Source organism: Sceloporus occidentalis, unplaced genomic scaffold (genome assembly GCF_023333645.1).
Source record: "Sceloporus occidentalis isolate IW3139 unplaced genomic scaffold, rSceOcc1.0.p SCAF_120, whole genome shotgun sequence".
Classification (NCBI taxonomy): Eukaryota; Metazoa; Chordata; class Lepidosauria; order Squamata; family Phrynosomatidae; genus Sceloporus; species Sceloporus occidentalis.
The window spans coordinates 2553650-2690480 of record NW_028317100.1 but is presented as its reverse complement, the minus strand read 5'-3'; the positions used below and the strand labels follow the sequence as shown (position 1 = coordinate 2690480).

The following is a 136831-nucleotide window of genomic DNA, read 5'->3' as shown; positions in this document are numbered from 1 at the left end:
CTCCTTTTTACTGTTATAAATATAATACTAACTTCACATAATGACTATGAGAAAAGATCACATTTCCAGTATGTGCTCATTTCGAACAGCAGTAACGCAGAGCTCTTGATCCTTGGAAGGGAGTTAAGGTGAAATTCATAATATTTATTAGACTTGGGCACCAGGGGGCTCTTCGTGTTCGTCTTCGTGCTCGTCTTCTCTTCGGGCGAATATTCGCGGACATTCTTCGTGCTCGTTTGATCTTCGTTTCCTTCCCGGTTGCCTAGCAGGGGTTAATACGGGGTTAACAACACATCGGAGCAGCAGCAGCTGCCGTGAAGGAACGTGTGTGCAACTCTATTGGTCGTTTCGGCAGGGGGCTGGTCTGGCATCAACTAGTGAATTGCAGAACGCACTTCATTCGTTGATGGCAGGCCAGCCCCCTGCCGAAACGACCAATAGAGTTGCACACACGTACTGAGGTGTACTGTACACAAAATGACCTAGAGACAAATGCTCCAAGGAACTTGGCCTCCGTTTATCATACACAGTCACACATCCATAGATGTTTAATAAAAGAATAGGGATTATTTTACATTTTTAAATTGATTTTGGACCACTTGTAATACATGCCTAACATTTGCTACCTATTCACAATGGCATACTTTGCAACAACCCAACTTTTACTGGACAGGACTGGAAAAAAGCAGGACTGTCCACCAAAATCTTGGGTGTGTTGGCAGGTATGCGGATGGAAAAATGTTGGACAAGAACTAAAAAATAGCTTAGGGTTAATGTACGGTTATGTTTAAGATTAGTAGCAGTGCACTGGTTTGGTTAAAGATGTATTATGTCTAAATAATTTAATTTTAATGAGTTTTAAAAAATTAAGGGGTTTATTTAAATGTATTTTAAAGTTAGATTTATTATTTAGTACTTTATTATATTTATTTAATGTTTATACTAGTGCTACCTACCGAGCTATAACTACCAACGTGTATTTGCATACCTAGATAGCTAAATTAGATGGGACAGGACTGGAAAAAAGCAGGACTGTCCCTGAAAAAGTTGGGTCTGTTGGCAGGTATGTGGATGGAAAAATGTTATAGTATGAAGTGTGAGTTATAGCGTTAATGCTAGTGAGTGTAGAAGTGAAGGCCAGGACAAATAACAAGAGGAAAGGTCCTTGTGATTTGTGCATTGTACGTGTATGTGTTATGTGTGTTGTCACTGTGTGTTATATGTGTTATGTATTATGTCACTGTGTTATTTGTGTTATTGTGTGTGTTATGTTTGGTTGGTTGGTTGGTTGTGTATCAGAAGGAAAATAATGAAATGGAAATGGAAAAGGAAATGGAAAAGGCGAATGAGTGGGCAATTGGCGACCCACTCACCTGTTTCACCCCAGGGCAAAGCACCCAAACACTGTCAGTCTTAGACGTTTGGCAGCAGACTTCCAGAGCTCAGACACTAGGCCCTAGCGTAAGCTGGCCACTCCGGCGGAGGTAGCAGGCGTTGCCACACCGCAAACAGACGCAGCCAGGGGGGAGAAACTGCCCTTACCATTAGGGACATTTTGGGCATGACTCTAGCCAGGAAGCGAACTGGCACAGAAGAGATGCTGGCACCACCACAACCACCACCAGCAGCAGCAGCATTGAAAAATGGGAAAGGCGAATGAGTGGGCAATTGGCGACCCACTCACCTGTTTCACCCCAGGGCAAAGCACCCAAACACTGTCAGTCTTAGACGTTTGGCAGCAGACTTCCAGAGCTCAGACGCTAGGCCCTAGCGTAAGCTGGCCACTCCGGCGGAGGTAGCAGGCGTTGCCACACCGCAGACAGAGGCAGCCAGGGGGGAGAAACTGCCCTTACCGTTAGGGACATTTTGGGCATGACACTAGCCAGGAAGCAAACTGGCACAGAAGAGATGCTGGCACCACCACCACCAGCAGCAGCATTGAAAAATGGGAAAGGCGAATGAGTGGGCAATTGGCGACCCACTCACCTGTTTCACCCCAGAGCAAAGCATCCAAACACTGTCAGTCCTAGACGTTTGGCAGCGGACTTCCAGAGCTCAGACACAAGGCCCTAGCGTAAGCTGGCCACTCCGGCGGAGGTAGCAGGCGTTGCCACACCGCAGACAGAGGCAGCCAGGGGGGAGAAACTGCCCTTACCGTTAGGGACATTTTGGGCATGACTCTAGCCAGGAAGCAAACTGGCACGGAAGAGATGCTGGCACCACCACCACCAGCAGCAGCAGTGAAAAATGGGAAAGGCGAATGAGTGGGCAATTGGCGACCCACTCACCTGTTTCACCCCAGGGCAAAGCACCCAAACACTGTCAGTCTTAGACGTTTGGCAGCAGACTTCCAGAGCTCAGACACTAGGCCCTAGCGTAAGCTGGCCACTCCGGCGGAGGTAGCAGGCGTTGCCACACCGCAAACAGACGCAGCCAGGGGGGAGAAACTGCCCTTACCATTAGGGACATTTTATGCATTACTCTAGCCAGGAAGCGAACTGGCATTGAAGAGACGCTGGCACCACCAGCAGCAGCAGCAGAATTGGGAAAGGCGAATGAGTGGGCAATTGGCGACCCACTCACCTGTTTCACCCCAGGGCAAAGCATCCAAACACTGTCAGTCCTTGGCGTTTGGGAGCGGACTTCCAGAACTCAGACACAAGGCCCTAGCGTAAGCTGGCTACACCGGCGGAGGTAGCAGGCGTTGCCACACTGCAAATAGACGCAGCCAGGGGGGAGAAACTACCCTCTCCATTAGGGACATTTAAGGCATGACACTAGCCAGGAAGCGAACTGGCAGAGAAGAGACGCTGGCACCACCACCACCACCACCAGCAGCAGCAGCAGCATTGGAAAAGGCGAATGAGTGGGCAATTGACGACCCGCTCACCTGTTTCACCCCAGGGCAAAGCATCCAAACACTGTCAGTCCTTGGCGTTTGGGAGCGGACTTCCAGAACTCAGACACAAGGCCCTAGCGTAAGCTGGCTACACCGGCGGAGGTAGCAGGCGTTGCCACACCGCAAACAGACGCAGCCAGGGGGGAGAAACTACCCTCTCCATTAGGGACATTTAAGGCATGACACTAGCCAGGAAGCGAACTGGCAGAGAAGAGACGCTGGCACCACCACCACCAGCAGCAGTAGCAGCATTAGAAAAGGTGAATGAGTGGGCAATTGACGACCCGCTCACCTGTTTCACCCCAGGGCAAAGCATCCAAACACTGTCAGTCCTTGGCGTTTGGGAGCGGACTTCCAGAACTCAGACACAAGGCCCTAGCGTAAGCTGGCTACACCGGCGGAGGTAGCAGGCGTTGCCACACCGCAAACAGACGCAGCCAGGGGGGAGAAACTGCCCTTACCATTAGGGACATTTTGGGCATGACACTAGCCAGGAAGCAAACTGGCAGATAAGAGACGCTGGCACCACCACCACCAGCAGCAGTAGCAGCATTAGAAAAGGTGAATGAGTGGGCAATTGACGACCCGCTCACCTGTTTCACCCCAGGGCAAAGCATCCAAAGACTGTCAGTCCTTGGCGTTTGGGAGCAGACTTCCAGAACTCAGACACTAGGCCCTAGCGTAAATTGGCTACACCGGCGGAGGTAGCAGGCATTGCCACACCGCAGCAAGTGCAACCAGGGGGAGAAACTACCCTCTCCATTAGGGACATTTGAGGCATGATTTCAGCCAGGAAGCGAACTGGCAAAAAGATACTGGCACCACCACCAGCAGCAGCGTTGGAAACGGAAAAAGGTGAATGAGTGGGCAATTGACGACCCGCTCACCTGTTTCACCCCAGGGCAAAGCATCCGAAGACTGTCAGTCCTTGGCGTTTGGGAGCGGACTTCCAGAACTCAGACACTAGGCCCTAGCGTAAATTGGCTACACCGGCGGAGGTAGCAGACGTTGCCACACCACAAACACGTGCAACCAGGGGGAGAAACTACCTTAAACATTACAGAGAAAAAAAATTAACTTTCCAAGCTAAGAGCTGGGTAACCCAACTTGGGCAGATTGAATTTAAGAAAGGCAATCTGCTCCATCAGATGAGGTGCCATGCGTGAGCGCTGTGGACTCAGTATGTTTCCAGTCATAGAAAACACGCGCTCACTTTGAACAGTGGTTGGCGGACATGATAGTAGCTGCTGCGCAACCCATGAGAGTGCAGGCCACACACTCTTCTTTTCATCCCAGTAGCTAAGAGGATCAACATTAGGCGCAGAAGGAACTTCACAGAGGTAAAGTTTGACCATTTCAGCAGCACTACTCTCCTTTCTGCTGCTAGCTCTGTCAGATGGTCCAACTATACTCCCAAGTGCCTCTTCCCAAAACGCAGCTGCTCCACTCAGCTGTGTTGTGCTGCTTGTGGCACTGCTGCTGATGCTGCTGCTAGGAATAGCAGACCACATCATCTCTTCCTCCTCCTGCACCTCTCCCTCCTCGGACAGCATTCCCATTTTACGCTGCCAGTCACGCACCTTGTTGACCAATTGCTCCCGGTAGCTACTGAGAACATTAAATTTCAAAGCTAGCTTTCCCTTAATTCTTGGATCGCAAAGGCACGCTAGCATCATTTCGGGACTCTCTTCCATTCGTTTGCGAAGGTGTACTTTTAGCAGATCCTTCAGCTTCCTGGCTATGGCTGCTATGTCAGGATGTAGAGTGCCACCTTGAACAGCCTCACGGTTTCCAAGGAACACATCCATCTTGCTGCCTAGATGGGAGAACACTGGGATTACCTGGGCCAGACTGGCAGTGTTTGAGCTTAAATTTTCTGTGGCATCCCTGAATGGTTTAAGGACTGCCACTAGCTGGGCGATCACTGTCCAATCCTCCCTATTCAATGGAGAGGTAATCCCAATATTGTGCTCTGAGGCAAGATTATGGATTGCCCTCTGCTGCTCCAAAATCCTCTCCAGCATGTCTAACGTGGAGTTCCACCGTGTACTGACATCCTGGCGTAGGCAGTGTACGGGAAGACCTGACCTCTCTTGCTCTTCCCTCAAAAGTTGGCTAGCCTTAACACTATGGTGAAAGTGCCCAGCGATCTTTCTGCAGCGGGACAGAACTACTGCTGCCACATTAGTTCCTTCTGACATTGCTGCCTTCACTACAAGATGGATGATGTGGGCTGCACAGCGCACACCAACAATATGACCATCTCGCAGCGCTTTCACCATATTGGCACCTCCGTCAGTTACCACAAAACCAACTTCAACATTGGTGCCCGCCTCTGCTCCCACCCAAAGGCTAAACATTTTCCTCATTGCATGCAGAATATTTTTAGAAGTGTGCTTTTCATCCATCACTTCTGCATGGAGAAGGAATGATCGGTAGCCTGCTGCAGCAGCTTCCTTAGACACACCGGGCTGCCACCAGTGTGCTGTCAAAGAAAGAAAGGCATACCGGCCGCTAGGTGCACTCCACAAATCTGTAGTGAAATGAACACACTGACCAGCAGCCTTGGAAAGCTCCTCTTTCACTGCTGCAACACAGGACCGATACAATGAGGGGACAATGTTCCTGCTGAAAGTGGAACGTGACGGAACTGTTTATTGTGGAGCCACAGCCGCCATCAATTGTTTGAAAGGCTCCCCTTCGATCATAGAGAAGGATGCCCCTCCAACAGCAATGAACTGACCAATCAGTCGCGTTACTTTATTGGCCTGCTGTTTGGGCATTGACCTTTTGGATTGGAATGCCACAAATTGTTCCAGGGTGGGCTGGACATGCAGTGCTCCAACCTGCCTTGGTCTCTGGCTGCCAGCACTAGCTGCTGCTGCTGCTGCTGCTGCTGCTGCTGCTGCTGCTATTGGCTCAGAAGAAGAAGCTGTTGGGGTTTTTCCACGGCCACCAGCTATGCTGCCTGCACTAAGTTTTACTTCTGCATCTTTCCCCAATAGCACAGCGTTGTGTTGAGTGCTGAGGTGATGCTTCATGCTAGCACTGGTAAAATGGCCAGACACTTTCCCTCTGCTTATTAGCTTTCCACAATGTTTGCACTTTCCATAGCGCCCTTCTTCAACATTTTCAAAGTGCTCCCAAATTGGGGCGCGCATAGCCTTGGAGTGTGCCTTGGGTGCTGCTCCTACTGCTCGGGGTGGATGAACAGAGGCAGAACTAGTGGTGGTGGGACTGGTGGTAACAGTACTGGCCATAGTGGGACTGCTAAATGCTTTAGATTTGCTAGGTTTTGCTGCTGCTGCTGCTGCTGGTGGTGGTGGTGATGGTGATGATCGTAGCGGAGAAGGTGGAGGCTCAGGGGAAAATTGTGCACTAGTCATTTGGACACTGCTCCCTGAGGAATCTGATTCCTGACCACTCATCTTCTCTACTTCCTCTGGCTCATAGTCTAGCTCTTCATTAGCCAGATCGAATGGAATTCCTGCTAGGCTGGAGCTAAGACTGATATCGTCGTGAGACTCGTGACTAGTAGTAGTGCGAGCAGGAAGAATATACTCTGCACTTGGCCTCTCAGTCTCAGGCTCCTCTGCTACCTCGCTAGGTGGAGTCCCACTATGTGTAGCCCTCTCTCTAACTGTCTTTACAAAAATTTTGTAAGGACTTGGTGGCTTGCTAGAGGTACTAGGAGGACATGGCGTGGCGGTACCAGTGGGAACAGTAGGCGCAGCACTAGTGGTGGTAGAGGCGGTGGGGGTGGTGGTGGTGGTGGTTTTCCCGACAAAGGAATGAGATCGCTTTTGTTTGGGACCCCTCTGAGTCTTGCTGCTAATTTGGCTCTGCTTGCTACCTTGCATGCTGCTTGTGGATGGGGAAGATGCTGCTTGGGGCAAAAGGCACTTCTTGTTAGTCACTGGGCTGGTACTACTTGTGCTACCCTTTAACTTTGAACGTGCTTCTGGTGCTTTAGGCTTTCCGTAAAAAAACATAGAGCTTGTGGGCCTAGCCGCACTACTACTGCCTGCTTTTGGTGCCTTTCCTTTACTTGATGATCCTTCAAGCAATGCTTCCCCAAATGATAAGCGAGAGCTTGGCCTACTTGGCCGACTAGACTGACGCAAAGGCTGCATCTTAGAACTGGTGGTGGTGGTGGTGGTGGTGGTGGTGGTGGTGGTAGATGGAGCTTGTCCCTCCTTAGTCCCAAAAGGAGGATCCATTTCAAATTTTGTGTTGTGTGTGTAGTGTAGTGTTTAAAAAAACTATAAAAAAAATAAAAAATAAAAAAAAAGGAAAAATGAATTAAAGACAAAAAAATTAGAGGAAGTTCTCTTCAGTGCTACTGCTTAAAAAGTAAAACTATGCACTACTGCACTGTGCTGTTGTGTGCAATCTGGCAAAGTGCTAAAGTTATTTAAATTATTAACTATTTAATAACTAGCAGTATTTTATTTTTAATTTGAATTTACACGGGCCTAAGAGCTTAGCCTACTACTATGCTAGCCTAAAGCTATATTTCCTTACTATAAGTCTACCTCTAGGCAGACGCTCTCAAACCCACTAAACTAAAGTGAGGTTAAATCAGATTCAGTATGATTTATTAATTAATATTAAGTTATATAATATTAATAGATTAGAAATAATTTACTTATATATTATGTATTATAGATAGAAGAATATAGATTATGAATTAGAATTTAGAATTAGAATTATTTATATTATAGATTATGTAGAATTTATATTGTTATATATTATTTATAATATATTATAGATTAAGATTAAAGAAGATTAGAATTATTTTAGTACTACAGCTAGTAGCTTGAAGCTTTGCTTAGTACAGCTCGTCACAGTCAATTTTTCTTGAAAAGAATTAGAAATAAAATAAAATGTCACAGCAAAACAGTTAGCTTCACTGCTTGCTGAACAAAAACACACAGCACTTATGCGGCTGCACTCACTAGCCCAACAAGTTCACTTCACTGATGGACTGAGGTGAGCAAAACAAATGAAATAAAATGAAAGATTATTAAGAAAAATTGACTTGGTCTCTTGCTGTTGCTAAAACAAAGCACAAACTATAGAGCTGCAGCACCAGTACTAATAAGATTAGCTGAACTATACGCTAGTAGTAATTAATTAATATTATTACTTTTATTTATAGCTAATTTAATTAACTATTAAGATAAGAAAGAATTATAGAATTATTGATATTACTGATTTTAGATTAGACACTAGTAGATGTCTTGAATGTCTACAGTACACTCTACACTAGTATACTATTACTAACTATAACTGACAAATATATATATAATTTTATAATGAATTCAATTATTTATATTAATTAATATTACTGATTTTAAATTAGACACTAGTAGATGAATGTCTACAGTACACTCTACACTAGTATACTATAGTATATATATATATATATATATGACTGACTATATATATATATATATATATATATATATATATATATATAATATTATAATGAACTATTAAATTATAGACTCTATTAAATTATTATTTATAAATTCTATTTAATTTATTTAAGCAGGACAGGCAGTAGGCACTAGTGCCAGCCCAGGGCAAGGGCACCCCAGTGCCACTGAGACACTGGGTGCACTGTCAACTCAACAGCACTTACACTACAGTTGATGACAAATTAAATAAAAAAAAAAAAAAAATTAATCAAATTATTATTATTAATTATATTAAGTAGCACTGAAGTGAGGATGAAGTACACTGTGAGAAATGGCAGGCTAAGGCTTACCAGTCTCACACAGAACAGAACAATCTCTCTGTAACGCTCGGATGCAGCACAGCAGTGTTGCCAAAGCAGTCACAGCGAAAAATGAATGGATCTCTCAGGCAAGCTCTGGTCTTATAAAGGCGCCTTCAGAATTCAAAAAACAGCAGCACAGGCATTGGACGAGACCCTTAGCGTGACGTCACAAGAGTGAGCTGATTGGACAGACGAGATCAGCTCACTCCTGTTTGAAATTTTGGCGGCTGTGCGGCAAAAACGAAGATTCTTCGCTGGAATTCTTCGATTCTTCGTGGTTGTGAGTCTTCGTCTTCTCCTACGTTTTGCCGGCACTGTGTTCTCTTCAGCGTGTCTTCGGAACGAACAAAAAAACGGCCTCTTCGTGCTCGTTTTCATGTTCGCCTGAAGACGAATGCGCAAGTCTAATATTTATTACCTGGAAATAATAAAATGCCATGATAGCCCCTTTACCTGCACACCTGATTCTATTTATTGTAATGTGTAACTGCTCAAAATTAAAGTATTACAAAATTTCCATGCATTATTTTTACCTTTTTGTTTATTTCCTAGAAGGTGGCTTATTTAATCGTATATATCACATTATATATTTTCTGACTGGCAGGTGGGAAGGTGACCGTATGGACTTTAATGAAGACCCCAGGTTTTGGAGCAGAATTGTAGGACGGACGATAAAACTTACCACATCCGATGGCGCGTTTAAGGGGCTCGTAATAAATGTTGACGGTGATCACACTGTTCTGTTAAGCAGAGGTAATTCTAAGTAATGAACCGTGATAATCCAGAGAACAGGCAATCGAGCACAAAGCCAATTCATTATCCATTTAAGTTAGAAGTGAAGGGACATTATGCATGAATATAACCTTGCAAAATGGCCCTTCATTTCTATCTAATATTAAGTGGATGTTCCACCCATCATATGCACTTTAATGCATGTTACAGCTGCACAGTGCCTTTAAATGTTTATGTTCGCCTAAACACATCTCCCTGATATACTTGCCTCCTGTCCTGCGCTGGCTTGTTGAATGCTGCGGTGGGGAACTGTTCAGACCACCTTGTGCATGTGTGGAAAAAAAATAGATCTCATCTAATGGTGTTGCTTTTGTAAAGCTTGAAGACCACTGATGAACACCGTAGTCCAACATACAACAACTCCGGGATATTGTTGCTTAGATCAAGGCTTCTGTAGTTTACTGCAATCTAGTAAACAGCATTTTGATTCAAAAGGTCATTTTAAACACAAGCAATTTGTACAGACAAGAATGGTTGTTTATTTAATATATATTTCTAAAATGTGTGTGTGTGTGTGTATATATGTATATATATATATATATCTATCTATCAACTATACTAGGTGGCTGTTCTCAATAGATCAAGTAAAAATAATAGTGTTTTATGTTCTTATGAACTATTTCTATTAAGTAAGATTCTCCTTTGATTTTGTAGTTAAGGATTTATCAGCTAACCTGGATGTACCTGGAATCCAGTTCTTCTCAACGTCGGATATTACACATGGTAATGATATTAACAATTCTCCAAATACAATATGTAGGACTTCCTGATGATTCGCAAATAAATGGGTAGTCATCCCTGTATATATCCTGTAAAGCTGTAAAGCACACATGCTTCATCTAGAACAATATTCCCTGGAATGGTATACATAAAATATCACTTTTTGCCTTTGTAGTATATACACGCACTCTGGAGATGCCATGAAAGGGGGCAATGCATTCAGGGGTAGGCAGCAACATTTCTCATGGTGTACATTTACTGGGGTCTGTAGTGGTGGTTCTATGGACGGTCACAAACCTTGCCATAGACACTTGAGTCCTTGTTTGGATACTTTGCCTATCCTTGAGCTGCTTTATGCCATTCTGTCCATCAGACACCCGCAAGAACTACCAGGAAAGCAAGTCATTGTATAAATAGCAATGTCGCGTGTTTAAGGAAATTGCCCCTAACTTATGCACTGTGTGTATTTAAATTTTTTTTTTATTATTTTTTGACAGTGGAAATACAGCCAGAGAGGCGAGGAGTGAGAAGGTAGGCAGGCAGTGCATGTGGCGTTTTGTAGGGGGAGTACGGTAACATATATAATGTCCTGGAAAAGTACATTGTTTAACCCCTTCGTGACAATGGCTGTTTTAACATTTCTGCAGTGTTTGTGTTTAGCTGTAATTGTCTTGTTTAGATTGTATCATAATTAACTATAAAAAAAAAGTATAATATATGGTGAAAAGTTGAGAAAAAAGGCTTTTAATGAAGTTAATGAAAAAACCTGCTAAATAGATTATACTATTCGTCCCGAGTTTAGAAATACCATTTTTTTAAAAAAAAATAGACACTCCAGGGTATTTGAAATGCTAGTATTTTAACTCTTTCCATGCACTTGTTCTATTACTAGTCTTTGTAATAGTAATTTTTTAGCATTTTTTTTCCACACACACACACTTTTACTTCAGGTATGAATTTACTGGTATATGTCATACAACAGCCCAATATGTGTTCAGCAACATCTCCTGGGTACAGTGATACCCACATACATAGGTTTGCCAGGTTGTTTGGGGGTAATAGGCCACATTTGGGGCATGTCTAACTCAGTTTTTCAACATAAAATTTTGACATGTTGAAAATTCTGCCCCGTGTCCTATTATACAACTTACTCTATCGAACCATATATGTTTGAAAACTAGACATCCCAGAGTATTTCAAGTGCCGGTATTTTAACCCTTTCCATTAACTAATTTTGCCACCAGCCTTTGTCAAAATTTGTGGCTGTATTTTTTTTATAGATCATTGATCACCTCCTAAGCTGTTTTAAATCAGGCGTCCGCCGCAATACAATATGTCAGATGTTGATTCCAGGGGGAGGGGCCACATGAGGCCCCTGCTGCCACCGCCGATCTTGGTGTTGCCGAATGCCTTAACATCGAGGCATTACAGCAACACCATTTGGGTGAAGAAAGCGATCATAGATCACATTTTACACCCGTATGTCCATTGTCGCCAACAGGATGTTTTTCCGTGATGTGCCTGGCATGTCAGTTGTTGTGAAGGGGTTAAAAAAATCAATGTGGTTTTGCTGATTTTTGATTAAGTATTAGATCAAATTAAAAATTTTGATTAAGTATTTCAGGTTTAATCCGTTATTTGTTAAGCACTTCTTTCGTTGAGCTAATAATGTCCTTTTTTCAAAATGATAAATATTCAAAACTAATACATGGAAACGTTGCTGTGTCAACATTGAGTCGTGCCAAGGACGTCGCAAGGTCATTTGATATTTTGGCATGTGCGCGGTTCTATGTAATGAGGAGAGATTGTATTTTGCAGGGTAATTATTCCTGAAGAGGAACCTTTAACAGACACAAAAGAACGCAATGTGAAAAAAGATGTGCTTCTAGACCGCGGTCAACAGGAGACTACAGCAGCGGTAGAGAACGTCATTAGTGCCAGTAATGAGAAGTGTTTCTTAAATAATAATGATTTTAATAGTGCCGACATTGAGTGAATTGAATGATTTAAGATTTATTATATTTTTTTGCTAAAGGTGTTTCTTTTTCCGTAGTTGAGAAGGAGGACGTGCAATACACCGTAATTGACAAGTTTAAGCCCTTGTTTTTCCCTGCTGTAAGTAAGCTACAGATCAGTGCATCTCATGTTGGTTTTGGGGGGTCACAAAAACTATGGCAACATAAAAGCAGTCTCTCGTTTTGGACCTTAGAGTGGCTTTATGTTGCCAAAGTTTTTGTGACTGTCTATTTTTAATTTGTGATTTTTGAATGTGTATCACGCTTGTAATACTATTCTTAGTTTACATAAGATTGATCTTCTTTATCTAAATCCATGTTGATTCTAAAATTGGCCAGTTGTTGGGTATTTCTCCTGCTTTAAGAAAATAAGCCACCGTTTATGTACTCATAGTTGCTATAAAGTTCCCATAAAATGCAAATTTCATATAGTCCAAATCTAATTTTGTTTATTAGATCCAAGACCTACAGAGGCAGAAGGTTCTTGGCGTGGCTGCTGCAGGGTTTAACATGTGTCGGAATGGGAAACTTTGCTGGCTTCAGGTAAGGCTACGCAGCTGGTTCTTGTTTTGGGGGACATCATTTACCACTGTTAACTTTATCTACCCCCAGTCATGTCTTATACCGTAATCTAAAAATTGCTGTGTGGACTTGAATTATTAAACCAAGATTGTGTGTTAAAGGGACAGTATAGTGTTCATTACAGCCCCGCTAACAAAAAATTACAACATATTAATAATGCCTGAGATTCCCCAATCTACTTGTGGTGGCGCGTTGTATCAAGTTAGTCATTATAGAACCATTATGTTCTTGGACTGTTGGTATATCTTTGTACGGGGCTGAAATTCTATACGTCAGGTGCAGACATTTGGATATGTAGATTTTGGAGGTAAACCGAAAAAGCCCAAACTTTCATAAATTCTTTTCATCACATTTTGTTCTCATTCTCCCTTTGTAGGTGGCGAGTAAGAGTAAAGTCTACCTGTTTGATATTGTCGTCATGGGACCGGCAGTCTTTAAAAATGGATTAAAGTCAGTGCTGGAGGACAAAAGCATTTTAAAGGTTGGTCTCAAAGGCCAAATGTCAGTGTTCTTATACTATGTGTATAGTGTTGAGGTCAAGAGGAATGCCCTTGAATTTGTATGAATTCCCTTGTCAATTTTAATGCTTAATTTCGACTTTTGCCCATTATAAAAGTGCTACAGAATCTGCTGTCCCTTTTGTGGATGAAATGCGATGTGATTATGGTAATAGCAGTTTTAGTCCTTTAGCTGTTTTGGCTGGAAAATGTTGAAAACGGCATGGAAATACTGTAAACGTCTTAGAAGAACCTGCGATATCTTTACAAAAATGATTCAGCGTTTGTTCCAGTTTTGTAAAATGTGGAGCGTTCTGTATCGTTATTCTGTGAGAGTGTTGACTTTTCGTGGTTTTCTTATTGCGTGACTTTGACAGGTGATCCATGACTGCCGGAGCCTTTCAGACTGCCTTTCACACCAGTACGGAGTGATTCTTTCCAATGTCTTTGACACGCAGGTAGTGTTAGTCCAAATATTTGTGTATTTTGGTGAATTACTGGCTTTGTATGTTTGTTACTAACTGTTTTATGCATCCCACTGATAGGTGGCGGATGTGTGTCTGTTTTACAGGGACACGGGTGGCTTTCTGCCACATTGTACGTGTACTGTGGACAGGTGCTTGGTCAGATATATGGACATGCTACCCTTACAAGTCTCCTTCTTGGCGAGCAAGGATCAACTTGTTAAGGTGGAAATTGGAATATTTTGTTATTTTAAACTTTATGACTAGTACAAGAATGAACAGATCCACAAAAAAGTAAATTTACACTCAATGATAAACTAATCAAAAATGTATGAAAGAGGGAGTGAAAATGTGGGAGAAAGGGATGTTAACAGGAAGGAGGTAGGTTAATGTGGAGGTGGGGCAAAAGTACCGTTAGGATGAGGCTAGATGTTTGGCAGGGGATGAATGGTGGTCAAGAAGTTGGAGGGCCGTAGTGGGGCCAAACCATTAAAAAAAAACAAAAAACAAGATTTATTTACATTCCAAATTGTAATTGGTATCCTAGCATCTCTCGGTGTACCTGCTGCCCAGAGCGGCTTTTGATAAGACACCAGGTATTGACAGTTCACCACCTTTTAGATGCATAATTAAGCAGTTTTCTTTTGCTGGAATTAATAATGTGCCCTGTAACAATGAAACTTGTTCCTCTGATGTATAGGATGTTCCGAACATTTGGTTTACGCGCCCCATGCCTGTGCCTTTCCTAAAGCTACTATCCCTGGAAGTGATCCATCTTTTGCCACTTCAGTTAGCCATGGTGGATGCCATGATGTCAGACTTTACCTCCTTGGTCAGCCGGTATCTCGGTGTGTACAAACTAAGAACTTTGGATGGACTGGGCCCAACTCCGGTATGGTGCTTGCTGATTATATTTATATTTCCATTTTCTGATTACTGATTACACAGTTTCACTGCCCTTTCTATAGACAGTATAAGATGTTTGACGCAGTAATATAGTAAAGTATGTTTACACTGATCTGACATATACCTTCTGTTTTTATTTATTCTGAGGGATAAACAGTTTCTGCCTCTGACAGTATAGCACAGTTACACCGGATCTGTTGTTGGGAAGCTTCTGCTGACACGGGAAAGTCCTAATCTCCTGTGTGGTGGCCGGGAGATGTCCCTGTTGCAAAAAAAAAGAGGGTGTAAAAAAAAAAAAAAGCTTGATGTACCCGTAGACCTTAATGGTGGTCATGGTACTGTTTGAGTACGTACGTGATGTCTATTGGGGGGTAAATGTAAATGATTAAAGGAATTTTATGCATGCTTTTTTTCATGTCTGCTCAATCTCCATGATGATATTGTGTTAATTTCTATAGTTCTCCAGTTACGATCTGCCGGAAGAGTTGAGACAACTAAAGATCTGTCAGGAACTGAGAAGAAATAGGGCATTAAAGGAATTCAGACTTACTGAGAGTGGTTTCCTTGTACGATCTGGAGTTCAGCTAGTCAAAAATGAAGAAATCCGCAAAAACGTACAGGGCGAGAAAAAAGGGCGATCTCAACCGGCAGCTTTGCGCGGTCTATCTGAAGAAGCAAACAGAGCCCCCCAATTACGGAAGATTCAACCTAAAACCGCAACCCTTGGAGTAAAAGGACGTGAGATTATGCCTCTGAATTCCGTACCAGACAACGATGCTGCCAAGTATGCCCAAGTTTTTCAGAGTTTGCAGAAAAGCCCGTCCACCCTGGGTTTGCGAAATCTCAACTTAAGTGTTCATCAAAGACCAGCAAGCAATCCGCTGCCGGTTATTCCTCTTTCTTGCCCGTGGAGAACACAAATTCGGATGTCTGCTCCCCAGCTTTTGGCCAAAACTTTACATAAATAGTTCTGCGGAATTATTAGAAACACATAATGTTCTGTATATAATTGTATGTCTGGGCATTCCCAAGGAAGTAGAACTCAACATAGCACTAGAACCACTTGTTAGTATTAATGTATTTAATGTTTGTGCCTTTGGACCCAGAAGTCTCTCTTTTATAGCGCATACATTAGAGGTTTTCACATTTTCATTATCGTGGTGATCATTTTGGTAATTTTAAGTGGGTACACAGAATACCCAGTTCTGATGTTAATAGTTGTTCTTGTCAGCTGACCAGCACATGGAGTGCGTGTGATGTATAATTCTGTGATAAGTCGCCCTACTTCTGAGTTGAGTTGGTGGCCCCAGCTCCCTGGATAAAAGTATTGCGACTGAATGTGAATGAACACAAGTGCTTTTTTCACACTCCCTGGGATCATTTGGTGAACCTAGGGCAGCAATGGTGAATGTTTTGGGCCCGAGTTGCGGTTTTCTGCACACTCGCACATACATACTCACACAGGCACGCAGATACTTGTTTGTCACACAGCTTGGCAGAAAGAGTTTGTTTTGGCAAGATACGTAAACTGTTTCTGCCAAGCCTTGTGATGTATGTATCTCTGATTTCTTGTTTGGTTTAATTATATTGTATAAGGTTTACCCCCTACTTTTGTTTTTAATGGGTATTTTTGATAAACAATTGTGATTCGACTCTGGGCTTTTCTCTCTTAAACAGGATGGGTGCAAGGTGTTTGGCTTCTCGGATGGAACCCATGAGCTGCTGCCATTCTTTCCATATCTTACCTTTCTTAATTCTAGTGGTGAGAGTGCCAGGTCTTTTCCTATAGGCCTTTCAATACCCAGCATGCTTCCCGAGGGAGCTGTGAACCAGGTCTGTATGGCTGCACGCTGCCAACTTAAAATATTAACTGATCGGCAACCTGGCCTTGGCGTGACATAGCTTCACCATCGCTGACCTGGGACGTAATTCATAAAAAGACTGAAATCCAATCAGTAAAAGATGAGAAGAGAATTGTGGTTTTTTTAACTCCTTAACTACACATTGGGAAGGTCCAGCCCCAGTGAGCTTCTGCCCGGGATGACCTTGGCTGTCCATGTATAATGTATAGTTAAAGGGACAGTCCAGCCATCATATGCACTTATATAGTCCCTTTTAACCCCTTAAGGACAATGGGCGGTCCCTAAACCCATTGAAAACAATGTCAAAGCCCGTACATGTACGGGCTCAAAATGCATTAAGGGGTTAAATGTTAAGTGTTCTCCTGGCAAAGATTTTGCAGATTCCCAGAATTCCCCAATTGTATTGAGGGGCCCCAGATGTGTTCAGACCCATCAAGCAGCCAGTAAGTAGCAAGAATTGTTAGACCAAATGGCAGGAGTGAAGGACTTGAAACCAAAGCGCGCCTGATATCTCTTCCTTTGGTGAATAACACCCATGTCTGTTACAAATAGGGATGCACCGATGTATCGGTGGCCAAAGTATATCGTCCGAAAAGGGCATTATCAGCAAAATGCCGGGGGGAAAAAAAGGCCGAAAATAATCGTCTGCAGGGGCCGGGTTGCTTACCTATGGCTTCCAGCCACGAGAAGCAGAACCCAGCAGAGTCACATCATGACTGCTCCGTTCCTTCTTCCTCTGGTGGTGTGGCCAGAGAAGTTGTTCGAGAGGAAGCAGCAGGGCTCCTGCAGTAGTCTGTGAGTGAGAGATCTGCAGTTCAGGTAAGGGGGAGTGGGAGGTCGTATGAGCAAGTATGCGTGATTAAGGGTAAAGTGTGAGGGGTGGATAGCATGGCATAGGGACGCTGTAATCACAGTCCTATCATGCCCAGGTTGTAGCGTGTATTGGTTGCCTGGGCATGATAGGAGTGTGATTGCTGGTAGCAATTTTATATACATGTATGTATGTATGTTTGGGGTTTTTTAGTCCCATTTTGGAGTGTTACTTTTAATAAAAGTGTGGTTAACACACCAACATTGGACAGAAAAATTCAATAACTATATATAGATATATATATATAGATATATATAAACCGCAATCACACTCCTATCATGCCCAGGTTGTAGCATGTACTGGTTGCCTGGGCATGATAGGAGTGTGATTGCTGTTTATATATATATATATATATATATATATATATATATATATATATATATATATATATATATATATATATATATATATATATATTGTTAAAAGGTTTTTTTTTTTCTTTGTTTAAAGGTGAGGGGGTCATTTTCGGCCAAGTGAATCCTGAATTTTTGGTTTAGGTCCAGAATTTTGGTGCATCCCTAGTTACAAACCATGTAATAGCGTTATTTTAACGCATCATGACTGTTACAATTTAACTTCCAATTCTTTGTTCGCTACATTCTATTGGACGTGGCTGTGTTTCTTTCCACAGTGGCGACTACCATATACTGGTTTTTGTTGTTCAAATATCTGTCAGTATGAATGAATTGCTAATTCAACGTGTGTATAACAGGGGAGCAGCCATCTTAACTTTCTGTTCTCAGGACCTTCATGGTTATTCCTTCCCATTGTGGCTGTTTAACAGTTGTTTCAGGGTAGTCTTTGTGAGGATGGGTTGAGAAGGGAGAGAACTTCAGAACAGCAAATGGATAAGATTATTCTAATTTTGCCTCTGTATGCCTCGCGTGTCACATTCCCTGAAGTAAAGGTTTAAAATAAACTAACAAGCAGAAGATATAGGTGGGTTTGATTGATCAATTAAGTTAAAAGCCACAAGTTCCCTTTAAGAGAGCGTTACTATGAAATCATGAGTACAGCACGTGTGGGAAAAAAAGCCGTCTCCTGTGCCAACGTTCCACGTTTTCACCAAAACAGTGATCAGTAACCGGAAAGTGCAACTATATGGGGATAGCAAAGCTTCTGTAACTCTTGTAGGAATCACCTTTTTTGGCCTTTTCTGGTTTAATTGAAAGTAGTAGTAGAGAAGCGGATCTGGTGCCTTTCTAGATCTTCAGCTCCTTCAATATACCGTATTGGCCCGAATATAGGCCGAACTATAAAGACTTAAAAAGGGGGTGCGGCCTATATTCGGGGTCTAGCGCCCAACGCCCGGGACATGCAGTTCCGGGCACCAGGCAGGCAGCAGGGTTAGGATACAGATCCCCCGCAGCGGTGCAGGGGACCTGCATCCTACTCTCTGATACGCTCAGAAAGACACCCACGAGGGGAGAGCCGGCACGGGAGGTTGTCTAAGCGCATCGCGCAGATGTTCACCGGCAGCGGCGATGCGAGCATAAAGAACCTCCGCTGCCGGCAGCGTGTCCATCTCATACGTCGCAAACACCTCCCTCAGTGCACGGCCCTCATTCCCCCAACGGAACTTGGACCCGGATCGTGATTCATTTTGTCTTTTCTCTTAATGTAGGGTTGTTACGGAAGAAACAACAAGCTGTATGTTTTACTTCCGAGTGACCTTGAAGCATGCCCGCATCCAGGGTTTTGTTTTATTTGTTTTTTTTGTTCATAGGTTGTGTGATTTGAAGCAGGTAGTAGACGTCAACCTGAACCCTTCGTAAAGGCACAGTATTTTCTGTTCTAAATTACGTGTGAGACGCAATCTGTGGGCACTATTATTATTTTTTTATTTATGAAACTGTTACACGTGTGCCTTAGTGTAATCTTGATTGATACAATATGCTGATTTATCTGTTTCTTCTTACAATGTGCGTGTTCCTTTGAGGAGGGGGCCTCCAACAGTTGTATTTTTGGTTCTAAATTGCTATACTTGCTGTTCCCTGTTTACCCGTTGTACAGTGTTGTGGAATATGATGGTGCTATATAAATCAATAAATACACTGGAATAAAGTTTTACTTGCAATCACCCCCTGGCTATTTATTATATCCACAAGCTTATTACACTGCACAGGGACACAAAGTTCTTAGAACAAATACTGTGTGAACCCTTCGGATAGCTGAGGTGTATGGATGCATTTACTAAAGTTGGAAATTCTTTTTTTTTTCCCTGATATGGGAAATATTTAGGGCAAATATTAAAAGGTTCGCTAATTTTTTCCCCCCAAAACTAATATTTTCAGATTTGGTATTCTGAGCCCGTAACTCGGCGCTCACAGATCTCATAAAAGGTTACTTTGTGAAAAACAAACAGCCCGGGGTCTTGCACTTTGGTCATTTTTACATACTGTATTTGCTTGATTATAAGACGAGGTTTTATTTCAGAGCAAATGCTCTGGAAAATAACCATCCTCTTATATTCAAGGTCGTCTTCTAATCGGACCTCAAATAGAGGTCTGACTACAAAACTAGGATCCAGACCCCCCGCAGCGCTGCAGGGGACCTGGATCCTGCTCTCTGGCAGCCTCTGCTGCTGGCACTTCCTCTGGGGGCTTCTATGATGGAGCGCCGGCATCACATGACCTTCCAGTGCTCCACCAAAGAAGCCCCGGCGGAAGTGCCAGCAGCAGCGGAGGTTATCTGTGCGCATCCCGCAGCCGGTGAATGTTTGTTGGGTGCGCACAGACAACCTCCGCTGCTGTCTGCACTTCCACCGGGGCTTCTATAGTGGAGCACCGGAAGATCATGTGATGCTCAGTCATAGAAGCCCCGGCGGTTGTATTGGCCAGCAGCGGAGGACTGCATTGCACAGACTTCCACCGGCTGCCCCACTAGACACCAGGGAAGCACGGGTCACAAGTAAAGGGATGCATTGGTAAGTCGGGGGGTTTCAATGGTTTTCTGGAGGCATTTAGGGGTTAAAAGGCATATCAGCAAGGCAAAGTGGAATATATGGGGGTTAAAAAGCATATCAAGGAGGTGGTGTGAAATATAGGGGGTTAAAAGGCATATCTGGGGGAGAGTGGCAAATAGGAGGTTAAAATGCATGTCAGGGAGGCAGAGTGGCATAAATGGGTGTATAAGGCATATCTGGGGGCAGAGTGGCAAATAATAGGAAATAAAAAGTCATAGTTTTTATCAAATATGAAAAAATAGTTTAAATGTGAATATGGTATATTTAGTGCATTTATTTTCAAACCAGCGTCATCCAAAGTTAGTGGTAAAAAAACCTCTACTTTTCAAACTGAGTAATGCTGCTTTGGATTCCCTGGCCAGGGTATGTCCACCTATAGAAAAAACAATGTGCAACACAGTAGAGCGATGCCTCACGTGCATGGGTGTTTACCATGCTTTGGTCAATTTTAGAAAATATTAATTTTTTTAATTTAAATTGTTGTGGAAGTATATTTCTTTTACTTTTTTTGGGGGGTGGGGTTATGGGGTGGTACGGGTGATTATTTGTTTGCTTTTTTATTTTCAGTTACATTTTTTTTTTTACTTATTTTAATTTTTGTATTTTTCTTAAACTATTCTCTAAAAGAAGCTAGAGATCCTGAATGGGGACCCCTCAGATTTCTTGAAATGCGGAGTGTCTTGACGATGTGAATAGATGAGCTTGGGGCCGTACGTTTTGGTCCGAACTAAAAGAGGGGAGACCAGGCTGGCAATTGACAGTCCAATCTCCCACGCATCGGTGGAGATTAAGCCCTGCCGATGCTTAAAGCGACAGGATGTAATAGTACGTCCTATGGGGCCAACTGTACTATGATGTCCTTTGTCGCAAAGGGGTGAATAATGTTGTATGGGTTCATTAAGTAAGTGGCTTTGGAGAGAAGATATGACCTCTCTGCAGCTTTCCTGTTACGCAAACCTCAAACGCACTTATACATTGTGATGGCCTCGCCCCACACGCTTCTCATTTCTACAATTAAATCCAGTTTCGTTAAATGCTCATTGCGCACGCGCACACACACACTCTATCACACACACACACTCTCTCTCTATCACACACACTCTCACATTCTCTCTCACACTATCTCTCTCTTACTTCAACAGTGTTATTTCCGGCCAAAAGTTGCTTTGACATGGCTGGCTGTAAAATGGCAGGAAGGCATGGGTGTACCTGGGGGCTTTCGCGGTTTGCGCCATGAGTTTTGGAACAGCCTCAGGAAGAAAGGGCAGATTCTCTATCGTTCCATCGCAGATGCCTTCATATTCTTCTCTAATCGAATGACATTGGAGCAGCAAAGCTTGTCACCTTAACCTCTTAACGACCTTTGCCGGTTCAGGACCGTCATAGAAAAACGGTCGCTTAACGACCTTTGACGGTTAAACGGCGATGTCGAGGCATTCAGCAAGGCCGAGATCGGCATCTGGCCCTTCCCCGGGGCGTCAACAGCCGCCAAACATTGTATGGAGGCGGACGCCCGTTTTAAAAGCGTTTAGGAGGCGATCAACGATCGCCTCCTAAACTTAAATGGTGTCGCTGGAATGCCTCGATCAGGAGGCATCCAGCGACACCAAACACTTACCTCTGGATGGACTGTGACCGCTCCGGAGAGCGGTCACAGCCGCAGCTGCCGGTGATCTTCGCCATCAGCAAGATGGCGGCGGCCCGGGAAAAAAAACAAAGATGAAAGAGTTCGCTAGACGGTCTCCAGACCCTCTAGTGAACTCTGGCTCCACTTGCAGGTTGAATACAGGTACTGCACTCAACCATGCAAGTCAATGGAGCCCAGCTTTCTAATCACAATGTGATTAGTAAAATATTCAAAAAATAATAAAAAATAAAAAAAAAATGGGAAAAAAAATTAAAAATGTGCTAACATTTAAAAATAATTATGCAGTGATGTCACTAGATGAACCATCCAGTACCAGCAAAATGTGTAAAAAAAATTTAAAAAAAAGTATTAAATATTAAAAAAATAAAAAAAAGTTTATTATTTTGAGCAAGTGCTAAAATTTCTCAAAAATCTCAACAAAGAGTTAAAATAAAAGCACTTCAAATACCCAAGGGGTGTCTAATATTAAAAAAAATGGCTGATGGGGTAAATTGGAGTGGCAGAGCTCAAAGATAGGGCATAGGTACAGACTGACCAAAATGGAGAAAAAAAGCGCACTTCTCAAATGTGGCATTTTAAATCTCAAACAACACGACGAACCCATGCATGTCGGGTATCACTGCACTCAGGAGATGTTCCTGAACACACATTGGCGTGTTGTTTGACAGTGACATATACCAGAACCTGTATATCTATAACTTAAGTACAATTTGTGTGGAAAAAAAAAAAAAAAAATTACTATTACAAAGTTTGACAAAGTATAGTTGTATAACTGTTGCATGGAAATGGTTAAAATAACAGCATTTAAAATACCCTGGGGTGTCTAGTTTTTAAAAATGTATGGTTTGAATTGGTTAAATTGAGTTAACCGGCTTCAAAGATGTTCCAAAGAGGAGATGGAGGCAGACTGACCAGATTTGTTAAAAAAGGTTTGGAAATCATAAAACGCTGCTTGTACTTATTGCCCTATAACTTACAAAAAACAGCAAAAAAACATAAAAACATTGGGTATTTCTAAACTCAGGACAAGTAGTAGAATCTATTTAGCTAGTTTTTTTACTTGCTTTTTTAGGTGAGTAAAAGATTTTTCAAATAAAAGTCATAAAATGTGTTTTGTTTTTTCACCATGTTTTTTTTATTTTTTTTATAGTAAATAAGATGATACAATTAAAATAATGGTATCTGAAGAAAGCCCATCTTGTCCTGAAAAAACCCAATATATAACTTATGTGGGTACACTAAATGGGTAAGGAGAAAATTACAGCTGAACACAAGCACCACAAAAGTATTAAAACAGCCTCGGTCCCACAGGGTACAAAAAGAAAAAACGAGCCCGGTCCTTAAGGGGTTGATATGCATTACCTGTATGCATTACCTGTAAATCCCCATTTTCCTTCTCTACAGTCAGTGGCAGGAAAGTGGTGCCTGTTAAATCAGAGGGAGTACTTTCTGCGCATGCGCGGTATGGGGTCCCTCTTGGCCTTTCATTGACGCTTTCGCCAAGCTGTACCTGGCGATGTCTGGAGGGGAGTGTATCGCATGCCAGGAGAGAGAGAAAGATATAGATAGGTTTGAGTGAAAACGTAGTTGCTCTTAATGCAAACACTAGCCGTGTAACCGATCTGCGTCACGACATAACTCATCAACAGCAATAATTATAATTATTTTGCTGCAGACAATCGCGCTGCTGATGATGAATTTTGGTCTCCGAAAAAATGGCGGATGTTAAACTCTAGTTATTCTTCCGAAAGGCGTCATCCGGCCGCGCGGGGTCGGAGTTTACTTCCGGTTCTCTGCTCACACGTGTGTTCTGCTCCGCTGGTGCTGGTACCGGCGCTGCCGTCACATTAAGGATGGGGAAAGCTGCTCAAAAGAAAAAGGGGACGCCGGCAGCGGGTCGCGGTGCTCCAGCCAAGGCCAAGGTTCGCAGCGAGCTCCGGGACAATCCGTTCGAGGTGAAGATCAACAGGCAAAAGTTCAATGTTCTGGGGAAGAAAAGCAAGCATGATGTCGGGCTTCCCGGAGTGTCCAAATCCAAAGCTCTCAATAAGGTGAGAATGCGTTTCCTAAGCAACCCGGTGAAAGTGCTCTGACCGGGGGTACCTGCAGCGGTTGGCATGCAGGGCTTGCGGAGGCACTGGCGGTAAGCGGGTAACTGGTAGTTACTGGGCGAGATTTTACTGGGTTCCCATCACTCAGTATCATTTAAATGGTATGAAGTACCCATTAAGGTGATCAGCCAACACCCCCCCACCCCCCCCCCGGAAGATGACAGACTAAGCTAGTTGCTCGTTGTAAGTGAAATAAATTTGTTACTAAAAATATTTAACGTGCTGAATAAATACTGGGCATCGCCCGCCGCACATGTAGCATCCTGCGTCACATCATCTCTTTAATATATTAATACATCAATGTTATTTTACTGCAGGTGCTATTCCTACCCTATATATATATATATATATATATATATATAATTTTGTTTTCTTTCATTAGCGCAAAGAAACACTTCTTAAAGAATATCAACGCAGAGGAAAGTCCAGTATGTTTTCCGATAAGCGTTTTGGAGAATATGACTCTAAGCTAACTCCGGAGGAGAAGATGATGAGGAGATTCGCATTGGAAAGACAGGTAGTGATTTTGTTTGCCGCCCTGGAAATATACAGACGCTCGGCGCTCCCGTTGGGAATACCGCGTTAGCTGCCGTCTGCACAGAAAGGAAAAAAACATCACGTTCTGTGAAACCCGCGTTAACAGGTCGGCTTACGGTATTCTCAGCGCCTCGTATGGATTCACCTACTGCCATAACGATCAGCACAGGATCACAATAAGCACAGAATTGTATGTTTGGCCTGACACACATATACATCTGGGAGTTATTACCCCATGTTTTTGTGAAAGATCTAGGATGTCACCTTAGTCTCTTCTCTGAAATTAACAAAGATATGCTGTCCGGGCCCTCGGATGGCAGAGAATCGCGTTGGGGGTTCCTGTGTCGTGTTGATTTTTAAAACCAATAATGACCCGCTGTGTTGTTTTGGACACTTAAATGCCCCCGACCGGTGACCAAAGAGCCCGCCCGGACACCGAAGTTAAGCGTTAAAGACCTTTTACAACAACTAAGGAAAGCCGTCACAGGTCCTGATTCCTCGCACATCCCCGCTGGTACGGGGTTACATCATTTCCTACCCCTTTATAGATTGTCTGGAATTATCTTTCTTTATATGACCTTTTATTATTTTCATATCACAAGCTCCCCTTGAAATTATTTTCTTAACCTTGTATGGATTTATTATATTTGTAATTCCTCCCCACTTTTTAGCGAAATGCTGAGAAGAAAACCTTGTATAATCTAAATGAAGAAGAGGAGCTGACCCATTACGGGCAGTCGCTGGCTGCCATGGAGAAAATGAATGACGTTGTGGACAGTGACAGCGACACAGAGGAACGCGGTGCTCTGTCAGGTGAGTGGGCGCCGTTATCGAGTGTAGTAGGGAGGGCTTTATCAGGTTAGTGAATGTCACTGCGATGGGTGGCTGCTACAGGTCAGTGATGCCACCAGACATTGGGTGCGGAGCTTTGTGGGGTCACGGAGAGTTCGTCTTCGTGATGAACGCGGTTGATGGAGGGGAGATTGATCAGGGCGGTTAATGTCCCTGCTGGGGCTGTAGCAGATCAGTGACGTTGGAAACGGGAGGTTTTACCAGTTAATGCAAAAGGGGGCTTAGCGTAATTTTGGGAGCGCCGCTGGGATCCCAAGCTTGAACTGCCGTAAATAACGCTCTTTCTGATCTCCTACAGCTGAGTTGACAGCGGCTCACTTTGGCGGCGGCGGTGGGCTGCTCCGAAAGAAAGACCCCTCCGAGCACAAAGATGAGGAGCCAGAGAAGCCGAAAACCCGCAGAGAGCTCATAGAAGAGCTGATCGCCAAGTCTAAGCTAGAAAAGGTTTGCTCGCTTTCTTTGTCGGCCGGTTATATGTCTGGTTTCACAGGCGGTCTTCGGTGTAGAAATAACATGAGGATTTTGCAGCGCTGCGGAATACAATTACATTGTTTCCTATTTTAAGATCTCTGCTAGGTGTTTACGTGTGTTAAGAGTGTAATGGCTGGTGGTTCCCTACGCTCCAGAGCTGCACATACTATTCCTTTGTCCCTTTACGAGTAACGTGATGTGTTTCTGCAATAGAGAGAAAGGCAGAGTCAAAAGGAGAAGGCTTTGGAGCTGACCGAGAAGCTGGATAATGAATGGAAGGCAATTCATGGACTCCTGTCCCACAAGACTCCCAAATCCGAGAGGAAGGTTGAAGTGGAGAAGCCGAAGGTAAGGATCGGATACAGAGCGGATTGTGTTGGGCCGTTTGCTGGTCCTCTGTGAAGTGCTGGTATAGGGACTTGGGTACTAAGTGGTAGTTCGTGATGGGACGGCGGATGTTTAAAATAGAGATCTTTTCCTCCAGGGTGAGGACAAACCCCTAATGTTACTCCACAGACGGCGTCACTGAAATGAAGTGTCTGGCGCTTTCCACCGCTTATTAAATCAAACCAGTGCCCAGAGTGCCTGTTTCGCCCGTGTCTGTGTGACGGAGGGTTTGTTAACGTATACTCTATGGATGCATATAACTCCTATTCCTACGCTTAATGACATCGATGAGCTGCGACACCAAGGATTCGTATCCCTCTAACGTACGCCATCTCTTTGCTTTCCCCACCAGCCGGACGAGTACGATAAGATTGTGCGAGAGCTGGGCTTTGAGATGAAGGCTCAGCCTACTGAGAGACTGAAGTCTGAAGAAGAGCTCGCTAAAGAGGAGCAGGAACGTCTCCAGAAACTAGAGGTCAGATTTCGGTTAATTTCCAAGCCTGTAAGCCGCACTGAACTGACTCTAACGGGGCTGGTAAAGTCCTTCCCTTCAAAGACTTTTATGAGTCAGAGGTTTCCGCTGGGTGATTAAGACTGAGACATCCTTTGTTTACCACAAAGCATTGGCCTCCTAGATTTTACCTAAACACATTAAACATTGAACATGTATTTAACTGACAATATGAACAAAAATGAAATGTAGCAACAAAGAAAACGTGGAAGCTGCTATTGTCGTCGGACGTGATATTTGAGGGATCTAACAAACCCCAACACCAGACCAAGCGAAGCCCTTTCTCCCCGTAGTCATTCCCTTTCATGTTGCGATAGTTCTAGATCACCGATGTGTCCTCTTGCTTTGCGTATTTATTTTACTGAAACTGTTCCTTTTAAATCCTTCTTAACCGGTGTACGCTTTAAATTCTAGGCTGAGAGGCTCCGGAGGATGCGCGGGGACGTCGATGATAAGCATCTGAAAAAACCAAAGCACGTTTCTGCGGACGATTTAATGGATGGCTTCGTCCTGGATAAAGATGATCGTCTGATGCTTTCCTATAAGGTACGAGGAGCACGCATTCAGAGCGCAGTACAAAGAAAGTAGCTTTGGGATCCAGTACGATGGACCAACGACATCTTCCCAGCGTGTTTCCTCATTCTGTCTTCTTCTCCCGTCTCCTGCATTCCTGTTCTTTCCAACATTTATGATCCTCTGTTATTTCTCCTTATCACTGTCAGTCTAGAGCAGGGGTGGGCAATTAATTTTCCCATGGGGCCACATGAGAAATTGGAATGGTTTTAGAGGGCCAGACCTCTACAAACTACAAACTCCGAAGCCTTGTCCATTTTGTTAACTTATGTGCTGTTTAATAAAGTTATTCAAGCCTACGTCATTGGTAGAGGTGCTTGAATAAGTAAGGCCTGAATAACTATTAGCACAGCACAGAAGTGAACAAAATGAACAAGGCTTCGGAGTGCATACCGTATTTTTCGCTCTATAAGACGCACCTGCTGATAAGACGCACCTAGATTTTAGAGGAGAAAAAAAAGGAAAAAATATTTTGAGCTAAAAAATGGGCTAAAATATTTATTACAATAACTGAATAAGCTATGAACACAGTAAGACACACGCAGTAAGACACACACAGACACAGTAAGACACACACAGACACAGTGAGACACACACAGACACAGTGAGACACACACAGACACAGTGAGACACACACAGACACAGTGAGACACACAGACACAGTGAGACACACACAGACACAGTGAGACACACACAGACACAGTGAGACACACACAGACACAGTGAGACACACACAGACACAGTGAGACACACACAGACACAGTGAGACACACACAGACACAGTGAGACACACACAGACACAGTGAGACACACACAGACACAGTGAGACACACACAGACACAGTGAGACACACACAGACACAGTGAGACACACACAGACACAGTGAGACACACACAGACACAGTGAGACACACACAGACACAGTGAGACACACACACACAGTAAGACCTCCCTCCCTAACCCCCCTTCTCAGTATCTCCCCTCTAACTCCCTAACCCCCCCTTCTCAGGATCTCCCCCCCCGCCCCGGTCACTTACCTTAAACTCCTGTGTTGGAAGCGTGAGGCGTTTGTCTCGGGTGCCGGCGCTTCACTGCTGATCGCCGGCGTCTGACGTCATATGCCGGCGCCCAGCGTAAAGCGCCGGCACCCGAGACAAACGCTTCCAACACAGGAGTTTAAGGTAAGTGACCGGGGCGGGGGGGGACACCGGACTCATTGGTGAGTCACCAGGACACTCTTTGCGGGCCGGTCCGAGCTATTCAGCGGGCCGGATGTGGCCCGCGGGCCGTGCTTTGCCCAGGTCTGGTCTAGAGCCTTATTCATAAAGCATTGGTTTGGCATCGCCTATGGATATGAGCGCCACATGAACTCTGCGAAATGGATTTTGTTTCCAACGTTATAGACGTGTCGGGGTCATGAAGTAAATGCGTTTGTTGTCGCCTCTTCTCGGTAATGTGAGACAATGTTTCCAGTAAATTTCCTTTTGGTTTTCCCTTCACTAGGATGGTGCCATAAATCTTCCAGAGTCAGAAGACAAAGATGAACCCGAAGAGGATGCGGCCAGCGATGGAGAGGAGGGAGAAGAGGACGCAGCGGAGGATAGTGATTGTGAGGATGAGGAGGGAGAGGCGGAAGGCGATGAAGAATCTGGAGAAAGTGATGCCTCTGACAATTACTCAGACCTGGAATCCGACGCAGCAAGTAATGAGGAGGAGGAGGATGAAGAGAAAACAAAGGAGGTCAAAACCAAGAGCAAGGAAGAGATGAGAGCGGATGCAGAGGCTGCCAAATCCGAGCTCCCCTTCACGTTTTCTGGTAAGGAATGATAGTGAATACGCTCCTTCCGTTGTCCAAACCCAGCTGTTTTGCAAGTACGATGTAACGCATGATTTTAAGTGTCCTGTAGAGAATTCTAGAGCGATGGGATGAGGATTCTGAGTCCACTTCCAAATGGGACAGGAGCCTTGTGCCTGAGCTCATTAAATAAGCTATGTGCGATCCCTACGTACAGCGTCTCTGTATGGTTCGCGGGATTATTAGAGGATGCGCGTGATATTTTGGGTGACTTTCCTGCTCAACCACCACACTGAGATGATGCTTTATGGCAATGCTAATGAAGTCCGTTCCTCCATAGCCTTTCATTAGTCAGCGTGTCCATCAGGGATGGAATAAGGAGCCAGGTTGTTAGATTGAGCTAAAATAACATTTAGGACACACATATAAATGGCTCATATGCAGCTGCCCGAAAACATATTATACAAAACTAGAAATGCTTAACAGAAAACCGCACATTTTTTTGAAAACTTGCGTTAACTGATAATAGAATAAACTATAATATAATAAAATAAACGATATACCTCCAATCTGTCTCTTCTTGTTGTAAAATAACAGTCAGCCTGACCCGTCTCTCTTTAATTTCCAGTTCCAGAGTCGTATCAGGGCTTCTTGTCTCTCCTGAGTGGGAAGCCGGTGGAGCAGCAGCTGGTGATCCTGGAGCGGGTCCAGAAGTGCAATCACCCCAGCCTAGCCGAAGGGAACAAGGCCAAGCTAGAAGTGAGTTCGTTCTACTAATGGGGCTGTCTGTGTACAGGCAACATATCCGGTGTTGGTCTTTGCTTAGGTGCTGCATAGTTTGTCGTATTGTGTTGTCTGCGACTCTACACAAAGGCAGCTCCGCGCCTCGTCCCGCTCCTCAAGTTGGGAAGGGAGGCAGCACCCAAAAAAATCCAACAAACTATGCGCATTCTAAGCAAAGACTTCTGTAAATGGGACGTTACAAGAAATACCTCTGAATCCCATTCAGCTACAATTCACTAGAGAATCCAATCGCTTAATAGAGCGAACAACCCCGCAGGCTTCCATCTGTAGAGAGCGGCCGCTTGATCTTGGATGATGGCTTCCACTCATTGTCTGACGTCCTTCCCACTCGTTCCACTCCTGTCACTCTTTAGCTGTTCCTGATAGCAAAGCCAGTTTTTATTTTGTGTTTGTTGTGTCCTGCGATGTCAGAGTTGTCTGTATTTGATCTTGCAGAAGCTGTTTGGTTTCCTTTTGGATTATATCACAGACTTGGCCAGAAAGGACACCCCGGATCTGCACGCGATTGACAAGCTGGTCCTGTAAGTAGGTTGATGGGTAGCTCAGGAAACCTAGCCGTGTCCGGAATGAATGTTCTGTGTTGGAAATTCCATTTGTGGCGTTCCTCGCTCCTGATGGACTCATTAAAATACCCCAAATATATTTCTGGATCAGTTACCATTCAGCTGGGAACGCTGACCGCGAGACTCTTTATTTACAAGATGTCTTATAATGTTTGCTGGGAATGGATAGTTAAGGCTATTCCCTGGTTTCGAAACATAAATCTCCCTGTTTAGCACTTTAAAGCATCTGTTTCTCCCGCCGATGCTATATCGACCCGCCCGTCCTCAAAAGTCACTTGGTGGAAAACAATTGCCCCTGCTGGGTGTTTGTTGTGAGAATGAATGTCATGACGCTAACATACAGATTGAGAAGCGTGTTCGATCTCCAGGTAGGATGTGTTAATCTAGCTAAGAAATGTTATAAACACATAATGGTATTGAATGATAAAAAGGCATTGGTCTCGTGAGTTTACACTCTATTAGGTTGATGCCTGCTCATGGCTATTGGCCCACCAGTACGAATGGGTATATTTCTGGACATTCCAAAGATCTATAGTCACCGAGGTGTTGTGTTAAGAGGCCGTACTGTTATTTAGCGAGCATGCGCTTTTTTCTCTCCGCCTAGCCCTCTGTACGACTTGTGTCAGATGTTTCCGGAGACGGCCGCTGCTTGCGTCAGGGACGCCCTGGAAGAAGACGCTCGCTCCGCGGACGAGGGGACAGAAAGGAAGCACAGAGCTGGGTGTGCAGAGTTACATGTGGTACGTTTCTTCTGCCGGTGACTGTTTATAGCGTGTGTCATTTACTAAGATATCATATAAGAGTTTATACTCATCCGTGAATTTTACTTTTCAGTTGCTGCACCTAAAAATGACAGCTCTGTTATTCCCCACGTCAGACTTCTGGCACCCCGTGGTTACCCCGGCCGTGGTCGTGATGAGCCAGATACTAGCCCGGGTGAGTGAGCGTGGCCGTCGGTTCGATGATCACGCTGCCTGACGGCGCCCGCGTTATTTTAGGCTGACGTTCTTGTGCTTTGTGTCGCAGGGCCCTTTCTCCACGTTGCCGCAGGTGGCTGCCGGGCTCTTCGTCTCCTGCATGTTCATGGAGTACGTGTCCCTGTCGCAGAGGTTCGTACCCGAGCTCATTAACTTCCTCCTGGGAACTCTTCACCTGGCGACTCCACGCAAGGAGGTAACGGGTACGTGTCCTCGCATCATTCGGTGCCGTATCTACATACTATAAGGCTCCGGGTCTGCAATACTCGGCCTTTGAATCTATTAACCTAGGTTGATTTAGTGATTTTTGGGTTTTAATGGCAGGCTATGTACTCGTTCCGCCATTCAGACCCCACGGGAAGAGCGCCGGGCTGCTTCTGGTTGGGAGTAAGGCGGATGCGGACACCTGGGTGAAGCAGAAGCTGCCTCTCGGAGAACTCGGCGTCTTGGAGAGCAGAAGTGGAACCGAAGTCAATCATTTCAAGTAAGTACCGAGGGCTCTCCAAACGTTAGAAGAATAAATACAGCCGCTTGGGTCTTCCAGTAAGCCTGTGTCAGATGTAAACGCTGGCGGAGATTTATGGGAGTTATAGCTCTTTACGGACGCTGCTCCGTGCGTGAGCTTTATTCTCAGTAAGCGTTTGTCTTTGTGTGTATGTGTGCGTATACGTGTATAATATATATATATATATAGTTGCTTTCTACTAGTTAATGAAATGCTGCTAATGCTACAGAGGTCGTTTTTGCGAGCCGGCTGTGAAGCCGTTTTCTTTGGCGTTGTTGCTCATCGGATGGTGGCCTTGTTTCTCCCGCAGGTTCACTTGCATATCTGTGTGTCTGGATCTGGTTCTAAGGTGTGTGAAGATGTACGGCCCTCTGCCTTCCTTCAGAGAGATAATACAGCCTGTGGCAGAGCTGCTCAGGGAACACCTGCCAGCTCGGGACTATCCGCAGCAGCTCCGGGTGAGTACGCGGCTATAGTTATGATAGAGTGTACCTAGGGGGTGCGTTACAACAGCGTGCGTGGTATAAAAGAGGCATTGTAATCGTCTATCTGTTAGTTTGGCTTTTGGTTTAAAGCGTTTACCCCTCTTTTAATGACTTTCACTCTGCGTGACAAGACGTTTTATTCTCCTTTATTGGGTAAGCAGTAAGCGCAATTTAATTAAATTGTTTGGTTTTTTTTGCTTTTTCTTTTTGCAACCAAAGCAAATGTTCTCTAATGTTATTGCTTTTATTCTTTTGGGGTTTTTTTGCTCTAGGATTTGCGGGAAGACATTTTGAAAGAGATTGACATCCATGTAGTGAAAAAGTACACGCCGTTGGTTTTTGAGAAACAGATGCTGGTTCCCATGAAGATGTTTACCCCGAAAGTCACGCCTGTGTGAGTATCTCTGCCTGAGGAGTCGCGTTTATTATATAGCTTGGAATTATATAGCACCCCCGTATTCTGCAGCAACGTACAATCGGCGAGCGGAACAAGTACTGCGACATATACGCAACTTGCTTGTTTCAGCTGGGCCCTCCTCGCTTCATGTAGCCATGTCCAGACAATGTATAAATAATATGGAGTATATACCGGTGATAGTGTATACTGTAGCATACAGACTCGGGTGTTTGGTGGCCAGCCCTGTTTGCCGTTGCCGTCGTCTTGATGCCCGTTACCGGTGTGATTTCATTGCAGGCTTGAATTTGGGAAGAAACAAGGGTGCAATCGAGAGGAACGCGAACGCAAGAAGTTGATTCACAAACACAAGAAGGAATTTAAGGGAGCCGTTCGAGAAATTCGTAGAGACAACCAGTTCCTGGCCAGAGTCCGGCTGTCGGAGACCATGGAAAGGTGAGCCTTCGCTCGCGTGTTTAAACGATCGTTTAGGTCGGTGGGGTCTGTTCACTCCAGCCCAACGGGACTGCGTTAGAAGGGGGTCGCTTGCCCCACCTGTTTCATTAAACGCTTGTGCCCCGTGTAGAGAGCTCCTAGATGGAGATCTGAATCGGAAGTCGGACTGATGTCTTCCCCTCTCTGCATCTCCGAGTCCGGTAGATGCAGTCATTATGTCATTTAATCACTATGCATAAAAAAGCATTTGCTATTCGGCTTTTCTTGTCAAATGCAGTGTTGGTCTCTATAAACAGCATTTTTATTTTGTTTTGTTAATCAACATTTAAAAAAAAAAACAACCTTTTAAATGATCAAATATCTACAAAGACTAATAATGGTGAAACTTCGAGGACGGTCATGTAATGTCGCCTAAAAACCCACTTGGTTCCCTCTGCCTATTTGTATAAAGTACAGTAGTAGTTTGTTGTAAAGTAGCGTTCCCACCATTTCTTTTAATAGTATCGCATCTAAGAAATAATTTTCTTTTTTTTTTCTTTTTTTTTTTTACATATACACATCCATTCAGCCATCTCATTAGCCATTTATATAAATGTTCCACTAGAACCCACGTACTGACTCATCATACTGCCTGTGTTGAACAATACAGTGTGCTCGGTCTAAATGACCCAGCCTGACACTGAGTAGAGAAAGTATATGGAGGAAAGCATTGAATTTGCATTGTCGTGGACCGTCTGTGTGTTTTTTAGTCGCTGATAAGGGATTTGGCGTGACGTTTGCCAGTGACTTCGCTTTACGTGATAAAGTGCTGGTTCTGGTAATCTTCAGCTCCGGGAATATCTTGGACGGCGTTGTATAAAACGTGTTTAAATCTGTTATTCTTCTCAAGTCAGCTGGTTGAACGATGCGTTACTTGGGGCAGCTCAGCCATTCTTACAAAGGGCTTAGCCGGGTTTCCCTGTAACGTGTAGAGTAATAACCATAAGTCTCCTGCTTCACCCGACAAATCTCCATGATCGCGTACGACGCAGATAAACGTTTATTGGGACAAAAAAATGAGATTTCTCCAGTGCCAAAGCGTATTACTGTGTTTAAAGAATCAAAATTAACTCTTCGCTCCCTTACCCCGCAGGGACGCTGAGAGAAAGAGGAAAGTGAAAGAGCTTTTCAATAGCCTGTCGGCGCAGGAGGGCGAGTGGAAAGCACTGAAGAAGAGAAAGAACAAGGGGAAATAATGGCGGCTCTCACAATGTCAGAGCTCCGATACGATTCATGTGATGTCCGACAAGAACCGGAGACGTCTGTTTCCAGCCGTTGTAGAGAGCCGAGACTGTTAGAACGTGAAGAGACGCGGACTCGTCGTGTTAGAAGAATTCTCTTTATCCGAATCGCTGGAAGCGTTAACGTCTTACGTTGCGGTGTACAGAACGATGGTTTTACTTCGTGTAAATATACGAGCGCTTTTAGCAGGTTGGGCCGTACGGTTCTTACGGAGAAAAGTTTTACAAAAAAACTTACGGCCGTTATTGCTTCCGCTTTACTCGTGGAATATATTGCATTCATCCTTCAAATATCCTTTATCACAAATAGTTTGCAGAGCGAGTATTCGTATGAAATGTTACGTGGTGCGTTGTATCATAAGATATACTTTGTGAAAATACAATTTGTTTTCCAATTCCGTTGCATTCTGATATTGTCCTGTATCATTTCAGCTGCGTTTGGGCCTGTTGGTTCAGTTACTGATTAATTAGCATATAGGGCGATCATAATGACTTTTAAATAACAACGCCGTTGTCTTTGTAGGTGCCGGGGCTGCCGGCCTGCTTTCATGAGTTCTGCCTGCTCTCACTTTATGGCAGTCGTATATTTCACTTTATTATGTGTTTTTAAGGCGATACGGACTAGACAATTACATGATACTGCGGCTTCTAAGACTAGAACTCTAATAAAAAATATGCGTGTTTAACCCCTTGTTTGCCAGCTTTCGCCGAGAGATCACGCCGTGCCTGTTGTATTTTCAGGCCTTCCTAAAGCAGCCCTAATCAGCTAAAGTTTAAAGGAGATTGTAAGCTGGGACTTTCATTAGGAAAGGCTGGTCCCACCGAGAAGGGGATTAAACGCGGGGTTAATGGGCGAGCTGTCCTTCCGTCACATTCCAGCAAATCTACTATTATGGTGAAATCATTGTTTATCATGCATAGATATAACCTTTATTTTTGGGTGTACAGGCTCTCACAATCAATGGAAAGAGGAAACCAAATGTTTTTTTGGGTGAGAAACCACCACAATCCAACATAACACCGCAAAGAGAACACGTTGCTGTTTGACCACAGAAGCCTATATAATGTTCAAGGAACGAGGAAGCCGGCTATAGGGATCGGATGTGATGGAGAGGAGGCCGATGGCTTCCTAAATGGTCACGTGTGTGCGTGACGATGTGCGTGTCTCCACCTTCTGGGTCACGGAGCTTGTTTGGGTGTCAGGGCTATCACCGCGAGCTAAAAGAAAGAAAAACAAAATACGTTGGTGCCTTGTGTTGTTGAACGGCAAGTTCTGTTGGCTCTCATGATGTGGAGTTTGTATAAAGAATTATGGGAGTCAACAGATGTCTTCGCAATTTACAATAATCAATAAATACTGCTTTCCGGGATACATACTAACAGTGCATGTTTTATGGATCTTCTCACTTAGACACAGGAGGCCCCTGTTCTGTCACCAGAGACCTATGTTCCATCGAGGGGTTCCCGAGCACCTGCGTACCCCAATCTATCTAAAATCGTAAGTCTCTGAGAGCTGCTGACTTTATCAGGACTCCAAGCAGGATAATTAGGAAGCCTGTTATCCAGGCTCTCCTCGTCTGCTGTGGTCCTACAACGCCAAGGGGTTTGTGTGACTAAACTAGACTATTATCTACAGGGCTTCCAAAAGAAACGTTATTTTACATACAAGTGTCGCGTGTTTAATTTAAACCTAGGTTGTGGTTCAAGTCAGGGCAATTGAATTGGTTGCGTGGTGATAAAACCACGTTCCAATCTTGACACCGAGAGACTTAAACCCCCGGTTTTAGGAAGGGTTCCAGTAAAATGGCGTGTAGAGTGTTGGCCATCATCTTCCTCTTACCCTCGCTTTCTGAATTGATCCCGAGCCTCTGCTCCTCCGCTTCCAGCAGTTTCCGGTACATGGCAATCTCGGCGTCCAGCTTGAGTTTGATGTTGAGCAGATCTTGATAATCTTGTAAATATCTGGCCAGGTCTGCCTTTGTCTCCAAGAGTCGGCATTCTAACTGAGTGATGACCTCCTGAAGCATGGCTGCTTCTTCTAGATGTTTGGCTTCCATGTCCTCCAGCTGCTTCTCCAGGGCTTCATTGCGGGCCCTCAATAAATCGATCTGACTCTGCAGGTCAGACACCTGAGAAGAATATCTGCTGATGTCTTCTTTGATGGTCTGGATCTTCACTTCATTCTTGCTCACTTGCCCCTTCAGGGAACTCAGCTTGGTCTTGTACCACTTCTCCGCATCTTGGATGTTTTTGGCGGCCGCCTGTTCGATCTGAACGCGCAAGGCCCGTAGTGCTGCCGCCAGGTCAGGACGGCTGCTTTCGAGCTCCACGTTAACTTTGGATTCCTCGATCTGCTTCAGTAAGTCGGCGACCTCTTCGTCGTGGAGTTTTTTGAGGAACTCTATTTCATCGACAAGCTGTTCAACCCTCTTCTCCAGGTCCAGCTTCTGCAAGGTGGCGTTATCCACATCCTGACGGAATTCCCTCAACGTCTTCTCTGCCTCTCCTGCCAAAAAGAACAAAACACTTCAGTCATGTGGTTGATTCTTTGGGTTTCTGTGTCCTTCTCTCTCCTCGGCTAATGCAAGCGACTAAAATGACAATGCAATAAAGCGTTGGGGAAAGCGAGCAGGGTGCTGGGCTGTATAGCGAGAGGCGTTAGTAGCAGGAAGGCGCTGGATCTATCACTGTACAGATCTCTGGTCAGACCTCATCTATAGGATTATGTACAGTACTGGAGACCCCATCTACAGAAGGATGGGGGCTCCAAGAATAGCAAATGGTTTACAGGATAAAATCAGGAAATACTTGAGATCTTAATATGTACAACTTGGGAGGAAAGAAGAGAGAGGGGAGATGTGATAGAAACATTCAAATACTTAAAGGGATTTAAGGAGAAGAATTGTTAAAACAAGAGGTCATAATCTAAAACTAGAGGGTCAGACTCTTTAGAGGTGATGTAAGGAAGTTCTACTTTACTAAGAGAGTAGTAGATAAATGGAACAGTCTCCCAGCAGTCTCTCTTACATCAGGAAAAATGGGCAGACTATCCGGGACGAATGGTTCTCATCTGCGGTCAAATTCTTTGTTTCTATGTTAATTATAAGCCGGTATAAATCTTTCTATTTCACTGTCTTTGATGTGAGTCCAATGCATTACCTGGATACTTCTTACATGGTTCCAACGTGTTCTCCTAAAGTGAACGATTTATGAAGTTTTGGGGATTTTTTTTATACATTCTCTGTGTTATTTGGCTTTTTATTGTAACAAACGCACAATAAATCACTAATCTGTAGTTCTGCTCATGACTTTAATGATACCGACTGGATTAAGCGCTAGTCGCTAAATTTATAGTATTTCAGTATTTTCATATTTACTTTATAGCTTTAATATTTATTATTTTAATTGTGTATTAAAAAAAGCTTTCACAAAAAAAACATTTAAAGGGATTATGAACAAATCCAACATGAATCAGAGCTTTTAACCGGATTCCTCGTAGGTTGCCTGGCATGGTGGGTGGGGGGGGGAAATATGATACAATAGGTGTGAGCGCCAAAAATATAGGCCGTGAGATAATACGATAAATATAATAAACACAATAAAATTCCGTTTTATTATTATCCACAGAATTTGTTTCGAGCAGTTGCTCTAACGCGTTTCGCCTTTATCAGAGCGGTGGGTCATGCGCACGTGGCAGGGATATGTGAGACAGTCCCGGTTATGTTATAATCACTGACCCCAAATAACGCCGTCCTATTTGGAATATAATTACAGCAACAAGAAGGAAACAAAGCCTCGGAGCCCGAAAGTGGAGATCCAATGCGTGTCAGCATTTAATTCCCATCCGCATGGAGCGAAACGCACTCCAGCAAAACAAGAACAATTGACGCGTTTCGCACTTGACTACGGCTGAGCGATTGTTCTTGTGTTGCTGTCGTGCGTTTCCCTCCATTGGATGGGAATTAAAGTGCGAGGCGGCCGATGGAGGAAGAGAGTCAGCGACCGGTATCGCTGTATCCGAAACAAAATCAGTGCTTGGTGCCAGTTACTATGGTAACCTTATATATACCGTTATATATCCCAAAGATCCCTCCACAGGTACCCCCCACCTGCCAAAATCACCCCATTATTAAACCCATTTATTAAAAAAAATAGCACCAGAGCCATTGAGGACTACAACTCCCAGGACCCACAGCCTGAATGAACATAAACTACGGCTGAGAAGGTGGGAGTTCTATTTATCTGTAGATAATGAGTGCCTACTCTGTGATGTATACTGTCGGCTGCTCGCGTATGCGTTTGAATCGATGTTAAACGGAGTGAATGTAAAGGACGCGCTGCCTCCCTTTTGTGACGCGATAAAACTCGCTGTCTGCCGTCTCCGGCTCTCCTTACCTCTCACGGTGAGTTCTTCGTCACACTTGACGCTCCAGATCTCGCTCTCCTCCTCGAGGTTCCCTCTCTCGATGTCAGCCGCGCTTTTCTCTTTGTTTAAACTCTCAATCAGACGCTTGAGCTCCTGGAACTGCTTCTCGTACTCCTCAGAGATGCCCGGCCCCTGCTTCTTCAGGAGGTCGCTCAGCTCGTCCACCTCGGCGCGCAGGGCCCGGTTCTGCTCCTCCAGCGAGCGGACCTTGTCGATGTAGCCCGCAAAGCGGGAGTTCAGCTGCTGCAGCTCTTCCTTCTCATTGGGACGATGAACGTAGGCTTTGGCGACGGACTCTCCCTCCTGGAACCCTTCCCGGCCCTGAACTTGCACCCTGCTGGATTCATTCACCTTCAGTGTTCTCTGGCTGTACGCAGAGGTCTTCATTTTATCTCAGGGGGTTCTTGTCCTGCGAGCGTTGCCTGGTTTTCTGCGAGTGGGACTGCAGCAGCGGCGTCCTCGGTTTTATACAAGACAAAGGAATGTGACAGATACCCGTGGCCGTACACGCCGTCACGTATGTTCTCCTATTGTATGGAAAGGCGTGATGGTGGCAGCACCCCGCGCATTCTGACACCTCAGCGTGACTTCATTTCAGAGATCTGTCCGGAGGTGAAACGTTCCACGGAAGAAACCCTCAATCGCGTTTACTGCGTTTCACCCCGAGAAAAGACGGACATTTCCCCCGACCATGGGTAATGAACGGGTTAATGATATAAAAAAAAACTATTTTACATTTGCCAAAAACCTCTAATGGCCGTAATTACTGGAGAACACGGCTCATTCATTAACCGGCTTGCATTCCAGGCGTACTGGGGCGGAAGGACTAGTGGTGCGTGAGGCCCCGAGCCGAGAGGCCGTGATGGACAGGGGAGGGCTGGCAGCCTACTGCCTGGGGGGGCAAGTCTAGTCAAGTGGCCCGTTGCCCACCAACTCAGCCCACCATCCATGCCCATCTTCTCCTGATTTTCTAACTCATATTGATGTGATGGGAGTGGGAGTAATCAGTACACAAAAAAAAAAAAATCACATCATACACGGGACGCCTGAAGTCACAATTTACTGCCGCTAATCCTTTTTAATAAAACATATGGATTGAAATAAGAGTAAATAACACAAAACCTTTACTTTTCCTCTCACTGATTTCTAGGCCAAGAAACCCCACCAGGACAGGCTCTGCCACACCGACACCCAAACACACACACACCGGGAGAGGCTCTGCCACACAGACACACACCAGGACAGGCTCTGCCACACCGACACCCAAACACACACCGGGACAGGCTCTGCCACACAGACACCCAGACACACCAGGACAGGCTCTGCCACACCGACACCCAAACACACACACACCGGGAGAGGCTCTGCCACACAGACACACACCAGGACAGGCTCTGCCACACCGACACCCAAACACACACCGGGACAGGCTCTGCCACACAGACACCCAGACACACCAGGACAGGCTCTGCCACACCGACACCCAAACACACACACCGGGACAGGCTCTGCCACACAGACACCCAAACACACCAGGACAGGCTCTGCCACACAAACACCCACCAGGGCAGGCTGTGCCACACCGACACCCAAACACACACACACTGCTTGCCCTGGGCAGAACAAGAGGTGCTCGCACAGCAGTGGTAAGTAGCAGGCCTTCTGTGGAAATGATCGCGGAAGCTGCGACCCCTGGGACCAGGGTTGCTGCGGGCTTTTGTCCCACATTAAAGATGGCCATGGCAGTCGTGCCAATCAACAGCCATCAGCAACCTCACAGAGAGATACGTTGCCGAGGAGGAATAATAAGGGGTATCACGACAGCAGCAGATTACGTATCTGCCCCCCACGGTATACAAATTGTCCCGAGACAGCACACAGCGTATGGAACCAGGGCCGGACTGGACTGGGTTGACTATGTGACTCTGGCGCTTTAAGGCTGACGTCCGCGGATGACGTTCGTGCAGCCGGTGATCACACGCTCCGGCACCCGGTCTGCCGCTGGACCCGCATGACGTGTGTCCGGTGTGCCAGGCGGCCCGTATGGCGTGTGCACAGTGTGGCAGACCGCCCGTGAGGCGTGTGCACGGTGTGGCAGGCGGCCCGTGAGGCGTGTGCGCGGTGTGCCCGCTGTGCCAGGCAGCTCGTGAGGCGTGTGCCCTGTGTGCCAGGGGGCCCTTGAGGTGTGTGCCCGGTGTGCCAGGCGGCCAGTCCCGGCCTGTGTGGAACTGGAAGAGGTAAAAGGGGACCGACAAAGTCCCCCCCCCCCACGAGTCTCTCTGCGGAACATGACGTCCGCCCTTATAACCAAACAGAGGCTAATGGCTATGCTTTGTGGGAGTTGTAGTGTAAACAGAGCTACAGAAATATATCCTGTCCCGTGACTTTCCAGAGATACATCCTGTTCGTATCACCGTTTAGCAGGCGGCTCCCGGACCCCGGGTTATTCCGCTATTAATTCCCCTTTTTAGTAATATTTTTCTCGCTGTGACGAGGGTTTTTTGGAAGCGACCGGATTACGCAGTTTTAGCCAATTTGGCTTTGAGGTTGTCGTGGATCGTCTGGAGGGCAGAGCATCTTTTGTACTGCGCTACAGAACCCGTGCCATTATATAATTATCAGGATACCAGGAGACACTGCTTCTATGGGAGTGGCGGTAGTGGGGATGTCAGGATGGCGGCTGAGCCTGATGGGAGTGGCGGTAGTGGGGATGTCAGGAAGCAAGCTGAGCCTGATAGGAGTGGCGGTAGTGGGGGTGTCAGGACTGCTTCTGAGCCTGATGGGAGTGGCGGTAGTGGGGATGTCAGGACGGCGACTGAGCCTGATGGGAGTGGCGGTAGTGGGGATGTCATGGCGGTCGCTGAGCCTGATGGGAGTGGCGGTAGTGGGGATGTCATGGCGGTCGCTGAGCCTGATGGGAGTGGCGGTAGTGAGGATGTTCGCGTTCGCTCTCCCCCCTGAAAGCCCCGCACGGAGGAAAAACAAGCGGGACCCTCGAGAGTCCGTGACGCGGGAGGCGGGGCTTCGGAAGGATGAGCCCCGCCCACAGTGGTGAGACGCTCTGCAGGAAGAGAAGCTGGGTAAGGGGAAGCGCAGAGACCCCAACAGTGTGGGGGGACAGAAATACACAAGCTGGCAGACGGCGGTATCTGTGCGGGAAGAGGCCGGGTGCTGGATGCACCACAAAGGAGGATGGGGGGCGGGTAAGAGAGAGGAAGAGGAGGAGGAGGAGGAGGGCTGGGAGAGGAGAGGAGGGGGCAGGTAAAGGTAATAGGGAGGCATGGAGAGCTCTGAAACATTCTAGGTGTGAAGAGAGCAGACATTGGGAGTCCATGTGCTCAGCTGATGGAGCTGCAGTGCATTCTGGGAGTGTGCCAGGGGTTAACCACTGGTAGAGTGTAAGCTCTTCTGATCAGGGTCTGGAGGTTGTTGTCGTGTCTGTACGTCATGCCGTATATTCTATGTAATAATGTATGGAGCAGGGCTGACGCGCTCATCGCTCCGGCGCTCCTAATATAGAGAGAGGAGGCTCTCGCACCACATAGAGTGACAGCCACTGCTGTATTTACGCTTTGCTGTCACTGTTGTCATTATTCTTAAAATTGGTTCACAGAATAATAAAGACCTTGTCGAGGGAGCTTACAATCTATAGGGCTGAGTATTATTGAGATTCGTTCTTTTAGGAAGCAGGAATAGCGGCACCCCCAGAAAGTTAGTAGTCGGCAGTCACGTTCCGGTGGCCGCTTGGCTCCTGGTTTCACTAGCCGCGTCTCCTCCATAGTGAGTGCTGCGTGTCTTGATCCGTCTCCCTGCTGGAGCCGTTACATCGCTTCCACGTTCGCTTAACTCACCGCCGTTTGCTGAAAGTTGTCGTGAATGCGCGGGGGGGGTGATGAGCGATATACTCGGTATAACGGAGGAGATGTAAGTGCAGCCGTACGAACAGAATGTCGCAGTCTAACACTATAGAGTGTCAGAGTCTTAGACGTAATGTAGGAGTAGTAGATAAACGGAACTTCCTCCCAGTAGAAGTGGTGGAGGGAAGTTAAACACGCAGGGAATGATGTCTCTGGCTGCGGACGGGTTCAGTAACAGGGTTTGCACGGGGTGGATGTGACACGGCCGAGCGCTTCGTGTTGCTTAATGTCTGTGAGTCAGCACTGGTTTTATTGTGTTTGGAGGAACGAGGAAGCTCGGCAGTCGGCTGTCGGCTCTTCTGTGAACGGAGGGAAGGATGATGGAGTCCAGAGCCGTGAAGACCCAGGAGCCCCGGGGCCCGTCGTCCGGCAGAGTCATCACTGTGGTGTTCCTCGCTCTCCTCATCGACCTCCTAGGATTCACGCTGATCCTGCCGCTCTTCCCCTCCATACTGGATCATTACAGCACGTCTGGGGTGAGTGCGCCTCAAAGAAACGTCCCCAGCCTCTGGGCACCCGGCATGCAGGGGGTTAAATTATAAACTCCCTCTCCCATCATGATCAGCCGTCCTGTGACTGAGCGCGATGGCCGTGGCTGCCGGTTGCGGGGCTGACTGGTGACGGCAGGAAATTGTGAGCCAATGGCCTTATTAACGAGTCACAGGGAACGCTTTCCCCTCATCAATAATAATCACAAGAATAAATTCTGCCAAAAATTTAGCCGCCCCCCGCTGTTTAGCCGCCCCCGCTGTTTAGCCGCCCCCCGCTGTTTAGCCGCCCCCCGCTGTTTAAACGCCCTGACTGTTTTCTGGTGGCTTTAGGATCAGCTTTACGGGACGTTCCAGCGTGCCGTGGATTGGTTTGCGACGCTGGTCGGGGTTCCCCCGGAGAGGAGATATAACAGCGTGCTGTTCGGAGGTAAGATTAGCCGGTTGCCTCTGCGGGGGCCGGGCGCGGGGCCGCCATGTTCTGCCGTGCGCCACCAGCAAGGGGCAAGGAAGAGGCTTTAATCTACATAATGCGACTACATAAGGCGGCATTTATACGACCCATCGCCGCGCCGCAACCCACATATACGACCCATCGCCGCACCGCAACCCACATCTACGACCCATCGCCGCACCGCAACCCACAACTACACCCCATTCCACCCGCTTATATGAGCAACGATTCTTCCCAGGGTACTGTTTTTATAAGGGGGACATTATAGCAGCTCTGATCTCTGCCACCTAAAATCTTTTCTGTTTAGCCCAGGATGTAACTCAATTTTTTAAGGGAAACTCCCAGCTTTCTTTCTTTTTTCCTTTTTTTAAACATTTTGTGTAACATTTGTACTGTGAGTTTGTGTAAAATACAATGTTTGTGACAGCTGTGAATGCGTTTACGTTATCTTGGCACAAACTACTAGACAAAACAAAGGAGGTCTCAGTCTTAATTACCAAGAGGGACCATCTGACTCATAAAAGTCAGAGAAGGGGAGGACTTCATTATCCTACACAGGACTTGATTAGCATCGCCATAAAGCAAGTGCTAAGTGTGGTACGTAACCAAAATATGACCGGATCGCCTACAAAGGTCCTGTAGTACCAGCTTCTTTGACCCTTTGCGTGCCCTGAAGATAAAACGTGGCAGGACAACCTTATTGGAAAAGCACTGTGGCACTTTACTGCTGCTGAAAAATCCACACTCCTGAGATCAAAAGCCTATGGTGCTCCGTAAGTGTCTGGCCGAGTGTTGTGGGAGTGGTAGTTTGCAGCAGCGTGTGTCGTCGTCTATGCGTTATTATATGAAAAGCAAACAGAGGAAGCAGGAGAGAGAATCGCTCCGGGGAATACGCGGGGATTTCGCGAAGCTCAATGAGGAAGAATGTTGTGTGACAGCATGCCGCCGCGACACGGAGAGAGCCTTGGAACCGTCATCATTTATTGTTTTTTATGGTGCCATCATATTCCGCAGCACTGTACAAAGGGTAAATGACCTGAATGGCATTTCCTATGGAAAATTCAATGTAAAAATACATTTAAATACCAGCTAAAGCAAAAAAGGTCTTATTGGAATGGAATTCTGCGAGCGCCGGGTCTGTTAACCAATGACGTTTTGCACGGGCCGGAGATTGTTATTTGTCACAGGTAACGGGGGGGGTTAATATTCGGTGATCACCAATGTTAGCTAAAGTAATCTCTTTAAACTAAAAGTCAGTGACCTCCGGCCTTTCCAGGACTAAACCTTGTGCTATCCTCTGCTCAGAGTGATGGGTGTTGTAGTGGTAAGAGGGACGTGTGTGGCACCTGTAACCTGTATGCAGCCATAACCCCCTTTAAATGTCGTCATTTTCAGGTCTTATCGGCTCCGTCTTCTCGCTCCTGCAGTTCCTCTGCTCCCCGCTCACCGGCGCCGCTTCGGATTACGTCGGGAGAAGGAAAGCTTTGCTGATAACCGCGGTTCGTATTGTTTACTTTTCACCGTTACAAACTATACGCATAATGTGAATGTGCCGGGAACCATGAATTTATTATACATCTCCAGAGTGTTACTAGTTAACTGTGTTGTGACTTGTGTGGCGTAAAAGTGTCACATTGAGAAGGTGTGCAGTGTTCATGTGTGGCGTGTGCCCTCTTTCCCATGGTCCTTCTAGGGATTATCCACTAAACGGTGAGTTACGGTCAGATTTAATGCTTATGATGGCTGCATCGTCCCTTTGCGTTTCAATGCTCTCCCTTTGCAAACATGTTCCCGGGGATTGTCATCAGAGTCCCGTGGGGTATCTTGGTCTGGGGTGGCAGGTCCAGGGTGGTGGCAGCCTCTCTGCCATATAACAGGGAGCCAGTAGCCCTTTCGGGAGATCAGGCCCCCTGTAGCGCTGCCATTCGATGGACGTGTTAAAGGAGATGAGGACAGTAACGCTATGAGGGACTGTTCCGAGTCAACGGTCTATGTAGCTGATTCCGTCCCGGCACTCTGTATTCTTTAAAGGTGGGGTGCTGGGATATGATGTCATTATATGGTACGTTTAGCTGCAGTATCTGTTGTTTCGGCCGCGCTCAGGAGATGCCTTTTTTTGACCTCGTCTTCCTTTTCGGTTTGAGGAAGGAAGGAAGACTCAGGCAGAGGTTTTCGCAGGTTTTGAAATCAGCATAATGCGTTTAAGATAACGGTGACCAAATATTCTAGTGTTTCCTAATCGAGTTACCGTGAAAGCAGTCTGGGTTTGGGGTGGAAACAGAAAAATAATCGCAATGAGAGCAGTTTATGGATTTTCTGTAAGCACTGCTTGCCATCATTGGCTGGTGTCTGGACAGGAGCAGAAATAGTAAAAAAAAAACCCCCAAAAAAACAGTTTCCGTGTAACCATCTCATGTTGTATGTAGTATACCAGAAAGAATAAAACATACATGAAGCGTTATAGTGACGGTAGCTAATGAGGTCCAGCGGGACCCGAATCCTTCCACGGATTTCTCAAGGATTGGTTTAAGTTCTATAGAAGTGGGCTAAGTGTTATTGTGAAAACGTGGTAGACCTTTTTTTTTTTTTTTTTTTAAAGTTCCAGAAATTAAGATGTTAGTAAATTGGGATTCTAGACTGCAGAATTGTTATAGTATAGTATATACATAGAGAGAGAGAGTTACTGTTATAGTATATATATATATATAGAGAGAGAGTCACTGTTATAGTATATAAGTGTGTGTGTGTGTGTGTATATATATATATATATATATATATATATATATAATATATATACAGTGTTATAGTATGTATTAAACATCTCTGTTAATGTCTTCCTCCCTGACAGGTGGGTCTAATTGCCTCCTACGCCTTATGGGCCATGTCAAGAAGTTTTGGGGTATTTCTCCTGTCCCGCGTGGTGGGAGGTTTGAGTAAAGGGAACGTCAGTCTGTGCACCGCTATCATTGCAGATCTACCCGACCTTAAAAGCCGCAGTAAAGGAATGGTAAGTGGCCATCGCTGCTGATCCGCCATCACTGCTGAAATATATATATAATATATATATATATATCGCATTATACAGGTTAAGCAATGGCTTAAATAAAGGTTCCTCTTCAGCAAAAGACCGTGTTTTAACAGAAATGTGTATATGTGGAAAGCACATTCAGTCTTTAGCATTATTTCATCATCGAACCAGATGCTGAGTTCCTCTAAACCTTGGATTGTAGAACCTGTGTGCTTTCTTGGGGATGGTGCTATCATCACCCTGCTTTTAAAGTCGCTGTATCTGTAGGTCTGTCCTCCCTCTCCAACTGGGGAGACGGCTGATGGGGTTTTAAAAGTAATGTTTACTCTGATTCTGCGCCCTACAGGGTGGGCTTTAAACACAAAAGCAGCCTTTTTCTTAGCACAAACACCTTGATTTGGTTGTATATGATGTCATGTGATCCCTTAAGTTGGATATTTAACACCTGACATCATACATCAGAATTTGTGTTTTTATTTCCTTTGCCACGAGCGCAGTAGAATTTAAAGGATGATACCGGAATAACGAATGATCCGCCCATAACGCAGGGAGGGTAAAAAAAATAAAACAATCATCATCCCGATTTTATGTCCATTTAGAGGACGAAACAACCACAAGGATGCCTTAAGCACGCTGCGTCTGGAAATACATTATTCGCGCCACCTAGAATCCAACGCTTAAACGTCCCCCTTCCCTCTGCTCATTAAACGTCCCCCTTCCCTCTGCTCATTAAACGTCCCCCTTCCCTCTGCTCATTAAACGTCCCCCTTCCCTCTGCTCATTAAACGTCCCCCTTCCCTCTGCTCATTAAACGTCCCCCTTCCCTCTGCTCATTATATGTTCTGCATATAGTTAATATTTGGCAGAACTCGCTCCTTTCGGCTCCGATGTACTTGCCGGGTCTGCTGTTCCTGTTTGATTTTATCTGACTTAAAATGAGCGAATGACCCTCGAAGAAACACATCGACCTTCAATAAAATAATTTCTTTACCCCCCATCAGGCGATGATCGGAGTCGCTTTCTCGCTGGGATTCACCATTGGCCCGATGATCGGCGCTTATTTTGCGGTGAACGCAGCCGCGGGGGAGCTGTTCTACGTCCGTCCCGCCATACTCGCCCTTATCCTCTCGGTTGCCGACTTGATGTTCATCTTCTTGCTTCTTCCGGAAACTCTTCCCAAGGAGAACAGGGTAAGTTAAGAGAGTTTAAATGCCTTGCTCTACCTCTTACCTCCTATAGGCTTATTAAACATGTACGTTAACCGTCTTTAAACTTTGAAGACAGGGATTATAGTCATGTGTGTCATAGTGTGTTTGTGTTATACATGTGCCTGGTGAATTAGAATAGGGGTAACTGTAAAGTAGGGGTTTCCTTGTCCTGGATATTAAGTAAAATAGCCCATAAAGCTGCTGGGTCACAACAAGGGAAGGGAATCCATGTGTGGCAGCGGGTTCACTGATACAACCCCATAGCCCAAGGTTTCTGTGGCCCCATGCGGGACACTGGACCCAAACCGCTGTAACAGCAGGGGCCACGTCATAGCAAAGGCTGGAGCCATGCTTACAAGCAGAGGTAAAGCGCTGCCCTGCAGTATGTGTGAATCGTACATTACATGGGCTGGTCGGCAATGCGTGAAAATGATGCGTGTTGTGGAAGACCGCGGTAGCCGTAGTAAAAAGTTACACAAGATTGATTTCCTTGGAATGTTTAAACGGAGGGCTGTTGAATGTTACGCCATTAGCAGCTGGGACTGACATACTGCCCATGTCACCTAAACGCAGAGAGCTCCTTCTCTGAACTCCCCCTGCCTCAGTTCCCACTCCAAGAAGATATATATATATATATTTTAGAGACATCCCGCAGCATTTGTCAGGACAATTAGTGTGTGTTTCTTCTTCAATGAGCCCCAACTAGGGATATGACACAAAGCGAGCCACTTTTTGATTGTATCTCGAAATATAACAAAAATAGATTTGTAAGAAGAGGGTTTTGTCTTCTAAAAGATGCTTCAGTTCAGGAGATAATGATCGTTGGCTGAAATATTCACCAAGAAATAACGTATCCCCTCGTTATTTCAGATGAGCGTCACCGTGGGGCACTAATATCTGATCACTAATAACCTGTTTAGAAAGACGTTACAGTTAGTGCTGCCATGCAAGAGGTTATTATCGATTATTGTTTTATATAGCGCCATCTTATTCCACAGCGCTGTACAATGGGGTTATGAAAAAAATATTTCACAGCCCATTTATGTGATGGAGATAAAAAACTAAACCAAACATGTGGGTCATGTGTAAAGTTTGGTGGTCCCTCCATCTCTGTAGTGTAAGCCGCCTCGCTCATGCTGGGGAGTGTGCGCTTGGGTTTGCCGCATTCTTCTCACTCAGGGATAAAAGTCCATCCGTGATTTATTTCATGTTCTAAAACTGTTTCCACCGGCACTCCCCGTGGATGGAATCCCAGCCATGGGATCAATGCAGGGTGTATACACGTAAATTAACCCTCCTTCCCAGAGAATTAACCTTTTACTCACCTGCATGGCTTAGCAGTCGCATACCTTTAGGGAGGTTTATCTAAATATTATCTATGCTTTATACCCTAAAATGAGGATAATAGATAGGAAGCCAGGACCAAACGCTGAACAGAAGGTCAGCTGTGACAATTTCTGTATTTATCAATCATTTTTAGAACTATTCACTTAGTTTTCCACAATATGCACACATTTTACTCTTTTATGGATTCTTGCACTAGTTCTAAAATAAGTTGCTGATATAATATACAATATCGAAGTTGCTAAAAAAAACATAAAATCGAGGTTGCTAATATACAATATAATATTGAAGTTGCTGATATACCATAATATATAATATTGAAGTTTCTGATATAACATATAATATTGAAGTTGCTCATATAATATATATTATATTGAAGTTGCTCCATATAATATATATAATATTGAAGTTGCTCATATAATATATATAATATATACAATATCGAAGTTGCTGATATAAGCACTGTGATGTGACCAGATAAGGTGATGTTGCAGCATGCTGGGAAATGTGATGGTTTTTGCGCGATTCCTGTCCTGTTAGTGTAAATGCTCCGATCTCTCCATGTCTACAGGTGTCCTCCGTGATGGCCGGATTTCAGGAAGCTTCGGATCTACTCAGTCCTATCGCGTTGTTTAAATTCTCTGCTGTAACAAGAAGACGTGACTCTCCTTCCAATGAAAGTATGTTTTGGGTGTTTTTTGTTACATGTAATTTAATAGCTGTCTATGGGAGTTGTAGTTCAGCTCTTGGTCATTCTCCTCCACACCTTCTACCTGAGAAGAACCTTGGGATCTCTCTTAAACACACCGGCTTGCCCAACAATACATGTTCCCCGAACCATTACAGCAGTAGAATAGACTAAAGAGCATATCTGGGATCAGTTGTGCCCCAGACCAAAGTGCCCAAATCTTCAAGACTGAAGAACCATTCGGGTAAGTGTAGCTAGAGTATTTACGGGAGAGGTTAAAATACGGCCTTGGATTAAGCCTATGGTTTGACACTAGGTTTCTTCAGCCATGTGGCCAACATATTGCTGAGTTTCTAGAATTGTAAATGCGCTTGTGTAGACAGCTCCTTGCATGTCTGCGTTAAGCACGAGCCAAGAGCGTACACAGGTCCTCATCTTTCCAAACGTCTACTAGTTCCCAAGACAGAAGACCAGGGAAGGGTTTTGTCCCCACTGTCTTCTGCTCCTCTTTTCAGCTCCCCTAGGTCTATGTAAAAAGAAGGCTATGTGTCAGATACCGTTCGTGTTTTTATCATGCGGTTAGTTTGCATCCATGTAATATGAGAGGTACTTCCTATAAGCCTTTACTGGCCTTTGAAATGTGGGCAATGAGCGGCTTCCCAACGTGATGAGATTTATATAACCTCTTTGTTTCTATTTAGAAAATTCTGACAAAGTCTGGTAAAATAACTATTTTCGAATTTCCTTGCGGGGCTGTGGAAAAGTTTAATTTCTTTCGGCAGCTGCCAGGGGGCGCTATAATCATGTGACTCAAGCATGGTTAATATCCGCTTGGGTGGAAAAAAGTCATTAGGATGAGGTGATGAACACAATAAAATACATGTTATTATAAGAAAGCTCCTATACTGCTACAATCTGGGGAGACTAAAGCCGTCCCAGCGCGTTGCACCGTTATCAGCGTCGGGCCAACAGGACGTATCAAACTCAAGGCTTCTTATTGGCTGCTCCTCCATATCAGATGATACCTGTGGGATTGGTGGATTCCATATTTGAAGAGTCTGTAGGCCACCCCAGTGTTAGATCTTTAGGGACCCTAAGGTAAAACATTTATCGGGCCCCATCTTTAACTCAAGTAATAAAAAGGGTAATTAGTATGTCGGATGTTGGGCGTGCGGGTAGTGGCTGTGTATGTCGGGTGTTGGGCACGCGGTGAGTGGCGGTGTATGTCAGGTGTTGGGCACACGGGGAGTGGCTGTGTATGTCGGGTGTTGGGCGCTGGGAGTGGCGGTGTATGTCGGGTGTTGGGCGCTGGGAGTGGCAGTGTATGTCGGGTGTTGGGCGCTGGGAGTGGCGATGTATGTCGGGTGTTGGGCGCGCGGGGAGTGGCGGTGTATGTCGGGTGTTGGGCGCGCGGGGAGCGGCGGTGTATGTCGGGTGTTGGGCGCTGGGAGCAGCGGTGTATGTCGGGTGTTGGGCGCTGGGAGTGGCAGTGTATGTCGGGTGTTGGGCGCTGGGAGTGGCGATGTATGTCGGGTGTTGGGCGCGCGGGGAGTGGCGGTGTATGTCGGGTGTTGGGCGCGCGGGGAGCGGCGGTGTATGTCGGGTGTTGGGCGCTGGGAGCAGCGGTGTATGTCGGGTGTTGGGCGCTGGGAGTGGCAGTGTATGTCGGGTGTTGGGCGCTGGGAGTGGCGGTGTATGTCGGGTGTTGGGCGCTGGGAGTGGCGGTGTATGTCGGGTGTTGGGCGCGCGGGGAGTGGCGGTGTATGTCGGGTGTTGGGCGCGCGGGGAGTGGCGGTGTATGTCGGGTGTTGGGCGCTGGGAGTGGTGTATGTTGGGTGTTGGGTGTGCGGGGAGCGGTGTATTTCATATGTCAGATGTAATTATTGTGTACATGTCCAGCTCATTGTTTTTCTGTCGCCGGGTAGGCTTGCAGAACCTCCGAGTCCTGGGTCTGGTGTATTTTCTGTACCTCTTTCTGTTCTCCGGACTGGAGTACACACTCAGTTTTTTGACCCACCAACGCTTCCAGTTTAATAGGTAAGATCCAGCGTGTGTCACCTCCATTCCTCGTGTGTCGATGCTGCGCATGCCTGCTCTGTTTGTTTAGTATGTGATTATTATTGTTTTATATAGTGCCGTCATATTCCGTAGCGCTGTACAATGGGTAAACAGGACGTAAACAGGGGAAACGTGCCAGAAACACACGCAGGGCCGGCTGTCTATAAGGTTCCGTTCCTCGAGGACTTTGTGTTGCGTGAAGGTCCTGATCAGTATTATACATTATACAGGGGAGGGGTCATTTTACTTGGGGAGCTGATAAACGCAGCGACGTCTGAGCTCTGAATAAACTCCGTGTCCGTGACACAGATCGCCTGCGTTCTCTCGGACATCGCGCGTTCTCATGGGGCGTTTGGGTTTTGATGTATCGCAGACCGTGATCTCGGACCGATACTCGGCTCCGTTGGAATGAATGTCTGGATGTGATTTGTAAGGGAAGCGCAGGAAACGTGTGATCCGAGCGTGGAATATACAGCCCTACGGACTGCAGATCGCCCTCAGCACACTAAAAAAACACTTCAGAGACCGGCATCGATTTCACAGCTGGCTAACTTAATGTTATCATTGAATGTACAGGTTCCGGGGCCCGAAAAGGGCATTTGGCAGGAGAGCAGCGATGGAGAACTAACCCAAAATGAATTCATTCAAAATGACGTAAAAATATAGGAGCACAGAAAGGATCCAGCCTGTGGGAGTGTAGATTCTTGTTAGTCTAGGCCAGGGGTAGGCAATCTTTGGCTCTCCAGATGTTGTGAACTACATTTCCCTTGATGCTTTGCCAGCATTATGACTGTAAGAGCATTATGGGAGATGTAGTCCACAACATCAGGAGAGCCGAAGATTGCCTACCCCTGGTCTAGGCAAAAGCAGGACAGGGAATCCCCTCTCACCCCTGCATAACATTCACTGTATTGGGAATTAATGCACTGTTGTGTGCGCTGCCTGTCGGCGGCTGGATCCGCGCGTTATAGGTACGGGGGCCCCTATAGAGTAACACCCGGGAAGCTGTAGGGGCCGGACGCCTTCCATCGCGGTCTGTGTATAAGTCCGGTCTCGGGTGAACCCCCTGTACCCTGCGGTAGAATATCCTGATGAACGACCATAATTCTACATAGATTCAAATGCCGTCTTTTGCGTGTTTTATAGAAAATAAGGTGGAAAGCTGCCTTCCGGCCGTTACGTGTTTCAGGAATGTACGTTGGGCTGCAGGACCGGCCAACGTCAGGCGCTCTTTCTTGTTAGGAAGCTTGGGGTACGGATCTAAGTTTCAGATGCAAAAGAGCTTTGAGTTTGGGAGCGGAACCCGTTACAGGCTTTCCTCCTTGGTGGGCGAGAGTATGGTTTCAGTCAGTAGGAGGGGTGTTTATCTCATGGCAGTGAGTGGGATGTAATATTGAGCAGCACTCGGCTTCGGCATGTGATAGACACGCCGTAACCTCACAGGAATTTCATTCTGAAAGCACATTTAGGCTGGGTGCACTGGGCTGAGCACACTGTCGGTTTGTTAAAGGAACATCCCTGCTTCGTGTTAGGTCTGTGCTGGAGTTTGTATTTCACTGCATGCAAATCGGTGCAGGCATTCTTTAGTTATAAGCCTTAGAACGTAGAACTCGTGTAACTCCGCCCCCAGCAGTCTCATGTAACCCCGCCCCCAGCAGTCTCTCATGTAACCCCGCCCCCAGCCGTCTCTCATTTAACCCCGCCCCCAGTCGTGTCTCATTTAACCCCGCCCCCAGCAGTCTCTCATGTAACCCCGCCCCCAGCAGTCTCTACTGGAAGCGGCAAGCGTACCTCAGTATGCTTCCTGCAGAACTCGCCAAATAGGTCAATTGAAATCAATGGGAGCAGCAGCAGCCAATCACATATGTGCTATCTGAATGCTGGTATTTTGCTAGCATACATATGATTGGCTGTTCTACTGAGCATGTGCACTCGGTTTATAAAGTTCCCTGGCTTTTATAAAAATAAGTCTTAATGCTTCTTAGTTATTGTCGGCTTTAAATTGTTAAATATTTTCCCGTATTGTAACAGCGCTACGGAATGTGCTGGCGATATATAAGTATATGTCACGTGTTACCTGTAACGGGACGGGAGAGGAACCGGCTCCAGTCTCCGCATTCTTGTTAAATAACACGTTTGTATGACGTGTTTTACCTCCCGTGTAGTTACCGTCATCCTCCATGGGATCAGCCCGTACGGAGTGTCCGCTGAGTGTGCGCTCCCGATGCTCCCGGCTGTGAGACTCGCCTGTAACCTGTGTTTTGCATTATCTTTGGCAGCATGCAGCAAGGGAAGATGTTCTTCTTCATCGGAATCACGATGGCTTTAATCCAAGGAGGCTACGCTCGCAGAATCAAACCAGGGAATGAAATTGCAGCCGTGAAACGGGTACCAAACGTGTGGGCCGGGGAGCCATCTGCATTAACCCTTTGATGTGCCACCAGCTGAGGATTCGGTGCAGCACTGAGGTCCACTCACTAAAGGGAGAGCTGACTTCACTATACATTATGAACGACCAACCCTAGTGAGCTTCTGCTGCCGAAAGTGCGTGGCCGACCCTGTATAATGTATAGTTGGATCCTTGAGGGCTCCTCAGTCTTCACACCCATTGAATTAAACATTATGCAGGGCCAGCTAAGCTTTTCTTGGAGGAGAGACCTGCCTGTGTTGGCCGTTCATAAGGAATAGTTAAGTCTTGTGCAGACTGTCCTGCCAGCCCTAGCTTTAGCGAATAAAGCCCTTTTAGCGCACACAACGGTTAAACACAGAAGGCTGTGAGCATTGAAACGATTCATTAGAACGAGCGGTGAATGTATCAGATCTGCTAAAAGTAAGAAGAGAGAGAGAAAGAGAGTCATATAGAGGAAAGAATATTTTTACCTGGATGTAAGCTTTTATTCTCCCCGAAATGTATTTATCTTAAAACAAATGTGCAGAATATAAATAAAATATAACAACAAACTGGGTTTTGGTTTCCAAAGGGCATCCGAATATTAGATTATGGCATCAAATCAGGCCGGTGAGGAGTTTATGTGAAATGACATCTAGAGAAGGGTGTGTGTAGAGATGACAAAAGCGGAGCTCACGTAGCGATGCCACTTTAATGCCATGACAACCACACAAAACGAAGCTGGATGTAACATGTAATGCCCTGTCCGCAGAATAACCTATATGCATGTATTTCTTTGTCTGAAGGGGGTCATGTTCTATATTTATCTATATGTTTCTCTGTATATTGCGATTGGTTATTTGTAAGCGCACCCTGCTAATCTGCACAAATACCCCCGATCTAATCAAACATGTCCGTCTCTGCAGGCCATGGTCCTGTTGATCCCGGCTTTCGTGCTGATTGGGTGGGCAGACGGGATGGTCCTGCTGGGACTTGGCGTCCTGCTCTATTCTTTCGGTGAGTTTGTTTTTTTTATCAGCCCGGACGTATCGTATTCGTGGAAAAGATTCTCACAATCCATCCGATTTGTATTGTAGTAAGAGAGAAATGTTTGGGGTGTCCCATATAATGGGCCCATATACGTTCGGTCATTAATAAATAGTATTGTGGGCAGTAATGGGGGCTCCTGGACCCCTAATGTTAGATAAAAAGGAATTAGTCCCTAGCACTCCTATTAATGATTAAAAAAGTACCAAATCATTGATATAGAATGTGTACATTTAATAGAATAAATCCGATCTCACTTCGGTTTTTTTGGCTCATTTATTTTACTGTCAAGTTTTTTGGGGTCAGGGGCTGAGTATTCACTAAAATGACCACAAGCCAGCCGTGGGTGTAAGTTAGTAGCCAGCTCGGGAAAGTGAGGTTCCTGCGTTTTACTTGCTGGCCGGTTCAGGGAGAGAGAAAAGTGTTTGTGTGAAGCCAGGCGGAAGATTTCCAAGATGATAATGACCTGAATGTTTTGTTTCATCATCCCTTAATACATTTCCTATAATGGAGGCTCATTAATATTCATTCTGATATCCCCCGTCTGACTCGCGTTCCTTCTATTACACACATCAATTTATTTAATTTTTAAGAATATAATTTATTTATCTGAAGGTTTTCGCAGCGCAAATATCTGCATTAATAAAGAACCTGATTATAAATGAAATATTCGCAGTTCTATGGCTGAATGCTAAAATTTCCCCAATTTGCAAGACATCTTAAAAAGTACATTTTACAGACTTCAGAAAGGTCATAGTTTGAGTATAACTAGGATGATGGGGGTTGTAATCTGGGATGATGGGGGTTGTAATCCGGGATGATGGGAGTTGTGGGTATCTGAATATACACAAGGCAATCACTCCTATTAAAGCTGATAACCTGGGAGTTCGTAAACTCCTTTTTTCTGCTAAAAGGCTGGATTATGCGTGTGTGTTTCTGCTGAGCTTTTGTGTAACTATGACCTCGTAATTAACGTCTGCCTCCCTGATTTCTGGGCCTCCTGTCATAGCAATTGTTTTGCTGACAGCGACTAGGGTTTGGAAGAGGGCCACGTTACGCCCAGCACGGCTAATTTAAAACACATGCCGAGGCGGCCTTCCCAATTGTAATTTCACGGCTCTTTGTGAAATCCTTGACTTGTCTTCATCTGATGAGATCGTGTTTAACGCAATCATATCTGGGAGCGAATAGGACGATAATATATACAATATCGCATGCTTTTGTTACATTTTTACCTGAACGTGTCTGTGAAAATGGTGTTCTCTGAACTATATAATTGTTATATACAGCTTCCTTGTACAGCGCTCCAGAATCTGTTGGCGCTATATAAACTAAGATAATAATGACATCATTGGGGTAATGGAGAATAATATGACTCGATTTCCATCTGTTTCAGCTGCAGCTATCGTTGTGCCCTGTTTATCCTCGCTGGTGTCGGCATACGGTATGTACAAAGCGTTCGCTTCTTTTTATTGTTTTTAAATATTTCATTACAATATTTTTGGGCTTCAAAAATACATTTTTACTGCATTGGTCACTGGAAGATTCTTTGGAAGTAGCGAGACTTATTCTCCTAAAAAGAAATACATTTTTGGGAGGAGTGGGGGGGGGGCACAGTTGCCCCGGAATACCTTCTGTAGGGCCGTAGAACCCTGTGATAAACGCACATCCAGCGAACATTCTGAGCTTCTAGCAAAGAGGGACTGTCAATCATATGTGCACTTCCGCCGGGGCTTCTATGAATGAGCACCAGAGGGTAATGTGATACCGGCGCTCCGTCATAGAAGCTCCGGCAGAAGTGGCGGCAGCAGCGGAGGTTGTCTGCGTGCATCGCACAGATCTCCACCGGCTGCCCCACTAGACGCCAAGGAATCTGAAGCACGGGGGACATGTCTTAGTAGGAGATAACCATCGTCTTATATCCGGGGCCATTTTTCAGCATTTGCTCTGGAAAAAAAACCCCTGTCTTATAATCGAGCAAATATAGTAATATCATGAACTTTTGTCTTGTGGATTTATCATGTACCGTTATTTAGCCCAAGAGAAATGGAGTATTTTATTGCGGGTGATAAAGATGTAGCGTTACATGAGCTCTGGAGACTCAGGAGGTCTCTTCAGATCTTCTTCTCTGTTGCCCCAACAAAAACTATGAATTTCGACTAAAGACTGATTTTTTTTTTTGTTTAGCGTTAATTCATTAGCCGTGGCTTGCACTGTACCCCCCGGCTTTATTATTATATTTTATAAAGGATCAGATGGCTCCACGGGCTGCACCGTCCTCATTACGTATATTTATAGGTTCCGCCAGTCAGAAGGGGACCGTGATGGGAATCCTCCGCAGCCTTGGAGCTCTGGCCAGAGCCGTAGGACCGATCCTGTCTGCAACATGTAAGTATGGCCTGTGTGTGTGTGTATATGTATGATATATATATATAGAGAGAGAGATATGGTGTGTGTGTATATATATATATATATATATATATATATATATATAATATATGACATATTTAGTGTGTGTGTGTGTATGAGGCTCCGGCAGGTGGTTTGGCTGCTCAGGACGGCAGATTAAACATATTCTATTTCCCTTTCAGTGTACTGGCTGGCTGGGGCGGAATTATGCTTTAGCATGTGTGCGGTTTGTTTCCTCATCCCTGTACTTTGCCTGCGAAGAGTAAAAGAACAGGCGAAAACGGAATGAGAGAACTTACAAAGTATACCCCGAGCAGAACCATGTTTGGTGATAATTATTTGGTACTGCAGCTCTTCGCTGGCTTTTAACAGAATTTTTATTTTGTAGTTGAAGACCAAAGCATTAATTCACGTTGTAACGCCGCTCATTCCATGTTTTTTTGTGAGCAGGGCAGGGGTATAACTGGAAACTCCATCAGCGTCCTTTAGTGAGGTTCTTTTAGAAGACGGCGATCTTGTGTTCCGTGCCTTTTATTTAATACTTTCTGGTTTAGGGCTGTCTCGCTGCCTGTAGGGGGCGACATCTCTTAACGGCCAGCGAGTTGGGGCATTTCTGTAAACACGTCGTCTTATCTCTCCTAGTGTGAGATAGTTTTCGTTTGGGGTGAAAAATCATTAAATGCTGCTTCTGTTACTTGAAGAAAAAAACAAACTATTTTATACTGTAACTAATTGCGGTGTTTTTATTGTATGTGTATTTTATTACAAGGCTCCAAATTCTACTTTTTATATAAAGAAAAGGTTTTAGGAATCCTCTCTGGCTTTATTACAGCTTTGCACTGATGTCACCGAGTTCGGCCCTTTATAGCGTCAGCCGCTGATTTCTCACCGGTCTTACTGCAGATTTACCAAACTGCTTCAGGATCTCAGAGTTATATAGAACAATCACTTGTTTGCTGTTAAACATAGAAAGAAAAAGATAAACACTCCTAAAAAAAAATTATTTTATCTTAAACTGACTGCAAATTGACAGCAATTCTGTTGATAGAAACAGAGAAATTGACAGCAACAGCCTATTGGCTTTAATGGTGATTGCGCCAGAATTCCGGTTTAAATATAAAACATTTCTATCGCATTAAAGTGACGGCAGCTGGGACTGTGGTTATTGTAACATGCGTTCCTGTGTGTCTATTCTGTTTCTGTAATAGGGTCGGTTTCACTTGATTATTTCTTCTTTGAAACGCTGCATGTGACCTCCGGATAATATTTAGTTATCCTTGTCCTATGGGTGCGGGCTGCTACCAATCATTTGTAGCGAGGTCCGATTTTGATTGTAAGCTCCAGGGAGCAGTGCTCTCCACTAGAGTCTGTCCAAATATTTTTGTCCTGTACCATGGATGGAAAAATCTTGTTACATAACCAACTGAAAGAAACAAGCACTCCATTTATATTGCAAATGATATTGTATTTACGAACTTAAATGGAAATATGGTAATTTAAAAGTATAACTTAAGAGAACTGCAGGTTTTTTTTGTATGATGCCGCAGATACCAAAGCATTGGGGGGTTTCGGTTCACACCCCTTATAGTCAACCTCTAGCCTTACACTGTGTAGTTTTTTCTATATGCCTTTTTTTATACAAACTGTTACTTTTTCGTGTTGCCCAGATAGAAAGGATTTTCTACTTGTTCTTAATAAAGTTTTACTTTAGCTACACACAGCTGTCTGTCGTCATTGGCCGTGTTCTTGCGTTGACGATGCTGCGATCCGGGTATCCATTATGGTGATTTGGAGGGGTCGGCTGATACATAGTTTGAGGACATTCACGCAGCTCTATGAAGATTAATGCCAGTTTCGCATCCTACTAACCACTGAAGGTGAATTACCAAGTCATCTTCCAGAGACCTGGATCCAAATCACATCCGGGTCCATAATTCTATCAGGATGGGCTTTCTTAGCCAAAAGAAAGTTTCCTGCTTTCATCAAACATCCCACTTACTTTGAAAACACAAAACAATTATTTCACATTATTCACCAGCTATATTTTGGAGCCGCTGCTCTAGTCGCAAGGAGACATAGGCAGCTTAAAGTACGTTGTTGCCACAGCCGCAAATAATCGCACACATTCCACCGGGAAAAAACATCTTCATCACTTAATCCCTGCAGTAGATGACCAGATGAAAAAACACCCAGCCAGCCTTCTTTTTAAACTCTAAACGTAGCTTACATAGAAAAAAAACACACCTGCGTAGGAGATGAAGACGACTCAGGTTCCAAAAAATTGTAAAGGGAACTGCATGTTACATGTGAAATAAAATAAAGCATTGGGCAAATTCTTGACTATCTGGGGCAAAAACAGCTTCTTTAAAAAACAGATGAAGTACCAGCCTGGACATCTGCTAGAATCATCTGAAGCTAGAAGTAAAGTTTAACGAGTACAGGGTAATCTACGGTATCCCAGCCGAAAAGTGTTTCAACGGGAAAACCTCTGGAAAAACCAGATGGCCGGGATCTGGCATGTTATCCAGTTAAGCAACGCATCCCACAAATTCAAACAATCGTATGGATCGAGGGAAACAGTCTAAACCCCCCTTCACACTTCAGAATAGTAATGCAGAACCAACAAACGTAAAATCCTATTTCTTCCGATTAGTTACCGCAACCCATTCATTTGATAGGATTCAGACCCAAACAGGATGATTAAAGTCCATGTCCAGCAGAATCTGCAACATAATAATCCTGTTAGTGGACACATATGTAGGAACTGGCTACTGGCATCCTTACAGTGATATGAGTTTTATTGCCACTTACTTGGCGTTATATACACACTAATATATTATATATAGCTACAAGGCGGTTTATTACAATGAAAATGGGGTATCCTACATGTGCAGAAGGTATCGTTTTTTTCACATAGTACATTGCGCATTTATTAAGAAAGCAGAGTCATGAGTATGATACAAAAGTTCAATAATACACAATATTGTATGTTCAAAGTGAATACACCTTTAATTGTTGTAATGAGATGACAAAAAAAAAAAGAAATTGTGGATTATGCGCTTCCATTCCGTGTCGTTAAGGCGGCAGCACTTCCCCAACAAGAAAAAAAAAAACAAAACACGAGACGCATGGCAGCGAGCGATCATAACCAGCTCCAAGCCGTCTATGCCAGATGCAATTCAAAACGCGGATTTCACTTTCACATTAAAGCAGTTCTGAATTGCTGGAAGGAAGGGGGAGAGGGGATACTGTGCAAGCCTTTTGGGATCAACCGAGGTACAAATATACTAAAATACAGTTGCATTTCTTAATTACGGAAGCACAGGGCTCTGCGATCATCACATTCTCCCTGTAGCAAAGCAGGTAACTATTTACATGTAACACGGTAACACGTGTTAAGGGTGGGCAACACCAGCGTGTTTAGGTAGAGGCAGCGGTGACGTGACAATGCAAAATAAAAATTAAATATGTAGGCTATATTAAAGTAGAGTGGGATGTACATAAAATACAAAAACCAAATCGTGAATAGGATTATATTTCAGGAACATATACAAATGTAGTAATCTGTCGGAGCGGGTTGCTGCTGAACATATAGGTTAGCACCTTACGTGGAATTTCATTCCCCGGCTAAACCTTTAAACAATCGCGCTACAACTAGCAGGTTCAGCTACTGCGTTTTCTTGCATTCCGTTTATATCATGAAAAGACAAAAAAAATATGAATCGGGTACATTCTAGTGGTTAACAAACGGACTCTTAGAAACATGACAGTGTTCCAGGAGGTCATTACGATTCGCTCTTCTTTTTGTTCTTTTTCAGGAAGGAGGGAGTGCGGAATTTCTTTTTCTTTTTAGAGGGAGACTTCCCCGGAGACTCGTCGCTGCCGCCGTCGGCTTGCGCGCCGTCAGCCTGTGCGATTTCGTCAGGCGGCGGCGTGGTCGGCGACTCGGCACGCTCCGGTCGGGACTCTTGAACTTCTTGGTGAGCGGACTCTGCAGGAGCCTCGTCCAGTCCTCCGTCACAAGGAGTAACTACTTCTTTTGCATCTTCTTTTGACAAAGTTGGGAAGCCGAGCGACTCAGAAGGCTCGTCGGGGGTGAGGTCTGGAAGGGTTTGTTTGAAGGTAGCGGCGTCACTGTCATCTTTGTAAGTCTGTTCCTGTTGTGACTCTAGTGAATGAGTAAACACCAGTTAGTAAATAAAGCCCAAGTAAGACCCCTTAGGATGATCACTGAATATTATTATACACATTACACTAGGAACAGCTAGTTGGTATTTCAATATATCCAATGCTTTGCTTAAGCCTGAAATACATTGGCCTCCTATAGGAGGGACAGAAAATCTGGCTGCACGCAATATATATTCTTTGTAAAATATGGTTGCGGCATTTACATTTTTTATTTTTGTAAAAAAAACTTTAAACCTGGGAAAATAGGAGTGCAAGTGTATAATAAATTCAGTAAGAAAACAGCTCTAATTGTCTCAGAAAGGAAAGGACAGATGGCAAAAAGATCAAGATTACGGTTAAAAAGCTGTTAAGAACCCAGAGATTTGTCAGAAGCAAAAAAAGAAAAAATTACGTGAAACACAAAAAAAAGTTTAAATATTAGATGATCAATGTTAAAAAAAAAATAAAAAAAAATAAAATAAAGTCTAGGTTATGATATATTTCATCGAATGTAAATGAAAGCCGTAATGTGCTGCAAATATTTAGAATTTGATTTTAAAAAGCGTACAAGCTTTATTACAATTGTTTCTGCATCTATGGAAATGTAGTCCCTAACAATAAAAATATAGCACTGGCCTAGCCTATTCTACCTTGTAATGAAAATCCAAATGTTCTACTAACAAAAAAAGAAATAAATTAAAAAAAAAAAAATCCCTAAACGCAAGTTATATTTTCTGTACCATCAACAAAATTAAAAGTAATAGGGTATTCAAGAAAAGTTTTATCCTTTTTGATGTAAGATGCGTACAAATAGGTAAACACATTGCGTGCGTTGCCCATCGCTTTAGATGGAGCAAAGCATTAAAGCATTCACACTACAATTTTACGGAAAAGGCTGAATTCATGGCCAATAAAATATACGAGGGCTGCGTAATATGACGGCACCACATAATTATAGCTATTTCTCTATTACAGCTACGTGTTGGGGGGGGGGGGGGAACTGCATTAGCTAACTCTTTATACACGTACGCAGTAACTCGCTATGGGGCTATTTGCTAGCTATCCACATTTATTTATATACCACCGGTCATCATTCGCTACCATCTCTTACATCCACTCCAGCCGTCACACGCACTTCAATGTCCATTGTGTCCTTTTGGCAAATGCATTGGCGGTGGGGGGGGGGGATTCTGCAGGTTTCCCCCCCAGTTCCATGCGCCCCCCCCTCATCTATTTTCTGTGCCGGAGATGAGTTTGGTCAAACATAGCCAGACCGCTCCAGTGTCGGCAGTTTCCTAGAACTCCTCCGTAGTGCCCCAAAAATCCTTATAGACGCTTCCTATTTCCTAGGGGTTTACGGCAGATAATATCATGGAGTCGATTTAAGTGTATGCAGTGATTCCATTAAAATCAGCTGATATTTTGAATATTATGGCTGTATACGTTTGTGTAATAAAATGTTATATTTGTACATCCTGGTCTATCTTTGTGCCATATTCGCAGTTTATAGCTGGGAGGGGTCCCGACGCACAGAACACGTGCCGTCCGCTAGTCACCATGATTAAAAGTACATTTATATTTGTGGTGATTTTTCTAGCACAATGAATAGATTTGTTGTTACTCTAACCCTTCGGAGCGAACGAGAACCAGCTGATAAATCAAGAGCCGATGCCCAGAATAATAGGATGAACTTTATGCTGTTCAGATCTCATACGTCCATAAAACATTGTTCTACCCAGGGTTCGGCACCAACATTGCTCATGTCGGACATTTAGTGGTACGTGGTGGACAATCTAATGATGTTCTATTGACCTTCACAAACCTCGCCACGGACACTTTGCTTATCCGTAGTTCTAACCCCCCCCCCCCCCCAGACTGATGTTCAATGGAATAAGTAAAAGAGTCTATATTATATGTGTGTGTATATATATATATATATATATATATATATATATATATATATATATATATATATAAAAATGTGTAAACCTTGATCACAAAGACGTCCCATCTGCAACAGGGTGACATATCGCATGTTACATTTGTTTGTATGTCAAGCTTGAAACACGTGTCGCTATTTTATACGACTCTTCCAGTACAGAACATGCCCTTCCCATTAACAGAATGAGGAGATTAACACCCCATTTAAGCTTCCATCTGATGTTCTATAAAGAGTGTCAAGGCTTACTTTGTATCAGTTAATATAACCGAAAACCAAAAGGTGCGACAGAATGAAGCGAAGCACACCGGGATTTTGGGAGAGGGAAGCGGAGTAGAGTTGAGAGAATGAGATGATACTTACTATGGTAACAGGTACTCTTTAGCATATCCATCTCCTGTTTGTAATGCAGCCACAGGAAAAAAGCACAAGTAGAAAAAAAAAAAATCTAATGCATTCATTGAAGCCGCAGTGTTAAAAGTCAAATGAATGACTACAACCACTCAGGGTGATAGAGAAGGAATGTAGAAGTAAATGGTCGCAATGTAAAAGAGAAAACACAAAACATCACTAACAGCGTGGGAAGAGGGAGGATCAGGCAAACCAAGTGGGGACACCCTTTGCTTTCAGCGGAAATTTCAATACCCATCCAATTTTACTTACGCATACAGTTACATGTATCAAACTACGACCTCAACACAGAACGAGAATAATGTAGAAACTGGTTACGAAAACCACACGCTAAATGGATAATATATGACAAATTTAAGTAAATGTAAAATTGCGCATTACAGAAAAAATAATTCTAACCTCCCCTAAGCAGATTTAGGTTCCAAAACCTTTCAACTTTCAGTGCTTTGTGCCAGAATTGCCTACAACGTTTCAAAACCAAATTACACAACTGCAGCAGACAGACACTATAGCGGTAAATATTATGAGCTCTATATAGGGAGGTAAGTATTGTGTGTTCTATATAGGGGGTAAGTATTGTGTGTTCTATAAATGTGTTCTATATAGGAAGTAAGTATTGTGTGTTCTATAAATGTGTGTTCTATATAGGGGGTAAGTATTGTGTGTTCTATAAATACCGTATTTGCTCGATTATAAGACGACCCCCCCAAATCTGAATATTAATTTAGGGAAAAAAAAAATAAAAAAAAGAAAAAGCCTGAATATAAGACAACCCTATAGGAAAAAAGTTTTACCAGTAAATGTTAATTCATGTAAACTATTTTTTTAATAAAAGCTATGATTAAGAAAAATATTTTTTTGTTTTTATTTCCTTGTATTTTCCAACCTGTCCCCCGGTTACGCACATCTGCCCCCAGGCTTGCCACACCAATATGGCACTGTGGCCCATGATATGCCTTTTAACCCTCTATATGCCACTGTGCCCCATGATATGCCTTTTAACCCCCTATGTGCCACTCTGCCTCCAGAAATGCCTTATACCCCTATATGCCACTCTGGCATTTAGGGGGTTAAAAGGCATATTATGGGGCAGAGTGGCATATAGGGAGGTATAAGGCATTTCAGGAGGCAGAGTGGCGTTCAGGGGGTTAAAAGGCATTTCATAGAGCACTCTGCCTCCAGAAATGCCCTATGCCCCCATTTAACACTCCCCCCCCCCCCCCCCACTTACCGGTGCTTCCAATTTCCTGCTGTATACCAGACAGCAGTCTTCCTTACGCTGCAGCCGGAAGGAGGTGTGGCTAGCAGGGGGGGTTGTCTCCGTCCAACTCTGATCTCTGTCAGTCGGGGAAGGTCTGCGCGATGGACGCAGACAACCCCCGCTGCTAGCCACACCTCCATCCGGCTGCAGCGGAAGTTGTCTACGCGGATCGCGTGGACGTCAACCCGCTGCCCTGGTATACAGCAGGAAATTGGAAGCACCGGTAAGCGTGTGTGGGGAGTGTTAAATGGGGGGGGGGGGGGGGGGGGAACGGGACAGAAGGATCCAGGTCCCCTGCAGCAGGGGATCTGGATCTTAGTCTCATAGTCAGACCTCTATTTGAGGTCTGATTATAAGACGACCCCGATTAGAAGACGAGGGGTATTTTTCAGAGCATTTGCTCTGAAAAAAAACCTCGTCTTATAATCGAGCAAATACGGTATTATGTGTTCTATATAGGAGGTAAGTGTTGTGTGTTCTATATAGGGGGTAAGTATTGTGTGTTCTATAAATGTGTTCTATATAGAGGTAAGTATGTGTTCTTGCCTCTGCACTAGAGGTAGAGGGGCTTCCAGCAGCATAGGGAATAAACCAAATCAGGCCAGATACAAACGGTGCAATGTTTCCCCCAACAGGGATGTTCTAGGCTCAACTTTGATCTACATTATTTATTCTTAGAAGAGGCAGAAGACAAATCTTTACTATAGAATAAATGAAGGCATTGTTCCGAGCTATACAACTTTATATTCTCTCTCCAAACTTCACCCCCCCCCCCAGTTTTGTTGTTAAGAAACAGCTAATAAAAGATGGTCAGTGTGTTTCGATCTTGTAAATCCTGTTGACTCTCTCTCACAGATGTAAGACAGACAGACACACAGACACACATACCTTCTTCTGGTTTGACCGGTGTGCTGGGAGGCGTACGGGTTACAGCCTCGTCAATCAGAGGTTCTTTCTGTTCTGCAACTTCTGATTGATCTGTTGGGTTTGGAATGAAAAAAATCCCATTCAGAATTTGTCTTTTTTATAAGTCTTAAAAAGGGAAGCTGATATGTTGGCAAAACCAGACATGCACAAAAATTTGCCAGTTATCGCTATGCATAAAAGCAAGCAAAAAACGAATAGCAGATGCTCTGGTATACAATGTCCGCACACACAAAATAGAAGGAATTCGCTCATGTAAACGTCAATTAGACAAAAAGTGTAAGCGTGATACGACTCTCCTAGACGGATGCGTTGCTAACCTGCGGCCTTCAGACTGCTTTACATGCTAGCGCTTCATTTATAAAAAAGCAGCAACGGAACGCAGACAGCCGTTTTAAAGAGCATCGCTTGGAAATCGCTTGCTTTTACCATTATCCTGTCCCTAAGGTGGTGAAATTCTTTCCAAATTAACTTTGTGAAATGTTAGTTGTCCATATTTATGAGTTTTTTTTTTCCTTCCCTCGAGCAGATGAAATCTTTGATTTAAATGTCATTTAACTAGTAATTTACTCAGGATAACAAAACATTTCCCCAAGTACCAGATATTTGGTTGTTAATTGTTTAGTACTTTGAAAAGAAAAATCCAACACCACCAAGAAAGACAGATTTACAATTCAGTGCAGCCGCCCCGAGAGGGATCAAGATACTGAAAAGTGATCGAAGGCAGAAGATTTCCCAGAACCGGTTATAGAGATCTATGGAGTGACTTAATAGAGGTTTTGCGATGTTGGTCAGTACCTGGAGTATTGGTTACAAGATCAGAGCTGATGCTAAGGGCCCGAATAACAGCCGTATGAAACTCTTTATGCGGGGACTCTGATTTTTCGAGCTCTTCCGCACCGAGATGCACGATTTCTAGGTTTAAATCCGGTTTTGCAGGGAGCTTACAAAGCGACTGCCCGGGTTCCAAGAGAACCACTGGATTTTCATCGGCCTCTTTTGGCACGGCCTGACCATGAACACCGGCGCCTTGTTCATTTACTGAGTAAACGGATGCTTCTTGTGACTTTAGGCCTCGGGCCTCGGTTAATTTACCAGTGTCGATATTCTTCAGTATATCTAGGTAGGATGTTGCAAGGTAACAATGAAGAACAAGTAAGCTGGCGCAAAAGTACCAAAGCTTGCATGGAAGAATGTGACAGATTAACTCGATCACGTTATATAAAATACACTGTCGCCTTATGAATAGGAACAACAAAACGGGGAGAGATGTTGAAATATTTTAAATCTCTAAAGTTTTTTTTTTGTTTACAAAAACACTGTCCTAAAAATCACTGAGATCATACAGAATAGTGCAGTGTTGTATGAACGAGTATGCATGCGTGATTGAGTATATGAATGTTTGTGAATGAGTAAATGAATGAATGTTTGCTTGATAGCTTGGATGTGTAATGGGGAGGGGGCATGGATGTGAAATGGGGGGGGGCATGACACAGGGAGGGTGTAAGTGATGTGCAGACCCCATACTGCAGCATTTTATCCTGGTTGGCAGCAACAATACACAAGGGGGGGAGCTAGCTGGGGCCATTACATAAACCAATACTAAAGGGAGGGTCAGGAATAAATTCATATAGTGCTGGATGGGGGCAAAAACACAAAAGGGAGGGGTCAACGACAAAAGCAGTGTGGAATTTATTTTTATTTAAAGATGGGGGGGCAGCGGGAGTTATTTTCGGTTTTGGCCAAGCGCATCCTGAATTTTCAGTTTCGGACCAGATTTTTCATTTGGGTGCATCCCTAGTAACTAGATAAACATGATCATTGAAACAAACCTTCCGTATTCTTTTGCTTGCGCTCGACTTCTTGACGATATTCTTCCAGTTCCCGGTCTGTGAATTTGTTGAAGGGGTTAGGGCCGGTTGTACTGACAATCACCCTTGGTTGGTACTCTTTCTCAATAATGGCCTTTGAAGCCGTAATCAGTTCCCCCTGTCAAAAACAAACAGCTTTCGTGTAAGCAGATATACAAGTAAAAAAAAAACAGACCATGTCATACAATTAGACCAATTGACAATAAGAACATTACCCTTCTAACTGAATAAGAAATAAATGCTTCAAGTGTTTCCACATACAAGTTGGCCACAACATTATGATTTTTAGGGACCCAGCAGTGGAAGTTGGGGCTGGTGAATGAAGGGATTAGAATATGGCAGAAATAAGCAAAAGATCTACTAGTTAGATTACCATCTAGTTACTAGTACAGTGGATACAGGTCACAACAAAGATCCTTTGACCAAATAAGCTTTTGGAAGGTCTCAATTTAACCACCTAAGAGTCTGCTTAATAACTTGACATACATCAGCTTGTGATGATTTCCAGGTGATTTCCAAGTTTTGTGAGTCCTATATTCTAAGAGTAAATACCATAATTCATATGCATTTGAGAAATATTCTCAGGAAGGATAAGCGGAGGAAGATTTGTTGTTAGTGCCAGGTTTCCATGTTTTGGATCTCTACCTGCTTCCTCCGTATAACCCGCTAGTAGATTACAATATCAATCCTCCCCACTCGTAAAGCTCCTGGAAGCTGAAACCCGCCAACTGAATTACACCGGGATAAAGCATTGAGCCTTTGTACACATAATAGACCACGTTTTCACTCCGGTGGAACGCGCTCTACATAATATTACAAGCATCTCTGTTTATTTCTCTAGTCGTGCCCCCCACCCCCAAAGCATGTTACGTCACTGAAAATATCAGAACATAATAGTATGGCTGTGCGGAGGATATTCTGCCAACACAATGGCTCACTTTGATAAACAATTGAAATACCGGCCCTATTCGCACATCTCCATTCATAGTATTTGAAAGCATTCATTCACAGCTGACACTATGTGAAATATTATTATGAAAAGTAAATCTTAATGTGTCATAGGTGGGTTATTGTGCGGTTACCCCCACGCGTACAACAAAGTGAAGTAATAACGAGCATGTCTTGCGGTACATAATGAGGTGAGAACATCACTTTAAACGTGGAGTTATTGTATAGTTTTACCATCATATTATTCACGTGCAAATCCTGCTTAATAAAATGGTTAACCATTTCCTACAGAACATTAGGATACAGGGTCACTCGTCTGCAGTTCTCCCAGTTTTCAGTCCACACTGAAGGAATGGAGGTGGATTACCAATAGCCCTTATAAAACGCTTAAAGTGATCAAACCAATGTGTTAGAACCTAAACCCCAAAACCATATTAGTCTCTATTTGCCCGGTCGAGCTCTAACAGATACCCACCACAGGGCAGCACATTATAACCCGATACCAAATCTACCCAGAGTACCCAATCAGCTAACAGCAGCAAGCATGATACAAGTTTTATTATATAATATACATGCACATAAAACACACACAAAGTACATAATACTAGCAAACACAAACCCATAAAAACACAAAGCTATGAAATTGCTATTACTGGATCACATATTTAGTGCGTATCCTTGTCATTTAGAAGGACAAGAGAAGTAAATAGTGTGCCCATCACAACCTTTATACTTCACACTTTCCTCATACGGTCTAAATTATTACATGTCGCAAAAAAATCCTTTGTTCATTAAGGGACGGACGCAAAAGTACCAACACAACTTGAATCCCTGGAGCCAGGTAGCCGCACAACCTTCACTTTTATGAATTGTGTGTTAGCGCTCTCGTTAAAGGCTCCCATAAAAGCACAATGATTCTGGTCACCGGAATCCATACTGGAGAGATGGTTGGTTCCAATGGCCAGGCAGAAGCTTGCAACCATTTAAACTATCACTTTTTCCATCAGTAGGTGGCAGAGATAATGTAATAGCTCACATTCTTCCTCCTTGAAGTTGGTGCACTACCTGATGCTAAGCAGCATATAAAGCGACATATCACTCAATAGAAGCTTATGGAACTGGCAGTGCATACAGATATAAAATCGTTTCAATAAATTTAGGCTTTTTAAATGGTAAAAATATATGCATCTTAAAAAGCAGCAGTGGCAGAATCGATGTTATGACGGTTTAGCATCCCATGGTGTTTAATACATTCAGCGTTTATTAATCCAGATTTAAAAGTATCTGTCATTGAGGCTTTTATGGTCTGTCAGTAAACGGGGTCTTACCCCAGGGACAGGGCACATTCACACAGAGGTTATTTCTCATCCACTATGCCACAGACCTACGGAGGACCGGCACACGCGTCACTGCTGCTTTTTGTTTTTCATTTTAAAGTATTGACAGGGTAGTATATACCTTTCTAACTGAGAGGGGCTTAGCTGGACTAAAGGCATGCTCTGAGAATTCGAACCCTTCAATAGTTTCCGAACAGTCTGAAAGAGGTGCATCCTGCAACAGTAAATGGAGTAAACACAGCAAACCAGGTTATCGGCATGCAAACGGCTACACGTGGCAGCGAGGGGGTGAGAGACATGCGCACAGACAGCAAACGGGGACAATGGACACAAAAGGCAGACATGACCTGCTTGTGGCACACAGGTTACTGACCGGTACTGGCCAAACACCAGAACCACCACAAAGAAGGCCATCACATCCCAACAATGAACAGTGGTGTTTGTGCTCAACTCATCTATATTAAGCCATTACTACAGTCATTTAGGCATGACTAATGATTATATGATACACTAGGTGACCAACAGCGGTTAAACCCTTAACACACACATATGTAGAAAGAGCAATGTTCCCTCTAAGCTGTGCGCAGGCGTACACACAAAGCAAAGGAAATGTATGTGCGCACAGGTGGTTAGCAGGGCCGAACTGGCCTAGTGCGATACTGGTAGGCCGCCTCCCCTTGGGCCGGTCTTGATGCAGGCCATCCAATTACAAGCATGGCTGCGGCGGCCAATGCAGTTTTGGGCCAACTGAAGCACATGTCTCCTCTCATTGAGTGTCTGCCAGTCAGTGCCACACACAACATGGCGGCATATCCAGCACGGAACTGACTGTCGGAGTGCAGAGAAAGACCACACCGCAGACTACCAAAGGACAGGGAGATGAGCGAGAAATATGATGGTAAGAAGGGAGCATGCTAAGGGAAGGGTATGATGGGGTAATAATACTGGGTTTGTAAGGAGATGAGCAAGAAGAGGACTGTGATGCAATATGTTGTGATGATGGTGGCGGATGGAAATTTTAGTGTGGAGAATGATTGCGGTGGGGGCTGTGAATTAATTATGATGATGGTCATGGGAAGGTCTACACTTCCATATGTAACTTCATAGCTTGCATTTATATTTGTATTATAGTAAAGAATGCCAGTACAGTTTTAGAAGCCATGGGAGAAAGGTTGCAACAAATTTGAGAAATAAATGTGGACAGCAATACACAATTAGAGGGAACATTGACCTAAACCACTCCTGAAGTAAACGGCTATCATAAACGGCATTGGTTTTAAATCCAATATATCAAGCTTTTCCTTTACGAGCAAATCACCAATATATTTCAATCACACACGAATAATGTTTTGACAAGCTGTTTAATACCCTCAGTCTCAAATGAACCATTATGTTAATATTCTATGAGGATGTATTAGGGGTGCACCAACGGTTATACAGGAATTTTAAGAGAAGAGGTGAGCTTTCGGTATCCCATATTTTGGAATGGTGAGGTATATCATAAAAAGCAGCTCGGATTACCAGCTTTTTGGCAAAAAGAAAGCAACAAGGCACACTGAATATACGTGAAGGTAATTTGCACCTTTTTTTCTCTAACACTATTACTATATATATTTTTTTTTTTAAATAAATACATTATGGGTACAGAGGTGTGGAAGGACTACAAAACAAACAAATGAACTGAATACCTGCTACATTTAACATTGAGAAGTCTAGAGTGCGGCCAACAAACTCTGAAGCACATTCTACTAATATAACTCCATGTACAACCATCACAGAGAGAAGGGAAAAAAACCTCCGCCATAAAGCCTCAATTCTCATTATGGTATTTTGCCTTCTTTAACAATGACCAGCCCTGTTCTAGTTACAGAAGGAATATAAACATGAGATAAAGGTGTAGTCCCAATTAGACATTGTAGTTGTTTCTTTTAAGATTTTGCAGTGGGCTTGGTTTTGAATAAGTCAAATCATCTGAGGCTAATTGTCGACAGCTCCCATCTTTAAGAAATTTTGATATCAATGACCCATGACTAAATGGGACTGCACCTTTAGCAGATGATGAAATAAGCTGAAAGAGCTTGATGCCTGCAGGAAGCAGTTGGTTAACCTGGTTTACCATGGCAATTAAAAAATGAGGGATACCTTTTTGTTTCACCATTCAGAACAATGGATCTCAAACACAAAGCCATCAAAAATTGCTTGGCTACAAGGATGCCCCAGCTTGAACAAGATCTCAAGCCTCTATTGTATTGGAGTTTGAAAACCATGGATATTGAATGGCCAAGTACCGAAGTTCAGAACCTCAGAAGTTCTCCATCAGTAAGGAAGGAAGCAATGCCATGCATGGCATCCAGCAATGGAGCTAAAGCATCGGTCACTCGCATGCTACACACGGAAGCCTCTTATATCTATCATTCTATCCTGGGCAAATGTGCAGCAGAAGCCACCTGTAACACTTACCTTGTACATAGATAATTTCTGTTGATTAAAGAATAATGTTAGTGAAACGTAGGGTGGGAAAAAGAACTAAACAAAAAAACAGGATCTTCTTGTTTTTCCTAAAAACGTAGAACACTGACCTGCACAGAGCTCCTTTCCACCATCCCTCCACACAGCACCTGCGACTGAGGACCGGCTGTTTTAATATCCTGTAGATTCTGCTCTCTTATCTGCAATGCAACCATTCATTTATTACACGGTGCAAGCGGCCATAACAGACGGCAATCTCCATATTGCACAACATATGATTGCAGTGTCACGGAGCTGGATTTTTACTAGTCTTACACAGCAGACTTAAATACACATAAAATTTCACTTATTGTGATTGTGTTTGTTTACCGTGTTTCACAAAGCCAGAAGAAACACTAACAGCAATGCGAATTTACAGAACGCATCACAATTTCTACATCATGGATTTTTTACATTTTATTAAAAAGCAAAACCCTCAACAGATCTTAAATTAGGAGAAGCACATCTCACCGTTAAACAATATAATAAATTAGTTTTAATAAGTGTTTCATTAGAGAATGAAACACTTGTGTCGGGTCTACTATACAGTTTTACCATCATACTCCACTGGCTATAGTGCCAGAATGTGACCTTCTTGACCCGCACAGATTATACATTGCGAGTGAAACGCACACACCTTGTTCCTCATTTCTTGGACTTCCTTTGGGTCTGTGTTCAGCGGGACAAACAGGCTGGGGACAGCGGAGCCGGCACTTCTAAGTCCATCCTCTTTAGTCCACTGCAAAAAATCAAGAACAGTAAATTGGTGAGTTTTGAATCGCCTTTTATTAAACCTGAATATATATATCAAGTACAAATCATGCATTTCACTAATATATAGGGAAATGAACCAATGAACTCTCTGCAGTTGTATTGTCTCATGGCATGCTGTACACGTAGGATCTTCAGAACACAGATGGAATTTACATATCATTTACTCAGTTTATAATATTTTTGGTGCAGATTCCCGAATTATGGTTCCTGCTTATGATTCCCACCATGAGGCAATTTGCTCCCTCTAGAACTATATTCATTTCACCCCCCCCCCTTGGATATTAGCAAATAACTGCAGAATCTTAATTCTGGGAACCTAGCAGCATAGGCGAAGGAATGAGGTTATAGAAGAGACGAGACCTTAGAGTCTTCACTCCCCCTACTTCTCTAATGATATTACAAACATTGAAATGCCTCCCCTTGCCAATGCAGACAATCATTGATTCACTCCTCCTATGTTAGAAATTAAAAATAAATATATATATAGCAAATTGTAAAGCATAAGATGAAGGGATGGCAGAAGGCAATAGAAAGTCACTCATTGGTATTTCCACCCTTTTGCGTCGATGGGGCAACTTGCATTACGAGAGCCCCTTTGGCACAAAAGGGTATATAATATGTTTAAGTGAGCGCACATCACCAAAAGTTCTGCATAAATTTAAAATAAAAAGCTGCAAAAACAGCATGGATACTCTGTTCCACAGAAAAACAGCCATATCAGAGCAACTGAAAAGCAAAAACAAAGCCAATTTACAGGTCTGTTTAGTCATATTTTTTTTTTTTTTAAATACAACCAAAGATAATAAAAAGAAAAAAAATTTCTGAAAAGACAAGCAAAAGCAGAACATGGCAAGAAAAGGGATTTATACAATCAGCGCACATTGTAACATGTGACAACTATGCATAAGTCTTTTCTTTCTTTTAACCCCACCATGGAGGGTCACAGGAGGCCCCCCCCCCACCGGAGCACACATTGCCTCTGGGAGTACATACAGTTCGGCAACTGATGTAAAGAATTAAAGCACAAGGAAAAGAGGAGGAAAAAAGACAGTTAAGAGGGGGAAAATAAAGATGAATTATGGAGGCAGAGTATACTCACTTCAAGTCTTCACAAATAACTATCGCACCCTAATTTTGTGTTTGTGTGAAAAGACAAACACAAAAATGAAATCACATTTATTATGGAGAAGAAATCGTGTGAGGTCTTACATACACCCTGCATCGAGGGCTGGCTTCGCGTCTCCCGCGTTCGTGGCACAAAGCCCCCACTAGCCGTACGGGGAATGAACAGATACCCCCTTGGTGGTGTTGGCAGACCCGCACAAGGGAAGTAATTCGTTACAGAATACTGAACCAGTCATTATTTTTTCCATTTGGCACATTGCAATCGCATGCAGAAACCTGACCTTGGTTGCAGATTTTATCAGAATAACACAGGAAAAACATAATTTAATAAAATTCACCTGTGAAAGGCAGACATGAAAAAGGTCATTATTTTATTATGCAAGTCTAAAACCTGATAATTGCCTTGAATAAATATAGACTTGCATCTTATTAGATGTAACATCCAAAAAAATCCCCATGCTTAGCGAGAAAGGAAAAGAATTACCAAGAAGGCGGCTAAATAAAAAGCATTATTTTTCTTCTGGTCTATTTTCCCAATAATTGGTATCTTTCCATGTGCTCCAAATTATTGCGCCTACAAAAGCCAGCAGTTCTCCCAAGTAGCCCACAGGGGTGTAATGACGTTACCGGCTCGCTATAAGAACAGAAGACATCTCCGCTAAATGTTTTGTTTTCAGTAGGGCGCTTTTTAGCCAAAGAGAATTTGTTACTAATTACACGGAAAGGGGAATTACGGGATATTGACAGACTCATTTCTACCGCTGTAAGCCAGTTAGAAACACGGTTTGTGTAGCTTTATAAACAATATTTACAGGCTGTGTTTTAAGGCATTTTACCAGTTCATAAAGGAACAAACTGTATACATATATAGGGTCAGAGAAATCTATAGGAGCCATGTTCATTAAAAAATAAATAAAATAACCAAAGGGTGCAGCCATATAGAGTACAAAAGTACCACAGAAAGTTTGATGCCAGTCGTAAAACTTGTCTAATAAGTTTTGTCCAGTCCTGCAATCAAAGATAATACTAGTTTGCTACGGGATCCCTGTCTTTAACACAGAGCAAACACAAAAGCGGTATCTGTCGGGGAGTGTGAGCCGAGAGCCACACATTGGTCATGGCGCACCCAGATCGTAGTGTCGTTCTGTTATATGCTGGTTACGGCCATCTACCGGCATGCAACAAGTCATGCAGGAGGCAGCTGGCTTTATCCGCTTGAAGGCTTTGGGAAATCCATCTACGCGGAGCAGAAGTAAAGAAAAGCTAAACCAGGTTAAACTATTAGCGAAGCAAACTGCTTAAGAGGTTAACTGCTAAGAGAGACATTGGTGGTTAGATTTACAGATTAACATGCTGTTAGAGAGACAACGATCTACATTTTGTTCTGCATGCCATCTTTGACAGGACAGTCTTAAGCAGTTCCAAACAGAGCGCAAGAAGTGGATTGTAAGACTTTGTTATGCGCAGAAGTTTAAGCGACGTGAAATCAGCAAAGGCTATAAGAGGAGAGTTAGAGTATTCCCAAAGCCTCCAGGCTCCAGCCGCCTCGGAATGCTCTACATCAACTATGAACAGTAAGGTAGGCACAGACCAAGCAGTTGGTAATACAGCTTGGCACGCAGACACCGGACGAGAGAGACTGCAGCAAGGGTTTCACGTGATCGTGTGTAATGTTCGTCCACACCTTAGTCTTCGACTTGGGGCTGCCACCATTCTGCCCGTCTTCGGAGGCATCGTCGGCTTTACCAGAGTTCAGCCACTTTGTCTTCTCGCGCTGCTGTTTCTGAAAGCTGTGTCTGAGAGGGGAACACGTGCCCGAGTCACCATCATTGCCAAAGGAGTACCCAGTGACGCTTGCAGGGATTTCTACGTCACTGAATTTTTTTACTTTGTCTCGCAGGGCTGGACACCGGTATGGGTAGCCAGTTCTATAACCCTAAGAAAAGGAAAAAAAAAAAAAATTCAGTGTAAAAATACAGTTGAGTGCAACTTAAAATAAACCCCCCCCCCTCCCAAATTATACTGAAGCACTTGTATATGAAAAAAAATATATACGATACTTAAACATCAAGTACGCAAAACACACCAATGCAGCAGATATGTATATTTTGAGTTACGGACTTGCATTAGGGAGAAAGCCCCTACAAGCCATCTGTGTGCATCTAGATTGTTAGCAGGGCCCTCCTCACCCATTTCTGCAAGTCAAGTAATTTAAACATGCATGGGACAGGCATACGGCTGTTCTTAAATTAAGACAAGACCAAGGTCCGATTAAAAAGAGTCCGTACAAGGAGTGATGATTTGGGCTTGTTTTGCAGCCGCAGGACCTGGTAACCTTGCAGTCATTAAGTCTACCATGACCACCTCTGTATACCAAAGTATTCTAGAGTCAAATGTGAGGCCATCTGTCAGACAGCTAAAGCTTGGCTGATATTGGGTCACGCAACAGGACAATGATCCCCAGCACCCGATTGAAACCCTGCGGCAGGACTTTAAGAGAGCTGTGCGTAAACAAACGCCTTCAAACCTCACTGAACGGCAAAAGATGCAAAGAAGAGCAAGACAAAATTCCTCCACAACGATGTTAGAGACATACAGAAAATTATTATTTCCAAGTTATTACTGCTAAAAGTGGTTCTAGAAGATGTTGAATCACAAGGTGTAATTTTTCACACATGGCTTCTTGGCTTTATTTTTGTTGGATAAATCATGACATGGTGTAATAGGTCATGTGTTGTATTTAGGTAATTTTTAGATGAGCCAAGGAACAGATTGTTATTATTATGCCCCGATATGTAAAAGCATAGAATTCAACAAGGGTGCACTTTTTTCACACAACTGTAGCTTTAAGACCAAAACAATAAGCACCTATTTTAAAATGATAAATTACTCTTGGTTTCATAGATAGGGCTCATGGATGCAGTTTTCTTACTTAACATTCTTATCCCTCATTGTGTGTTAATCAGTGGCGACTCTAGAAGCAATATATAGGGGGGCACACAAGATACCACAGTCAAACTGGGGGGGCATTCATAATTTCCAAAAGTAATGTGCTATGGAATTATACTTTTGTTATTGGGCTAAACTAATACTTGATCATTCAACATGGGAAGCCTGAAGCCACAATTGAGTGCGACTAATCCTTGAAATAAATATAACTAGGGCTGCAACTAACGATTATTTTAATAATCGATTAGTTGGCCGATTATTTTTTCGATTAATCGGATAAAAAAAACAATATGCAAATTTTTAGTTTATTTAAAATAATTTAATGAACTGGATGTTAAAAAACAACTTAAAATTTACATTAACATTCTTATTTTGTTATGATGTAATAAAAAAACAATATTTTCAAAGTACAAAAACCCAAACACAATATTTATGAAACAAAATAACCCCAAACATTCTGAAAAGAGGTGGACTATTACTGTTCAAGAAACTTTGCCCCAGCCCTGGCACTTTGCACCCAGCCCTGGCACTTTGCACCCAGCACTGTGCCCCTGCACCCAGTCTCCAACTCTGCCCTGCACCCAGCCCTTCCCCCACATTCTGCCCTGCCCCCACACTCACACCCTGCCCCCACTCTGCCCTGCACCCACACCCCCACCCTGCCCTGCACCCAGTCTCCTGCCCTGCCCCCACACACACCCTGCCCTGCATCCCCACCCCCACTCTGCCCTGCACTCAGTCTCCTACCCTGGCCTGGCCTGCCCCCCCACCCTGCCCTGCATCCCCTGAAACCCCACCCCCACGAACCGCTCTGTGCGAACGGAGCCACTTGCACAGAGCGATTCGCACAGACATGAAGAATACTTACCTCCGGAACGCGTCACATCCGTCACGCAGTGCAGAGCGTGTAGCGGAAGCAGGGAACGCTCGCGGAGGTAAGTAAAAGGAGCCAACAACGAATCGATCACTCGATTAATCGATAACGAAAATCGTCGACAACGATTTCCGTTATCGATTATTATCGATTCGTTGTTTCAGCCCTAATTATAACACAATAAATAACTTTTCCACTAAATGATTTCAGGGCCTTGGACGTTTTGTCCCCTGAAGTCACTACAACTTCAGGAGGGCATTTTATCTCTGGATAAATATAAATTAAATAATTCCTACTGTAAGTTAAGTGCCAGGAAACAGATGACCAAACACACACACCAATACAGGCTCTGTCACACCGACACCCAGACACAGACACAGACACACACCCCAGGACAGGCTCTGCCACACCAACACCCAAACACACACACACACCCTAGGACAGGCTCTGCCACACCAACACCCAAACACACACACCCTAGGATAGGCTCTGCCACACCAACACCCAAACACACACCAGGACAAGCTCTGCCACACCAACACCTGTACACACACACCCGAGGACAGGCTCTGCTACACCCTTGTGTATTGATGCCCCTGCTGCCCATATATATTATTAGCCCCAGTTGCCGATAGCAGGTATAGATCAACACATTAACACACAAACCAAGCTTTGCATGTATAGATCAACTGAAATTTACTTGTGATCTCAGCACTGAAGGTATATATCAAACAGAATCAGACATACAAATCCTGTATTTGCAGGTATACAATAGTATATGAAACGTAGCACTGCAGGTATAGATCAAATAAATACATGAAAACAGCATTGCAGGTATTAATCAACTGAATAAGATACAAACACTGTATTTGCAGGTATACATAAATGTATGGAAATATATAGATATGGATCTACTGAATAACGCAAAAACCCAGCGTTGCAGGTATAGATCAATTGGAATTCACATAAAAACACGTCATTAAAAGGTATATTTAAAACCCCCTAAATTACAGGCATAGATCACAGGTTGCACACCCCAAAGTCAGCCCTGGCGTCCACACTGCCCACACAGCAATAACACTCCTATCATACCCAGGCAACCAGTAAATGCTGGTACCTAGGCATGATGGGACTGTGCTTGCTGTGATTGCCGTTAGCAATCACACTCCTATCATGCCAAGTCAGCCAGTACATGCTGGTACAGGGTGGCTGTAAGTGATGTGTAGACCCCATACTGCTGGCAGCATCAATACACAAGGGGGGCAGCTAGTTAGGTTTCAGCATGTACTGGCTGACCTGGCATGATAGGAGTGATTGCTAACAGCAATCAAAGTCCCATCATGCCTAGGTTCCAGCACTTACACATCCAACCAATAAATGCTGGAACCTAGGCATGATGGGACTGTGATTGCTGTTAGCATTCACACTCCTATCATGCCAAGTCAGCCAGTCAGTTGCCCTGGCTGCCGATCTTATGTGGGCCGCACCTCGAGGTCTCGCGGGCCGCATTTGGCCCGCATGTTGGATGCCCCTGCCTTATTTCTTTCTACCCCCCCTCCCTACTCACTATCTACCCTCCCCCTTTGTAGTTCTCTCACCTTTAGGTCCAGCGACGGGAGCACGAGGCTGCAGTCTTCCTTCTCTGCTGCGGTGGCCGCTGCTTCACTGCTGAGCGCCGAAATAGGACGTCATAATTCAGCGCTCAGCATGAAATGCCGGCACCGCGACAGAGAGAGAGGCCTCATGGAGGAGAATGGGGGGCGCCGAGCGGTTGCTAGGCACCCCTCTCCCTCCTCCGCATTAAAAATATAAATTAAAAAAAAGACGGGATTTAAAGTCGCATTGCGACTATTCCAAATTTGGCAGGGGGGCAAGGATTAACCTAGGGGGGGCAATTGCCCCCCTGTAGCGACGCCCCTGGTGTTAATTAATGGCAGACTGCACTGTGGTAAACAGAACGCCCCGGTGACTTAATCCCTGGGGGGGGGGATAACTGACTAAAAGATATATGGGGGGGGGGGGGGATCTTGCCATAATAAAATCCGCTTCCCCTTTGCAACCTCTGTATTATAAGTGTCATTAGCTGCTCCACGCAGTGCCCTTTGAGATCATTAATTTAGCAGGGTTTTAGGGGTTAAGGAGAGGGAAAGTGTTCAGAGGGCCTGCCTAACTAAAACTAACATTTTGTTACAAGCCAGCTGTTGTGTGTAAGGTCCATTAGTACTAGTAAATGCAAGATTGGTTAAAGGGGCACTTCAGTACTTTAACGCATATGATAACCAAATAAGTCCCTTTAAACTTTCGTAGTGCCCTCCTTGCAAACGATTAGGGGGTTCTGCAGAGTATAAATAAATTGCTTAGTGGGCTGCCCAAGCCCCTGGAGTGTCCCTTTAATCATGCAAAACTAGGCAGCCTTCATATCTGCTCAAAGACACAAAGTGAAATCGCTACAACAATGTAGCAATATATTTACATTTCCCATTATACATACATACACAGTCCCTTAATGCAATCATTACCAAGTATTCCGCTATCGCCCGTCAAGCTATAACTCCCATTATTCTCAGCCACTTTAAGAGCCTACGGATTGCAGCCAAATGGTTGTCAATCCCCCAGCTGCAGCGTACTGCGGAAGAAAGCTGCAGTGCAGAAGGATCATTTCACTTACTCTTGTAACATTAGTATCATGACAGACTACTATTGCTGCTTATGTGAAAACGAGGGTCTTCTGTAGGCAACCTAATGTTACTTGGTGCCCAACGCTGGAGGCACCATGTTCACAATTTACAGTACAAGTGTACATATAAATAATGTGAACAAAAATAGCAATACCAGCTATAAACACAGACAGCAAACTGAATATTAAGCAGTTGAGTGAATTAATAGTTTTGTGGAAACATTCCCGAGTATGCAATAAGCCATGCAGTTTAATGGCTCGTCACTTTTTCCCTGATACTTTAAAGCATTTTTCAGATGCGTACATTCTTACAGGAGGTAGTACTTACCAGGTTATCCAACATGCGCATAAGGGCTTCAAACTCCTGCTCCCCAACAAGCCACTTTGGGTGTGATCCGCTGCCATCCCCAGCTGGTGACTCGGGTGAACGAGACCTTTTATATTTCCCTGGATCTAGCAGTACCAGGTTGTCTGGTCCTCCAGCACTGGCAAGGGTGCGTACCTGAGACAACATAAAATAGAAGACACTAAGCATTTTCCTGAGCTAGACTTGCATGGATGGGGGGCTTAGATCCCACCTAACTCAGCAATGCCGACCGGCTCTCCGTGAGTTTCAGAAACCATTGGGTCTTTATACATTTACAAAACCTGGGCGAAACGTACACATAATGCTTTGGGAAGGCTACGATTTTATAGAGGGACTGGAAGGTAAAATTAAACTATTCACCGGCCGCATCGATACAGATTTCGTAAAGGTGTAAACATGTCGTCTAATAAAGGGGTAGCATACAGTAAATACATCTTTCAACGCTATGTAAGCCATAGAATGACATTTCAAGAACTCTACCTGTAACGCAGGTAAGATTTAGCATCACCAAAAAGCATCACTACTTGATATTAAAGCAAGAAAATGCAATACTATGACGCCTAGAAAATTAGAATGAAATAGAGTCAACAAGCTTCCACACACGATTACCTGGATCTCACAGGCTGACATAAGATTATGCATATAATAAAAAGCCTCTTCAACTGTTTCTCCCATGGTTACCAAGCCATGATTTCTAAGAATAAGCACCTGAAACACAAAAAGAGGGGGTGTAGAAAACCAAAATGATTGCTTTTAAAGAAAGAGAAAGAAAAAAAAAAAAGTACTAACATAAATTCACTTACTTTACTTTTAGGCCCCAAATTTTTCTGAATTAGAACTTTTTCTTCTTCATCCACCAGTATGCCATGGTAGTCATGATAGGCCACTTCTCCCAGGGACAGGGCTTCTGGTGACAGAGGCAGTAAGCCGCATTTCATAGCAGAGACCTGAGTAATAAATACACGCATTCTATTATCAAAACACTACATACAAGCAGATTCTTAATTATCTACTAAAGATTCCATAAGCAGGACAAGCCATGGGATATAAACGACTTGGTGATCTAGCAGTCTGATGCCACAGAGGTAACGTCATCTTTAATAACAAGGGACCAAAGTGTTAACCATTTTGAATCCCATAATGCAGCCGTACGTCAGAGAACCGGTTGGCGCTCAAAAGGCGATAACTCAAACTGCCTTTATTACTTTCTTTTCATGGTCAATGAACACTGAAGTTTGCTACACAGGTTATACTCACCGCGGCCCCAGCAGGGGTGTGTATATGAACAATACATTTCACATCAGGACGTGCCGCGTATATCGCAGAATGTAACGTAAATCCAGCTTTATTTACGCCCAGGTTCGTGCTGCCGCGATCAATCATCTCGCCTTGGAGATTGATTTTAACCTAGAAAAATAGCGTAATAGTAACAAATGGGAGTTAATTCTCATCCATAGACACCCAAACAAGAAAACAACAAGTTATTTGATGCAAGGCAAGCAGTAGAAACTATTCTTTTAAAAAAAAAATGCCACTTACCAAACTAGATGCTGTAACTTCACTGTAAAGGAGTCCGAAAGGAACGATCAGGAAGTGCTCTTGCTCGGAACTCACTCTGACCTACGTGCGCCAGAAGAACATTTACCGTTAGCAAACAGGGACTTAAGATGTGTGGGACAGGGATATAAAGCTATCCTGAATCTAGGGCAAGAACAAGCACTAAATGGGTTTACAAACAGGGGGCTTTTTCTCAAGGGACTGATGCAAAACCCAAGCACGCTGACCACGCAGCGCACCCACACAGCCACTGTACACTGACACACACCACTCTCCAAATGACTCAAACACCACACTCTTTGTAAACGTTCGCAAAATACCTAAAAACTAAAACAAATGTGTAGTCACACAACCAACTGCAGAGGTTTGCATATATAGCACGGTACTTACTGTAATGTGATTATAGATCAACTGGGACCACCCAAACAGGTCCGCCAAACGGTAAAAAGCCGCTAATTTACAGCGCAGTAATTTTTCCCCTTTTTCATAAGCAATGGAGTCTGATCCTCGGAGGTCATTCACAGGAGTGACCATTCCAAGGCCTAGTATAAAAATAGATTAGATGGAGATTATTATTTGCTGGCGTGTATATAGCACCATCACATTCTGCAGCGCTGTACACAACGAGTATACAGGACATAAGTAGTGTATGACAAAACAATTTGGACATATGGAAACTGTAAGGAGGCCTCTGTTCAAATAACTTTACAATTAGGAAGCAAACAACCGGAAAACAAAGTAGATGTCAGACTCTACAGAACTTGTTTATTCTCTGCGGAAACGGACAACACATCTGTACTTACTTAGGTTTAATGCTGCCATTCCCCCTTGAGGAGCTGATGGATAAACACTTGGTACGCTCGTTGTCATGAAATCTGCTATTTGCTGTAAAGCTAACAGGCCGGTAGGATTCTTGCCTTTCTTAAGTTGGTCCTGAATCATGGACTCCAGTTCATCGCAAAACGCCTATGGAATAACGAGCATAGAAATAAGTCATAACGCCTGTTTGCACACATACATAAAAAACAGTGAATATGTCAATCATCGATAGTGTGGGCAGGAGGTGTAAAACATGTCTCCTTTTCTACAAGTAGTTGGAGGCAACATACATTTTACAAGTTACATTAGTTAATGCCTCATACACACTACCTATATTCAAGGGTTACGACAAGACAAGAATTGACAGACTACAATGTGGTATGCAATGTGTTATATTTCCTGCATTATTTCTGCCGCTGTGAGTGCCCTGTGTTCGGCGATGCTGGCCCACTGCGTTGGGCTTTATTTATGCCTGTGCTCTGTGGACTTGTGGACCCCTCTCCCCCTCCCTTTTTTCTTTTGTCTTCCCTTCCCACTCATCTCCTGTTCTGTTGTTCTGATAAAACAATAAACATATATTTACAAAAAAAAAAAAAAAGAATTGACAGACTAAGACAAACCGATAAATTAGGATGGTTATTAAAAGGAAAAAAAAAAGCAGGCTGCTAGTTTTGTTAAATAAGGGGGGCTACAATGGTAAAAACTGGGGCACTTACTGGGCTTTGGAGTATCATGGACACCCTTTTCTTTTGCTCCATCATGTTGAAGTCTTGGCGAAGGTCTGGCGCCATATTTCTCTCTCGCAGATACTCTGGGTTATTTTCATCTACTCGGTCGAAATACTTCTCTTTGTGAGGAGCGTTTGTTGGGGGGGGTGAAGTCACCACCCCTGCACTCGAGTCACCATTCATAGCGCACACTTAGGCCGGCCTACGGAAATACAAGAGGAAAGCACATCAGCAAGCAGCACAAAGCCTTAAAGTAAAGTGTATACTAGGTATAAATCATCGTCAGCTGGAAAGGCAGAACCTTTCAACGTCTAACCCAAGAACTAGACTGCTTGTGTTGTTTAGGTTTCATTTTAACCCTACGTGAGCTACAAGGACCCTGTTGCCTGTTAAAGCCACTCAATTCAGAGACTATAATGTGAAGCTTGATACTCCTGTGATGTGACCGCTACAGGAAACCTAATTAAAATCATTTTGCATGGTATAATAGCATAATGGTAGCGTGCAATTACAGAGGAATTTTATTAAAGTAAATTGAGATAACTTTTAGTTGACCAGTGAAGGCAAGATGTTTAAAATTACTAGCATGATGATCATGGAGGTAACCCAACTGTATGAGAGGATACAGCTGCACACGCTTACACAGCGCATGAACTGCGTTTCATGTGAATACCCCATTATAACATGTCCCTGACGTTACTGTAAGGGTTAATACATACGCTTCCAAACCCTACATCTTATCGGCCTCTAAAACAGAATTGGAGTGTGTATATAAAAGACTAAGACGACGCACGTGCAAAGCTACTCGCTGCACAGGGTTCGTTCGCCCCGGTGATAGTGAGGTTTAAACACCAACACGCACCCATTACTACCTTTCCACGTTATTTTATTGTGAGGTGCAGACAAGTCGTTATGCTCAGCGCTAAAGAGTTACACATTTTTATGATTTTAAAAAAAAGTTTGCCGAGAGAGTTCTTTACTTTGGGACAAACTACTAAACCATATATACAGTATACTATGATGATCTTAGTTATTCCACCCCTGCCCCAGGCGTGAATGATTAGCTGACAGGAAACAGGTGTTGCCTAAGGAATCCTATAGGGGGGGAAACCATCCATCAAAACTGCCATGGACATTAATATCAAAATACTGACATTCATTTCTAGCATGGACTAGACAACATTGGCATAGATCGTTAAAGGGAAACTCACCATTTTTTATTTTATTTTATTTTTTTTTTTATTATTACTACTAGGTCACATTAAACGTGTTTTCAGGCAGCTGCATATTAGCTGTTTTTATGCGTTTTGGCGCAGTTACCTCAACCCATTCTACTAAACACCCAAACTCATTATCATACTGCCTGTGATAAAGAACAGCTCATCCAGCCAATAATGGACACAAGCATGGCTTCATTAGCATTGCCATAAAGTAACAGCTCAGTGCGGTGTTTGAGTAGGAAAAGCCCCCCCCCATGCTACCATTTGTGACTTTAAGCACTATTTTACGCTGTATTTTGTGTGATTTTTCTTTTTTTATTAAAAATGCATTGGTAACACAAGGAAGATAGATAGATAGAAGACATGAAGTTGTTTTCAGTTTCAAGCAGGCTACAAAAGGCTTTTTAGGCGTTCACTGGATCATGGAAATGGTTTTGAGCTTTGGAAACAATTCTTGTTGAAAGATAAATAAATAACTTCGCACTGATTTTATGTAACAGAGTCATGGATAAGGTCACATAGTGCAGTCCCTCCGGTCTTTCTAACTTGCCTCATTACACAACACTTTGGAAGTTTAGCAGAGAACGTTGGGATATCACTATGGATTACTAATGCAAAAGCTCATTGAAATTCTGCTGCAAGAAAGGCTGAGTCGGCTGTATATAACGTATAGAAGGCCGAGTGGTCCCTTTAAATCATCGTGTGGTTCCCCTTATAAATGCATTAAGGGATTTCTGCAGAATCCTCCCATTTGCATTATTCCCTGCCCCCAGATAGTTGGCGAGCAGGACATTTGTTCAGCTGAAGGCATCTCCCCTGTCTGCACCCACGTGGTACGCCCTCTGACAGTCAGCTTCGGCTTAGTGAGGGTCCCGCGATGGGAGTGCTTTCCTACCCCCGACCGGTGGTGAAAACGGGTCCGCAGAGGCTTTCCGCTGCAGCAGAGAGTCGCTGATCCCTGTATACCCAAAGCATCGGTTCATCCGACGTATCGGATAGCATCTGTCAGATCTAGCTTTGTCCGACCCTTTGAATGTATGGACCGTAAGCGGCTTTTGCAGGAAGACGTTGGCGCTCTATGAATAACAGATACTAATCGTTCGGAAGATCTTTCTGCTGGGTGTACTGCCAGAGCGAACTAGGCTGACTCTTCACTACACGCTGCGAGCATTCTTCACATTCTAAATCTCACCCAGCTGATGATATCCTTCACGTTTCCATCCTTCCGCCCGGTCTGACCGGCACCTTTAACCTTTGGAGACATTCTGTTCCGGGCATTCCAAAACTACCCGGCATATTCTGCACCAGAATTAAAAATGCTGTTCGACCGGACCTCTAAAATAATCCTGTTTTAGAGAATATTTTTTGGATAGGTCGCTGCTACTGTAGATTTTCGTAGAACATTGTGATACATATCAAAAGGAGTACATAAACGTGGTTGAAGAAAGAAAAAAAAATAAAAAATTTGCAAATAACGTCAGTTTTTTTTCTGAGCTTTGTTAGCTTCGGAGTACTTAAAAACGTACTACAAATGTAAGCAGACAATGCAATAAAGCGTTGGGGAAAGCGAGCAGGGTGCTGGGCTGTATAGCGAGAGGCGTTAGTAGCAGGAAGAAGGCGCTGGATCTATCACTGTACAGATCTCTGGTCAGACCTCATCTACAGGATTATGTACAGTACTGGAGACCCCATCTACAGAAGCATGGGGGGGGCTCCAAGAATAGCAAATGGTTTACAGGATAAAATGTATCGGGAAAGGGATCTCATTATGTATAGTTTGGAGGAGAGAAGGGAGGAGAGATGCCACAGATTATCTTTCCAAATAGCTTTCCCACAGAAGACTTCTCATGTAAGACTTCAGGCACAATATCTGGCCGGCCGAGTTTAAGCAACATAAATTATACTTTTACCGGTCTATAGAAAATGAATAGAAGGCCCGACTCAAGACTGTGTAAAAAGCTATCCCGAGGAGATGCTAGTGCAATAATCCTACGGTCAACAAGCCACGCAACCAAAAGAAAAAGGCGTTTATACAGAATAGCGCAGTATTTCAGACCTATAAACTGGCAGATTTTTGGTATTCTGCACACAGCCTGCCATAAAGAGTAATTATTCAGGATGTCTTCATGTTGGCAAGAAAAAAAAAAAATGGTGGGGGCGGGGAGGCAAGGTTCTTAAAGTAGGTCCGTGACCAGAATATACGGCAGGCCATTTAAACTGCTTCACTTGAATGAGCCAGAGAACACCAGTTTGCCCTAATTTCTTATAAGAAACACAGCATGAATAATTCGTTTAAAAATAAGTGGATTAATACTAATATATATATATATATATATATATATATATATATATATATATACACACATATACATACATATACACACACACACACATACCCTTGTTTTGAAGGGGTCCCGGTGCCAAGGCACACAACTATGTACATCATTAAATGCGCTGAACACTTATTACTAAACACCCCCCCCCCCCAAAAAGACATCTTGAGACAATGAGGTCCAGTTGGCATCCCTCTACGAAGTGGTGCATTCTTGTTTGAAATCGTCCCGTGTTATTACTGTCAAAAAAAATCTCCATCGACACATTGATCTGATCCAGCCTTTCCTGCACGGTATTACAAACGTTACACCCAGCAGAGCCGAATGCCCAAACCCTCCCCAACAATAACGCTTTAACCATTTAAGCTTTTGCTTCATTCATTTTATTTTGCTTGGGACATGTCATGTGACGCAAAAGCAGGAACTGCGAGATTGTGGTCATGGAAACAAGAATTTGAGACGCATTTTCCGAGTTAAAAAACAAAAACAAAAAAAAACAAAACTACAGATCCGTTAAGGCTTATTGTCTTAGCACAGATCTAAAAATGACCTAAATCACAGGAGTTAAACTGCCCTTAAGATAAAGGCTTTAAAGTGATGGCTTGCTTATGTGTAGGCAACCCTACATTTACTACGATGATTATCCATGGCTCACTCTAAATATATAGGATTATAGGTTCATTAAGCAGAAACAAAATTACAACCTTATTTTAGACAGCAACCCCACCCAAAAAAATACATAAAGTTAATATACAGATGAAATGCGAGGTACACTTTTTTATCTTTCAAACAAAGTACAGAAGGTGGTCCGCTGTCAGACACATTATATAAAATGCATTCACTTGCACAATGTATATATTTTATATATATATGGCCCTGTATAACGTATAAGTGAAAGGGTAAAGAAATCTCACCGATATAACTATGTATACATCCAGGGCTAGCCAATGTCTTCCTGCAGCACAAAATTACTTTGTAATGTAAAGCGAAGCCAAGGAGCCGGGACACAGTTCTCCTTTCAGTGAACAGAACTCAATGACTTGAGTTCTACAAGATCAGCCCCCTTTCCAATAAGAGAGGGATGGGTGGGTGAGGGTTAATATGACAGGCATAGGGGGCAAAACAAATAAAAGTATTGCCCAGCTCAGGAACTGGTAACGTGCAGGGGAGAGCATGAATAATGCAGAGGCTCACTCGGCCCATAAGCCACTCTCACAACAGATCGGCATCTAAATAAGGAAAATAGTTTGTTGATTTAATATTCAGTACACAACCCACACTAAAGATGATTCACAGATAGCGAACGTATCAAGGGCGTGTGATGTGATGAAAGTGGTGGTGGTGAAGGATAGAGCATCACTCCTACCAGAGAGGGAAGTAGGGCTACAATTCATTATTTTCATCATTAATCTCATTTGAAAAAAATTTAATGAGGGGACTAGGGACCGTATACACACACCCACCACAAATACATATGTCACTTCTAGGTCTTGGTTTTATCTAAAGGACCGGTAGCAAGTAACAGTATAAGTTTCATTATCTGGTTTTATTGAGCACAGACATCCATGATATGTGACTGTTATCTGATTTCGGATTCGGGTTTAAAGCAGACCGCAGCATTTGCAGAGTTACTCCAGGGATGAGCAGCACCACAAGTTGTGGCTCCACGCAAGGCTTCCCGCCGTGGGGGTCTCCCCTGTGTTGCGGTTGTCAAAGCTCCGTTAAGAAAGGCCTGTATAATAAATGCACCCAGCAGGACCGCCTGGAATACAGATCCCCCCCCCCGCCCCCATGGGACCCATTTTTGCTTTCTTATATAATGCAACTTTCTAAAGTCACTTTACATGAACTCTTCAGTATTTCCTTAACTCCTGTGTGATGTAAGCAGCCGCATCGAGCGCCAGTCGAGGGGCAACCCCTGCGGTGTTAGCATTATAATTATCCAAATGCTATTTCCAGATAAACGCTATTCCATGATCAGTTTATCTGCAGCTGCTGAATTAAATCATGCAATCCCCCCCCCACGATAAATGTTACTAACCCGAAAAAACGTCCCAAACTGAAATGTTGGCTTTCCGATGCTGTAGATTTTTTCATCGTGGAACGAAGGCTGAACAATTAGCATGAATTATTTACTAAGCGTTACCTTAAAATAGCTCCTTTTGTTTTATTTACTACAATATGAATAGTTGATTAGGAAGTGCAAACATCTGACCCAAGCCGATCAGAAGCAAACCGAGGAACGGCACCGGTTCCAGTTTACTGCCGCACTCCACCCCATTAGCACACTGCTGAAGAATTTGTTGTTCTAGAATGAATTACAGTCGCTGTTTCATTAAGTGGAATAAATCACTGGCAGCTAAAGCTTACTTTATTTTCTCCGCTTCTCTTTACGGCACATTTCCACAATCGTGATATTAAACGCCATAACATATCAAGTAAATGGAACGCGTTACTCTCACGTGATAACAGGTATACAACATCCGTGTCCGACCCCATCACCCCGGGTCGTGAAGAGGCCTTTGTAAATCACTTCTACGCAACATGGACGGTATATGAAACTGAAAATCTAAACCAGATGAGAACATCTGAAAAATAATAACGCATCTCGGCGTAAATCCTAATATGAAACAGTTTCGGATATTTAGAAGGGAAAAAAAAAAAAAAAAGCAATCTAGGATACATTTACGCTTTTCCTTCTTTGGGAAACCTCCATAGCTTACTGGAGGAAAATCAAATCCTGGCTTCAGGACAGAGAACCTCTAAGCTTGGCGGGGGACTAAACAAGCACCAAGTACCTCCCATGAGCATTGTTACAGTCACTTCGCCTCTCAGCGATAGAGCGTATATACTTTTAGAACAATGAACAGAGGTACACGGGCTGACTATCTACATACCGTACTTGTATGGGTTAATAGCATATACAGAGTGATCCGTTACAGTCATTTCAAGACATCCAAAACACTGTAGATTTACTTTTAACGTTCCCGATCACCGCCCCGCCGATCACCGCCCCTGCGGCGTGGGACATTCCACAAGCTATTACAGGGACCGGCCGCACATCAAACACGACCCGGTAAATCCCAAGCAAGTATATATTAGATTTTTGGTACTCGTTGCATTGACTTCCGCTTAAAATCAGTTCAACAGCACACACACAACTCGCATATAAACACCCACAAGTTATGATACATCTTACTATCCATCTGTAGGGAAAAGCAAACAGAAATCTCCACACCATGAATCGAAGCGGATTTTGCTGCCTGCTGTTAAGAATGTGTTTTCCCCGAGCAGCTGGACGCTCGCTTCCACAAAACACGATTTGTTTTTCCTGCCCCAACCCCTCCAAAAAAAAAAACACAACATATTTCCAACTGAAAATATGAACGCTTTTAATAAAAATGGACACAGGCGATAAGCAACTTGCCGAGGCTCTCTAAAATGTTGATTGTTCCAGGAATTCCTACACTTATCTGCCTTTTGTTCTGCGAGATGAGCGGCTCTGTGGGAAGCCGCTGATTATTCCGTCACATCACAAGTGCTTAATCTCTGACATTTTCCATAGGAAAGGCACGGACAGGAAAGAATATCCACCTTTATTTTTCACTCAACAGATAAAAAAAAAACATCCAACTACAGTAAGAATTGGCTTTGTAACATACTGGAGTAATAATAATAATCCATAACAACCTTGACAAAACATACCACTTAAGGATAGTGCTGGCTCTTAACCTTGGTGGCCCCTAAATCCTACGTACCGAGGAGGAGTGTGTAAATCTCCATTCTTAAATCAAGATTGGGTGGAGGGTGCCAAGATATTTTAAAATTGTTACCAATGAACTTCTTTGTCTTAAGGGCACAATTTATAAAAAAAATATATATATACACCACAATATATATATATATATATATATATATATATATATATATATATATCACAAAAAGCATAGTATTAAACAACTACTCAGGAGATGTTGATGAATGTAAATTGTTTGAACAAATAAATAGTCATTGGTAAAGAAAATGTAACCAAGATTGGAAAAAAGTGATTTTTTTTCTGTTTTAGTATACGTTTTTATATATTATACCCAATTATTCATTTCTAGGATTTTAAAAGGCCCTACTTCTGAACAAAAATGATATATAATGTGTGTGGGTTTATCAAATTTAGAGAAGGGGACGCAAGGTAAAGGTATTTTAGTCCTTTGTTTATGAAAACCCCCAGGCCTGAAGCGGTTAAAGTATTCACATTCTCAGATATCTTGCATATGTGTGTAAGTGTAACTACACACTCACTACCGCAGGACACAAAATATAAAGCACGTTCATGAGAAGAGGACAGGTGCGTCACCGAAGCGTCCTGTTTATTGGGGGGGGGGGGGGTGTCTGTCGGACAGTAGCAAGGAGGAAGGAAGAGCGATTATTTCATGCACATCCGCTTCTGAGAGGATCACAATCACTTTCTACGCTCTTATTTCCTTCCCTGTGAGCTTTCGGGTCGATAATTCAACGTGCGGCCTGACAAGGTTAGGTGAATGAAAGATATACCGGGTACACATAGCATTACACCGACAGCTGTATCCATGGAGACGGAGAATGTTTTTCTAAAAGCAGGGCTGTCAGCATCATTTTTTCTTATTTTAGCATAATGTAAACCTCAAGTTCTGTCACTTTCCTATACGACATCATGTTTTCCTGAGAAACACTCGGCTGCATCTTAGCACATCTAGCAGGTCCTTGCACAGAACGGCGCAGGCACAGCACTGAGGTGTGTATATCGTCATTTATTCATTACTGCATAATCTTAGCGCTTAGCACCAGGATCGGTAGCGAGTTTTGGGGAAACCTGTGCGAGATCCCAGCGCTGCATTCAGTAAATAATCCCGTATAATGATTGGAAGTGGCCGGGAAGGAATGATGGGATTTGCCAATGAGTGGAGAGGGCGGATGGAGAGAGTATTGGGACGGGACACTGATCAGATAATGCTGGGTCTGCCACAGGCTGCCACTCGTGTCAGTTTACATCTTACTCCATTTCCAAAAATAATTACACTGACTTTGAAGGTACTCGCTATATGTAGTCCCAGTAATTGTATTAAAAGTCAGCCTTTAAAGCTGCTGTCAAGGGCAAACCCATTAAACAGCAGTCGCTGCACACAGAGAGCTCCATTTGCATGGTTTTACCGGTAATTCCCTCCCCAGCGAATGTTAAAAGGCCTACTTAAAATTCACAATATGCCAGTAAGCCCTTTCTGTTGTGCGAGGCATTAGAAACAGCAGATATGTGCCGGCATAGGCAGAACACGGTGTAAGCGTGAATTAAAGGACAGAACTTGTGTCAGCACCACAACTGCTGCACTAGTTTAGCTGCCCATCAATCAAGATGTGTATGAATGTAAACATTAAATGCTTCAGGAACAGGCAGCGTCTTTAAAGCAGACCTCTCAATTCCCAACAATTCGTACATTTCACTGTTCCATGCACTAAATCAATCCAGCCAACTGTTTACAAAATAAAATAAGCAGGGTAAGTATTGACTTCTTTCAGTCCTTAAAAAATATTACCCTGCAACGACCCACCAAGGAGTATCCTCGCAATCAGCAGGGAGATCAAGGCGTCTGCTGCGTCTCCTTCAGGAGTCAGAGCTCATATCCAAAAACGAACACCAATAATAGTCGTCTAGCGATGTCACAAATTTACAGAAACCTTGAACCCCTCCCAACAGAAATATGTATTAAGAACATGTTTGGCCCCCCAACTACCCTAGAAGCATTACCAAAAAACAGTACAGTGCAGCAAGGAGAACGTTAGCCCCAAAAACTGATACATATGGGGTATTACTAAAATAACTGAAGCCTCTTGGAGATTGTAGTATGACATATGTGATGTCAATGTAATTAGCTGCAAACAGCACCAAAAAGGTTGTTACATAAGCCATGTATTGCCCATAAAAATGGAGAAGCGCGTCTGTATTTGCCTCAATACTCCAATATTGTGCCCAAAGCCCAACACCTGTAAATGACACTGGGGAGAAGCATGAACGAAGGAGCGCACGTGCACAACATTATGTAAGATAATGTTCCTCCTATTCTGCTTTAATTAACAAGAACCTACTGGGCACACATGGTAGAGACCCGACTGACAATACAGAAAACAAAGTAGTGGGACTACCCCTTCAGTAAAAGCCAACATCCAACACATTGGTGGCGTATATGTAGGTCCTGTAAAGGGGGGGGGAACTAATCAAGCATTTCATAACACACTTCCTTCAAGCGCTGCAATAACATGAGATCAGAAGTAACTTTTTTTTTTTTTTTACATATACATAACTTCTTAAAGCTCATAACGTGCAGGCATGCTTTGCTATCTGATCCCAGAGCACTAATAATTCATACTCTATGGTGGAGGGATCACTGTGTGGTGACCTGGAGTGACCCTGGGGTTAAGCAACTTTGAAAGTTCATGTATGTTCAGTCTGGGGACAAATACATCTTTCCAGAGAGGTTACTGTAACCTCAAGGTTATGAGTTTCTTTAACACAGAGGGGAAAACCCTGCATTGTAGGCCGCTAATTTGCTTTGTAAAACGGCACTGTATTGAGCTGCTTATACTATGTAGTATTTGGCTTATACTATGTAGTATGAGAAAAAGTTACAAACACTGTCACTCACGGCATGTCAGGCAAGTAGCTTTATACCCACAGAGGGTGAACGTGCGGAACAAGTCTCAATGCCGGTAATTTCCCACGTTCTGCCTCTGACCAGGTAGCAAGACACAGAACCGCACATAAGTGTAGCGTCTCCAGTTAAATAACAGGTTCATAAAGATGTAGCAATGTACATTGAATGGGAATTTGTATACATTGCATTTTTTTGTCCCCAAATAATTCCATAATTGCTGCCCTTGCAAAGGTTAAGCAGTCTGCATATGCTGATAGTCCACTATAGCACATTTCATGCTAAGGACACAGTTACGGCCAATGACGATGTAACCGCGTGCCCCACCCACATACACCGCGTGCCCCACCCACATACACCGCGTGCCCCACCCACATAGAGCGCTAACAATTTCCGCAGCGCTTCTTACAGTTCTTACAGGGTCTGACAAAACGAGAACTGAGAGACTAAGACAAAGCGATTAGGTATAGAGGGCCACGCTGACACTCTACGGGGAGAGGGGTATAGAGAAAGAGTAGAGAGTGCGAGTAGATTGATGCAGGGGTTGCATTAGCGGCAGATACATGAAGCGATATGCAAGCTTTGTGTGCCCTCTAAAAAAAAAAAAAAAAAAAAAAAAAAAAAAAGGAAACACCGAGAATCTCAAATAGTTACCCCTGCTTTTGCACAGGAATGCAGAATAGGAAGGTTGACAACAGCCAACCCATCGTACCGCTCACGTCTCAGCCTCACACCTACCCAAAATAACAAACCCTACGAGCCGGGGGCCAATGCAACAGATAATAAACAGACAGACGCAAGAATACGTGCAGTCAAAAGCAACCGACTACAAGGGAAGTCTGGCGGGTTTCACACATTTCAAACCTGCAATTGAAGCAGGAAAGAGAAAACAAATGCCGGCCTGCACAGAAAAAGGAAGCGCACACCCCAAAAAAATTACTTCTTAATCAAAATACCGGGCAACATCCCCCCCCCGACCGCACAGCTGTACCCACGCTTACTTCAAATAAAGACCACCCGGTCACTCGTACTCCTACAGCACCCCTTCTCCCCATACCAAAGGGTTAACACACAGCAGCATACATAAAAACAGCCAATAACCCAAGGGAGAGATCCTTGCGGTGACCTTATTTACTGGGCTGCAGGATATGTTGCCATAACATTACCAAATGCTTCACTTCTGAAACCTCATAGATCCAAACTTCAAGCGAAAGCAAGTATTTGTGTGAGGAAGAAACCCCCGTAATCTATACGTTTCTCTGACTTTAAAGAAAACGTGAATGTCCTTCTATCTGCCTGTAAATCAAGCAACTAGTTAGTAGCCAGACTGCTTGTAACTGGCCAGGATGGCACGCTGACTCATCAACACAATTATCCAGGAAAGCTTGCAGTCTGTAAAAGTCAGCACCCAGGGAGAAGCGACACCCGCAGACCCACCAGCTCTCTCCAACACCCCCGTTACTCCAAAGAATACGCAGCAGCCATCGGATCAGCTCGCACGCCCGTCATGTATGCCTCCGCCTCACACCCATGCCAAATAACACCCCACCTAACACACCGCAAAAAAAAAAAAAAAGGCTTTGGACATCAGAATAGGCTGTGCCGGTCTACATACCAGCCCCGTGCAAAAGCGTAACTCGCTGCATCTCCTCTACACGTAACCGCAGATCCCTACCCGTGTGCAATGCAACATACCCTGCAGCATGCCCAGTGCCAACTGGCTCACAAAGCAACCTACCTTATACCCATCATGCCAACATAACCTTAAGTATGCATCACTATCCCCGTGCAATGCAACCTACCTCCCCACACCAACCTAACCTACCCCCCCACACCAACCTAACCTACCCCCCCACACCAACCTAACCTACCCCCCCATTCCAACCTACCCTACCTTATCCTTCATACCAACCAAACTACCCTACAATGCAACCTACCCTACCGTATGCCAGTGCACACCCATGTGTTATGCCTCACGCTGCACCACCCACCCCAGTTTGCATCACTCTGCAAGGCCTATCTGAACCCCTATGCAGCCCACCTCGCACCCCACGAACCCTGGCTTTTCGCACCCTGTAAGCCAGTAACAACCAGTATGGCACCTTCTAGCAGTGATCCCGGTAGACTCTTGCGCAGAGCCACAGCCCATTCCCCACATGAAAACGTCGCACAGCATGCATAGCGAATGCAATCAGACGGAGGCCACGTACCGTAATCAGGGAAGCCCAGCTCAGGATCCAGCACCGTGTATACTGGGGAGTGCAGTGTTTGTTGCAGCCTCTCCCCTCCCAAGCTCCAGCAGAATAATATGTCCGCTCCTTCCCCCTCCGGTGGGATTGCACAGGACCCCCTCCCTTCCTATGCGCATGGACACCCCTCCAACTCCTCCCCCTTCCCTCAGCAGGGTCACCGGACGGGGCCTGGAACGCAACCTCCCTCTGCGCGTCCTGTGTACACCAGAGGGGCGGATATTAAGACACGGCCTGGCCTCTCACTCCAGCACAGAGCCAAATGAAGCCACAAACCGCCGCCACAGGCCTGACAGCCAGGTCCGCAGCGCCCCCTGCCTCAAACTACTGCTCACGCACCCACCCTTTCCGTCAGTCAGAGAATACCCGCCCACATCCAGTGAGCCAGTTCCCTCCTCCAGTGATAAGAAGCTTGAGGAAATTTCGGGACCAAGATTGCGACCGCTCACTGGTCATTAGCTTCTGAGGGAAGAGCATGTCGCGCGCTGATTGGCCGGCTGCTGCAGGCGGGAAGGAGGACTGTGTGTTAAGTTTGGCTTCTCGTCTATTGGACGTTGTCGCCGTTGTGTTGTGGGTCTGTGACTGTCACCTTTGCTCTAAATCCGTGGGTGTTTGTGAAGTGGTGGCACGCAGTGACTAGCAGTATATGGAACCTCTGAGGCAGCGTGTCGCCTTTGACAGGGAATCTTCTGTTCACTTCCTCGGTTATCGCTCCAAGCCCGTTACTGCCTCACAGAGCTGCATTCTGCACGCCTTGCTCAGTATTTCATTAACGTATTCCGAATGTATTTTTGACAGTTTTGGCGTTCCCGTTACACGCACACGGTGGTGTTATAAACTGTATTTAATGATTCCATACCCACCAATTGTCCTGCTTTTTTAGGACCTCAGAATTTTTGCAGATTGGTGTATTACATGGGGTAATAAGTCACAATAAAGTACACAATATAGTACAGTTAGCCCCTTCGTGGCAATGGCCGATTTTCTTTTTTGTGCCCTTCTGTGCTGCTTGTCTTTAGCTGTAATTTTCTTCTTTCCTGTTTACTGAACCCACACAAGTTATATCTTGGGGTTTTTTTCAGAGCAAGAGGGGCTTTCTTTAGGTGTCTTTATTTTCATTGTATCATATCATTTACTATAAAAAAAAAAAGTATAAAATATGGTGAAAATGTTGCCTTTTTTTCTTGCGCTTTATGGGCCAATAAGTACAGGAAGCGTTTTGCTATTTCAAAAGCATTTTTCCAAAAGTAATTCTTCCCCCATGTACCGTTTCGGGTATCTTTGAAGCTGGCCAGTGCAATTTACCCCATCAAACCATGTTTGTGAAGACTAGACACCCCAGGGTATTTAACCCTTTCCGTGCACTAATAAATTAACAGGTCCTGGTATATGTCACTGTCACACAACACTTCAATATGTGTTCAGCAACATCTCCAGAGTACAGTGATACCACCCATGCAAAATGGTACAAAAGGGCCACATTTCAAATGCTGGAATTTTAACTCTGCATGCACACATTTTACCACCAGCCTTTGTCAAATTTGCAGTAGCCTTTTTGTGTGTGTATTTTATACACACACTTGTAAATTAGGTATAAATTTACAGCTCCTGTTATCAATGTTCCCTCTAATGTTTTTTAGGTGGTGTGCGCAGAAAATTTCTCTTGTGCAAAAATTTTCCCAGAGCCAAAATTTTGTGTGCACAATATGCTTCTGCAAATGTTAAATTTAAATTATTCTATATTTTTGGTACAGCTCGCTCATGGTTAATAACACTACATTATAGTGTGATAATGTAGTATTAGTTACACAACAGTATTACTAACTGTAATGTTTTTTTAAAGGTGAAATTCTCGCTGCATAAGTAAATTATGAGCGAATCACCAGCGAAGGCTCCAGGACGCATAAAGGATAAAAAAAAAATTGGGAAAAACTGTTGTGTGCAGGGGCGTACCTAGAGTATTTGGTACCTGGGGCGGATCCTGTACATGGGACACCCACACACACACACTCTTTAAAACTGCATAGCTTCTATCGTTAGGCAAACATTGACCGTGTTACAGCATAACTGCTATCATTATATACTAAGGCAAACATTGACGGTGGTACAGCATACCTGCCATCATTATATACTAATGCAAACATTGACGGTGGTACAGCATAACTGCTAACATTATATAGTGAGGCAAACATTGACAGTGGTACAGCATAACTGCTATCCCTATATACTGAGGCAAACATTGAGGGTGGTACAGCATAACTGCTATCATTATATACTGAGGCAAACACTGACAGTGGTACAGCAGAACATCTATCGCTATATACTGACGCACGCACTGACCGTGGTACAACACAACACCTATCACTATACATTGAGCCAGACATTGACGATAATGCAGCATAACCCCAATCACTATATACTAAGCCAAACATTGATGTGGTGTAGGCCTACCATGTCTGGCCTAGTATTATATATATATATATATATATATATATATATATATATATATATATATATATATATATGCACCGAAATGAAAATTTAGCATTCACTTGACTGAAACCGAAAATGACCCCCCCCACACACCTTTAAAAACAAAAACACTTTTATTAAAAGTAACACACCAAAATTAGACAAAAAAATCAATAACATATATATATATATATATATATGATAAACAGCAATCACACTCCTAGCATGTACTGGTTGCTTGGGCATGATAGGAGTGGGATTGCTGTTAGCAATCATATATATATATATATATATATATATTAAAATTGTTATCGAATTTTTCTGTCCAATTTTGGTGTGTTACTTTTAATAAAGATGTGGTTAACACACCAAAATTTAACAAAAAAATAGAATTGCTAACAGCAATCTCACTCCTATCATGCTCAGGCAGCCAGTACATGCTGGAACTTGAGCATGATAGGAATATGATTACAGCCTCCCTATGCCATGCTATCCCCCCCACACACACTTACACATCCATGCTATAACACACACACACACACTCATTCACAAACATTCAGTTTAAACTACACCCATCACTCTCACACACTTACTAATTCACTCTCACAGAATGTTTTCCTACCTTTTCTCTGTCACTGTCACTTTTCCTTTTCTTCGTTATTCCTCTTCTTCCAGTGCAGTGGAGGCGGTGGGCGTGGCTTCAGTGCTGTGCGCCGGGATATGACATCAAATCCCGACGCACAACATCAGTTGCCGCGCGTGTCGCAAGGGAGCAGGATCGGAGGTCTGCATTAACAGACCTCCCACTCCCTTGATTTTTTTTTTTAAGATGGTTAGAGGGGAGATCCTTGATCTCCCTCTAACCGAGCCTGCACCTCTAGCGGCGGACATTACTCTCCGTCTCTGGAGAGGTGCCGTGCACACAACCGGTAGCAGACCGCCCCCCTGTTCGGTACGCTACTGGTTGTGCGCACAATTTTTGTTCGTGTGCGCTCTCTCTTAACGCTATGTGCGCGCGCACAAGTGCACAGTTTAGAGTGAACACTGCCTGTTATGTGGCTTTCATACAGCACCCCAATATGTTTTCAGCAATATCTTCTGAGTACAGCGATACCCCACATGCATGGGTTTGTCTGGCTGTTTGGAGGCTAAAGGGCCACATTTGGGACATGTGCATTTTTCAAATTGTAAATACCGTATTTTTCGCTCCATAAGTAGGATGAAAAATCAGCCGCGTCTTATGGAGCGAAGATGCAGGCAGGGAGGGGGGGGGGGCAACGATATACCGTATTGGCTCGAATATAGGCCGCACTTTTTTCCCCCACTTTAAGACTTTAAAGTGGGGGCGCGGCCTATATTCGGGGTCGGGCGCCGGGCAGGCAGCGGGGTTAGGATACAGATCCCCCGCAGCGGTGCAGGGGACCTGCATCCTACTCCCCGATACGCTCAGACAGCCTCCCCTGCCAGCACTTCCCACGGGGGGGGGGGGTGCCGGCACGGGAGGTTGTCTAAGCGCATCGTGCGGATGCGTTTTACCTCTGCACGTCTACGCAATACAACTTCCGGTGCCGGATGTGCCGCACCGGAAGTTGTATTGCGTAGATGTCCCCCGCCGGCCCCGCAAGACACCCGGGAGTCTGCTCCGGTAAGTTGGGGAGGGGGGGGCAGAGGGGGACAGTGGCAGCGTATCTCGGGGAGGGAGGACAGTGGTAGCATATCTCGGGGAGGGAGGACAGTGGCAGCGTATCTCGGGGAGGGAGGACAGTGGTAGCATATCTCGGGGGGCGGGGGGGGGCAGAGTGGCAGTATGTTTTTTGGTGCTTTTTTAAAGAAAAAAACTTTTTCTTTAAAAAAGCACCAAACTTTTAGGGTGCGGCCTATATACGGGGGCGGCCTATATCCGAGCCAATACGGTACTCACCAAAAGTGTCCCGGACAGTCTCTGTCTCGCTTCGCCGTCCAGGGGAGGTCTTCATCTGGAGACCGCCGCCTCTGTCGCCGCCTCTCCTCTTCTCTGGTCCGTTGCGACGGCTAAGGGCGGACTGGATGGAGAGGACGGGGGGATTTGACGCAAGCGCCGTGTCACGTATGGCGCCGGCGCATGCGCAGTACGGCGCTTGTAGTCCAACTACACTTCCCATCATGTCTGACCAGCTTTTTTCTGTGCAGGCATGACGGGAGGATGATGTCCTTTTTTTATAGCCCATTTTTTAGCTCAAAATATTTTTTCCTTTTTTTTCTCCTCTAAAATCTAGGTGCGTCTTATCAGCAGGTGCGTCTTATAGAGCGAAAAATACGGTATATAAAAAAAAAATTGTTTATTTTACAATCATATTGTGATGAGAAAGCTGTCCTTCATTGACAGTACCCTGTATTCAACCTGCAAGGGGAGCCAGAGTTCTCAGAAGGGTCTGGAGACACCCTCTATGAAACTTCAATTCCTTTATTTTTGAAAGGACGCACCACCGTCTTGCGAGTGACAAAATCTATCGCAGTGGCGGTTGTGACGGCTTTCCGGAGCGGTCACAGCGTGTCCTGGGGTTGGTGTTCGGTGTCAATTGTATCAAGGGGTTAAAAGTTATTATTTTTAATGCATATCTTATTTATATTAACTGTTTGATTTGTATGTAACTGGTGCAAATCAGTCTGGGGTACATATTTCCAAGCAGTGTTACGGTATATTTATTTCCCTAGGTATGTGAAATTAGTGAAACCGCTTGTGATTTGTATTCAAAAACACCAAACCCCCCCCTCAAGTTTTTTTTTGGGGGGACCAATCATTTTTTCAAACTTGACAGTTCGCTTTACTGGGCCCATGTCTCATCTGAGACACAGTAAAGGTCCCAAATATCAATTTAACCTCATAAAAACCATGTATTCCCTAAAAGTGCAAAGCTCAAGGACACCAAAGTCACCCCTTTACCTTTCAGTTTAGTAAAAATAGGGGTGACACTAGGATCCAATTGGTGGCTAGTTATAGGTACGCTTACATGTTGAGTTACAGTACTGTATAGTGATGGGGATGATGAACAGATTAGGTCCCTGGCAATTGACGTGAAGATACCTGAAATAGCACATGGGGGGGAAAATTACCAGATTTGGAAAAATGGTTTTGAAATAGCAAAACGCTACTTGTACTTATTGCCCCATAACGTGCAATAAAACATAAAAATTGGGTATTTCTAAATTCAGGTCAAATGGTATAATCTATAAATTGCGGGGAGGAGCCTCTATGATCACTCCTGCAGGAGTCATCAAAGGGATCTTAGGGACTGTATCCTCCTTGCAGTCAGCACAGCTATCCTCTCTGTATTGTGGCTGATCCGGGTATGATGTCATTTCATATGCAGCGCGAAGTCCAAGCCTCATGCTGCCCCCTTTGTTTCTGGCTGCATGCACCAGAGCTTGGAGGAGGAAGTAGTCTGGGGGAGCAGATCTTCCACATTTCATTATTTTTTGTATCGAGGCAAATGGATTGTGATGAGGGACTACCATTGGGTACCATTTTAGTCCCTTGGACAAGTTGACTGAAAAAAAAAAAAATGTCCACACCCCTGGTGTTCCTTACCTGGAGAACACATGGCACCAGGATGCATCCACAGAGCCTCCACCTCGTAACTTACAGGACTTTAACCCCTTGATGACAATTGCCGGTCCGGGCACGTCACGGAAATTCAAGTCGATAACGACAAATGACGTGCCAGGACCGGCACGTCATTAAACGGGTGCAGAAAGCGATCTATTTATGCTTTCTGCACCGAAATGGCGTTGCTGTAATGCCTCGACCTCGAGGCATTCAGCAACGTCATTATCGGCAGAAAGGGGCCATCTCTGGCCCCTCCCCGGGGCGTCAACATCCGCTAACTTTGTATGGCGGCGGACGCCCGTTTTAAAAGCGTTTAGGAGGCGATCAACGATCGCCTCCTAAACTTAAATGGTGTCGCTGGAATGCCTCGATCAGGAGGCATCCAGCGACACCAAACACTTACCTGGGGATGGACTGTGACCGCTCCGGAGAGCGGTCACAGCCGCAGCTGCCGGTGATCTTCGCCATCAGCAAGATGGCCGCGGCCCGGGAAAAAAAATAATAAAGATGAAAAGGTTCGCTAGACGGTCTCCTGACCCTCTAGAGAACTCTGGCTCCACTTGCAGGTTGAATATAGGTACTGCATTCAACCATGTAAGTCAATGGAGCTCAGCTTTCTAATCACAGTGTGAATAGAAAAAATAAATTAAAAATAATTAGAAAAAAAATAGTAAAAAACCAGTAAAATGTAAAAATAATTTCCCACTGATGTCACTATCAGGGGAACCTTCAAGTTGAAAAAAATGTTAAAAAAATTAAAAAACAAAGGCAAAAAAAAATAAAAATATATATATATAAAAAAAATATATTTTTGTGAGCAAGTCCTAAAATTAGCATATTAGCTTAAAACAATTCTCGCATGGAAAGAGTTAAAATACTGGCATATTAAATGCCCATGGGGTGTCTACTTTTAAAAAATGTATGATTTGATGGGGTAAATTGAATTGGCCGGGTTCAACAAGGTCCCAATTAACACGGGGGGAAGGATGGCCACACATCTAATTTCCAATTAGAAAAATGCACACGTACCAAATGTGGCCTTTTAGTTCCCCCCAAAAATGACAAACCCATGCATGTGGGGTATCACTGTACTCAGGAGATGTTGCTGAACACATACTGGGGTGTCGTGTGACAGCGGCATATACCAGGAGCTGTAAATTTATACATAAAGTAGGTGTGTGTGGGAAAAATACACACACAAAAATACTACTGCAAACTTTGAAAAAATGCTGGTGGTAAAATGTGTGCATGCAAAGAGTTAAAATACCCTGGGGTGTCTAGTTTTCAAAAATATATGGTTTTGTTGGGCACACTGAAATGGCCCGGCTCAAAGATGTACCAAATAGGGCATGGGCAGTGGATCCCCAAATGCCAAAGTTCAACATTGAAAAATGCGCATGTCCCAAATGTGGCCCTTTTGCCCCCAAACAGCCAGGCAAAATCATTCATGTGAGGTATCGCTGTACTCGGGAGATGTTGCTGAACACATGTTTTGTGATAGTGACATATACCAGAACCTGTTTATTCATACCTAAAGTAAAATGTGTGTGAAAAAACAAATGCAAAAAAATTACTACCATAAAGTTTGACAAAGGCTGATGGTAGAATTAGTGCTTGGAAAGGGTTAAAATACCAGCATTTGGAATACCCTGGGCTGTCTAGTTTTCAAAAATATATGATTTGATGGGGTAAATTGCATTGGCCGGCTTCAAAGATACCCGAAATGGCACATGGAGGGAAGAATTACCAGATTTGGAAAAAATGGCTTTGAAATAGCAAAACGCTACCTGTACTTATTGCTCCATAACGTGCAGAAAAAAGCAAAAAAACATAAAAAACATTGGGTATTTCTAAACTCAGGACAAATAGTAGAATCTATTTAGCAAGTTTTTTTATTACCTTTTTATAGATGAGTAAAAGATTTTTCAACTAAAAGTTAGAAACAGTCATTTTTTTCAAAATTTTCCACCATATTTTATACTTTTTTTAATAGTAAATAATATGATACAATCAAAACAATGTCATCTAAATAAAGCCCTTCTTGTCCTGAAAAAAACAATATCTAATGTGTGTGGGTTCAGTAAACGGGAAAGAAGAAAATTACAGCTAAACACGAGCAGCGCAGAAATGTTAAAACGGCCATTGTCACGAAGGGTACAAAAAGTAAAATCAGCCTTTGTCACGAAGGGGTTAAAGTATCTGCTGCTAACGTCTTGGTGCGGATACCACAGCACACCTTCAGAGGTCTATGGGAGTCCATGACTTGACTGGTCAATGCTGTTTTGGCAGCAACAGTGGAACCTACACAATATTAGGCAGGTGGTCTTAATGTTATGACTGTTTGTGTGTGTAAAAGCGGTCCGAAAAGATGAGGGGCTAGGTAAGGAGGTTGAAATGGTAAGGTGATCTTACATAGAACAATTTTATTTGACATTGAAACACTTGGCTTGGGTGTACCATGTCAAAGTCCCATTGATTGAAATGCTGTTTCCTTTATTATGTGTTCAGGCTTGGCTTTATTTTAGAAAACATAAAGGTCATGTTTAAACAGTTTACAATATATGAGTGGTGCATGTAGTCCAGAGGTAGCTGTGATATCTATTGTTACCAAGAACAAACCTCTTACTTGTAAATACAGAATTTGTCTAATCAACTTATTTTCCTACATTTAGTTGGTCCTGGGTCTGGCCTTAGATTCAAGATAGCCTTATACCTACACCATGCATATTTACATTTCTGTACTGTACTGTTCCACATAACCACTACCCTTTGGGAGTTTTAACTACAGAGCACAGCTACTTGTGCACTCTTGCATGCTGCTTTGTGTGGGATGCAAACAGAATGGTAAGGAAGGAAAGGATCCTGTGCTTTGCAGATTCCTCCTCCCATTAATCTAAATGTTAATTGTAAGTACACCTAAAGCACTGCTGCTGCCTGCCACGGAAGTCTAGGCAAAACAACAAGAAAACCCTTATGGGAGCGACCACAAAGGCTTAACTCCGAGCCGGTACACCAAGCCGGTAAACTGGAGATCACATTCCAGTTGCAGTAGGCAACTTCAGGGATGTCATAGATGTGAATGTGGAGGTTTACAGGTTAATGTTCGTGTCTTTGGTCTCCACAAGCTCGTAGGGACCAAATCAGTCAATTATGTGGTTTCATTGAGCACCAGCATTGGAGTTAAAAAATAAAAACCCTCTTCAACAGCAATGAACTGTCAAGTTACACTGCTGTCAAACTGCTGCAGAGCTAATCAGGGATGGGCTGCTGCTGATCAGATCACTCCACCAATATGCCACTGGATGTCCCCCTCCTAAAAGTGACAGAGAGGGATCCTCTAAGTTGTAAAAAACAAAACAAAAAAAACCCAAAACATTATTAATAATAAAACATTTTATTTTAAATTCATAATTATTACCTGATCACTTGTCAATTATACTTTAGGTTACTGATTATGGATCGATCTCACTGTCCGTGGCCTAAACTCGTCACTTACAAGTAATCTGATAACAATACATTTTATTACAATTTTAAAATATACATTTAATTTTTAAAATGCGTTAACCCAATATAGTGCCATTATATTCCATGGTGCTTTATAATGGTTAGACAGGAAATAACAAGTAGAATATAAAAATTAGATTTACAGAAGCAAGAGATGAGGAAAACCTTGCTCAAACAAAGTTACAATCTAGAGGGATTGGGAAAGGTGAGCTAAAGGAATATGGGGGGGAGGGTGTTAGCGCATATGTTCCTAGGGGTACTTTAAGGAAGTGGGTCTTGAGGGATTTTTTTTTTTTTTTTGAAGGACTGAAGGGAGGGGGAAAGACGGATAGGCCAGGGGAGAGCTTTCCTGAGGCATCCCTGGAAAAATCTACAGTGACATGCCTTTAAGAGCTAAAACTAGACTATTGACCACTCATTAAAATGACATGCCAAAAAAGTATTTTAGCCTTTTTTTGAGCTTGTCTTTTTAACCATATGTTTAAGTAGACGTGTGTATGTGTAAGCTGTTTGGTTGCAAATAAGCCATAGACAAATATGGCACAGACAAGGTGTTTGGGGAGGCGTTCCATGGCAAAGAAGGCATAGACAAGCTGTGTGGGATCTACCCACCCCATGCACCTGCAGGAGTGGTGTGTTTTTCTTCCCCCATGCTGTGTGCAGGCTGATCCAACGGGCAGGACATGGATGTGATTTCACTTCCTTGATCAGTCAGAAGCAGCAGGGGGCATGCTGGTACCCTCTGGCCCTCTCCAAAATACACACTGGCACACATACGTACGCACACTGTCACAAACTTACACACTCCTGCTAACATGTGTTTACACATATTTACACTTACATACACATACTCAATCACACCACTTACACATACATGTTCACAGTCATACACGTCTATGCTCACTTCCTCTCACATCCCTTATACATACACACACACGCATCTATGCTAACAGACAACCTCTTACACATCCAGGCTAATACAAAAACACACAAACACTTATACATTCATCCATGTTAACAGTAATACTTATACATGCAATCACATATACCACACAACCTTACCTCACAGATTTTTTCCGGCACCCACTTTTTCCTGCATCGTTCCTATCTCCCTAGCCTGGTCCATTATGGACCTGGCCTTAGAGAGACGGGCTCCATTGCAGTTGCGATCCTGCCTGTTGCCACTGTTTCTCTGGTAATAAGGGCTGAGCTGACCCCATATAATACATCAGTCCACACCACCCAGCACAACTGCTCTATACTGCAGATAAATATACGGTATAAATTGCACTACAGCATGTAAGCAGCGAGTGGGGGCCCTAAAGTAATTGCCTCGTTGTTAATCTAGACCTGGCTCTTCCCCAAATATATTTTTATTTCTGCTATGAATGCCTCTCGCTATACAAACTATCATTGCCATTACTTTCTTACAATATCTACCATTAAAGTGTCAGAAATAATTACTTCCAAGTCTCTTTCCAATTTTTTTCTTGTAAGCACGTTATTTGTTAGGCAGTCAGAAATTGTGAAGAAAATCAGCACAAATCGTAAATTATTACCGTCACTGCAGTGCATACCACACAATACTGTAAGAGCTAGAGTCTGTATATATATATATATATATATATATATATATATATATACACACATCTCTGATAAGGGTGGCCCTGCCATCTAACCAGTTTATAATACTACTATCTTATCCAGTATGTACACAAGACAAAGGGTAAAATGGAACTTTCATGGATAATCCAGTTGCATAGCAGCAGCATCGGTTCAGATTACAGTAACCAGCAGGCAGGGTTCAGAGTGGTGATATAACTTGCCCCTGTAATGCTAGTCATAGGCGATCGTAGGTAAGTAAGTGAGTGTGTGTTTGTGCTGGGAGCTTAAAAGTCATCTGGACAGGAGCCCTGTAGGATCTTACTCCAACATTGAGCGCCCCCTTACTAGAATATATCTTGTTCCTGCAGACTGGCGGTCATAAGTATTTCTTTATGTATAATTATACTTTTTTATTACCTGGAGCCATTTTAAATATTTTTTCCTTAGGGCCTTTATAAACCCAAATATAGACTTGTGCATTCGTTTTTCGGGAGAACACAAAATGTTGAGTTTTCTTTGTTCAAATCCAGTGCCAAATAAACAATATACCAACGGATAACAATCTTGGAGTAATATTTTCTGATGTCAGGGGAAAGGCTGTTCTCAAATGTTTGACAAAAGCAGAGTTTAACGACACAGAGTACTTCCATAAAAAGCTTTCATTCCCGTATTGCCACAGGCAGAAGCTTCAATACAGGACTCCTTAATTTAGTTATAAGCAAGCCTGGACTGCCAATCTGGCACATCACTGTGATTCGCAGCAGTGGGGATCAAAGTGAAAAATACATACAAAATAAAAAATTCCATAGGTTTCTAAACACTTCTTTATTCACCCTCCGCTACAGAGTTTTGTCACAATACTAAGGTGTTTTTGAACGGGCACTGTGAGAGTCTGAATGTAGACCTTTCTGGGCTTTCTTCACTGGTCACACAGAATATTATTCAGTAAGTTACACATAGGTGTACCATGAGCATCACCGCTGTTAATCTACTGTATAATTATTTAAAGGTGCAGTTATACATTCGCCAGGAGGCGGCAGTATAGACTACAGCAATAGATTATATAAATTATCCCTAAACTTTGCATTGTTGTTTCAAAATAATGAAAGCTTCAATTAGGCGCACTAGATACATGTTTCGGACCCCTGAGCTCTGGGGGACCCATTTGTGACCTTGGCTAATCTGTCAGTGAACTGCTACCTGCTGCATAACAGTAGCTGCAATGTGAAAGCTACGGGAGACGGGCACTCAGTGGGGTCACGTATTACGCACACCACAGCATGTGTGCAACAGTGCTTCTCTGTGCATGCATACTTTGGGGCGTCAGAGAGTATTAATCTCATCCTGGGAGGGGGGCTTTAAACTGCAGATTCAAAGGTGATGAACATTTAACAGTAAGTGTTGGGCTCAGGAGCAGGTGCAGATTCTTGGTGTTGGGTCACAAACAATAGAATCTAAAGTTGAGGTACAAACGGGTTAGGCAAGAGGCATAGTCAAACAGTCCTCCGGTCTCCGGCGGGCGTTCAAGAACAGGTAACTGAGACAAAGGGTCGGTAAATCAGTAAACAGGGGTTAGCACATACAAACATGCAGAGTAGCTCTGAAGCAAGCCGAACAACCGGCCGCCATTGCTCAGGTGACTGTGTTTTATAGTGTTGGATGCGCCTGGGTGGTGTACGTACAGCGGGATATACCTATGAGGTGTGGCTATACATTCCTGGGCTTCTGCAGGGGATTGGGAGTACCTGTTGGCATGCATGCAGACAAGCCAACCCAGACGCACCTGATCATTTCAGCTTATGGACATGACATGAGGTGCACCCAAAGAACACCAACAAGCTGGATCACCACAGGGACAATAAGAAAAAGGCATTGTCTGGATTAAATCATTGTTAGACTGCAAAATTCTAGGCATGTAACTATCATGCACCTTCTACAACACTTTGGCAATTTTCTAAATGTTGGGGTCTCCATTTGAAATCAGAACCTCAAGGTTGGAAAACAACAGCATCGCCCTCCTTCATTGCCACCAGGGAATCCTATCATCGATGGCCCTTTCCTTCTAGCTGGATCTATCCTGTGTGGGATGTAATGTGTTCCATCTGCATTCCCAGCTACAGGCTGTTGTGCTGGTTTCTTCCCTATTTCAACCCAAACCACACTCATGTATTGCTTGTTTGTTTGACATGTTCCGCCATCCTAGTTCTGTTTTATACTTTTTGGATTATTGGATTGAAACCTTTCGCCTGGACAGTGACTGTGAATATTTTCTCTATACACTGACCCTGGAATCTACTTTACCTCTGTTTATTGGAGATGTCTGAAAAACCAAAGCCAAACACAGCACAGGGATGAACTCTGGGAACCCGAGTGGACACCTCGCCATAGATAATATCCAAAAGCTGTGTTCCACTTCTATTCTTCAGGGAGCAGAGCTGTGACTAGGGCTCTTGGGGGCTGGGGCAGGGTTGGAAGTCCTGCTGAGGACATCACATTTGCCACTGGAAAGGAAAAGCAGCATTTCTGCCATCTCAAGCACGCACCTCACTTTGCAGCCTTCTTACTTGCCTTATGGAAGTTACTGCCCTGTCTTGGTGCATTAACGTTTATGAAGAGCAAAGCACCTACAAAGCATTCTGCAGAGGCCTTCCATGCATTTACAAGGAGGGGGGGGCACCATTGAAATTTAAAGGGACGTCTCAGCTAGCATATGCACTCTAATGTGCATGTAAAGGCTAGAGTGTCCCTTCAGTGCATCCACAAAGAATCAAATGACTATGATAATGTGGGGAAATACACCAATAAACAAAACAAATGGGGGAAATTACTACTGAATAGCCATCAAAAAAGGAAGATTTAAGGGTACAGTCTTGTATTTGCCCCAAAATGGTGGTGTAATGAAAAGCTAGAGTCCTAAACCACACACTTGATGTAAAAGCCAAGGAAAATCCAGATCTCATTCAAGCAGGGCCCTCCTTACCTCTTGTTTCTGTCAAATTGTTGTGTTGTATACTACTTGTTATGTCTTGGTCACCCATTGTACAGTGACACGGAATATGATGGCTCAGAATAAAATAATTAATAAAATAGTAATAGACTGACATGCTTTTTTCCAGCTAGTACGGTTTAATTAGGGCCTGTTGCGAATGCATAGGGGATCATACTTACTACGAGGCACCCCCAGTGCTGGTTTGGCAAAGGTCATTGGGGAGACTAATGAGACCCCTGGGGCGCATGCAAAGAAAATGCTTCCATAGATTTTAGCCAATCAGTTGTTTAAAACGTCAGCCCAAGGAGGAGTCTCTATATGCGTCTCATGCGCCTCTAGTGTTCATTTATTAAACTGCATCTACATAGTGTGCATCGTGGGTTTCCTTCCCCATTACTTTTTTTATTTTTCTATATCATTTGAAATGCTGGGGCCGAACCAGTTAAATTCTGTAATTGAATGTTGCCTGCTCTAGCAATGTGCATACCTTCAGGTCTGAACATTAGCTAAACTCTAGCCTGAGATTAAGAAAGTAGATAAGATTTCCTGACAACAGTAAAGGAGATTTCTGGTTATTCTTGTTGGGAATAAAAGCTTTTTGGTTAAAGCACGCACATTCTTCTTTTTGTTTCTGTAACAGCCACATAGAATTGTATGTGTATAAGAATTGTATAAATCCTTCATGTTCTGTAATTGTAAAACAGAACTGCCATGAGCTGCTATTCGTGTTCTACTTTGATTGCAATCAAAGACTACTTTCTACTTGTACCCTCCTTTATGTGAATAATTGGAACACAGTCTACAGAGTAGACCACTAATGGTCATATAAAGGGTAATGGTTACTTACAACTACAAGTAATATCTTAAAATGGTCATTGTGAATGCTGTGTGGGAACTTGCTATGTGGTTACATTTCCTCATACTCAGTTCATCTCTTGTCTCGTACAGCTTGCATTATAGAGGGGAAAAAGGGAAATGTAACATGTACAGAGTCACCTAAGTTCTAAATTTATTAAACACTCACTTCCCTTTGTAATTTTTTCCAATAGATGTGGTTGTAGACATAAAAAGTCGGTCTAGGTCTTCACAACATATTGCAAGGTGGCCGCACATACCAAAATTTCCAAAACCATGGTAAAGATATATAGGTAGAAAATCCATATTTCCGCTAATAGGACACCCTATTTGCTCCTCTGCTAGGTCTGATCATCATTCTGATGGGAATCATAGATGTCGGGCTGAGGGGTTCTAAGGGTGTTGGGGAACACCTTCAATGTCACAATGGCTGATGGCTGTAGGCTGGAAGGATCAGGCATTTTTCCTCCATTTGTGGTCAGCTGATTGATCAGCTGCCAACATGCAGGTCCTCATACCTTAAGTCTTTAAGCACATGTGCTAAGGGTTTCCCATTGGAGTCACCAGGATCTAAGTATGTATGCTTACTGAATGTTAGAATTCAATTCATTTTTATTACAAAAAGATTTTACTATTGCTCCCACATTTCTGCCTTATGTTTTTGTAGTGGTGTTTCGGCACATTTTCCCTATTTTCCATTTATTATTATTATTTATTTTTTACCCACTGGTGCAAAAACTATAGGACATACGACATCATCTAGAGGATGTTTTAGATGTTGAGAATCTTCTGTTCTGGAAACAATGGCGAAGTTTCAAGTCCTTCTATTTTTTATAAATTAAAGGAATGGATCTAGAGCGACATTAACATGGAGCAGGGATAGGGGACATCCTTGCCTCGTACCCTTCCCCAGCTCAAAGACAGACAAACTAGGATAATTTGTTGTAACAAAGGCGGATTTATAATTGGCCTGAATGTATGAGATAAAATAAGGACAAAAACATTGCCGCTCAACCAGATGAGATGTTTTTCTGTAAGAGTAACACCCATTTTCCTAACTTGCTAGATTGACGAATTAGTTTCCCAAATGATTACTTTGTGTATCCATATGTATTAAAATGAGAGGCCTAATAGCAAAAACATGGCATATTGTTTTGGTTAAAATCTAGAGGCAGCTCTTAAATTAATTCAAAAATGATAATTTCCTTTTTTTGTGTGGGTTAAGCAAAATGTAAACGTAAACTGGTACAATATACTAAATATTAGCTTTCCTAATTCTGAGCTCTTCTCTGGCATTAAATGTAGGAACTGTCACCTTGATCAGAGACTGAATGAAATATGCTAAGGTTGGACGTGAAGACGGATTCCATGCAGGGTGCATTTTCTCATAAGTAACTTGGGTTTTTTTTGTGAAGTCTCCTTCACAGAAATCTTGGAGGCAGTCGTAAGGCACAGAAAAAAGAATGATCGAGAGGCAGCGCATGGTCATTTAACACAACTGATTTTATATCAAGCTAGTTCGCTCATAGAAACCAGACTGCAACCACAAACAATTGTATTATTTATATAAAATTGTATGGATCAACAGTAAATTGTACAAACATAACATGTTTTTATACACGTTGCACCTAGCTGCCCTACTATTGCAGTAAATACAACATAATTCTGAAAAATTCAAATGACATAATAAAAACCATACTTTTCACATTCACTGATCGGATGCCTAAATTAGTGTCTTTTCATCCTGAACTAAAATAAGATAGTTTGCCAGTAAGCGCACAGTTAGCTCGTACATTCTAGTCCCAGGGGGCAAGCGGCTAGGAAACTGAAAAGTCTGTTCCTGGGTGCAGATTTTCATACCATTGCCATCTAGGGTTATCACAGGGGGTTATTATTATTACAGCTCAATGCAATTGGGGGATCCCTCAAGCCCAGAAAGAATTATTGATTAGTTAATTTAGTAGACAAAAAAACAAATTTCATAAAGCAGATCTGCTGCTATATCTTCTTGTATATCAATGAAACTGCATGTAAACGTACTTGATGCACTGGAATCCGTAACAGAAAATTCCATATATATATATATATATATATATATATATATATATATATATATATATATATATATATATATAATAAATATATATATAATATATTAATGTATAAGCGATATGTTTCCACTTCCTCTGGTCGGGGAGTGGAGTTTGGCGGTCCCCACTCTCTGCCCATGACCCCCATGGACTCCCTGTTTACAACTTACATCAACAATTGCTATTTTTTATTTTTTTTACATTTATAATTTTTTTTTTCCAAATAAGGGGAAATTAATACGGAATGTCTGCTAAAGTGCAAATGTATATCTAGTTGCTCCTCAGATTTCACTTCATATTCAGCCACCTAAACATGGAAATTCTGTAGTGTAAAACGTCAGGAAATAAAGACAGATCTATTTCAGCACTAACCACCCAGCGTCTGTAAACACCTTATTTATTTCAACAGAAGGGCCTGTCGTTCGGTCCCTGAAGAGGCCTAGTGATATCATTGTATTTTCTAAGCTAAAGGGCTCTATTGAAGGAAAATAGTGGTGTAAAAAATTCCTGTTATTTGTCATAAAAAAATAAAGCAAAAATAAAATTAAAAAGACTTTAAACAAATCATTGTGTGTTGTATTAAAATCAGAATTAAAATAATAACAGCACATATTACGAAGAAAATATGTCCTACATATATGAATGAATGTTAACGTCAATGCAGAAAAAAATGCACTCATGACTTAGAAATAAATGAATTTTTTTAAAAAAATAAATAAATAAAAGTGGTGAATTCTGTGAGAGCTAGAACGATTCTCTGTAACCAAGTCTTACTGTGATACAATTCAAATGTAGTAATTGTATTAAATGTATTTCTTGTTAAAAGCATATCCGTAATGGGATTGTGTAGAAAGATCATTTATAAAGTGGAGAATTTGCAGGGAGCCGCCGTTGAACGCTGTGGTGGTTGTACCCCGTCCTGAAATCTCATACACCGGAGTACTGTAAGCTCTTGTAAACAACCGTCATGAAATGTAAGACCTGTGACAGGTGACAGGTACGCGGTACTGACAATGTAGCACAGTGGGCTTGCTGTCCGTGAGTTTTCTGTACGAGGTCCTTCAGAACATTTGGAATCCTCCGGCAATGAATTAGATTGTTCTATACCGTCCTGTATCCTAAACTTTCCCATCCAGTGCTGTCTAGGAAAGTATCTTGTTAATCTTATACATATTCTTTCGGCATAGAAGCGTTTTGATCCATTTCAAAATTATTACACTGCAAAAATATATATTTTTAGAAACTATAATGAATATTTAACATCACACATCACCGTTTTTGTCCTTGGTAGCAAGGACGGAAGAAGAAATTGAAGTGCTGTCATTCTCTGCTGCTCCACCACCCATTCGTTTAGATATTTGGAGAACTTTATTTCTCATTTGGAAAACGGACGGGTGATACGTTCTGGAGAGCCGTGCTGGTACTCCTTTTATGAGAGTTTAAAGACGTGGCCATGAGTGCTCTCCGATCCCGCGAGTTTCTGAGCTCTGTCTATAACATTGGTGGTGCCCACTGTTTGTTGGTTTTTGTCTCTCTGCACGTAACTTTCTGTCAATGTTTTTAATGTAGAGACTTTATCCAAGAGGATCTCTAACCATAAAATGCTTCCATCAATGAAATTATGCAATCCTGGATGGTTTTAGAGCAATGGACCACAAAATATGCTCCTTCCATTTCTCAATAGAGCAGTTTCTCAGCTCTATTTGTTCACAAGAGTCACCTTGAAGATCCAGGGCACCCATAGGCATGTCGGAGAAGCAGGGTCTCATGGCTGGGTAATGTATTCTCATAGTAGTGTTCAACCAATCCCCCGATGTCGGCAAATGAAAGATCTGGTTCCAAGTATACCTTATTATCCTGTAAGAAAAGCAACACTTTATAGACCCTCAATGACATCCTCTTGAGCCAAAACATTGTATGTTTCCTTTTTAAGGTTTGTACAGCCGTAAAGCCAAGAACCTTTGTGACCCAGAAGGACAACATCCAAAGAAGGGGCCTCAAAAGCTAAGGTGACTCCATGTTTTCTATGCAGTGTGTAGCTGGCATATTTAATTTAAGATGGATATCATATCGTGATAGATGGAACATTTTGCTCATGAGTTCAAATGTAAGACATCTACCAACCTTTTCAAATATTCTGTAGTTCCGAACTCTCTCCATTTTTTTATCCCACACGACTAATACCTTGGAAAGAGATTGAAGAAGAAGTGTTAAATCGGTATTCTCCTTTAACGTTATTTACACTACATTAACATTGAATCCCTCGTTCTGGTTTAGCTTAAGCCCAACACTGTATGTATCGGGGGAACCCAAAACACACTGGGCATCAGGTGGAACTTAACTACGTTTGTGTGGAAGCTAGGAGTTCCCCCGTGGAACCTAAGCTGGAAAATGTCCCCTGAGTTTACCTACATCGTGGAGTGTAGATTTCTCATTCTATTAACCCCTTAATGCATTGTTTTCAATGGGTTTAGGGACCGCCCATTGTCCTTAAGGGGTTAAACCCTATGTTGGCTTGATACGTAAACATACAATGACTTGACTCTTACAGAGTCTTTGTCGTTGATTAAGAAAAAAGGTAATCTCGTTTCTGATACATACTCATGGTTGTCACTATAAAACCCCACAAACAGCATGACTTTTAAAGATTCACTAATTTCTCATTGTGATACAAATTTTTAGACGATTAAGACAAATATTCAGCAGGTATTTAATAGATTTCTCTTACTGAAACTTCTCCTTTAAGATAACAACTATGTCATTATAGACCAACTGAACTGGTCTATCTGCCCAGCCTCTAAGATTATGCAGAAATATCATCGGCGGCTGAATCTGTATCTTTTTAAACCCATTGTTTTTTCTGCTCTTCAGGAAACGTCTGTGAAAATAATAACTTTGTATATCTAACAGCGACAGCCAATCTAATAGGAAGTTGTAACCAATTCTGCATACGGAGTGAGTTTTACCTTTCCGCTCTTTGAAGAATTCCTAATACAGAATAGGCCGTTCACAGGCGTTCCTCCAGAGCTTGCGGCTTTGAACATCCTGAAAAAAAAGAACCAAAACAATACGTTCATTTATCTCCCCTCTTCAAAGAGAGCGTAATATAATTCCACCGCCATGGTGCGAACGGCTGTTTTCAATCAAATAGCGGGTCTGCTTACTCAGCAATATGCATAGAGTAAAAGGGCCACTTAATTGGAGATAAGCTTCATTCTTCACCATTTTTGACATCTTCCGATCTGTAGAGCGATTGTGGTTGAAAGCGTGAAAAGTGGTCTTGATCAAAGATAACCACTTTTCCATATTTGCTTAGAATCACTTTTATATTTATTAAAAAAAAACAACCCATTGTCTTGTAATCTGCTACTAATAGTGCTAAAGATGGAGGAAGCAGTAGAAATGTTTCATTGGTTGCCAAAGGGACTGATCCACTTTTACATGCATACGTTAGAAATGCTCTTTATGTACTCCCTCTAGATTGTAAGCTCATTTGAGTCGGATCCTCCTCATCTGTTGTTTCTGTGAGTCTAATTGTTATGTTATATACTACTGTTAACCTGCCCTGGTTGACCATTGTACAGTGCTGCGCCATCAAATTCCGTAGCGCTGTACAATGGGCTATATAAAACAATATATAATAGTAATGCCTCATTGAATTTTGCACACAGCTGAAGTGTTACATCTGATTACTCAGCAGTCCTGTGCACCTTGCCATCTCCTCACTTTTCACCTCTCTTGACTAAGTAAGAAGAGTCTAATTTTAACTACCCCCCAGGACAGATGGTTTACACTCTCCAGATGCAGATATAGAGAGGCACAGGGGCAGTAGTCTTCACTAGTGATCAGGAGAGAGGCACAGGGGCAGTAGTCTTCACTAGTGATCAGGAGAGAGGCACAGGGGCCGTCATCTTCTACTATTGGTTAGGAGAGAGGCACAGGGGCAGTAGTTTTTTTTTACTATTGGTCAGGAGAGAGGCACAGGGGCAGTGTTTTTTTATCCAGTGTTCAGGAGAGAGGCTTCACTAGTGGCTAGGAGAGCGGTTCAGGGAGAAGTGCTCTGCTTGGTAAAAATAAACGACGTACCTCACAGATTTCAAATCGCCGAAGGGACACTTGGTTTTGAATGTGTGGTTATAGATGTGGCAAGAGATCAATGTCCTCTTTAACAAATTACATAAAATTATGTTCAGCTTCTGAGCACTTATTCCCTTCTCTATGTACTATAGGTTCTAGACCAATTGGCAAGGAGCGGCTTCCTTTTCAGCATTATGTTTTGTACTATTTGATGTTTAGTTAGTATCCCAGTAAATTTAATATATTAAAAAAAAAATACATACCACTCAACCTCATTGGACTCCGTGGTTTCCACAAAAACAGTAGGAGGTAACGGGACCTGAAAAGAAGACATTATGAGAATAAAAAAAATGATAATGTGAGCACAGGCAACAGGTCTAGAGGTTGCCATGCCGACAGCCCATTTCCATTACTATGGCCCGACACAATTTGCAATTGCCGCTTTGGCATATAATAGGAACCGTTACCTTTTCATAGTCTTCATCGCTGTCACCTCTATCATCTACCAGTGGCCTCACAGGCATAATCGGAGGTTCAATGGGAATTCTGAAACTCTGACCATCGGGGGGCGATCTCCTGGAGAAAACAATTCAACATACCGTGTATTGAGAGGAGAAGATAAGGACAAGATGTTTTACACTTGGATCATCTCAGTATAGCTAACGTGAATTGGCAAAACCCTAAACACTGTTCACGTTTTCTATTTTTCCAACAAAGCTTAAATTGAATCCAAATAGAAATGAATAATGCGCTACCAATCAACTCATAAAAGCTGTCGATGTTGAACATCATGATCTTGTTTTAGTTAATGAATGAATATTATTCATGGATGGATATTATTTAAATACCAGCCTTTTAAAAAGTATTCAAACATTGTAGTTACGGACATTACTCTTATTTCCGAGGAGAAAAACATTGGTTTTTGATTTCAAGAATAACTTAATGATACATTTTTGATAACATATAATAAAAATGAGCTTTCAGTTTGCTGTTAGTGAATAAATCTAGTATTTAAAGGGGCAGTAGTGATATGCTTTCCTCTAGGAGGAAGATGGGGATTAAACCTTGTCAGCTCTCATTTGCTAACGAGCCAGCATGGTTTTGTTACGTACCTAAATCAAATCAAGTATCTTGGTTTGTGGTCCATAGCGAAGATGGGTTTTCTATTGTAAACTATTTAATTATCATGAAATGTATGTTCTAAGGTGAAAGGAAAATTAGAGATATTTTAAAGAGCACATCCTCTACTTACACGATTGGAGATAACACAGCTCTGGTTAACGGCTTCTGTATCGGTGGAGGTTTTAATGGAAATGGCTTTTTTTCATCCCGCGAAGTGCTGACCTCTTGTGATTGGTCACCAGCGCCTATAACTTTGGGCTTGTTTGGTGGAACTGGAGGTGTTGAACTGCCAGCGTTGGGCGATTTGTTGGGTTTCACTGGTAGAACTGGTGCGTTGGCAGACTGTTTAGGTGTTGATACTCCAGTGACCGGTTTATTCTTTGGCACTGGCGGCGGAGTGGTAGATTCTGCCTTCACAGTATTGTGGAGTTCCCTGATGAAAGGGCTTACACTGGTTTCACATGGCAACTGGGCATTAGACGTTGACCCCTTTGATTCACAGCTTCCAATGCTGTTTGAGGGTGGCAAGACAGCTGGGTTTTTCCGGGGAATAGGTGGCTGTGGTGGTAGAAGAGATAGCGTTGTATTTTTTGCCGCCATATTAGAGTTGGGAAAACATGTATTATCCTTTCGGGCACGCGGACCTTCTTTTTCGCTTATGTATGAGAATTTCTTGTGGGAATCGGCAAGGGCAAATGGCTCCCCCACTTTGGGGACTGCAGGAAACACCGATGTTGGAGGATGCTTGGTGCCTGGCTCACACGGACCATAGTTCTGAACGGTAAATGGTTTCTGAACTGAACTTGTCACGTCTAAATCTTTACTATCACAGGTGCTCTTTTTGACAGAGGGGCTAGGAGGAAGATAAGGTAATGATCGTCTGTCGCTATGAGTTGGGACCGGTGGTATTGGATATGTCGGTGCAGCTGAAAGAGAGAAAACGAGTTAGAAGATTACACGTTAGAGGTTAAAAACTCAAGCCTACACTCTTTACCTGAGAGAAAATGGGACTAAATAGGACATGGCTTTTGTGGGTAAAATCTAAATTAACCCCCCCGAACACTTATCCCTTGTTGTACCCTAAGAAAATTACCCTAATCCAACAAATGCACAGTGTGTCTTTTAATTAAAACACTGTATTCTAATTGAATTTTGCCAAGTTCAAACTCCAGCCTATGACATCACCAACGAACGTGAAATAAGCGCCCGCAAATGTGCTGCTGCATCGGAATAATATGAAGTAACTTCCCTTTTCAACTGAAAACCCCATCGAACCTTTTATGAAATCATGTGCCTAGTGTTTTTTTTTTCCCCTCACACTTTTAAGTGATAGATACTTTATAAACTGAAACTCATACGGGGTTAAATGTTTGAAAAAGCTCTTCCCAGGCTCTAGAGATGAGTTTTTAACGTATTTGACCACATTTACTGTAAGATGCGATCGTACTCTACGGAGGAGACATTGTTCCCCATTCTCAATACTCAACATTGAAGCACCCGTTATAAAGTCAATAGAATACATGTATGTTGTACACGAGCTGCGGTCACCTTACTTTTTATTTTAACTGGAGTACTAGAAAATATAGGAAATTAGAAAAAGGAAAACTTACAAAATAAGTGATTGGTTACGCATTTGGGAAAACCTAATTAGATGTAGGGCTGCAACTAACGATTATTTTAATAATCGATTAGTTGGCCGATTATTTTTTCGATTAATCGATTAATCGGATAAAAAAAAACAATATGCAAATGTTTTGTTTATTTAAAATTTAATGAACTGGATGTTAAAAAACAACTTAAAATTTACATTAACATTCTTATTTTGTTATGATGTAATAAAAAAACAATATTTTAAAAGTACAAAAACCCAAACACAATATTTATGAAACAAAATAACCCCAAACATTCTGAAAAGAGGTGGACTATTACTGTTCAAGAAACTTTGCCCCAGCCCTGGCACTTTGCACCCAGCACTTTGCACCCAGCACTTTGCACCCAGCACTTTGCACCCAGCACTTTGCACCCAGCCCTGGCACTTTGCACCCAGCACTTTGCCCCACCCCTGGCACTTTGCACCCAGCACTTTGCACCCGGCACTTTGCACCCAGCCCTGGCACTTTGCACCCAGCACTTTGCCCCAGCCCTGGCACTTTGCACCCAGCACTTTGCACCCAGCCCTGGCACTTTGCACCCAGCCCTGGCACTTTGCACCCAGCACTTTGCACCCGGCACTTTGCACCCAGCACTTTGCCCCAGCCCTGGCACTTTGCACCCAGAACTTTGCACCCTGGCACTTTGCACCCAGCCCTGGCACTTTGCACCCAGCCCTGGCACTTTGCACCCGGCACCCGGCACTTTGCACCCGGCACCCGGCACTTTGCACCCGGCACTTTGCACCCAGAACTTTGCCCCAGCCCTGGCACTTTGCACCCAGAACTTTGCACCCTGGCACTTTGCACCCAGCCCTGGCACTTTGCACCCAGCACTTTGCACTGTGCCCCTGCACCCAGTCTCCAACTCTGCCCTGCACCCAGCCCTGCCCCCACAGTCTGCCCTGCCCCCACACTCACACCCTGCACCCACTCTGCCCTGCACCCACACTCACACCCTGCACCCACTCTGCCCTGCACCCACACTCACACCCTGCACCCACTCTGCCCTGCACCCACTCTGCCCTGCACCCAGTCTCCAACTCTGCCCTGCACCCAGTCTCCAACTCTGCCCTGCACCCAGTCTCCTGCCCTGCCCCCACACTCACACCCTGCCCTGCATCCCCACCCCCACTCTGCCCTGCACTCAGTCTCCTACCCTGGCCTGCCCCCCCACCCCCACTCTGCCCTGCATCCCCTGAAACCCCACCCCCACCCCCGCGAACCGCTCTGTGCGAACGGAGCCACACGCAACTAAAAGAAGGCGGAGAGTGCAGCGGAAGCGGGGAACGCTCGCGGAGGTAAGTAAAAGGAGCCGAGTGCTCCAACAACGAATCGATCACTCGATTAATCGATAACGGAAATCGTCGACAACGATTTCCGTTATCGATTATTATCGATTTTATCGATTCGTTGTTTCAGCCCTAATTAGATGGAATAAAATATATATAATGTCATAGAGAGTAGATTTACTAAACTGAGCTCATTGACTTAAACTATGAATTATGTGACACCATACCAGGCCAAGACGTGGCCCCAGGATAATGTAATCCGTGATGTCCGGGGCAGCAGACACTAAGCACGCTTGGCCCGTCATTATGTACAGTGACGTGGGTGAGCTGAAATGTGTCAATTCACTAAAAGCCTGTGGCTCGGTAAATAAATGTTTGCAGAAAATAAAAAAAAATAACTAATTAATGTACCGTCGATCCCATCTGGTTGCAAATAGTCGTCTTCATCATCCTCTTGATCTTGCCAACTGTCTAAAAATAAAAAGAGTGTAAGTAAAAGGCATGAAGCTAGAATGTCAATGTCCCCTTAAATCAATAAAATATGCCCAAATCAAATTAAATGAACGACGATAAAAAAGGCTGTATATTATAATAATATAAATATGTTAATTACCTTCCAAGGGATTTTGTGTATATTTGATATTCACGGGCCTCTCCACCGAATCGTAGAAACTGTCGCTTTCTGACCCTGTATCGCTGTAAGAAAAGTGGCTCTGTTAAAAAATCCCTCTCTCATAAAAGAACAAATGTATGTACAATAAAAAAGTGGCAAACACTGCAGGATAACGAGCACGGAAAAGCCAGGTGCATGCTGGGAATAATTACTGGATAGAGAAAGAGCGCTAACGCTACATGGATAAAATATATTTATTGTCTACCTTAAGTCTGTGACCGTCTCTTTTTTCTCATGGTAACGGTCAATTTCTTTCCTAAGCGCCAACATCCATTTCTGGAATACAAAAAAAAGAATAATTAGAATATACAATTATTTTAATGATATAATTAGTATAATATTTGAGTTGCTCGGGTTGTTAAAGGTATTGTTTAACCTATTCTGCTGAATGTATCACCTTTCTAATTAAATACAAACACAGAAGCATCACACTTAGTTCTGTTGAATACCCAACCCCCTTCCCGGAAATAATTCTTTCCCCATGTAAAATTTTGTCTGCTTTCTTAATTTTGCAGGGAACGTTTAATTGTCACGTGACACCAACACAGGGATTGTTGCCGCAGAAACGGAACAAGATTATTTAACCCCTTAAGAACAATGGGCGGTCCCTAAACCCAATGAAAACAATGCATTTTGAGCCCGTACATGTATGGGCTTTGTCATTAAGGGGTTAAAAACGTCTTGTGTTGTTATTGTGCGATTACATTTTCCGAGGAAAGAATAACTTGACGGATCTGCCAAGGTTTATTTGCTTAACATGGAGCAAACAATATGGCGCATGCTGGTTATTAAACGTATCTGCTTTATTGCTATTCCTGATTCCGGTTGAAAGCCGTGATACTATATTCGCAAAAATAATATAGATACACACAAAAGAAAAAAAGCAGAAAAAAAAACGGATAAAATGTAACAAACAAAGACAAATAGCAGAAAACAAAGGGAAGTTCCGCTACTCTCCGCCATAGCTGTACCTTCCTCTCCTCCTCGGAAGCTGCCGAAAAGTACCACGTGCGGTGCTTCTTACTGACGTGAACCACCTTGAAAGGAAACACGTTGCTTGATGTTGTTTCTTCTGCTGCCCTCATTACCCTGAGAAGACGGTGGACATTGTGATCGGAGGAACGGCTCATGCCCCCACTTACTTTCTTCTGCATTTATGGCACTTTTTGGTAATTTTTTTAATTTATTTATTTTACATTTATAAAAGGGCATGGCAAAACAGTTAGAATGATGCCGCATGCACCGCATAACAGGACTTAAATGTATTATAAAAGGAGCCTCAAACATATAGCTCTCCGGAAGAAGAATGGCGAGCACCTTGGGTTTTGTAGTTAAACAACAGGTGGAAAACTATGAGCAATAATAAGTCCTCGGCATCCTACCTATTCAAAAGATACCTCCAACAGCCCTCAAATCTTCACCAGATCATCCATTATTGTATAGTTTATGCAAGAACTAAGCCAGATCGAGTAGGTCACCAACCTCTGTAAAACCTCTTAAAAAAGCATACAATGCGGTCTCGAAACTTTAAAGGTCTCAAGTCATTTCACTACCATCTCACGCTAATGGACAGTTATGTTACCTCGAATGATGAATGACATATAGTTAGAATGTATGGTTTTCAGTTTTGCATAGAAGGTAGCCACCTTTACAGGAACATTAAAAACCACGAGTGCCAATGTCACCAGAAACTCAGATACTTGGTTTCCTTTTTTAATGTATCCAACCGGCTATCGTTTTAAATTATTTTATTTATTATTTATATTTTTTTATTAAAAAAAACCCCTCTTAACTAAATAGATCAGTGGTGAATGCAGCATTGTTATGTTGTGGCGCTCAATGTTATAACGAGTCAGTAGAAGGGGCTACCACTGACCTGTTGTATCCATTTAGGGAGAAGGCTCCTTGCGATGAAGAAGACGTGCTAGTTTTAAAGTAGTACACACACCCTTTGTGTATGATCACATATCTCAAGGGCCCTAAAAGAGGAAACACAGACACCATACATTATTACATTATTAAATAAATCACATTATCAAATAAACGCAACCCAACCAAATGTTTATTAAGGAATCGTGAACACGGACTATAGCGGGAATGTCACGTGTGCAGAGGGCACACATCTGTCCAGAGGATCATTCCCTCATATACATGAAAAGGGTCATTCTACCAACAAATAGTCTTAATATAATAGTTCAGAAATCACATGATTTATACGCATAGCCGTGGCTGATAAGAACCATGACAGTTGTAACTAGTTATATACGATTTTTTTTAGCGCTTCTTTGAAAAAGGGTCTTGTCGATTCAAATCCAATAACATATGTGGCTACTCTTTACCCCTTTGGAGTAGCTGCATCATCTGTGTATTGATGATTACATTCCATAAGAACACTCTAGGAACCAGTTTCCAATGGAAAACACAACTCAACAAACCCTTACATTCATTTAATTTTGGATTTTTCTACAAAGCCATTGTATCCCTCTGGGTGATTTTGAGACTTTTTTTTTTTTTTTACCAACGTGTGACTCAAATGTATTTCAAAACTGACCATGGAATGACTCGCCCTAATCAATTATCCATTCAAGGAGAACACGAATGCAAAAATGTCAACGTTAGTACATTAAAAGACTGCACTGAAATAATTGACTGCATGCTGTCCCAACGCAAAATATATTGAAATATATTAATTTTTAGCAAGAAACCAGAGCCATTTGTAAATGAACGGTTGACTTGTGTTAGTAGCCTGAAACATGCTGTCATTTGGCCATTGCACCACCGCATCTGTGTACACATCTTTTAATGGAGTTTCTTTGGTCAACACTCCTCGCTTTGTGATTTTAAGAAACCACAAGTCCTATTATCTTGAAAGTAGGGTTAAAATACTGAGCAGACTTAAAGTCTGCAAAAGGCCAATACCCAACAACTTGTGTTCATCTGAGGCTGACCACCAGTACATGTGGTTTATCTGTCTCAACCTGATGTCTGCTGACTTACTGGCAGCTCTTAACCACATGCACTCGACTTCTTTCCGTCAAGTGTCAGAAAGCTGCTCAAATCTTCTCTGAGCCATCCAGACCAACTATAGATGCACGGAAATATGCTATTTAATGATAAATCCTTTAAAAATAAGTCTTCCTTTGGCATAATCATAGAATACCTAGGGTACATTCCTATGTTTGCAGGACCATCTGTTGACTATTTGGCAGACGACACCAATCCAATCAGGCATATTGATTTTAAAGGTTTACGCAAGGATAACAAAAAGCGATTTCAAGATCTCAGGACTTAAAAAACCCAGACGACATCCTGTCAGTTTTCTTAAAAATCCCAGTCAGCTATTTAAGGGGACACTGTAGACATCACATGCACTTTAAACTTTAGTAGTCGTGGTGTTCCTATTGCAGAATCCCCCCATATGCATTTTCCTCTTCCCCCACCCCCAGCTGTTTGATCATGGATGTGTACTTGTGTCTGTGTGTGAGCATGGATGTGTAAGTAGGATGAGATGGAGTGTGTGTGTGAGTAACTGTGTGTAATTTGTGTAAGTGTGTTTACATATGTTGTATGGTAGAAGGAGGGCAAGGGGCAAAGAAGGCAGAGACCAGTTTGGGGGGCCCAGGACAATTTTTTGCACCAGGGCCCAGTGCAGTGACATAAGCAATGACATGTATATACTGTAAATACAGATGTGTGAAAAAGAAAGGTACACCCTTTTTGAATTGTATGGGCCGAATAACATTCATCTGTTCCTTAGCAGGTCTCAAAATGAGCTAAATACAACCTCAAAGGAACAACATGACGTATTGCACTGGGTGTCATGATTTATTCAACAAAAATAAAGCCAAACTGGAGAAGCCATGTGTGAAAACCTAAGTAAACTCCCTAGGAATTAAGATGCTAAGTAGCAGACAGGTGCAGGTAATCAAATGCCATTGATTAATTGATTAGTAGCAAATGTTTACACCTCTATGAAAGCCAAGGTTTTAGCAGTTTGCTGGTCTAAAGCATTAAGAGTTAACATTGGCTCCAATATACTTTAATTTGTGTGAAAACTCTACTTCTTCATTTAGAGGAGTAATTAAAATGAAGAACAACGTGTGATGAGTGGTCGGCCACTTAGCAAAATGTCGAAGCTGATGGGGGAAGTGGTAGGCTTTCCTCTACATTAGTTGTGTTTTTATGTATATCGGCCATATCGGTCTCATACTGTAAAAACATTTCCTTCTCAAAAAAAGTGGTCACTAAGTTTCCTGCATTGTTATATAAGAGAAATCATTTGTTATACACTGTATCTTATTTATGATTTTAAGAACTATAAGGGATAACAATCATTATACCGGTAAGTTAGACATATAGTTATAACAGAAATTGGCGGCACATGAGAACCATTCCATCGGGTCTGCCTATTTTTTCTGATATAAGAACTTAGGTCTTAATCAGTCCTTGGTCTGGTCTTAGATACAGGATAGCTTTATGCCTATCCTATGCAAGTTTAAATCCCCTAATTATATTCACCTCTACCAACTGCGCTGGGAGGCTGTTCTACTTATCTATACATTTACCCCCTCAGTGGAATAAAGTTGCCTTACAATATATCTGAACCTCTAACACTCTTAGATAATGACCTTGTGTTCTAAGGTTTCTTCCCTGGGATACGTTTCTCATTAAACAGTACGCTGGGGATTAAATATTTAATTTATTTGCATATCTATGAATTATGTAGGCTCCGTGCCAATGCGTTTATAGGGAATGCAGTGAGATACCATTCACCATCATCTTGTCAGGGTTACTCAACTGATTAGGGAGCAGCCCTTTCCTTCCCTGGGTCAGGGTTACTCACCTGATTGCTATTAGGCAGCCCCTTTTTCTACTCAGTCCAGGCTATTTAAGCAGCGATGCTCATTACCTCCTTGCCCTTGTGTTGTTTCCAGATACCAAGCACTTTTCCGGCTATTCAGTGTATTCCTGTGCACGACGACGCTCGGCTGACTTCCCTTCTGGCTCCTGACTACTGGCTTTGATTCTGACTCTGCTGATCTCCGTACTCCTGACCCCGGCTCGTCTGATTACCCGCTCCGGCTACTGACCCTCGCTTATCTCTTGGATTTTGGATCACAATATATATTTTTATCTTTCTCATTAAAGGTGTATTGCATCATTCTTACTGTTTCTGCCTTGTTCCTGGTCCCTAACACATCTACAACATCGCCATTATACACCATTTAGTAATTAAACCCCACTGTGAAAGTGAGTATGAGTTGTAGAATGGGTTAGACGAAGAAGAGACGGAAAATTATGACCAGAGGACCTCTCTAACCTTAGAGCCTAGGGGCAAATCCCGAGTATTTCTACATATCCCTAAAATTCAACTTATTTATTTTTCAGTTCTTCCTTTGGAGTCACAAACTGACATTAATAAGATTTGTTTAGGATGTGTAATGGACACATTATTTTCAGATTGCTTTAGCTGCACTTTATGACAGTATTCCTGTACTAGCTTGAAACAAGTCCAATCATCCATCTAAGGAGAACAGAGAACCACGTGCTGATCACAATGGATTTTAATGAGGGTGTTCCCCAAAAACCATGCTGACCTGGGCCTGTCCTGTTTGGAAGGACACCAAAAAGTCCCAAGAGACACCTCCTCCTATACATCATTTACTTGGCAGAGGTTTTTACAAGCCGAGGCAGAAATCAGCATGAACAGATTATCTATACTGTAATACAAAAGTCTTTTCTAATTTGTTTTATGTTCTCTGTCTTCTCCTCGCCGATCCGCAGGCTCCTTTCTAGTGTGTGTGTGTGTTTTGAGGGTACCTGTCCGGACCCTGGTCACCTTGGGCCACTAATGTGTATGAGCAGGAAAGATGAACTACTGGCCATCATTTTCTAAACACATTATTTTAGTGTCATCAAGCCTTTTATTATCGTCATTTTCTTCGTTATCACAATATGCAAAACCTCTTTGGCTTTACAATGTTTGTTAAGAAGCTAAGAATTTAAACACACACAAGTACATCACTGGGAATTATTAAAAAGGTTGGATAATCCTCAATAAAATAAAAAAGGATCTGATGAACGAAAGGTCCATTGTGTTGGAATAGTAGCTGTAACGGAATGTTTTACGCAGGATTTAGGACCGTCATTTAAATGCCGGGTCAGAAGCATAAGGGGAGCTTATTTAGTTAACCTTTTCAGTGCCAGCGCGGGAGAGCAATGCGGTGGTTGACAAAGAGACGCTCAACTCTTTGGATATGAAATGGGTGAAGGCAGTACCTACATAATATTATTACTAGATTATTATGTAAGACCACTGCTCTTCTCTCTATACTAACCCCTGACTGCCAAAACAGAGGTAAACGTGGGCCAAAGCAATTTTTATGGATATCCAACTAACAATTACTAAAAATAATAATAATAATATCCTAACATAATTCAATTTTTTTCAAGAAAATATTACAACGTTAGTAAGCCTTCTGTATGTGTTCGTTGGAACTTACACTTTAAAAGCTGAAAACGTATTCCTCCTCTTTTGTGCAAATATCCAGCTGATGTAACGCCACCAGGCATTGTCAGTAAGTTCTGGGCTCCAATCGCCTTCATGGGAATTGGCCAAATGGGCTCCCCAGATGCCATGGTCCTGAAAAGAAAAAAAATTATAATAATGTAATTTATTTTAGGATTATAAGAGAAAAATTAAAAACATTATTGGAACAGTATTAGAGGTGTAAGAATAGGGGTCGCATTGGGTAACCCTGTATCTGGTGCAGGAAGAAGTGCGCAGACTGGTATCTCGTTATATTTAAAATACTCTTACAGAAGATACAAGAATAAGCCCAAAATGAATTGTTTCAATAATCTCTCTCTATATAAATATATACATACATATAAAGTGATTATTGCCCAACCTGCCCAAAGAGTGGGTCCACTCGGAACCCTGGCCATACGAGAGGCCAAATGCATCCCATCGAGCTCCCATCAATTTAACGTCCACCAAAGTGAAATGGAACTTTAGGGAAAGGTCAGAGGTGATTGGTTAATAATGACTTTATCTAGCAGGGATCCCCTATTTCCCTGACTTCCACTTCTTTAGGCAAATTCGGTGAGCGAAGGCAAATTGGAATCCACTTATTCGAAGGAACGTTCTATTTCACATGTAATTCTTCTGACGCAAAAGTAATAATTCTCCATTCAGAACAGTATTATTCATTGTTCTATTTCCTTGTACTACAGCCAACAGCTGTACGGCACGGCAAATAGCCGGGGACACGGAAAGGGGCAAAAGCATACGGTGGGATTCTGCAGGAAGGTGACATCATGAACATTTATTATTTAGGGACCACTAAACTATCATATGCATTAAAGTACATATGAAATCTGGAGTGTCCCTTTATTAAAAATTACTGGTAAGTAAAAAAAAACTTCATGTAAGTAAAAACACAAATGGCATTGTGTAGAACTCCAATGACATTTGCATCAGATTATCTTTATATAATTATATTTGTTTTATATCTTGATAATATGCTTGTCATCATACGCTTAAAACAGTTATTAATTAACTCATATCTTACTGATCAGCATACAATTTTTTTTTATTATTTAACTATTTCTGGAGATTCTGGAGCTCTATTTACACTCATCAAGTGACTTCATAAATTCCATAGTGACCGTCCTCTCGGTTCTGCGGGATTTCTTACAATGAGAAGACTCTTCTATCAGCCAGTGATTAAAGCTTTCTAGTGACTCCCAACCCATAATTATGCTTAAAATTAACTCCATTTGAACTTATGATTTCCAGTTCCAACAAAGCCGAATTATCTTCCCATTTATAAATAGGACTATGTGGAGCCAGCACTGAAGACGAGCAGATGTTTCCGAGCCTACTCTGTTTTTTCTTTAGTCTGAAGACATATCAAAGTGACGGCTCAAAGAACATCCATTGTGTTTCCCTCACCCACCCCGCGGGGCTTTAGCTGGACGGCCCCGCTCTCATGGGTTTGCAAATAATCTCGTGTGGTTTATCACTAAAGTGTTTCAAGTCTTGGAAAGTAAAAGCTGTTAAATGATCATACTATATACATATATAGGGGGGTATTTTAGCGAGGAGGTTGTAGCAGGTGAATTGGTGCAAGACGAAAAGTGGAGGGGGCAAGTTAAAATAAATAAATATAATTGTAAAACTAATGTTAACTGTACGAAATATACAATGTAAAAGGAACATATCTGAGACCCAAAGTTCAAAATAAAGGATTTTCTTATCCTTTATTAAAACATTATAAAACTTCATATGTGTCTAAAGGGCAAAGAATTCCCTCAATTCCAGGCTCGCTCACGTTAAATACAGCCTTCCATTAGCCACGGAAAATAAGGGAATGATGTTCTGTAAGGGGAGGTAAGACGGGGCACTTAACCCCTCCTAAACAGAGCTGCCCTGAGACTGGGGCAACTAGCTAGACAGTGGATGCTTGAATTAATTAACTTACAAGGGCTTTCTATTAGGAGGGTAGGGATTATTATCATTATTTATCGAGTTATATAGTGCCATCATATTCCGTGGCGCTGTAGAACGCATGATGCCGTAGATGACCAGATTAATAACCATAGCAGCCATGGGAGTCAAACTTACTAAAATTGTTACTAAATGGAGAAACAGGTTTATTAAGGTGGGTCAAGGTATTTCTTCCAAGAAATGCAAGCAGTAGAGTAACGGGGATGAAGATGAAGAATGGGATGAAGGTTGTAAAGGTGGGATGAATCGCATATCGCTTGCAAAAGGTAGTTGCTTTACATCCTTTTCTTGCTGAAATGATTCCTCCTCTATGGTTTAAGCGAACGGCGTGGCTCCCTTCCTAAACAGTGTAATCATTCGTAATACTTTCGAATATACACTGCAAGTCCCCCCCAAATTAATAGATACTTAAAAAATCCACGCAGCTCCACTATTTCTTAAACACGAAGGTAAACAGAAACTTTTTGCTTTGTGTTCAGATCGACGATTCCACCATTTCAGGATCACTACAAGTCTTGGCATCTATTATATGTAAACGTAACCTGGAATCTGGACAGAGATAACCTTTGTATTTTTCCCAAAAATCCCCTTGGGGAATATATATATATATATATATATATACACACATTCATCAAAAATCTAAATATCCAAAATACCTACAGTGTATATTCTCAAAAGACACACTTTACAAAATGGTGTTAATTTTCTGCTTCACTTCCATCTGTTGGTGGCCAATAGGTTTCAATGTCCCCAGTTGCCTAATACCCTATCAAACATAGATTTGATGGCAAATAAGGACCATCTAGTTGGCCCAGTTAACCTGATGTAAAGAATCGGACCTTTGGTCTAGTGTCAGTCGTTGGTCTTATCTCAGATTCAGGAACCATATTCCAATCCCACGCATATAATGCATCCGTACTGCATATGGCGCTCTGATCATGGTCCACACTCCAAGAGCCGTGACTCAAACATATTCAAAATACACACTTCAAAAATGGGTCTTCTCATAGAAACTCAATTCAACAATCACAGCAGTACAGCTGCAAAAGCAATGACCTCCATTAATCTTACAGCCCCCCTTTATGGTATAAACATGTTAAAATGATAAAAATAATACCTGAAATGTAAAAGCTCTTCTACCACTAAAACATGCATTAAACATAAGAGTTTCAGAATCAGCAGCTACCCACGATGAAAAGCCCACATGAATAATATTCTAATTTCCAACCTTAATAGCACCCACATATTTGTTTAAATAGAACTTGGGCGGTGATGGGATTTTTAATAGTAAATAAAATTTATTTCAGGTACTTTGTACATTCCTCCCACTCAAATCCTGCTGCCAAATATAACCTGACGGATGGGAGGAAACCAATCTGAAATAAACTAAATTTGGAGAACTGTGGGTGCGAGAATGGAAGAGGTTTAATAGATGTAAATAGGTCTAAAAAGGAACAAACTAAAAAAAAAAAATGATTTTGTTCTATTCTATACAAAATGCACATGCAAACAGTTACCAGGTATGAAAAAATGCTTCCTGAAGTACAGTTTTTTTATATTTTCAAATCAATATGAAGGTGAAACATATGACGGATGAGAGATAGCTTTATATTTTGTATGGGGGGCTCTGCAGAATATACATTTGCCCCTTTGCAGGCGCAGCTGCGACGGGGCGCACAGCCCATCTAACCGGCCCGACATTAGGGAGGGTCACTTCAAACCTCGGCTTCTGTGCTCTCTAATCACTACACGGCAGCAATTAATGCCGAGCACCAGGATATGACGTCATCCCCTGCGCTCTGCATCAATAGTCGGCGCATAGTGAAGAGGAAGCACCAAAGCAGAGGTTTGGAATGAAAAACCTTGTGCCCCCACCACAGGATGGAGGATGAGGTAGGGAAGAGATGGGGAGAAAGGGGTGTAAGGGCAGCGTACGTGTATATATGTGTGTTCGTAAGCATGTGTGTTTGTATGGGCAGGTGTGTGTGAGAGCAGTGTAGGTATTTGTGTGTTTGTAAGCTGATATGCGTATGTGTGTTTATCGGCAGGTGTGTGTAAGGGCAGTATAAATAAAATAAGCTCTGCAAAAAATAACTGGGAGCACAATTTTCCATTCTGGTCTCTGGCCAATCTCTCAGCTTTTTTTGTGCAGGAAAATAATTTCTTTTTTTCTTTTTTGAAGAATGCATACCAAAGTACACACAGCCCTGGTTGCACTTGACAGACTCATATATTTCATCTTTTTGAAAGTTTGTTTTTACTGAACTCTTCAGGTATGAAAATACCAAAAATTCTACTAGTCAAATGATCAAGTTGTTTTTCCACCATTGATGCAACTAAATAAGAGGGCTATACAGGACCTTTAGTTCCAATCCTGGTTCTAATTTTCACATCCCCATCCTCCACACATAAAGGATAGATTAAGAATTTACAAGGGAAAATTTTTTATTTTTCTGATTGCTTTCAGATTGCTTTCATGTGTCAAAGTAACCACACATCTGCTGACTATACCCCCCAAATACTCATCAGTTTTAAAACAAAATAGAAGGGTTACGTGACATACAACAGGTATAATGAGGTAGGACTTAGTTACAAGTACAGCCCCTTCAGTGGCCCAATGTAACAAACACTCTGGGATATAACCACTAAAGGGAGAGTCCCTTTATAATGTATAGGGAAATATGTTTCTTTAAAGACTTCTGTGATGAAGAAAGTGATTTAGGCGCCTTCCCTAAAACGTGGAACAAACATAATGGTGTACCTTCCAACATAGCTCAGCCCTTCCAGCTGGACGAACTTTACTGCCAACTCTCACTTTAGTGAATAAACACCTCTGACTTTTTATTACACTGCCTATAGTAAACAATAGAATGGCTCAGTCTTAACCATCCAACCTGAGGGAGTGGACTTCATTAGCATTGCCATAAAGAATCAGCTCAGTGTGGGGTCTGAGAAATGAAAGTCACCCAAAATATCACATGGCTGATAGCAATGGCAGCCTCCAGGTCTGCAGATAAAGGGAGTTTATTGGAACAAAATGAAAAAAAAATCTAATGTTTGTCTGTGTTGACCTTATACAACATACATGACCGTATACAGTACTGTTTTTCATACTCAAGGAAAAACATGCTATTTAATTTGAACTGACCAAGAAAAAACCATGGTACAATATGCAACCTCCCTACCCTGAAGCCCATAAATGTCCCAAGACATAAGTGGAAGTAAATTGTGAACAGACAGAATGCAAGAGCACAACTCAGTCTACTAGTAAAAAAAAGACAGAATCCAGGCAAAAACCCCCCCAGAAAACCAAGAAAATAATATACCAAGGAGATTATACCGTATATGTATATTCACACAGCACTGTATTTTATGCAACAACAACTAGAGCACCAGAAATCTGAGAAAAGCTCATAATACATAATATATTACACACAACTCTCAAGATCTAATTTTTTTTGCCCCTATTCTCTGGAATGCCCTCCCTCTGCCTCTCCGTCTTTCCTCCTGCCTTTCGGTCCTTCAAAAAATTCCCTTAAGACCCACTTCTTTACAATCTTATATATAACGCTCTACTATATTTAGCCCATCTTTCCTAGTCCCTCTTCTCCTGCGATACTTATACTAGTGCGGCTGCTCCATCCTTAACAACGGCACTTTTACATCTTGTATAATACACCCTAATCTCCTCTAGATTGTAAGCGTGTTTGAGCCGGGTCCTCCTCACCTGTTGTCTCTGTAAATCAAATTGTTATGTTATAAACTACTTATTATGTCCTGACTACCCATTGTACAGCGCTACGGAATATGATGCGTACTTGGGTATTATATAACAAACTAGCTGGTCATAAAATTCTAAAATGGCTGGTAATATAACTTAAAATACACATATTTTAAAGAAACTGCCAACTGTATAACACACACCATCTTTTCTGTAAACAAAACAAATATCTAAGAAAATACATTTAGAAAAAAAAATAAAAATAAAAATATATATATAATGTGTTAGTGGCCAGATTATTACATTCATCGCTGTTCCTTCAGGTAACATTGTTGCACCAACACATTCCACTAACCTGGTGTCGAGCCGACACATTGTTCTCCTCTCAAAGGAAACGGCCAGCGACTGGGACCTTTTTATATTTGTAGCCATGAGAAGCAAACCATTATCTTGAAAACCAAGAGCATGCTGAGAAGAGATGGCGGTAGTACGCAGGGAGCAATGTGCTAGGCCGGGTATCGAGGCAGCCGCGCTGCGAGCTTCTGACTGAACAGAGATATATTTTTTGCAGCTTTGGTCAAATTCGAGAGCTGGGCAGTGACTTTATTTCCTCGGCTGTGGTTTCGGTTTCCGCATCACTGGGGCCGACAGCAGGTTGTATTTTATCAGCTCTAAGCTTCCTGGAGTCACGGCTCAAACGGAATATGAAAAAAGTGCCAGAAGAAAAAAGGGCTTCCTTAACACACGCAGACACAAAATGGGGATTTCCAGGCATTTTCATATAGCCATGCAGCTTCCCCTTTTATA

The 136831-nt window shown here is 43.1% G+C and overlaps 5 protein-coding genes and 1 pseudogene across 6 annotated transcripts; 3 read left to right on the top strand and 3 right to left on the bottom strand.

Annotated features, from left to right (window-relative positions):
* Positions 1 to 11562: 11562 nt before the first annotated feature.
* On the top strand, positions 11563 to 17314 carry LOC149282280 (piRNA biogenesis protein EXD1-like). The gene is made up of 9 exons (XM_089498459.1): positions 11563 to 11675; positions 12015 to 12136; positions 12250 to 12311; positions 12668 to 12754; positions 13170 to 13274; positions 13668 to 13748; positions 13836 to 13979; positions 14455 to 14646; positions 17075 to 17314. The coding sequence occupies exons 1-9, from the start codon at positions 11563 to 11565 to the stop codon at positions 17312 to 17314; spliced, it is 1146 nt and encodes a 381-aa protein (XP_089354585.1).
* Positions 17315 to 23859: 6545 nt separating this feature from the next.
* Positions 23860 to 34661, top strand: LOC149282279 (nucleolar protein 14-like). Its single transcript, XM_089498458.1, has 19 exons — positions 23860 to 24057; positions 24500 to 24634; positions 25326 to 25467; positions 25805 to 25950; positions 26191 to 26325; positions 26717 to 26839; positions 27290 to 27421; positions 28951 to 28973; positions 29013 to 29263; positions 29871 to 30001; positions 30482 to 30567; positions 31214 to 31349; positions 31444 to 31545; positions 31636 to 31789; positions 31911 to 32070; positions 32402 to 32549; positions 32849 to 32970; positions 33271 to 33426; positions 34559 to 34661. The coding sequence occupies exons 1-19, from the start codon at positions 23860 to 23862 to the stop codon at positions 34659 to 34661; spliced, it is 2583 nt and encodes an 860-aa protein (XP_089354584.1).
* A 9-nt stretch (positions 34662 to 34670) lies between these two features.
* Positions 34671 to 39519, bottom strand: LOC149282278 (vimentin pseudogene; annotated as a pseudogene).
* A 3847-nt stretch (positions 39520 to 43366) lies between these two features.
* On the top strand, positions 43367 to 58451 carry SLC75A1 (solute carrier family 75 member 1). Its single transcript, XM_089498456.1, has 12 exons — positions 43367 to 43525; positions 43871 to 43967; positions 45387 to 45490; positions 46840 to 46998; positions 48021 to 48209; positions 50143 to 50251; positions 52185 to 52296; positions 54597 to 54705; positions 55633 to 55723; positions 57150 to 57197; positions 58052 to 58141; positions 58345 to 58451. The coding sequence occupies exons 1-12, from the start codon at positions 43367 to 43369 to the stop codon at positions 58449 to 58451; spliced, it is 1374 nt and encodes a 457-aa protein (XP_089354582.1).
* Positions 58452 to 61947: 3496 nt separating this feature from the next.
* LOC149282276 (alpha-adducin-like) lies at positions 61948 to 85581 on the bottom strand. Of its 2 annotated transcripts, XM_089498395.1 has the most exons (16): positions 85387 to 85581; positions 84655 to 84817; positions 84242 to 84393; positions 83834 to 83914; positions 83552 to 83701; positions 83098 to 83241; positions 82904 to 83002; positions 82256 to 82429; positions 77019 to 77363; positions 74166 to 74267; positions 73600 to 73689; positions 73481 to 73498; positions 71142 to 71234; positions 68697 to 68853; positions 66829 to 66918; positions 61948 to 62330 (listed from the first exon to the last, which is right to left on the bottom strand). In XM_089498395.1, the coding sequence occupies exons 1-16, from the start codon at positions 85579 to 85581 to the stop codon at positions 61948 to 61950; spliced, it is 2436 nt and encodes an 811-aa protein (XP_089354521.1). The 2 variants fall into 2 exon arrangements, with proteins under 2 accessions (XP_089354521.1, XP_089354520.1); XM_089498394.1 differs by lacking the exon at positions 73481 to 73498.
* Positions 85582 to 113229: 27648 nt separating this feature from the next.
* LOC149282275 (SH3 domain-binding protein 2-like) lies at positions 113230 to 130430 on the bottom strand. The gene is made up of 12 exons (XM_089498455.1): positions 130295 to 130430; positions 125668 to 125770; positions 124763 to 124880; positions 123997 to 124067; positions 123732 to 123814; positions 123530 to 123589; positions 120308 to 121103; positions 119523 to 119631; positions 119319 to 119374; positions 117945 to 118023; positions 117103 to 117162; positions 113230 to 113382 (listed from the first exon to the last, which is right to left on the bottom strand). The coding sequence occupies exons 1-12, from the start codon at positions 130428 to 130430 to the stop codon at positions 113230 to 113232; spliced, it is 1824 nt and encodes a 607-aa protein (XP_089354581.1).
* Between the last annotated feature and the right edge of the window lie 6401 nt (positions 130431 to 136831).

Coding starts and splice junctions, on each gene's coding strand:
- LOC149282280 (XM_089498459.1), top strand. CDS start 11,563: ATGAGGCCCCTGCTGCCACCGCCGATCTTGGTGTTGCCGAATGCCTTA. Junction 12,312..12,667: donor AGCCCTTGTTTTTCCCTGCT/GTAAGTAAGCTA, acceptor TTTGTTTATTAG/ATCCAAGACCTACAGAGGCA. Junction 13,749..13,835: donor CCAATGTCTTTGACACGCAG/GTAGTGTTAGTC, acceptor TCCCACTGATAG/GTGGCGGATGTGTGTCTGTT.
- LOC149282279 (XM_089498458.1), top strand. CDS start 23,860: ATGGGGAAAGCTGCTCAAAAGAAAAAGGGGACGCCGGCAGCGGGTCGC. Junction 26,840..27,289: donor AACGTCTCCAGAAACTAGAG/GTCAGATTTCGG, acceptor TTTAAATTCTAG/GCTGAGAGGCTCCGGAGGAT. Junction 30,002..30,481: donor GGAACAAGGCCAAGCTAGAA/GTGAGTTCGTTC, acceptor TTGATCTTGCAG/AAGCTGTTTGGTTTCCTTTT.
- SLC75A1 (XM_089498456.1), top strand. CDS start 43,367: ATGATGGAGTCCAGAGCCGTGAAGACCCAGGAGCCCCGGGGCCCGTCG. Junction 46,999..48,020: donor AAAGCCGCAGTAAAGGAATG/GTAAGTGGCCAT, acceptor ACCCCCCATCAG/GCGATGATCGGAGTCGCTTT. Junction 48,210..50,142: donor CTCTTCCCAAGGAGAACAGG/GTAAGTTAAGAG, acceptor CCATGTCTACAG/GTGTCCTCCGTGATGGCCGG.
- LOC149282276 (XM_089498395.1), bottom strand. CDS start 85,581: ATGAATGGTGACTCGAGTGCAGGGGTGGTGACTTCACCCCCCCCAACA. Junction 84,818..85,386: donor CCATGATACTCCAAAGCCCA/GTAAGTGCCCCA, acceptor GTTATTCCATAG/GCGTTTTGCGATGAACTGGA. Junction 62,331..66,828: donor ACCGGTCAAACCAGAAGAAG/GTATGTGTGTCT, acceptor CTCATTCACTAG/AGTCACAACAGGAACAGACT.
- LOC149282275 (XM_089498455.1), bottom strand. CDS start 130,430: ATGGCATCTGGGGAGCCCATTTGGCCAATTCCCATGAAGGCGATTGGA. Junction 121,104..123,529: donor GCAACCAGATGGGATCGACG/GTACATTAATTA, acceptor TCTCTCTTTCAG/CTGCACCGACATATCCAATA. Junction 119,632..120,307: donor GCTGTGTTATCTCCAATCGT/GTAAGTAGAGGA, acceptor TGTTTTCTCCAG/GAGATCGCCCCCCGATGGTC.